Source organism: Ictalurus furcatus, chromosome 9, assembly GCF_023375685.1.
Source record: "Ictalurus furcatus strain D&B chromosome 9, Billie_1.0, whole genome shotgun sequence".
NCBI classification, from domain to species: Eukaryota; Metazoa; Chordata; class Actinopteri; order Siluriformes; family Ictaluridae; genus Ictalurus; species Ictalurus furcatus.
Genome location: NC_071263.1, coordinates 19033409 through 19159470, shown reverse-complemented (window position 1 = coordinate 19159470; position 126062 = coordinate 19033409). Strand labels below are relative to the sequence as shown.

Genomic DNA, 126062 nt, shown 5'->3' with positions numbered 1-126062 from the left:
TAGCCTTGGAACTTTTCTTTCATATTGAAATTAATCAAGAGCCTGGCTGTAATTGCAGAGTGCTGCTGTTTGCTGTCAACACACACCATCTTCGCTAGCAAGAATAAAGCTGTGTAGACCTGTTGAGCAAGCCTGTACTCAGCTGTTTGAATTTGCCTCATTATTTTTAGACGCTCATCACTTTGCGAATCAAAACCACAATATCTCTGTTAGCATGATGCACGATCCGCCCCTCATTAGATCTGTTTTTGTTTTAAAATAAACACCCTGAAGGTATGTAGATATTAACTTGTAATATTAACTTGTACTAAATTCAGATCCTTTCAACCAGGGTGTCTGAGACAGCACATTTCTGCTGATAGCTATACTTTTAAAATGTCATCAGTATTTACTTAGGATAAATATTAATTACTAATTGTGGGATTGCTATAATCCTTGCTTTAGATATTTCTTAGTTTTGTTGCTTTGACGAAATGCTTAAAAGCTATTGGTTGTATTTATATGTGTTATGTGAGGATGCATGTTTCTTTTTTGCTCCATCCCCAAAGGAAAAGCAGCAGTGTATCTGACATGCCCTTGGATAGATTTTAAAGGGCTCGGGCAATTAGGCCTGCTCCATGGTGCCTGTGTTGGGAGAGAGCCTTGTTATCTGGATGCTGTTGATTGCACTACACTGCTGCTGATTGTCCGTCATGTGAGGTTTACTCGGCCCTCACGCTGCTGGCCTTATTCAAGCAAACTCAGCTGCTCAATGTTCAGCTGCATTTTATCCTCTTTTAGTGACTGACTATAATCCTTTCCACCAAATAGCTTTCAAAGGCAAAGATAGAAAAATGTTACCACTTTGAAGTTGCAACCTAAAAAGATATTAAACAAAGCATATGTCTTTTGTGTGTTGTGAGTGTCTTTTTTACCGTAGAAATGAAAGTTTGTGCCAGTTTAGTTTGTGAGGTAATATACTGTAGCATTGTAGATCTATAGTGAAAACTAATGACAGTAACTTATATTATTCTTGTTTCGGTTTTGAAATGAATGAGGTTTAATGCGCTAGTGACCTCACTCTCAGAGATAGACTTACACTGCTCACCCCAGAGTGTTTTATTCCTCTTATGCCACAATAACTGACCAACAATTAGATTATTATACCTCTGCCACTAGGTGTTTTCGGGTTGCCCGTCCGGGATTCTCGTTAGCGTGATATCTCAAGAACAAGTGGTTGAATGTTTATAGGATTTATACGGAGTTATCATTGTAACCAGCATATGAACTGAATAGGTTTTGGAATTGACCCAAACAGGGTCAAGGTCACACCAAGATCAAATTCCTGGAATAGTTTTTCTTTAATAGCTTACTTCCTGTTTGTCATACAGAGATGTAAATGACAAACTCGCATTCACGAACTCAAGGCCCATTTTCTGTGTATTATTCTTGCCAATCTGTTATCTTTCCCATCGGTCCATTTGTCTGTCCGTCTACCAGTCCATCGTTCTGAGATTCTCTGTCGTGCAGTATCTCAAGACCACAAGGTTGAATGATTGTAGAATTTATATGAATTATTATTGTAACCAGCAGATAAACTGATTAGATGCTAGAATTGATCCAAACAGGCTCAAGGTCACAGCAAGGTCAAGTGTTGGAAATACATATGGTCCTCCCTGTAAAGTATATTTTAAAGTTAATTGAGGCATACAAATTACTTAGAAGAAGGACTAGGCGTGTTGGCACTGGAGGCATCCCTTTCAACGTCATTGGTGCCGGATTCTGCTGGTTTTTTCATTAAAGAATAGAATGTCATTTAATGTTATGGAACATCTGCAGGACGAATTACTTTCAGTTGGCACTTACAATATCCAACAGCTAAAAACAGTTGTTCCCTCAGCAGCCTTTTTAAAAATCTCTAATAGGACATGAAACACACAGCTTGTCATGTTACCAAAAAAGCACAATGCTCTCCTGTGTCTGAAAAGGTATCCTTTTTAATTTAAGGAAAGGCTGGTAATTTAAGACTGTTTTTAGAAATATAGAAGATATAAATCATGTCTAAACCACTCCAAAGTTATATATACCATTTCTACAGTAAGTGTTGCTCCTCCAGTCTAAAATGATGTCAGGAACAGATGCAGCTCGTTTCAGTTATTTCTGTAAAAGTTAAAAAATATATAAAAATGTCAGAGTGTAACAAACAGCTCAAACATAAATTGCACTCTTACAGAAATAAAAAAGAAAGGTATTTTCAATCATTTTGGACATCAAATTAAAAAAAAAAACACTTTGTTGCTGTGTTATATTTTAGACTGAAAATGTTGCATGTTTTTTTCAGCAGTAAAGGGTTTATCTCATTTAACTCCACTGCTGTCCTTTGATGCCTTTTCAACTTCATTTGCTTTTAGTGATTTAAATACTTATTGTTTCACATTATGTGGATTTTAGGAAAATCCCCACTGGATTAGAGATTTTTCATTAGAGATTCCATCAGCTCAGTCTGGTAAAATGATTTCAAATGAAGAGGCATTGTTGTCCTTGATTTGGTTTGTCTTAACATTTGGACTTTTTTCTTCTCCATTTTTGTGTTAGAACAGATGCATCGTTAGACAATAAATTTTTTTAAAAAATTATTAGTATGTTGACTATTTTTGCTGATATATCCTGTACACAGATAATAGGAAACAAAAACTAAACAAAAATCACTGAAATGAATTGGTGCTCACAGAAATAATCATAAATCTGTATTTGCAGTCTGACTCACTTTATTAGCAGGGGTAATGTTTAAAAAATTTGGCCATGAGCAACACCACAGAAAAATAAAAATAATAATAATTTGTTTTGGTACAATGATGAAGTGGATATATTTATTACTCATACACTCACTTCTTATCGCAAGGCCATCGTTGGTCTTTTATTATTAGGGAGTTGCTTATCAGTGTTTCTTTTTTTTGTGACAGCATTGGCGGTGAAAATACATAAATATATCTGACCTTTTGTTGCCTTTTATTCTGTCTTTATAGCCTGAGCACAATGCAATGTCTCCATTTACAGCACAAAAGGGGCTGGAATAAAGATTCACACTCTCTTTTGTCTGGTTCCCAGATTTAAAAAAAATATATATATATATATATAAATATATTTTCCAGACTTTTATCAGTCTTTTCAGAAGCGTAGCATTGGTCAGATCTGATATCACCTCTTCTGACATATGACTATGAAAGGTTTCAGACACCCCGTGAATAGTCATGGAATAGTCAGTCAATGTGACTGCTCTGACTAAAAAAAGACCTTTTGAATGAGTGGTAGAGCACCAAGATTATGATATGGGAGTGAGGGAAAACCCTTAACATTTTCACATTTTTGACTTTTCTATTTCTAATTCTGAAAACTACAGCTTTTCCTGAACTGCAGTATGTTTCTCTTTTCCACCATAAGTAATGTTATAGCATTTTCAAGTCTAAAGTTTCTTGTTTGGAATGAGTTCTCACAATGATTATCACATCATCCACATCAGCCTCCGTCTCATTCCCTTGAGGTAAACGTCATTCATGGTGTTTAAACACAAGCCTCATTACAGTCTGTTCACTCGACTGATCTCTGTTCACGCTAACATTGTTGGGGAAATAATCACTGATTAATTCAGTCAGTTCTGTTCTGTTGGCAACATTACTTGTTATTAAATGCCTCTTTGTTAGATATTTTTGTTTACATATTTTAAAACCTTACACCCTGTCATCCACAGAGTGTGCATGCGCTCTTTTCTGTTTTGATGTTGATGTGACTTTGCAGAACATTTGGGACTCATTGTCAGATCAACGCCGTACTTTACAAGAAACTCCATTTCCCAGAACACACCACGGCCTAGAAATATGGCCGACACTGACGACACTTCCCAACACCCTCAGACTTTCGCTGTGTCCTAAATGACGTACTACACACTATGCACTTACATTATGCACTCTGTACTCTACCATCTAGTGTATGCATTTTATATGGGCACTATCGTCTCAGATGGAACACTGACGGCTTTTTATTAACCAGAAGTATAAGCTGTTTCCCAGTCGATGGCAAATGGTGGCAAATGCATGTAGTGCGACGCCACTAGTTTTCGCATGACAATGAATTTCACTGTATCCAAGTAACGTAAAGAGTAAAATGAAGAAGTTCATTTATGGAAGTTTTCACACTCCCTTTTCTGTTTTATTCTGAGCACATTTGTGCCACAGTGAGTGCCTGGTAACTCCGCCCCTTTGCGACCATTGAGTACATAGAGTGTCCAAGATTCCATACTTCGTTTTTTCAATTGAATAAGTGCAACATCCTGGGTACTATTTCTGCTACAAAATGGCGTAGAATAGTGCATAAGTATACGAATGTACACCTGATTTCTAATCACACACACCTCAACACAATTAACTCAACACAGTACATAAGGATTCCAGCACATACAGTATTACAAATCCAGTCATCATTGTTTTAACACTTTAGGGCATGTTTCACTTGTATTTTAACCAAGCTTATTTTTTTCAGGTGCTCGCCAGCTCCTGAGCAGAAGCGGGTCTTTTTGTGTCTTTTGGTGTGGGATGTCGCGCCACAGCCATCGTTTTGAACGGGACTTGCGGCCCGTCTGGGAACGCAGAGAACGCAGTGGCATCAGTAGTAGTTGCATCACGGCTAACGGCTGCGGCTCTTCTGCCATCTCTGCCTCCTCCATGACCAACAGCTCCAACAACCGTCCTGGCCTGCTGCCGCTGCCGGTCATGCCCTCTCTATTGCCCACGCCAGCCACTGGGGCAAACACCACCTGCAGCACAGAGCTGTCTGGCAAGCGTTTAGCTTCCACTTGCAGTACCTCCACCACTAAGGTAAAACTCATTCCACCCACACATTAGAGCCCCATAGCCTCACTAACAGTCTCTTCTGCTTCATGTAGGGTGTTAGCGATAGCTTGGGTAGTGTAATATCTGGGATATTTTCAGCAATTCCAAAAGAGGCAGCTGTAAATGCTTGCACTGTAGTTTCAGCCGTGGTTTAGACCATCAAGTCTCATTTCAGCCAGTTTTCTCTTTATTTAGCTCCTTTTTTTCATTTATGTATTATCTCTGCCTTAAAAGTGGTGCAGATTAAAAAAAAAATACCCACATGCTGTCTGTGTTTTTGTCACTTACCAGAGAAAGAGAGAAAAAAAGATTAAAGCAGTAGCTGATCTTAGGGTCAATTTCTATCATCCATCATGAAAGACCTGGAGCCACCACCTTTCCCCACCATATTCCCACAAACGATATTTCCCTCCTCATATCTCCAGCATCCATCTCTGATAATGGTCAGGAAGGGTGATTATTGATCCATGTCAAGAAGAAACCTCTCCACATTCTTTCAAATAGTGAAAGGGAGATGGTGGAGATGCACACAATCGCAGCTCCCAGGCCTCTAGATTAAGGACAGTGTGGGCTTTAATGTGTAATATATTCCTGCATTTTATATATTGTGTGTTTTCCCAGGGGTAATATATATTGCAGAATTTGGTACATTTGATTCCACAGATGAAGCAATAGATTAGAAATGCTGGCAGTTTCACCAAAGATATGAACGACAGTGCTGTCTTTGTTTATTGTCTATGGCCACTTTAGCCGCTTTATTTCTGAGGCTTATGTAACATAATTTGTTGTTTTTTTGTTTTTTTTTGCGCATATATTTGCATTTGAACAGCGATGATACATATTCACTGTATGACATTTATTTGTTTTTCCACTCAACTGTATGTAAAATCTGGCACTCAAATTGCAAAGATGCTATTCAATTATCCCACGGGGGGTAAAATTGCATTGCATGGCCACAGATGACCTTAACACTCAGTCATAATTAGGTTTTCAGATAGAAGTAGTTGTGTAATTTGATTATGTAAGAGCAAAGAATTATGCTTTTTCTGAGGAAGTGCCTGCAGTGTTGGGATGCTGTTATTTTGTTAGCATTGCTATCTTATAAGATTAAGATTAAAATGTTTCAGTTTGTCTCCAGTTAGCCTGCCATAGCCTTACTCATAGCTCTGTTTATCACTGTTATGAGTGTGATAAATTATTATCCACTTGCCCAAGGCTGTTTTTTTTTTTTTTTTTTTTTTTTTTAAATTGGAATAATGTTAAAATGTTTAAAAGCAAATGTGCGTGAAAGCCCATTAAGGTAACTATTTACCTACCAGAAAGGACGTATACATAGTATGGACATTGGGGGCAGTCCCCCAACATCCAAAGTTTGATAGTGAAAATTCGCATATTTAGAACATAGTTTTAGGATTACAGTTACGGTTTGAATTCACGTGATTTCTGAGTGATAGAAGCTCCCACAGCATGGGGAAATTGTAGGGTGCTGTGGACATCCTGTGGGCAGATGTATTCTCTGCTCCATAACCTACCATGAAACCTACCACACCAAGTAGAGGCGAGCTAAGATGTGTGCAGGCAAACCACACACGCTAACATTTATACACGCAATCACGACTTTTAAACAAACTCAGAAAGGATGGCTACCTGTGAAACTAAATTCAACACTATGTATGTTGTAAATACAATTTCCCCATGGATGCTTCCAAGCAATGCTGTGCTGCCTGTATTGTGACCAGGTACCATTATTTTCCCAGAAGAGCAATGACTGACTTAGATGATCATTTTAATTTGATAAACTGAATATTCTGTTTGTGTAACTGGTGTCATTTATTATATTAATGTCATCATGCTGTTTAGCTTGCTATGTAATAAGTGTACAAAGTGTACAACAATATATAGTGGTAACCTGAGACGTTAACTATGTAAAGGGTACTGGAGTTTTCTTTTCTTAATTCTAAAGACAAACTGCCATAACTAGTTCTGAATGGATAACTACAATATGGCCACAACTGAGACGTTAATTCCATATCTCTCGTTGCCAAGCTAGCACATTTCAGCGTTATGCTGAGCCTTATATTTGTAAAATCACTTGGTTGTCCTTAGCCCAGATGTAGTGTAAAGGAACGGAATGCTGTGCACCTTTCCTCACTTTCACTCGCATTTATAACAGTCTGTCACAATGTGAGGGTTCACAACGAACTCGGCGGGAGGATATGCAAGTGAATGTAACGTTAATGGTGAAAAACTGGAACTGACGTTAGCCTAGCCTACTTCGTGGGTGTGCAAATATCAAAAGTTAATTGACGTTCTTAAGAACAAACCAAGCCATGGTATGATGCCTTCTATACTAAGCTAAGGTTACCTACTATTTAGGTATCTAGTTATTTACTGTCTGAAAAAGCTCGTATGTTCTGCTGCACTTTTCTACACTTGGCTGCTGTCTCCATTTCTTACAGACTGAGCTGCTAAAATATATCAACCAACTTGCGTTGAGTATGGGCGCAACCAAGTGTACAACTGGAGGGGAGCACACACCTATTTTCCTTAACAAATGGAAATATATTAAAAATGAATAGACATAAATAAATAGAATAGGTGAAGAAAAGACAGATCTGTTGGCAGGGTTCATTAAAGGGGGACATATAGAAAATATTATTGTACTGTATACTGGGGGGACAGATTGGTATTTCCTCAACACTGGGGGGGACACGAACCCCCCAAAGAATGTAGGAGTAAAAGTAACGAGTTACTTCATCACAGTCCATACAGGATTTTTGTTTTTTGTGCTTTTTTCCCCCCGGAAAACTGCCTGAATTGCTGAAATTGCAATTTCAAAATTGTTTTGCGATGTCTTTCGCAGTGATGTTTGTTGCTAAACGACACCTTTTAGCTGTACTCATGTTCGATGCACGTGAGTCGAAGAGGGCTTTGGCTGCATGCACGTTGTGATGATGTCACATGACGCGTCCTGGCCCAATTCTGCGGTAACTTTGTAAAATTGCAAGCTCGTCCGAATATTGCGGTGTTTGCTTGATTTTGCTTTCATTTCTGTGATTGCGAAATCACAAAATCCTGGACGGACTTCTTCATCCGTCCAGCCAGCCATCCATTTTCTGTACCGCTTATCCTACACAAGGAGCCTGGAGTCTATCCCCGGGGCATGAGGCGGGGGACATCCTGAATGGTGTGCCAAACCATTGCAGGGCAATCGCACATACACTCATACACCCATACTACGGACAATTTAGAGATGCCACTCAGCCTACAACGCATGGGGACTGGGGGATCCCGGAGTACCCCTGAAGCAAGGGGTGAACATGCAAACTCTGCACACATAGGACAGAGGCAGGAATCGAACCCTCAACCCTGTAGGTGCGAGGCCACCATGCTAATCACCATGCCCAATCAGGGATGCATTTCCAAAAAAATAAAACAAAGTGATAGAACACATTAGCAAACAAACTTAGTTCAACAAGTGAACATCACAAACCACCAAATTATAACATTAATTCATGCTCAGTGTTCTGTGTTAACAGTTTTAACATTAAACATTAATATTTTTTTGCCTGTCAGTTATACACATTGCTGTTACTGTTACTGTTAGCTACACACCAAAAAAATGAACACCTTTTTGAGATCTTGAATGCTGTTTTGCTATGAGGTGAAATCAGTGGTACTACTCCTGAGGTAGCGACTATGGTACTGTTCGTTTCCAGTAGACATATGACTATGTGAGATGCTTTTGATAGGTTTGTTTTTATATAAAAAAAAAATGTCATGGGAGGAACATAGACAGATATAACAGAGTAAAATACATTTTTGACCTCACAAATGAACTCGAGTAAGAGTACAAACTATCCTCTTTTAAAATGACTCTTAAAAGAACAATTCATTACAAAAGTAAATGTAGCATGTTACAGCCCACCTCTGCTAGTTACCCTAATTAAAGTGAGTGTAAATGATCATTCCATTCCATTCATTATCGTTTATGTTAACGTGTTACTTAGACACAGGTTCTTTCAGTATTGGGCAGCTTTGCCACTTGCTACCGAGTCTCGACAGCATCTGTAGTCAATTCACGTTCACAACAGATTTAGTAAATAGATCCTGCAAGAGTGTATGTGTGAGAGAGTATTAGCATAGTCTTTCTCCCACTTTCGTGCTCTCTCTCTCACTCTCTCACTCACACACACACACACACACACAGAGCTCCCATTTGATTTTCTCCCATGATCATCACTATCTTTTTTTGGACCACTCTCAAGATGCCTGAAGGTTTATCAAGTATCCTCAGTCTCTATCTACAGGCTGCCCTCTTTCTCCTCCTTCAGCTGCTCAGCTTCGCAGAACATTTCATTTTGTCAGCAAAGTTCAGCCCCATTTAGATTTGTTAAAATGGCATTATGCAAAACAGTTAGAATATGCAAAAAAAAAAAAAAAACAGAAAAACAGAGCCACATGAACTTGGAAATCATTTCCTACATGAAGAGAAGTGAAGAATTAAGGATCCTATGGGAAAATCATTCAAATATGTCATACAAATGTTGCACATCGCTAGTCCTTATTACACTGGCTCATTGACAATGCTGTAATAAACAAAAAAGCCAACATTTTAACACTCAGTAATCTCCAGGATTATCTTTCACTCATCTTCGGTAAGCACTTTATCCTAATCAGGGTTGCTGTGGATCTGGAGTCCTGGGAATGCTGGGTGTAAAGCAGGAATCCATCCTGGATGGGACACAAGTGAATTGCAAGGCACCATGAACACAGAAATTCCTACCTTGAGGCAATTTAGTGTAGCAAGTCCACCTCTCAACATGTACCAGAGAACCTGGACACAAGGAGAAAATGTGAAACTCCACACAGAGAGTAACTCAAGCTCAGGATTGAGCCCACTGCACCACCATGCTGCCCCCAACCAGATTATACATGATTAAAATGAGAGTAAAAAATTAAAGTAAGCTACTGAGAACCTGCCTGTCAGTCTGCCAGTTAAAAGTGTAATGTTGAGATTTCGATCTCACAAGGTCAGTTTACTGGTGGAAAGCTGTTCACTAAGTGATGAGAGAAACAGAACCCAATACATTTGATGTGACATGAACACGAAATCCATTCAAGAACAAAGCTACTACCTCAGTCCTCCCTGCTAGGAGTGGGCATAGAGAAACTAGGGGCCAGGAACGATTCCTATGAACCTTGAGCAACCACATTCTAAGGATGCTCGAACATGAAGGAGCAAAGCAGCCATAGCTCCCCTAAGAGTCTGTGCTCATCCAGCTCTCCCAGGCTCTTCCTTCAGGAGCCAACAGAGCTGCCATGAAGAAAAGAACCCACTTTGTAACAGACCTCTTCACACATAGGCATCAATGTTCCCTCTTGATTTGTCAATGTAGGCACATGCCCATGGCAGGGCTAAAGAGGAGGCTTCAATGCTGACAGCAAAGATAGGAATAGCAAATCAGAGCACTCTGCATTGGGGCTTTCTCAAAGGCAGACTGTGATCCTGGCCACAGTTGAGAAGATTAAAAGAATGGAAGACTGCCATCTCAAATTGAGATGGCTTATTTGACTCAAGGAAGGAGATCCTACACACACATGTAGGGATGAGATTTAACTGCAGGCTGCAACCTGTACTGGCTCACTTTTACTGTGCAAACTGATTGCATCATATCATGATATACATGTCATTGTGACAGCATTAAAGCGTAGTACATTTCAATGAAGTACATGTGTTCAGAAAAAACAATGGCTGTATGAGTGTATGGATAATGAGCACAGTATACTGGGGAGAAGATAACTAACGATCTCATGAGTGTGGCTATACCGCCAAGATGCAGACGTTTAACCCTCCTGTTATGTTGGGAAAAAAGTTACATCCATTATGTTATGGGTCAAAATGACTTCCACAGTTTAAATACACACAAAACAAACAGTTTAAAACAGTAAACCTTTATTACGGCTTGTCCGAGACAAGCAATAGAAGAAATATTTGCATATAAATTCATCACCCTAAAAAATTTCAAAGAGAAAAAGAGAGATTAACCAGTATTTTAGACTTCTCAAATGTGGAAATGGTTGACCCATACCATAATAGGATGGTTAAGTGACGTGCAAAACAGTGGTAAACAAAACCAGATATGTCTCTTAAAGGAGTCTTAAATGTTTTTCCTACAGTTCTGATATAAATAATTGTCTGAATGAATTCAGGATCAATAGTCAGTAATGAAAAAAATAATGATGAATCTATGCACTGAACAGACAGAACATTAAAACCACTGCCAGGTGATCTGAATAACATTGATTATCTTGTTACAATGGCACCTCGCAAGGGGTGAGATATATTAGGCACTAAGTGAACAGTCAGTTCTGGAAGTTGATGTGTTGGAAGTACGATAAATGGCCAAGCATAAGGATCTGAGAGACTTTGACAAGGGCCAAATTGTGATGGCTAGATGACTGGGTCTCCAAAACGGCAGGTCTTGTGGGGTGTTCCTGGAATGCGGTGGTCCAAGGGAGGACAACCGGTGAACCGGCGAAAGGGTCATGGGTGCCCAAGACTCATTGATGCGTGTGAGGAGTGAAGGCTAGCCCGTCTGGTCCGATCCCACAGAAAAACTACTGTCGCACAAATTTCTGGCCATGATAGAAAGGTGTCAGAACACATAGTGCATCACAGCTTGCTGCATATGGGGCTGCATAGCTACAGACCAGACAGAGTGCCCATGCTTTGGAGCGTTTTGGCTATCATAGACAAAAATTAACTCTTCCACATTCCCTTTTCCTATTTGAATGGCTAGTGTTCTTTGTCTTTACGGATTATTTTTGGATTGCATTAATATGAAGCGATTGAGATAAGCTAAAGTTTCACTAAATTTGTGTGCGCAATTGAAATAAATAAACGGTATAAACTTGGCCAAATTCAGATATAAATTTGCTGTAACTCACACCAGTTATACATTTTGAAGCCTGTCGATCGAGGTTCACATTAGTGAGTGTCCTTATATGTAAACTGACACAAATGCAGGAGCTCTCTTAGAATATGTATGTTTTTGCTGAACTAACTGGATTTTCATGAGTTTCACACTTTTATTTCTTGTGTCATAAAAACTTGAGAAACTACTTACTTTTCCTATTACAAATATTATGTTCCAAATCATGTATTTTATATATATATATATATATATATTTTTTTTTTAAAAGAGTATTTTAAATGATAAAGAAAAAGAAAAATTAAGTACTTTCAGCACAAAAAAGCTTTTTGAATAAAGTTTCAAAAGTATATAATTATTGAAAATTTCAGCCCTGAAATGGAAGCAGGAACACATAGTCAATGATTTTATTTTTGTTTTGTTTTTTTGAACCCTGTTGAAAACCCATGGGCTGAATTTGAAATAGCATCAAACCTAAGAATATATAAAGAAGTTTGAAATGGCTAGCATATGAAAGTGGTCTATCATCCCTCTGCAATTGTCTCCAGTGTTGTTAATCATTACAGGAATAGACTCAGTACTGTAATTCTTACCGAGGGGCTTCACCACATATTACTTACTTGTGAGGGTGATCAATTTTGAATCTAGTGGTGCAGAAAGAATTGCAGTGCCTAAAACATTGATGTTTAAATAAATGGAGTGTTAAAACAAGTACACAACGTTCCCTTCTGTTGAAGCTTAAATATCACTCATTCAGTGTGTTGTCTAGTTTATAGTTTGTGTTATGCATTTTTCCTCAGTTTGATGGTGTCATTTTTCTGCCTCTTGAGATAACTATTGGATGATGTAGCATGGCTGATTAGGATTTACTTAATCTTTATTATGGCTAATTGACTGCAATCTAATCTAAACCCATTCACGAAAATGTGAATCCGTTCAACATTAGATTAATATCATTCTGCATCTGTGTGTGTATGCTTGTGTGTGTAGCCTAAAAATGTTTCTTGTCAAGCATTTGCAAAGTATGAAATGGGATCTCTAATGAGACCTGACACAGATGTAAACACACACACACACACACACACACATACTCTTTTAGTATGCAGGATGAAGAACAAAAAAAATAGGACTAGCAGTAGAATTTGGTAAGATCCCTCTCCTGAAATGAAATATTTACTATTTGCTTTTCTGAGCAGACTGCACTGAGAACAAGCAACTCAGCCACTAACCAACCACTAGTGAATTTCATTTTGATTTGTTTACACCTGGGGCAGATTTGAAAAGAGACCTCATATTCTTACATAAATGTTACATGAGAGTGTGTACATACACATTTTGATGGCAGATAGAAGTGTGTTTATAGTAGGGTAATTGTGCATGGAATTATTTTATTATGAAACAAGCACAAGATGAATTTTTCAGCAGTATTAATATGTCACTGTTGTTTCTCCTTAATAATAAATGGCAAGCATATGAGCTTATGAGAAAGCAGACGAACTGTAACCATAAAATTGAGAGAGCAGTAAAGTGGAATGTAGTCATTGCTTTACTGAGGGACAGTTTTGAAACACAGCCAACCATAGCTACTGGCTATGGTGCAAAGCCTTTATAAGATTCTAGCAAACCTTTCAATTCTACTTTTGCTTGCCACATTCACATGCACTGTTATGAATGTATACATTACTACTATAGTGTAGTTAATATGCTTTATATGTATCACTAACATTATGATCATCCAGTACTTTACATCATACTTCTGTTTATTTATTACACCAGTTTGTTCCACAGGTTTGTCAATCAACCATTTTATATAACAAAAATATGATAATAAAATAAAAATCAGGCTTAATGTACTTTATTAGTCAGAAAATATTTCACACTCGATGAAGCCAGTTCTACAGTCAACTGCACAAGGCTACGCTGGGAAAAGTCTTTTTGTGTTATTTTCTTTTGCTTTAAAGGAGCATTAACAATTTTATATCACGTCGCATAAAGTGTAGAGGTGTGCGCGATCCCAAAGGAATTCCTCACGCAGTTATTTTTGGTGTTCTTTAAAGTGAAATAAACTTGAAATAAAATACTTACACTGTGGCTGTGAATTCCATTGTGACCAGTGGTGTGTGAAAGAGCGCTTTCTAGGGGTGTAATGATACATTGTGACACAATGCACCGCAATGCAAAAATTTCACGATGTGCATTATAGGAATGCGCAATTCACATTATAGAAATGAGCATTCTATTAATTATACATGTCTATATACATGTATATAAATATACATGAATTGCACTGTTTGAACACCAGAGGTCCTGATCTGTGTACGACCCTTAAAACATATAGAGAGCACACAGGGCCCCCGATAGCTCCAGATTGCAACGACCAACACGCATTATAAGTTATATGATTATACAACCACATTATTACACTTAAAAAGAGGTCCTCGGTAGCTTTTAAATGACACCAGTCTCAAACCTCTTTGAACGACACTCTTTAAGCGAAATTCTGGCATTTTGCGGTTAAAATGATGCTCCAGAATTTGTTTACCCCGGGTCAGAGACTTTCTTTATTTAATCAAATTTTGGGGAGAATTTCTAAATTTATTTATTTATTTTTAGTACATTTCATTTACAATATTAAACTTATGTTCAGAGCAATTTTTGATTTATTTAGCTTTATACAGACAAAAATACACGTTGTTTTGCATTGTTTATAATTAAAACAGGAGTCTTTTCAGTACGAATTTTTTAATTTTTCATTAAAATTCCGCAAATCGAATTGAATCATGAATCGTGAAGCCAGTATTGTGAATCGAATCGAATCATGACATCCCTAGCACTTTCGAAGCCGCGGGTTGCACATCAATATCCAGGTTCACTCAGCTAGGTTAGTCAGATCAGCTGCGCATGCCTGCTCAAAGAGGTTGATCCAGATTGTTCTGGGAAGCTACTGAGGTTGGAGTAGAACAAGGTGAAAAACCTCTCAGATGTTGCCATAGGCATGGCATCCTCCATTCATCATTAAGCTATAAGGAGATTATGTTCCTTGCTGCTGTACTGTGCGCTCTCAGTTTCAGAATTAATGCTTTTAACTGGACCGGCCAATTGTCCACACATGTTTAATGTACCAATTTATTTAATTTTGTTGTTAACACTATAGCCTAAAAAACATTGAAGCTGGAAATGTAATTTGTAGCCTGTACTGATGTGTTGTTTACTGCACAAATAAAACAACCTAAAAAAGTTTGTTTGTTTTTTTAAATCACATGCAGTTTTTGCTTTAACTAAGGAAAAGGTGACTAGTCCACTCCTTTTTTTAATTACTGGTCAACTACACTATATGGCCAAAATAGTACAGTATGTGGACACCTGACCATCACACCAATATATGTGTTTTCAACATCCCAGTCCAGATTTAGTCCGCCTTTCTGTTATAATAACCTCTACTGTTCTGGGAAGGTTTTCCACTAGATTTTAGAATGTGGCTGTGGGGATTTGCTCATTCAACCACAAGACCATTATTGAGGCACGAACTCTGTTTTCCAATTTATCCCAAAGGTCTTCAGTGGGGATGAAGTTTTTGCAGGCCACTCGAGTTCTTCCACTCCAACCTTGGCAAACCATGTCTTTATTGAGCTTGCGTTGTGCACAGGCACATTGTCATTATGGAACAAGTATAAACCCCTTAGTTCCAGTAAAGAGAAATTGTAATGCTAGAGTATACAAAGACACTTGGTACAATTGTTTGCTTCCAACATTGTGGCAAAAGTTTGGGAAAGAACCACATATGGATGTCCACAAAGATTTGGCCATATAGTGTAATGAAAATTAGTAGTTGCACATCCTCTAGTGGATTATGTAAGTGAAAGTGTGGAATAGGTGGGTCAATGCAACCCATATTTTTTTTAAAATGTCATTTTGAAAATAGACTGAACAAACTGAGCAGGAAACGTTTAGCTGTTTATTATACCAAAAGCCCTCCAGCTAATTTACTGCAGGAAAAGAATAAAGCCCTTTTCATGTTATAGACACACATTAGAACCTTTACTGATGTTAGGAGATGCACTGAATATCGTCTTTGTTTGACAAAAGGCATATTGGGGTCATAAATGAACAAAATGTAACAGGAATTTTTAGCAGAACAGTAAAAATAGTTTATAATCTGTGTTACAGTATATACAAAAAGTATAATTATTGAATCCTTTAATTCCATGCCCTGAATAATATAAAGTTATTATAGATTATAAGTAAAATGTTATATGATTTAAAAGGAAAAAAGAAACTCCTCTGGCGATTTCCCTGTTATCAGATGCTTTAGACATTTTCCTAATTAACTGTACTGGGCTCAAAGCTGTTAAATGTTTCAGGTTTATGTACAATAGATAACCAGGATAATGTACACATTTAATTTGCACAATTTGATTTTCATGGAAAAATACCCAAGAGTAAAGAACATCTAACTATGCTGAGACAAGTTCATCAAGACATGTATCTTTATACATGCGACATAGACCTTTATGGATCAGTGACAGTTTATCTGCCGAAATCAATCAGTTTAGTTCTGTTCAGAAGGAGCTGCACTCTTAATGGTTTTTCAGTTTGTCCTTCTGAGGGAATGGTTCTGTGTAGAACCCTGCAATAAGGAATTTTCCATTTCAGAGAAAGTTTAATAATAATAATATTAATAATAATAATAATAACTTTAGAAAGCTAATAATTCCTAACTGGCCAAAGAACATTCGAGGAATTATTTTTTTCTAATCTTGAAACTGAATCCACACTTGGGAGTTCGCTTCTGATTTCCATTCATAATTTCTTTAGTTTTTGAAATAGCAGCATATTACATTACCAGTGTTAGTTTTGTACATCATATGAAAGAATTAGGACCCAAAACCTTGATTGATTGACCATGAGAAATTAATAATTTATGCTATTTTTAATCAAACCATTTGGTGTGTTTTTATCATTTGTTCAGGCTTTGAATTGTGCTTAGCCACCTGTACTGCAGCCTTTTTTATTTTTTATTTTATATATAATAGAGGTACTTTTACAATTCTCTGACATATGAAGTTGTCCTTTTTACTGAATCTTGTGTAAAGAATTGTGGATATCATGAAAATAATCATTGCACTTGGAGAACCAGAAAATATAATGCCTTTTGTATCATTAAATTAATTTTCCTAACACCTTTACTACATGTTAAGGTTTTTAATTTTATTTGGAATGCACTAAACAAAATATTTGTATTTGTTCTATTTAATTTGTTTATTTTTCTTTATCACAGTATCACAGTGTTGCTGCTGGAGTTCAAACAATGCAATTCGTATTCATTATAATCAGTATATCAGTGGCTCATTATAACCAATAACTGCTTTGCTATCTAAACTGATCTTTAGCTTTTGGCCCATGTCTCTTCTCTGTAAAATATTCTTGATGAATGACATATGGCATTGACTTTACTGTTTTAAATTTGATCGACAAAGCAGTGCATTGTTAGAGAATGTGATAAACACTGCTGCTTTACACAAAATGATGGAAATAGCAGTGTGCTGATGAAGCTAGTTAAGTACTTTTAGTTCTTACACAACAAATATGTAACATATATGGATGTGATTTAATGTAAAATGATTTTGAACATACTTTGTGCAAATGAAACTCTCTTGCATGTTGTTTTGAATAATATTCCCTAAATTAATTGGACTAGCACCAAAGCTGTGATTTGGTAATAACCCAATTACTAGAAATTTTCATGTTTGAAGAAAATGGGTATTTATATGTTTTGTTTTTTCCCCCATGTTTGTTTGATCTCACTGATTACTGTTTGCACTTTCTAGTACTTCACTTATATCTATTAGATCTATTCATATTCAGCCTGAATGATGCATGATGAAAGGGAACGCTTTCCATAATGATGCAATAGCAGATCATGAATTGTCTTTATTGAAATAGTCGTTTGTGACACAGTAAATTTTTTTAATAGACATTAAAGGTAATTAAACTAAAAAGCCTACTTATTGAATATAGTCGTGCTTATGATTGGAAGGTTTCAGTGATTGCATTGCTTCTCTTTACAAGCCTGCCATATTAGTAATGCCAAAGACATATTCAAAACAATTTGAATAAATCTGTGTGTGTTGACTTTTGCGCCGACAGTTAATTGCCCTGCATCACAAAAGAAATATGTTCTGTCAGTTCTGTCAGGTATTATGGAATATACATTTAGTCCCTCTGCAGGTAATGTTCAACTATCAAGTCTCATGAAGTCATTTGTGCTATTTTTCAGTGGCAGTGAAATGAGACAATTCCTCTAAATAACTGTGAAATAGTTTTTCTCATTGTGGGTCTCCACTTTGATTTAGAGGCAGTGTGAGGCGGAGATAATTAGTAAAATGTTTTCTATATAGATCTCCCATCCTTTTGCCAAGTCAAATTGCTGGCAGCCAACCTTGTTTTTTTTTTTTTTACATTATTGATGGCACTAAACTAGAGCAGCAGCATAATTAAACGAGCAGAGGAGAATGGAATATTAAGAAAGCACAATGATCTACCGGTGTCTAACACGCTGTGTGTAATTGGGGATTGTAGATGATAATTAAAGCTCGGGTTTTCTGTTTAGCATGTTTACTTTTCTTATTTGAATCAGGTCTCAGCACATGCTGTAGTAGAAAATCAAACTGCAGGACCTGTTCTGGCTCCCAGTGTCAGATGGGGACAGACGCCCATTAACCAGTCCACTCCCTGGGACACAGACGAACCCCCTAGCAAACAACTGAGGGAAAAGGATAATACAGGTAAAGAATGGCAGTGGATCTTTGTTTCTGTACTGTCAAAATGATCTGCAAATAATTTCTGCAATGTTACCTTTAACATTTTGGTCTTTAGTTACTTTTTTGAATGGATCGTTTTTATCCAGACAGAGTATATGAGTCACACATTAACTTCCTCTCTTCAGGTCAGCTATGGCCCCCAGCAGTGCCCACAGTGAGCCAGGCGAGTCTTCTTTCCCACACTTACGGCGTTCCCCAACCACCGGCTTATAGCCAGGGAGTGACTGTCCAGGCACCCATCATAGGTGCTACTCCTCCCCTTCAAACTGCTGTGCCCCCGCCTCACCCGCTTCTGCCCTCACACTATCAGCTGACCCAACCACCCTCGCAGCCACTGGCTAGCATGGTGCTCAATGTGCACAGCCAGACCCTGGGGCTCACTGGTCTGCCCCCCATCGCCATGTCCCCTATGCCTGGAGTATGTCAGGTCACTCAGACCGGCCAAACAGTGCTGGGCAATGGCCATCTCAACCATCCCATGGTGCAGCCGTCTACGACGTTAACCAGCAGCATCCCGATGATAAATGGACAAGCATCTATACACCCTCCTCCTACCAATGGCTGCACCACTCAAGAGACTGCCAACGGCCTGCAGATGCTCCGCACGGTCGGCATGGGGAAGTATGAGTTCACAGACCCTTGGCATCCCAAAGGTAACATTGTCCTCGACTTCAAATTTTAAATTTAAATTTAAGCTACTGTGTTTTTTTTTTGTTGTATTTTTTTAGAGTGCGTGGGCAGATATTGGTGAAGCAATAACCCTGGGAAAACGTGCTTTCTCAGTCCAAACAGCTGATGATCTTGAACACATTTATTACTTTCTTGACTATCGCCCTCAATAAATGCTCTCATTCATCTCTTTCTCCAAGCGGATAAATGCACTCTGCTTTGTTTTCCTTTTCCACTTGTTTTCTTTTTTTTTTTTTGTCCTGCAAATGCTATTATGATAACTTTATGAAGTCTTAGGGTTAGCTTCTGCAATATTCTGCAGTATGCTCAGCAAACAAGTGCCTTGATGATTAATGTGAGTGACATAGTATTAAAGGTGGAGGCCAGTGAGTAATATTTATCATTTCACCTTTAGTTGCTTCTTTATGGTGCTCACCATAAAAACCACAAATTATAACAATCAACAATGAGTATATGCTCATGGATATAATCCAGTTTATACCATAATCCTTGGTATATACTGTTTGTGCAGCAGTCTGTGATGGTGCATAAACTGTTGTGCTTGATTTATCTTTCTGTTTTCCATCTTAGGGGCATTAAATAATACATTTCCTGCCTAGCTTACATGAAACAAATGGAAAGCAGTTGGTCATGTAATCAGTATGGGAAATTGTGTGCGCTTTTGTCCGATGGTGGAATCTAGATATTCTGCTGAGCTAAAGGCAAAAAATCTTTTCCACTGCCTCTCCCTTAAATTGCATGTCATGTTGCATCACTAGTAATATTAATCTTCTATAAAGGGAGCGATGTGAAGACAGGGAGCAGCTTTGCTCTCTACTTATCAGCTTGTCACTAAAAATGGAAGGTCCGTTCAATAGATTATCATCACTGTCTTTAAGATCCCTAAAGTTAATTCATGAGCTCCCCAAGGTTCCCATGTCAGAGTAAAGGAAAAAAATATTAAATAAATAAATAAATAAATAAAATCACTTTAAAGCCACGCAGGCCCATACAACCGTACATGAACCAAAAAAGAAAATTACAGAACTGTCTTCATCAATGGCGATACAATTCAAATGCTAACCTCATGAGTCGAAACACAAAATGGGAAACCAATTTGCCCTTTTTGACAATCTCAATTCTGCTCTCGGTGATTAAAGCAAAGTGAGTGTATAGCTCATTAATTTCGACGATTGGACAAATTAATTGCAGCTCTCATTAATGACATGCAATCCCTTGTTCATAATAATGTGTGTTAGTGGGAGTGGGTCGTACCTCTTACGTTTTCAGTGCGAAATGAAATATCAAAGGCATATTATAGAATCCAAAGCAGCAGCTCACTCCAAACATGCCCTAGCCATAAGGATTCAGCTCTCTGCTCCTCTCTCCTCAAAGAACAAGACACATCAGTCAGCCAGTGACCTGCTCTCCACTTCTGGAGCACTGATTAAAAGCCCTGCCAGTCAGAGAGCTCAGAGATTTCAGGAGATTACCAGCTTATAAAATACATTCATCAACATTGCTTTTATAGCATTTTTAATAAAGGGCTATTTTGTGTGTGTGTGTGTGTGTGTGTGTGTGTGTGTGTGTGTGAAAGAGTTGGTGGTGGGGAGGAGGGAGCAATAAACAAGCCTGCAATAAATGTCCTACTTAGGTATTCTCAAAATGTTTTCAGAGTTAATGGATCTGCATCTGGACAGAATATAATCAGACTGATAATCAGATCTACCTGGTGAATAAAATATTTGATATATATATATATGAAATATAATGTAAAATGAACTATTCAGTCAGTTCTATATGTTCAAGTTATAGTACACCATGTTTATGGACAGAGTGAATGTAAAATTATTATTATTTTAAAAACTCAAATGACACGAACACACCACGTTAAAGACTTTTGCTGTCATTGCACAGAAATACAGTGTATAGTCAAGTTTAATCCAAATATATTATCAGACAAACCTATTATATATGTATAGCAGCCTGGGAAAATCCATTGTGCCACAGTTTAACCAAATATTAATCAGATTTTTACAAAATTCAGGCTTTTCTGTCTATAACATACTGAGGCACTTCAATTTTAAGTAATTAGAAATATGTTTAATCAAAGGGATATGCAGATGTTTTTATTTAGGCTACTTTTTAACCTTCCCATGGTCTGTCCTGTCCTGTATGTATTATGTAAGGAGCCAGTTTAACAAATGCAGTGGTGAAAACAGTCAGTCTCTATAAAGCTGTCTAATACTTTGCTAGCTAAGTGTGATTTTGTCACAAAGTGAATGTCAGGCTTTGATCAAATTGCTGGTTAGCTATGTGAGGTACCGAAACAGACATAAGCCAAATCAGTTTATATTGCAGTTGGATCCCAGCTGTCAAAATGTCGATGATGCTCCTGTGCCACAGTCAGAATTAAATCTTTAAATGCAATTTTTTTTCAATTTTCACTGACCAGATATTATTTTAGTACATGGTAGTGTGTGTGGTGGTGGTACAAGTGTATCAGGTGCAGCAGCATCTATTTAAAACTCCTAAATACTCAAGCACCACAGACAACACACCCACTCTTTTAAAGTAAATGTTCTTTATGGCCAGGGGCATTAGCTGGACTGTTAATCATCCGGGACTGAACCCAGATTCTTCTTCATGCATTTTTTTCCTTTTTCTTCTTCATACATTTTTTCTTCATGCAAGTTTTATTTTATGGAAGCTAAGGTAACTTTGCTGTCAATGTATGACATGATCAGAAAAAGTTGGATTCATTATAAAACTTGCCTCGGGTGTTGTCACTGTTTGTAGGACTACCAGACGGATAAAATATTAAACTTTTCTAACTAGGCTAGTTTGTTGTTGCTAGCCAAGGGGAAGCACAGCTTAGCTATGGGTTTAGCTGCTACAGTGCCATGCAAAGTAAATTATCTTTCCTTATTCTCTGCTCATATCATGTTCACGTTAGCGTTTGGCAGAATTGAGACCTGTCAGCCAATAAGACTCGAGTATTTCCATGTATTTTCCTGTAAACCCTGTCTGATTGGTCTCTCCTCTGTTCACTGAAGAATTAAAATTACTACACCGCCATCTTCCGTCTTCTTTTACTGACCTTCAGTTACATAGTGACAAACCGCTCCAAGTGGAGAATTATTCGTGGCTAAAGAAAAAATCTTCAGGGCTACAGCCCTAATGTCCAAGCCAGGTTACGCCCCTAGTTACGGCCTCTTGATATTGACAAGTATGGCAAATTTATATACAACAATGAAAATGTAATAATCCTTTTACATATGCAATTTGTAATGAGATTAGTATTTGGTTTCACTTTAGATTATGCAGTTCTTTTATATGAGGTGAAACATTCAATAGATTAAAAATGTGTTAACATCGTTTGAGACATGGTAGGATTAATTTCCCAACAGAGAGGTCTGAACAGTGAAACAATTGAAATTCTCTTTCATATAACTCTTTAGATTTTCATGGATTGTTTTATGGAGTGTTGGGCCGCAAGGATGTCCATGATTTGAGATTGAATTAACCTTGAGGTGCAGGTCACATTGAAGTGACAGGTGAAGAGCCTGAACTATGGAAAACTTCAAACTTTTAATGATGTATAACAAGGCACTGTGTGAATAATCACTCTATCTGAATTTTTATTTGACCAATTCAAGCCAAGAGAATATTTGTATTCAACAAGAAAATGTTGACGCTATAGTAGATATAAAACGATAAATCATGTCAAGTCATTTTCCACGTTAAATGTGATATAGCAACCAACAAAATTCAAGTGAAAAACAAATAGAAATGTTTTGAGGAGAAAAAAGGGGAAAAAGTTCAGGGGAGTGCATAACTATGCACACCCCTTAAGTAATACTTTGTTATAGTACCATTTGCTTGTAATGCAGCACTCAGTCTATTTGGGTATGAGTCTACCAACTTAACACATATAGATTTTGCAATTTTATTCCACTCTTCCTTTCAAAAATTCTCCAGATCTGTCAAATTCCAAGAGGACCTCCTGTGCACAGTCATTCCACAGGCATTTATTTTTGATAGTGTGAAGACCAGAATTTTTTTTACTTGGATTTGTGCTTTGGGTCATTATTTTGCTGGACAGTAAAATTGTTTATTCATCTTCAGGTGTCTAACAGAGGCCTGCAGGTTTTGTGCCAAAATATATTGGTATTTGGAGCCATTAATGATTCACTCTATCTTGAATAAATTCCCAGTCCCAGCTAAAGAGAAGCAGCCCATTGCTACCACCACCATGCTTTGCTGTAGGTATGGTGTTCTTTGAGTGATAAGCTGTCTTGTTTTTGCGCCAAATATATCTTTTAAATTTAAATGTTAAATTTAAATTTCTGTCTGGTCTAATCAGACCATAACACATTTTGGCACATAATTTCGGGTGATTTGGTTGAGCTTGGATGTTTTTTGTTTTTATGAGAAAAGACTTCTGTCTAGCCACACTACCCCATAGCTCAGACTTCTAAAGAATATGAGAGATTGTTGAGAGAGTGACCAGTACATGCCAGATATTCCTACAGCCCCTTTAATATTGCCTCCCTGATAAGTTTTGGATGGAGGTCCTGTTCTTGGTGATGTTATTGTGGTGCCTCATTTTCTCCACTTATTAATGATGGCCTTCACGGTGTTCTATGGTACATTTAATGCTTTGGAAATTGTTTCGTACCCCTCTCCTAATTGATATCTTTCGACAATGAAATCCTGTACATGCTTTGTAACTGGCTTAGGCAGTCAGATGAAACTAAGATGTCAAGAAAGTCCTATAGAAACAGCGGATCTTTATTTGGGGTTAAGCAAAATCACTTCAGTGATGACAGGATTGAACAGGGTTTTGAATGTGATTGGTTCACTGTAAGCACAGTCGTATGCCCCATTATAAAAGAGTGTGCAAACTTAAGCAACAGGTCATTGCACGTCTTAGCTATTTCTTTCATTTTCTTGCATTTTATTGGTTGCAATAGTTAAAGGTGGAAAAAGATCTGATGTTCTTCTCTTGGTTTAATTTTTTTAAATAGTACAAAACCCTTCCATTTTAACAGGGGTGTGAAGACTTTTTTTAAATATATAATTTAATACAGTTGTTACACAAAACATTGTAAGAGCCATCATATCCATCTTGTCCTGGCCTCAGGCATTGCCCATATCTGTAGACACGGCTTTGTGTTTAATTGGAAGAGAGGAGAGAAAAAGAATGGTCTCATTCAGCGAGCTCTGAGGCTCTTTGTAAACAGAGTTTGCATTCATTTATTCTGACTTTATCCTCGTATGTGTCCTACTAGTGAGAGCGCTTTTGAGTGTGTTTCATCCCCATATCTGTGCTTCTATTGTTCTCAGTTCAGCACGCCTTTGTGTGGAAGGACACATTTCACAACTTCAGCATTCTTTCTAGAGAGCAAAGAGCGCTCCCTGTAGACTATTCTGCATCTGTGTGCGTCCATTATTTGGGTTTTTTTTTTTTTTTTTTAAAAAGTGTTTTTTTTATTAGTAGTCATGCGAAATATATTGTCATGTTTTTAAAGGCCATCATACATTATATTCATACCAGTGTTTGTTTTTCTTCCGCCAGTGTGTCATTTTAGACAAAATCAATGTTCTTTCTTTAGTAAGAATAGCTTGAGCTGGTTAATGGTTGTTCCACCTCCAGAGAGCACTGACCCACTTAAATAGAAAATAATTAGCTGCCATGCTATTCACACACCCCAGTCAAATTAACAAGGAACATTTTAAACAGATGATCACATATGTCCCTACCATTTTTGTCAGGCCATTAATATGTAGCACTGTGAGGTTTTTTTTTTTTAATTAAGGGAATTTTAAATTCTTAAACCCTATTAGCTGTGCACTGTGAATCATCTTCCTAATACTTGGTGCTGATGTAGCAATGAAATGAGATGTCAAGGTTTTACATACAGTTAAGATAATTGTTTAGAAAGGAAGAATGAGTTGAACATTACATAAAAATGTAAAGGTCGAAGAGACAATGTGTGTGTGTGTGTGTGTGTGTGTGTGTGTGTGTGTGTGTGTGTGTGTGTGTGAGAGAGATATATAATATATTATGATTCTACATTATCGAGTCAGTACAAAAAACATGTTAGATTCCCAAACATTAGTTTTCCAGCACAAAATTAAATGTTACAGAAAAATGTTTGTATGTCAGTAAGGAAAACAGCATGTTATGTTAGAGACACTTTTCAAACAAAAAACACAATGAAGGCTGCTGGGTTTTGCTGCAGAAATAAGAAGCAAGTGCGACAGTCAAAGTGTCCAGAAGAACCGTAGCTGGTTCTACAAGATGCTCGATAAAGCTTACAGCTCATTTCCTTATAAAACTGCACAAATTGTACCTCGGACTACTTATATATTTTTTAAAGCAAATGGTCGTCACACCAAATATCGACTTTGTTTCATTTATTACTTTTCACTGCGCTACCCAATCAGCCAAGCAAGTGGCAGTAGGACATTGCTTAAAATTAGAAGATACAGTTCAAGAGCTTCAGTTAATGTTCAAAACAAACACTTTAACCGTGGCATAGTTGTAGGTGCCAGATGGGTTGAATTGCGTATTTCAGAAACTGCTGGGATTTTCATAACAGACATAACAGTCTTTAGAGTTTACACAGATCAGTGCAGATTAGTAAGCGGTATTTCTAGTGAAAGAGGTCGGAGAAAAATGCCTAGACTGGTTCAATCTGACAGGAAGGCTACGGTAACGAAAATGACCTCTCTTTAGAACTGTGAGCAGAAATGCATCTCAGAACAGTCACCGTAGCCTTTATGTCATCTCAAACCAGTCTGGCCTTTCTCCTCCTGGCTTCTGTATTCAGCATGGTGTTTCTGCTTGCCGAATGCCACTGGATATTTTTTTGTTTTATGCATCACGCTGTGCAAACTCTAGAGACTGTTGTAAGTGAAAATCCCTTTAGATCAGCTATTTCTGAAATATTCAAACCAGCCTTCATTAACTGCAAAAAACACAAACATTTACAAATTAATTTAATTTGTATAATTATGTTGCCTTAAAATGAAGAGACCAGCTGTGCTTCATTCAAAGTGAAACTATCCTTGAATTATCCCTGGCAGAACAGAACATTCAGTGCCAAGCCAAGAAATGTGTTGCTGTGTATACATGTTGTAGTGATTATTTTAGTAACCTGACAAAATCCAACACTGTAGTGAAGTCATTAAAAACCTCCTAATAAAAAACAGATCATCAGAACTAGTTCAAGTTACAGTTACATTTATATAGCACTTTTCTAGACACTCAGAGTATGGGGCGTGGAGGGAATCTCCTCAACCACTACTAGTGTGTAGCATCCACCTGGATGATGCGACGGTAGCCGTAGTGTGCCAGAACGCCCACCACACATGAGCTACTGGTGGTGAGGAGAGATTGATGTAGCCAATATAGGAATGGAGATTATTAGGGGACCATGATAGAGAAGGGCCAAAGGGGGAATTTCGGCAGGACACCAGGGTATACCCCTATTCTTTTACGAGAAGTGTCCTGGGATTTTTAATGACCACAGAGAGTCAGGACCTCGGTGTAAAGTCTCATCCGAAAGACGGGTCAAGTCAAGTAGCTTTTATTGTCATTTCAACCATATACAGCTGGTACAGTACACAGTGAAATGAAACAACATTCCTCCAGGATCATAAAACAACACACTGACCACAAGAGACGGCACAGAACTAAGCAAGATCTACACATTGTACACAAAGTGCCCGAGCAAATGTGTGCTAACAACACAAGACAGTACAGTAACTACTAAAACAGGACAGTAGGCACAGTAAGTGACAGTGTAGTGCCGACCAGTACACAGTTCTACTGTGACAGTGTCAGATATAACAGGTAGTGCAAAAAGATAATGCAAAAGAATAACAATATAATTTGAAAAATGCTGTGAATATAAACATAACATACAATAACGTAGTATTCAGCAGATTAGCTTATACCATATGTGGACATAGCATTTATTGCGGTAGCAGCCAGGTAACGTATATAATAGTGACAAAAAATTAAACCTAATATTTTTACAAGTACAGTAGCAGCAAAAGTACAGTTAGTCAGTACAGAATTGTGCAAAAATTGCAAGGGGAGTGGGATGGTGTTCAGTTAGATATGTGTGTGTGTGTGCACGTGCGTGTGCATCAGTCCAGTCTCTGAGTATTGAGGAGTCTGATGGCTTGGGGGAAGAAGCTGTGACACAGTCTGGCCGTGAGGGCCTGAATGCTTTGGTACCATTTTCCAGACGGCAGGAGGGTGAAGAGTTTTTGTGAGGGGTGTGTGGGGTCATCCACAATGCTGGTGGCTTTGCAGATGCAGCGTGTGGTGTAAATGCCTATGCTGGAGGGAAGAGAGACCCCATTGATCTTCTCAGCTGTCCTCACTGTCTGCTGCAAGGTTTTTGAAACAATATGGTGCAATTTCCAAACCAGGCAGTGATGCAGCCGCTCAGGATGCTCTCAATGGTTCTTCTGTAGAACGTGGTGAGGACGAGGGGTGGGAGATGGGCTTTTTTCAGCCTTCACAGAAAGTAGAGACACTGCTGGGTTTTCTTAGTTATGGAGTTGGTGTTGAGGGACCAGGTGAGGTTCTCCACCAGGTTAACACCAAGGAATTTGGTGCTCTTGACGATCTCCACGAAGGAGCCATCGATGTTCAATGGAGAGTGGTCACTCCATACTCTCCTAAAGTCAACAAACATCTCTTTTGTTTTGTCCACATTTAGAGACAGGTTGTTGGTTCTGCACCAGACTGTTAGCCGCTGCACCTCCTCTCTGTATGCTGACTCATCATTCTTGCTGATGAGACCCACCACGGTTGTGTCATTGGCGAACTTGATGATTGTTGATGTGACCATGCATTGCTGCACAGTCGTGAGTTAGCAGAGTGAACAGCAGTGGACTGAGCACACAGCCCTGAGGGGCCCCCATGCTCAGTGTGTGGTGCTGGAGATGCTGTTCCCGATCTGGACTGACTGAGGTCTCCCAGTCAGGAAGTCCAGGATCCAGATGCAGATGGAGGTGTTCAAGCCCAGCAGGTTCAGCTTTCCAATCAGGTGTTGAGGAATGATTGTGTTAAATGCTGAACTGAAATCTATGAACAGCATTCGAACGTAGGTGGGTGTGGGCCAGATGTAGGCTGGTGGCGATGCCATCATTTGTTGAGCAGTTGGGATGATATGCGAATTGCAGGGGGTCCAGTGAGGGGGGGGCAGCAGGATCTTGATGTGCCTCATGATGAGCTCCTTGAAGCACTTCATGATGATGGCTGTGAGTGCAATGGGACAGTAGTTGTTGAGGCAGGACACTGAAGAGTTTTTTTGGCATGGGGACAATGGTGGTGGCCTTGAAGCAAGTTGGAACAATGGCTGCTCAAGGAGATGTTGAAGATGTCGGTGAGTACATCCGACCAGCTGGTCTGCACATCCTCTGAACACACTGCCAGAAATGTTGTCTTGTCTGGTCCAGCAGCTTTCCATGTGTTGAGTCTGTGCAGAGTTTTCCTCACATCAGCCGTGGTTAGACACAGCATCTGGTTGTTGGTAGGAGGGGTGGTCTTCCTTGCCGTAACATCATTTTGCACCTCAAACTGAGCATAGAAATTGTTCAGTGCATCTGAAAGGGAGACATCACTGTCACAGACGGGTGATGTTGTCCTGTAGTTGCTGATGGCCTGAATGCCCTGCCAAATGTGCTGTGTGTCACCACTGTCCATGTAGTGACTGTGGATTTTCTGGGCGTGCACGCGCTTTGCGTCTCTTATGGCCTGGAACAGTCTGGATCTCTCTGTTCGAATGGCCACCTTGTCACCTGCCCTGAAGGTGGAGTCTCAGGTCCTCAGCAGTGTACGCACCTTCTCAGTCATTCACGGCTTCTGGTTGGAGCATGTGGTGATGGTCTTGGAGACAGTAACGTCATCAATGCACTTGCTGATGTAGCTGGTCACTGTTGGCTTCCTCCAAGTTGGTGGAGTCGCTGTCAGTTGCAGCCATCCTGAACATGTGCCAGTCAGTGTGCTCAAAACAGTCTTGAAGAGCAGAGGTGGCTCCTGCTGGCCAGGTTTTCACTTGCTTCAAACTGCTTCATACAGACACTTGACAAGTAGTCTGTATGCTGGGATTAGCATAACAGAGATGTGGTCTGAGTAGGCAAGGTGGGGGGTGGGGCTCCACCCGGTACGCGCCAGGGATATTAGCACCATTTTAGATCCGGAGAGGCCACTGTGTGCTACTGCCGCGCCGCCATCTTGGAACCATCGGTTAATACAATAATGCAGTGTTCACTATAATTCAATGTGATCTTTCTTTCTTTCTTTCTTTCTTTCAGTCACTCCTTCTTTCCTTACTTTTTCTTTCTTTCTTCCCCTCTTTTTTCCTCCTTTCTTTTTTTGTTTGCCTTTCTGAAGGGAGTGTAAAGATTTACTGCGGAAAGCATTTTAGACCAGTGAATATTTGAATCCGTGCTAAATCACAGCTTTTTCCTTCGGGATTAAACATCTTAAACAGTCCCATGTGTCTCTTTTGTAGATGTGTAGCCAAATGTTCTTTCTAATGAGACTGTTGACCTTCTGCTCTTTCTGGTGCACAGATCTCTCCCCATATATTTCACGGTTTTTATTCCCCATTTCCTTCATCTTTTTCAGCTCTTTAGATACACAAACAAATTATTCTCTTTTTAATCATGTGCTTTTGACACACTCAATTTAAATTGCTATTTGTGTTCTTTCTCTTGTTCTACAGAAATGTTGAAAGAATTGAACCAGCAGCGGCGAGTGAAAGAATTTACAGACCTGAAAATAATTGTTCAAGGCAAAGAGTTTGAAGTCCATCAAAATGTTCTAGCTTCCTGCAGCTTGTATTTCAAGGACATGGTTAAAAGGTTTGCCTCTCTCCTGTTGTTGATCCACTCTGTTCTTTTTATAGGGCACATTTGTGTGGCTTCCTTTACCCTCCCATTCTCTTGCAGGTGCGAAGACTTCGGTTCCTATCACAGGGCCAGTAGCCATTCCTCCTGTCAAATAAATGAATGTGTATAATTGTTGCAAAAGGTCAGCACTTATCCTGCCCTTTCATCTCCATGCACTGAATGAGCAAATTTACATTTTAATGGGCAGAAAAAAAAGTTCCATGACTGGGGATTTTCTTTTTTTAAAATGTATTGTAAATGTCAAACTTTATCTGACATATTAGATTAGCACTTCACTCTGCCTCTTCCCTTCAAGTGCTTGGAGTTGTAGTTGTAGCTGTCCTAAATTCATCAGTTATCTGCTGTGAATAAATGCCTATCTCTATGCAAATGTACACACAACTCATTCATAAATCCACATAACAGTTAAATTCACACAGAAAACACTTTTGTTTTGGATTTTTTGAGAAAATTGTCTTGCTATTGACCTTTTTTGGCATTTTCGCTTCAGCCGGGTAAAACTGGCTGTTAGTTTTCTGGAAAGTGCATGTTGGATGATGCATGCAAACAGTAACATGATGTACTGAGACATTTTATTCCTTTTGTTCATCAACCTTTCAAAAACAGTCATTATATGACTTCACAGAATGTTTTCACAAGTCCCGCAATGGCACCAGACAGACAGAATAAAGCAAGCCCATAACCCAGTGTGTGCAGACACAGAGAGCCTTTTCAAACCCCATGATGCATAGATGCCTCGACTGATATTAGCTTCTTAAGATGAAGAAGCTTTTTGAGCTGAAAGAGATATCGATTCTGAAAATGTTGCTTTGTGATCTTTAGGATATGTGATAAATTGTACATCTGTACCTTAAGACTGTTTTCTCTAAGATATGTAAGAAAGGTGGAGTGGAATGAAAAGATGCCCTGATAAGAAAAAAATAATCCCTAAAGGGTGAATGATGTCATCACAGAATGGGGGGAAAAACCCTTGTAGCCACACTTTTCATTCATTCAGTCATTCATCTTTATTAAACGCTTTATCATGTCCAGGATTCTGGTGCTTTTGAAGAGCCAATCCCTGGAACACTGGACATGAGGTAGAAATGGGATGCCAGACCATGCACACATATTTGCACCTAGGGGCAATTTAGCGTAGCCAATCCACCTAACAATTTGTTTTTAGAAGGTGGGAAGAAACCTGAGGGAAACCCACACAAACACAGGGAGAACGTCAAAATCTCCACATTGACAGCAACCCTAGCTTTCCCAATTGGGTTTGAGGACCCTGGAACCGTTAGATATTTTTACTGTCTTGGCCGTAACATGTTAACGTGGTTAACATGTTTGCCTTGCCCCTCTGCCGTTGGGGGTTCAAATCCAAATTCTGCCCTGTGAGAACAGAGCTTGCATGTTCTCCCTGTGCTTCAGGGGTTTTCCTCTAGGTACTCCGGTTTCCTCCCCCAGTCCAAAGATATACATTGTAGACTGATTGGCATTTCCAAATTGTGGGAATGTATGTGTGATTGTGCCCTGTGATGGGTTGGCACCCTGCCCATGGTTTCCCCTGCCTTGTGCCCCGAGTTCCCTGGGATGGGCTCCAGGCTCCCCGTGACCCTGTGTGGGGTAAGCAGTATGGAAAATGGAGGACGGATGGATTTATTCTCATATGTCTCTCTGCAGAAACTCTCACAGAGATGTTCAAAGTAGTACCCTTTTTGGAAGCAATGAACATTTAAATAACCCTTAAAGAACCTTTTCTTGCAGTAATGAATTAATACCAGATTAATTTCCTCAACAAATCCAAATGCTTATTTTAAGTCATCGCTCCAAGTCTAGTTGAATTTAACACTATTGTTGAAGGTTAAAACGAGGTATCAGGCCATTGTGTAGTTCAGTGTGCACACTAAGTCAGCATACTGATCATTAATACTAATACATTTACATTCAGCTTTGCAAGCCAGTCTTTATGCCCTTATTATCCATCATACAAGATGCAGCGAAGCCACAAGGACAAATTTAAAGTGGAACTCTGGCCCTTTGGATTGTGGATTTGGTCTGAGCTGTGTTATCCTATCTTGCGAGCAGCAGCAATGAAAATTGCATTAGGAGCAATAACACTGAGTGTAGATTTGACTCTGTTCTCAGTGGAGCACAAAATGTGCTGATACACCTCTCCAAGCTATTTGAGTTCCATTGCTGTTTGAAGGTTGAATAGGATGCGAGGTTATCTTAAAACACAGTTTCCAGGTTTTTTTCACTCTCTCCATCCCAGTGTGAGCACTTAAATAACAACAATTGCTATAAGCAAAGATGGTGGTAGAGAAAAGTTCAGCCATTTTCCTGCCATGTAAGGTTGCTACATTTATGTGATTCTTTTCTGGAGAGTGGAGTCTAAAAAAAGCTTCATAGAGCTGTGTTATTCAATTGAAAATCCTGACCCAGACCTTTTCAAGGGTTAATTTATTTAATGATTTTTTTTTTTTGCAAATTTTTCTTTGTTGAAATTTGCTGCCTGTGGATGTGCTCCTATTCAAGTCACGTAATGGATTTTTTTTTTTTCAAGATCCATTCCATTCATATCAAATTCGGTCAACATATTGATATTTTCATTGATCCGTGCATTAGCCTGTGATCTCAATTTGATGTCCGAGGAATGGCAAGCCATTGATGGTTCACATCAAGCCTTGTTTTGAAAAGAGAGCCGGTCATTGTCTGCTCATCCATCTTTTTTTTTTTTTTTTTGTCCACATCAATGACGCATGTATATCTAATCATCTGTAAGCAGCACCTGCTGTTTTCCTCCTGCTTAGAGAAAAGCTACGTTAAAAAAAAAAAATCACCTCTTTACCACATCATCCATTTGGCCGATCTGCTTTCAGATGCAGTGTGCATATATTTAGAGTGTTCTGTGTGTTTTTGTGATAAGCATATTTTAGATAACCTCACTTATCCTCAGAGACACTTTTTTTGTTGTTGTTATTGATGTTTTTAATTAATGTTTAGTGTCTGTATCTGACAGTGACAATACTTATAGTGTAGTTTACAGATAGTGAAAATATTTACCCTCATGCAGCATCATTTATTTGTGTTGTCTGACCCTTGTATTGTACACACACATAAAACGTACATACATTATTCACACACTATAGTGGACTGTACCTTACAGTTTGTCAGTGTAAAACAAAGGCCCTGATTTACTAAAGGTTTGTGTGTGGAAAAACACACAAACAATGATAATACCCCTAAAAAAATCTGCACACTTATTTCAGTGGAAGCTCATCCATAGGAGCAGGTGGGGCATATATTAGTCTTCATAAAATCCTCATTCACAACTCCATACATTTTAAATTAAGTTACAAATGCTTTTCTCTTTTGAGTGACCAACAGTTTAAAAATTGTTGCAGATATTAGCCAATATGCCATGATTTGCTCACCTTTCAAGATGTTGCGCAATCATGGGGCAGCATGCTCACTGCCCCTTTTAGCTCCACAGAGTTATTATTACACCTAGTGACAAAAATGGGAACTGCAACAGCACTAATAGAGGCGCATTGGGGGAGGGAATCATGCTGCCCCATGCTCAGTGGAGGAGCAGAGGACAGGACAATTTATGACAGCATTGCCAGATTGGCTACTTTAAAAGACTCTGTGGTCAACAGAATGTTATTTTATAGGCAATTATCAGAATTAAATATAATAAATGCCCACAAACAAAGACAAAGTATAAGTGCAAACAGTGTGTCTATGATGTACATACCTATTTCAGTTGTAACATGTTTGGGAAAGTGGAGTGGATAATTTCTATGCATCAAAATGCCTTGTTTTACAAGCTGATTTAAAAAAAACAAAACAATTATGTATCCCTTTTCTAATTCTTGAATGTTTTGAGCCAGATTTACATCGTTTGTGTGGTTTTGAGATATATTTGGGCTGGAAATTTTTCTGAAACCTGGCAATCTTCTGCTGAAACCTGGCAAGCTCTTTTGTATACTGAGACACATATGGGAAACACACCTGCTGTATTGAACAGTTGAACAAAGACTACTAAAATGAGCTGCTAGACTGTATGCTGGATGTTTGTTCTCGACTCTCAACTACCTCTGATGGGGTTACTCTAAAAATTCACAAGATAGTATCCTATAGCATAAGTTACATGTGAAAGCCTGTGGACTTAATTTAGTTTGAGGCTATGTTAGTAACATCATCGTGACCTACCCAAAATCTGCACAAGCCACTACTAGCTCAATTACTAACTCTGGTAGCTTATTTACTAACAGGGTCCTAGAAGATTGTATCTCGCACATGAGCAAAATAATAGGTCTTCTCTGTTTTGTCCGTTTGGCTTAATGAATATGGAATTTAGGTAATCTCTACCTAAAGGTGCAGAATACATGCCGTCAATGCAAATCTATTCAATTTGCACCTGCAACGCAATTTAATAAGCCTGAACGTCACTTTGGGAACTGCAATTGCATGCGCGAATGCAAGTTGAAGACTAAATCACACCATTTACTAAGTCTTAATAATGAGAAGGTTTATCTGAATTGTGCTTTAGTAAAAGAATTAAAATCATAAGCTTGTATTATGACAGTAAAGGTGGTTTCACTAGTTTCGTATTCGATTCGCATATTAGCGTTTAGACAGCCTTTGAAAAAAATTGTTATTCACTTTTGTCTTAATAAATTGCATATCGAATGTCTACACACAATTATTCATTTATTCATATCATATTTTAAACAGTTCTCAAGTTTCAACAGTTTCTGTGTTTCCCACTGCTTTTAGTCAGTATTATACTTGAGTTCCCACTTCTGAGAGTCTCTGATGTTGAGCTTCCGGCTCACAGAAACATCCCCTGACTTTGCATGTGATGCAATTCATGTAGTTATTTGATATAAATTATGCATCATTTGCTGACTTTTTGCACGCAGCGTATCCCAATCCACATGCAAATTAGTTCTCATTATTTTGTATTTTAACAAATCAGTGCCGAAGTCTCCAAGCAATGCATGCACACATTTTCCGATTTTGATACCAATCCAGTGACGTTTTTTGTTGTTGTTTTATTTTAAGAAACTCCCACATAGACAGCCACCAATGTCTATTATTTTTATTTGAGGAAAATAGGAATTGTGGCCGTTTATAGCCTTCATCCTCCTCACATCACCAGTAATTCCTCTGCTTTGTTAGTTTGGTCATATTGGTTATAGTGAGTGTAGGTAAAGAGCAGTACTTGTTATGAAAATTATTGTTTGCCCTGCTAAAAGCACAAACCTATTTCCAAACACGGTGTTTGTACAGGGACTGTATTCCTGAAGCTGTCAATTCACATTTCCTGTAAGCAAACAACTGATCACACAGTGGACTCGGCTAACTTTACTAATTTGATTATTTTTTTCTTTCTTTCTCTCTCTCTCACACACACATATCCTCACGCCACCCAGTCGTCGATTACTTTTGCTTTTTGATTTGTGATATTTCTACTCCTGCATTTCAACTGAGCACAACAAGCTGCATTTTGATTTCTTTCTTACTTTCTTTCTTTTTGTTTTGCTTTTCTTTTCAGGAGTAACATTCTTGATTTTCCAGCCACTTCCAGAGATTTACACCTCACCTCATATTGTACTTTTGCCTCTTCCCCCAGTCAGGCCTATATGACGACTAATACAACAGTTCATACACAGGCCATGGTGCACTTTACTTTGGCAGCAGCTGAAAGGTGTTTTGAGACTAAACCCAGGTCCCAGTCATGGAACGGTACCTCTCCCAATGATGGATGGCTGCTGGCTCTCTGTGGCAGGACCGACTCTCTCCCTCTCCTTCCGTCTCCTCTCCTTCCCTACTTTCATTCTCTCTCTCTCTCTCTCACTCTCTTTTCGACTGTCTGTCCTCATCTCAGATCATTTGTGTGCCTATCATACGTCTTTATATTGCATATGCAATAGTATACAAAATGTACTACCAGCAATTTTGTATTTCATTATTTGTCAAAAAAAATTGCAGTTTTTATTTTTCAGTTGGTACATCTGTGTATTAAATTGAAATGTATTCACATATCCAGTTTGCACACCATTTGCTCCTTTTGTTAAATTGCTGTAAATATGTTTTAATCAAACGTTAACAAATAGTGACAGTGATTATTATCATTTCTTAATGACGATCACTAATTACTTTTAGAATGACAGCTGCTTTTACATAAATAAGTATAAAACTTTATAACCGTATTTTAAGCAAGAATGATGCGATCTTTCTTGTCATGTAGCAAAGACAGATTAGATCTGTATCCGTACTCCGTATTAGTACTCCAAATATTAGTATCAGTATCTAGATTTGGATTTAAGCCTGACATGGGTGACCCTGACAAGGCAGTTCCAAGGGATGAATGAATGACAACATTATAAACGCGTCTCTGTAAGTGCATCGCTTACGTTTGCGTTAATGAATGTGTTACATTGTCCCGCAAGCTTCATATGTGACCGGAAATACATAGTGCGCCTCCTAGTCCTATCTGTTTGAAATGCATTGACTGTTCATTCCAAATAATGTATTTGTATTTGGTTACATCCCCAATATACAGTATATGCAATAACCATGTGATAAAGCAACACCTCATGACGCAGTTGTCAGTTGAGTTTAACTTTGCCGTAGGGCCAATACAAACATCTGCAGTGACTTGTGTGTGTGTGTGTGTGTGTGTATGTATGTGTGTGTATATATATATATATATATATATATATATATATATATATATATATATATATATATATATATATATATATATATATTGCGTGTGTGTCTGTGTGCGTACGCAGATAATGTGAAAGGGGAAATGATGCAGCAATTTTCGTGCCATTACAGAGCCATGCGTGTCACTGCCTGGCTGGCATTAAGGCATAACCTTTCATTACCATGTAATTATCGTAAGCTTTTATTTCAAGGGGCTATTTTGTGTCCTGCTATAGTTTTAGTCCTTTACCTAGAATTTGTTAAGACTTTCCCCCAAACAGGGCTGCAGAGCATTCGTCTGCCGATCAGCTCTCAGAAGATGTACTTAGCTCTCTGATTTTCCTAAACAAGCTGCTGCTCCATTAGCGGGCCATGCAGTCTGCACTTCTCATACACTTTTATATGTATTATGCATGAAGATGCATAACAACCAATCCAGATTTTCCCTCAAGCTCTGCCACGCTTCTCAGACGCCAGCTATAGTGCACTGACAGTTTACACTTCAGTCATTTAGACTCTGCATGACAGGTTTTAATCATTGCTCTTACTGCTTCTTGGGGTTTTCTCACTCTGTCCTTCTCTGCTGTCTCCAGGTTGGCCGGAGAGAACAAAAGCGGTGAGAAGATGACACTGACGATGAACAGCATCGGTGCTGATGTTCTTGAGCTGCTGCTAGAGTTTGTCTACACAGGCTCCCTTATCATAGACTCAGCCAATGCTAAGACTTTACTGGAGGCTGCCAACAAGTTCCAGTTTAACACTTTCTGCAAAGTCTGTGTGTCCTTTCTGGGTAAGAAGACATGGTGTTTCCATTCCTCTGTATATAGAGTATAAAGATATCGAAGCATATTTGACTAGGTATATACTCACTGGTCACTTTAATAGGAACACCTGTACCCCTGATCATTCATGCATTTATCCCATCATGTATCAGCTGTGAAATGTATAAAATCATGCAGATACAGGTTAGGATCTTCAGTTAATGTTCACATTAACACCAGAATGGGTAAAAATGTGATCTCAAGGACTACAACTGTTGCATGGTTGTTGGTGGCAGAAGGACTGGCTTAAGTATTACAGAAACCGCTGATCTCCTGGGATTTTCCACATACAGTAGTCTACAAACAGCAGTGCAAAATAAATAAATAAATAAATAAATTCCAAACTTCATCTGTCCAGTTTCTGTGTACTCTGTGCCCACTGTAGCCTTCAATTTCTGTTCTTGGCTGACAGAGGTGGAACCTGATGTGGCCATCTCTTGTTGTAGCCCATCCTCCTCGAGGTTTGATGTGTTGTGCATTCTGAGATTCTTTTTAGCTAACCACTGTTGTAAAGAGTGGCTATATGTGTTACTATAGACTTCCTGCTCCTGCCAGCTCTAAACATTTTGTTCATTCTCCTCTGACCTCTGTCAACAACAAGCCTTTTCTGCCCACAGAACTGCTGCTCACTGGATGCTTTTATATTTATTTATTTATTTATTGTATTTATGTATTTCTTTTTGCACCGTTCTATGTAAACTCTATAGACTGTTGTGTGTGAAAATCCTAGGAAATCAGCAGTTTCTGAAATACTCAAACCAGCCCATCTGGCACCAACAACCATGACATGGTTAAAGTCAGTGAGGTCACGTTTCTTTTTCTTTTAAACTGTGACCACTTTTTACTTTTAAAGTGTATATAAGCAAAACCCTGTTAGTAAATGAAAGTAAAAAACCTTGGCTGCAGTGTGTGTACCATTGAGTGAAAGCCTGGATTTTCAACAATGGTGTACAGGCACAAATATTTTTTCAGAAGAAATGGTAATTTGCTTTGCACTTTCGGAATTATATGGAAGCTTTGCCACTTACTCGAGAGTTTTCTGTTGATCAAGAACGGCAGAAGACTTTTTTTCCTTTAACTCTGAATGATTAAGCTCACAAATGTTTGTTGCATTACTGAAATACTTTATCTTGAACTTGACAGAACTTGCATGCCTCTCGTCCAGTTGTTTTTGTCCTTTTAATTAATAAAATCCATAATGTGCCCATATAGTCACTTTCAAAGCAGAGGAGCAAGGCTGCGTTTGTCTTCACAACAGCTAGCTTAGCTAGTTTCTAACATACACATGGCACATTCACTAGCGTACGCCTTTACATTTCACCGCCCACTTGGTTTAGACTCGTGGCCAAAAATGATATTAATTTGTATTTTTTTTTTATTATCAGTTGCTTCACATTGTATTTGAACTGTTTTGTAGCTTTTCAGAGAAAAAGAAGAAGCTCTTCGTCCTCTGAGAGCTCATTTCTCTTCCTGTGCCACACGTTCTTTGCTACACACTGGTTCCTGATTGACAGGTGTTGTCTAGTGTGGATTATAGTGTGTCATTAGTACACTGGTTCATTACAACAGCTATCATAAACACTTTTACAATATTTATAAGGATACCCAGGTATTTATAATATAATCCCACTAGCACTGCTTGTATTAAATCTTGGGAAAATTATGTGCTAGTTATTTGACTGCTTGTTGGACATCATCCGCTGTGACACACACTGGAGAGCCATACATATTTAAGCATGGATTCTGGCCAAACAGTGGTGGCAGCTGTGGGCGAGCACATCAGTAGTCTGGATTCTGTCTGTGGCACTTTTTTTTTCACTATATGCATGGCTGCTATACTGAAATATTGAAATTATTGTTCACTTTGAATGCGTAATATGTTTGCTGAATCATTGCCTAAGCATTTCTTCTCTCGACATAAATTCTATCCTAACACTTATTTAATAGGTTTGTCGGTTTTAACTAATGCCCTTTTTTGATTTAGCAGTGATGAGAAAATTGAATTGCTAGCCTGGTTTGCCACATTTGAAAGCAAAATCAAAAAGTCTGGAGGATGATGAGAGCTTTGACAGCACAGGTTCACTTTTTTCCCGTCTCCAGCGCCTGTGCCACTGTCTTCCACTGGGATCTGCCACTTAATAATCCATGAATACCTCAACTCATATGAAATGACATTCGCTCCAGTAGGAATTCAGTGTAGATGAGCAGCAATATTCTATATATATATAAAAAAAAGGAAGAATGGGTAAAAAATAACTGCAGTCACTGGTGTGCTATGTAGAATAAATGATAATGCATTCAGTGTATGGTTTATTTATTTATTTATTTTTGTTGTTGATTTCTTACAAGTTGGCTCATGATTACTGTGAATGTTCTTACACTGTTTGAGGAATGTAAGCTTTACAGCTTTATTAAATGAAAAAACAAAAAGGTTGTTTTGGGTTTTCCGCTTGTCACTAGTTCCTATGTCCATCTCATCCACCCATTCTGTATAGTAACTGATAACTACTCTTGAGGCAGGACATTGAGATTTCAATTTACACCTCGACCTGTTTGTGCTGGACCGGGGCGAATTCTCAGTTCTTCATATATGCACTGACAGCAGCGAGCAGTTCTGCAGCTCCTGTTCATTACAGTTGTGATGTAAAGCAGAGTACAGAGCTCTTGTTTCGTTGTGTTGACCTTTTGTGCAGTGGAAAAAAAAGCATGTGTCTGTCTGCACTAATCAAAAGGCCCAGATGAGCCTCTTGCTTCCATGTCCAATCGATTTTCTCCTCTCGGTTCTTCTTCCCGCCATCTGCTTGAGATATTACACTCTTCAGTTCCATAGCAATACACGCTGAAATTTAATCCAGCAAACACCATCCCCAAAGGCGAGGGCTGTAAATGTCCATCTTACAAGGCTCAAATGCAGGTGTGTGTGTGTTTTGTCTATCTGTTCATGTGTTTTTGTCTGACTTTTCATGTGTTTTGTTTGTCTCTATGTGTGTGTGTGTGGTTTTTTTAAAATCCCATACAGAGAAACAGCTGACAGCCAGTAACTGCCTGGGCGTGCTTGCGATGGCAGAGGCCATGCAGTGCACAGAGCTCCACAGCATGGCCAAGGCCTTCGCTCTGCAGAACTTCCCGGAGGTAGCAAGTCAGCAGGAGATCCTCAACATCTCCAAAGAGGACTTCATCAGCTACCTGTCCAATGACAGTCTCAACGCAAAAGCTGAGGAGCTGGTGTATGAGACGGTTATCAAATGGATAAAGAAAGACCCCAGCAACCGAGTACAGGTAAGTTAGGAATTTTAATACTGGATTATGGGAATACAAGAACTGAAGATCTGAATTTCTCCACTTAGCACAGCTTTTTACAAAACTAGCAAACAATTCACCCACGTCTCTGGCAAGCTACCCATACTGACAGCAAACCTTTCCAATACCTTTCCATTGCTATTTCAATACAATACTTGTACGATTACTGCCGTCATTTATGATTAATTGTCACACTGTACAAGATGATTCCAATTTTGGCCCAATTCTTTCCCAGACTACACAGTAATGTTCTCTGTGTCAGATTATATGATGAAGAGCCTCTAATGGTAGACTTGCGATTAAAGAAAATTACTACGTTCTACTTACAGCATTCGTCAGCACGATCCGGATGTGTGGAAGAAATGGGCTTGCTTAAACAGAAACAAGCCTTTGCTATAAGAGTAGCAATGTTATACCTAGTGAAAGTAGATGACTTTTTTACCTAGGCAAAATAGATGAGTTTGGAGCCGTTCGTGACTGGATACATCAGGACAATATGAAATGCCCATTAGCATGCATGGAATCAAAGTAATATAATGTTACCAGGCATGAAGGTCAGTATTTTAAATGTTCTTGCTAAGACATAAACATTTCATTTCAAGTTTTACGTCATCCTATGCTGTGGCTTTTAGATGAGCATCGTAGCAGTGGTTACACCCTGAGATTTTAATCAACAATTTCTGACACTGCAGAGAACTTGTCAGCCATCTTTGATTGCAGTGGCAGTAAATGGGCCGTCAGTGAGCACATCACATTATGTGTTGTAAGACTGATCTCAACTCACAGCCAAAGAATCCTTTTACGAAGGGAGATTTTTGGCTTGACAGCAAAATTGGACCCGATTTACCTAAGCTTAGATTTATTTAATCTGTAAAATGTATAACTGTTTAAGCTTAGCTAGACAGTCACGAACGTATTTTTTGCACAAAAAAAAAGCTTGCACACATTAGCCACATTACATCCTTGATTCTTATTTAGGACTATCAAAATCATTTCATGCAGTCCATGATGCCATTTATCCTAACAAGTTTCTCAGGGCCTTTTGAAGTAAAACATCACAGATCCTCAGCATGCATAATAAAGATTAATAGGTTATTTTCTGTATGCCTGTTCTGTAACCATCCATCTTTTTACCTCAAACCTAACTTCAGTTTTTGCTGCCAAAAAGCTCTGTTTGTCAAGCTCCATCTGGTCAAGGAACTTGGTTCTAGTCAAATTTCCAGAAGCATGTAGCAAAACCCAGGCACCTATGTTTGTGATTAAAGAAAACACGTTCTTCTGGTGTGCCTTCCAAATAGAGTGTTTGCATGGAGGTGGTATCAACTTATTGATTTGGAGACTTGGTGACCCCCAAATTATGCCATCTTCTGTAAATCTCCAACCATGATCCGTGGAGAGTTTTTTGCATCTGTAATCATCCTCCTCACCATGCATTAGTAAAACACACTTGTGTCCTCTTCCAGGCAGGTTTATTATAGCTCATTGTTTAAAATTTCTTAATTATTGTCCTAACAGTAGATATGGACATATTCAGGCATGTAGCTATTTTTTAATAGTTATCGCCTTATTTATGAAGCCTGTACTCTCTATGTCTCTCATGCTGATGAATGATTAAGGGAATTTGTTCTCCTGTGTCACCTCATATTTATACCCCAGTGAAACAAGAAGTCATGAATGAATGGTTCCTAAACCGTCAGGTGAACTCGAAACGTAAAATATAAATTGGAAGAGTTAAATGTTGTTCATAAGAATTTATAAGGGTACCCATTATTATGACACATGGTTTTGTTAACTTTTATTTTGTTTATATTTATTTTTTTTAATGTCTTTTCCATCAAAAATTTTCATCTAATTACACACAAACATTTTTTCATAACCTTTCTTATTCATACTCTTTACTAAGGGTATGAATAATTCTGGAATTGACCGTATCTCATAATATTATAAATTGTGATAACTTTTAAATTGTACAAAGCACAGTTTTAATTTCTTAATTTCAAATTTGTTAAAACTTGAATTCCATACTTGTTTTGGAAAACCTTTTGAAAAGCCAAATGACTTCATTTCACCTCTAAATAATTAACAGAAACCAGAGATTATCAGTGCAACATGGAATAACTAGTGTCCGTAGAATTTATCAGAAATAAACCCTAGCAATAGTGAGCATGTTGTTATTGAGGAACTTGAACATATGACCATAAAGCAGTTATGTTTCTCAATTTCTACAGAGTTATGTCTGGGAATAGCTTGCTGATTATTTGTTATAATTTGTGAGCAAAGGAAAGGACTGACTGTGGCAATAGCATGAATTAGAGTAAATCTGGGTATTAAAAAGTGGGATTAAGCCCAGTTGGCCATCCTAGCTTTAGATCTCAGCTGTCAGTATCTCTAGCCCCTTATTTGCAGTCTGGAGCAGTCATGCTTCACAAGCGCATATCTCACAGGTACAGGATCTCGGGTGTTCAAACAGTGCAAGTGCATTGTTAATTAATATAATGCAGATTTCCACAATGTTAACTGTACATTTCAACAATGCACCATGGCATGATGTATTGCTACACCCCTAGAAAATGTATAATAATGTATAAAACTACATAAGAATAGACATTTCCTTATTCTCTTATAGAATTATGTAATAATTAAAGCTTTGAATTTACAGAATATATGTAGTTGCATATACTGTAAAAAAAAAATGTTTATTGGTCGCCACAGCAATAACCGTTATATGCGAAGTATCAAGTCAAAGGTTGGAAGTTCTTTTCCTACTACAAGGAAATTCTTCTTCATGGTAATCACTCTTACACTACACATTCTGTGAATAATGATTGAATTAAAATGCTGGAGTATTCCTTTAAAGGCAGAAAGAGCTATCATCCTGCCTATGTCAGGTGCAGACATGGTCTCAGAGGTACCATTTTAAAATAATGTAAAACATTTCTCTTTTTGCTCAGAGCCATGAGAGTTGTAAAGCTGTCACATGTAATTTGTTGCATATGAGCAATACTCCAGACATTTTGAATTGCAAGCAGAGCTTGTCAACATGTTTTTATGCACATGCTGTTTTAGCTTCTTTCATTTTCATTTCATTTGTAGTCGGTGAAATGAGTTTGTCTTGGTTGAATTACATTACAACCTAATGTCACTTTGTCCAGGGTAATGTGTTTGAATATAACTGAAAACTGCAAATGTGCATTATCAGCCACCTCGGAAGTCTGACAGCCAATTGAGCACACTGCTCGGGGCGCGTTGAACCTTGCTGTGAAACTGGATCCGATGGCATGAAAAGGAAGCAATAGATAGTGATGCAATGAACTCATGTTTATTTGGCCCAAGACGGCCTCTGCTGAACAACAGTCTGGAAAAGAAAAATCAATCTGAATTTTAGCTGAAGTTCAGAGGTCTGATACTGCACTTTTTTCTCATGAGGCTCAGCCTGTGAAATCACAAATCCAACATAACACCCAGCTAGAACTCAAAAGTCTCCAGTTTATTTATACTTTCTCACATCTCACATTATCTTCAGCTATGTCCGTCTCTGTTTTGTTTTGGGCTTTTTGGGGGTGTTTGGGTGGTGGAGGTGTGTGGGGCGGGGGGTCTTCTTGGCAGGCTGATACATTCATCATAAAGTAGTCTATGGCATCTCCTAGGTGCTTTGTTTTACTCTGCCAAGTATGTAGATTTATGTTGCCTCGACTGTAGAAAAGAGTGCAGAGTACAGGCTTTTTTTTTCTCTCTAAGACAGATTTATACGGGTGTAAGTAATAGGTCACTGAAGAAAAAATCATTTGCGGTATCAATACACTTACTTCTAAATGACTGGGCGCTGTGTATATGAAATTTCTGCTACATGCTTTGAAGAGAGAAATTGAATTTATCTAGATAATAGCTTACACTGCGTAATTAACCAAATCTCAGAGGCTCATACAATAGCAATACAATTTGGCAGCAATGTAATGTGCGTCTGTGTGTCTATATGGGTGTGTTTTTAGATCTTAGTTGGGGATCAGATGTCCCCACAACGATAGGAATAGCCGGCAGTTTTAAACTTATTGGGACATTTGACAGCTTTGATTTTTATTTTTAAATTAGCCAAATGTTTTATTTGTTTACTTATCTATCTATCTATCTATCTATACTGAAATTAAGGTTAGGGTTACATTTACATTAGGTGTGTGTGTGTGTGTGTGTGTGTGTGTGTGTGTGTGTGTGCATGTGTTCTGGCTTAGCTATACTGAATGCGCAGACATGTGCACGCAGGTGCTCTGGGTTATTGTCTGTCTAGACTGTCTCGATGTGCGACTTCTCACTCAAAACTCTTTGATCCATCAGTGCATTATGATCTGAGACCCAGGAGTGTTTTTACTTTCTTCTTTTTGATGATGTGTTAGACCATTTCTGAGGTGTAATTTGGTTTCCTGTGGCCTTTATGAAAAAATGAAACCATCAGAGCCGCATTTTAGACCATTTTTTGATCATAGTAAACAAACTGGTTTCACGTATTAACTTTATTTATTTCGATTTTCCAGTCATGTGCTTTCATGAACAAGTACGAACATCAAATCACAATTCCATGTACACATAATTATCTTACACATAATTATCTATCGCATATTAGCTTCTGATGCTGTAGCTGTGTTTGTTTAATGAAATGATGTCATGCTTAGGCACATAGTCTATTAGTACCTACAGTACAGGATTATTATCGAAATTGCTCATGCTGATGCTTTGAGACTTTTATGTGTGCAGTTTGCTGCCTATGGCAAATTGAGCGGAAATTCAGGCATTTGTGTTATATCTTTCGTTTGAATGGAGCTTGATGGTGAATTATCGGTGACAGTCCTGAGCTGAAGCCGCTCTCCCGTGCTGCAGGCCAGATGTAGATCTCTATAATTGTCTGTTTTACTCTCTGACTGATCAGAGCCAGTGGCAGGGAATGAGCGTAGTGCTCTATGAAAATGCAGAAAGGGGCCGCCGTTCCAAACCTGATGGCTTCTTAATCATGGAAAGCTGGCAGTTGCTAAGAGGCTGTGGCGTAATGCAGATTTTGTGTTTACAGGCTATGGAAATGTCCCCTTCGTTGAGCGTTTCCAACCTATTGATTTTGTTTTCTCCTTTTTGCGATGTAGCCTCTGTCCCCAGTCTCTCGAGACACTCTACACTAAACCCCCAGCGCTCTCTCTAGGCTTTGACAAGATGTAATCAGGGAGCGCTGTAATCGAACCCGTTGTAGTGGGTCATTTTTCACAGTGAAGTTACAGCTACTGTTTAATATGAATCCTCCATATGAGCTCACAGGTGTTTGCAGAGAAATGACACTGCCTAGGTTGATGGCACAGTTGTCTCTGGGACAAACATTTCCATTTATCCCACTGGGAGGAAAGTGTTTCAGGGACATCTTTAATCTGTCTTCTCGCCATCACATTTCTCACCTCAGTAATGTTTTGTGAGCTGAGTATCCACAGATCGTGTTCACTTCTAATGCCTGCTCTTTTCTCATGTGTGGGTGTATATAAGTGTATATAATTCTATCTGTGATGTGTGTGCATTTGTGTGTTTATGCACAAATTATTCCTGTTTGTATAAATGTCTGTGCAATCTCTTCCAGCCCTCTATTATCTCTCAGTCCCGCCCTGGAGCAGTGAAAAATATAAGGAGAGCTCGATGAATCCTCGCCATCTATTATGATCAGTCTTCAGAGTTGCTTGGAGAGCAATCCTACCTCATGATTTATGGCTTAGATAGATACATTTTATATCTACAAGCTGTGGAATAACCATCACAAATTTGATCTGCCTTGTTGTGGCTTGCCCTGGGGATTGCAATTTCTTATGTGACTTGAAGATAATAATGGGAACACACCAAGCATATCTGGCCATGAAATAAAATATTAGAGTGGATTATTGTAGTGTCAGGAACATGCCTTTAAAATAAAACACTTGAGCTGCTCATTAAAGGGCTGGTTCATGGTTCTTTTGCTAACTGAACTAACTGTTTCCTCTAATCAAATTGAGGTGCATGCAAACAGTCAGGGACAATCTTTTTCTAAAAAGAATATTAATACTTTAACAAATAATAGTTATATGTTATGGGTATAGAGGGTATGCATGTGATGTCACGGTAGCCGGAACTCGCCGCCGTCACGGTAGCCGGAACTCGCCGCCGTCACGCCCACGACTGAGCGGCAGCATTAGTGTACAGCATGAATTCCGCGAAAACACAGAAAAACAATGCCACTAAAATGGGAAAAAGGTGCTGTGCAATCGACTGTGCTAACAGATTCAACAAGAATTCTTGAAAGAAGTTAAGTTGAGCAGTGTAAGTGTATGTAGTATTCATTCATTTCGACGATAAAATGTGTATAAAAGTGTTCCCATTTTACCGCTTGAAAGCGGCTTGATTATACGTCATGTTGACGATAATCTTTGCGACTTTTCGCCGACTATTTGACGTCGAATTGTTTGCTGGGTACATATAATTTATAGCAACTCTTTTTATAGCAGCACATCTGGTCACATCATGTACACTATACATTTTTGTTGTTGTTGTTGTTTTGTATACAACTTTCATATTTTGTATATACTGATATGGGGAGTTGTCTGTAGTTGTACAACAATGTAAAAGGATTGTATTGTATTCTTATTATTTCACTTAACAGCACTTTCAAATGTTGTTTTATTGCTCTTATATCACAGCATTTAGCCAATACTGATACTTATTTTATTTATTAAAGAATAACATGTCATTCTATTCTATTCGATGCATTTTATCCGTATATAGTTTAGATTAATGTTTTGAAACATCTACGAAACAGGTTATTCCAGTCATCACTTACATTACAATAGCTATAAACATTCAGTCCCACATCAGCCTCTCTTTTTTACTCTTTCTTTAAATTAATTTAAAAAATGTAACTTGTCATGTTACGGAGAAACTGCAAAGCCCTCCATTCTGAAAACTCTCCCATGTCACACTCCTTCCATAAATATCCATAAAACATCTAAATAAAAATCTTGTCACAGAAAAATTCATCACATCAATAATTACACATTTTTACATCCATAATATAGAGCCTCCACTATACAATAACCTATGTAAGTTGTAACTATAGAAAAGATTAAATCAAATACATTCATAAAAACCTGTGATGTAAATTAATGCCAGGTCTTTTACCTGAGGTCTGTTGTTTAGAAAATGAATCCGTCCGACCAATCAAATTTGAAAATATACATTATGTTATGTTATGGTATATTGTATCATATTTAGAGATGGGACTGATCCGATGTTGGTACAGGGCCAATACCAACAAAAAATGTTGGATTAGATATCTGAGAAAACATATCATATCTTGTAACAAATGGAAAAGACTGGAATTGAATTTGGAAAATAACTTTTATTTTTGGAACTCTTACATAAAGAGTCTTGACTGGTTTTTCTTTTGTAAGTATTGATTATAAATATTATTATATTTATACTTCATACCTTATTGTACAGTGCCCTCCTCTAATATTGGCACCCTTTGTAAATATGTATGTAAGTATGTTTAACGTTTTGATATTTTGTTAAAAAAAAATTCACGAAAATACTCTGCTCCCATGGATATCACACAACTGCAAACACAACACAGGTTTATCAAAAAAAGTCTTTGTTAAATATAGCTGTGCAACAATTATTGGCACCCCTATGAATTCATATGAGAAAAATATATTTGAAGTATATTCTCATTGATATTTTACAGTTTTTAGTACACCTTTGTGACTGGGAACAGGTGGTTCGAGTGGCCAAAAAAAGTGAACTCGATGGTTCGAGTGGCCAAAAAATCTCCAAGGATCACAGCTGGAGAATTGCAGATGTTAGTTGCGTCTTGGGGACAGAAAGTCTCTACTACTACAATCTACAATCTAAAACTACAATCTGAAGTCACCTACATCACCACAAGTTGTTTGGAAGGGTTTCAAGAAAAAAGCCTCTACTCTCATCCAAAAACAAACTCAAGCATCTTCAGTTTGCCAGACACTACTGGAACTTCAAATGGAATCAGGTTCTATGGTCAGATGAAACCAAAATAGAGCTTTTTGACAATAAAGACCAGAGGAGGTTTTGGCGCACACAGAGAGGTAGCCATATGGAAAAGTACCGGTACCTCATGCCCATGGTTAAATATGGTGGTGGCTCTTTAATGTTTTGGGGCTGCTTTTCTGCCAGTGGACCTGGACAGTTTGTTAGGACACATGGCATCATGGACTCTATCAAATATTAACAGATATTAAATGAAAACCTGACAGCCTCTGCCAGAAAGCTTAAAATGGGCCGTGGTTGGATCTTCCAGCGGAACAATGATCCAAAACATACATCAAAATCAACACAAAAATGGTTTACTGACCACAAAATCAAGGTCCTGCCATGACCATCCCAGTCCCCTGACTTGGAACCCATAGAAAACCTGTGGAGGAGAGTCCACCAGCGTGGACCTTTTGTTGTTTTCAAAGAAAACAATTTCAGATGGATATCAGTATCGGCTGATGCCGATACTCAAGGTATCAGTATTGGAAAAGAGTATTATATTACATTACAATTTATTACATTACATTATTCATCATACCACATTCATAAGATAACCACCCGGCCAGTGTAGTGATGGATCTGGAGTCTATCCTGGGAAAGCTGGGCCTTAGGTGGGAATATACCCTGGATGAGACACTGGTCCATCACAGGGCACCATGCACAGACACATTCACACAGAACAGTTTATCTCTGCCAGTCTACCTACTGGCATGTCTTTGGGAGGTGAGAGGAAACTGGAGAATCCGGAGGAAACCTACACACATACGAGGAAAGCATGTGAAACTACACACTGACAGTAACCCGAGCTCAGGATTAAACCAGGGACCTTAGGGCTGTGATGTGATATGATGTGTATTATATTATATTATATCATATTATATCATATTATATTATATTATATTATATTATATTATATTTGCCAGAAAAATGTAGAGAAATATTTCAGCAAAGCTCCTCCATGACAGATTAGATCTGGTGTGTCCTCTGGTGATAGAAAAGGACATGAGAAAATGGTTCTTTCAATCACTGAAAAAGAAAGTAGCAGCTAATCTCACAAGACATGACTTGTGTTGGATCGAAACTCTGATGTAGAAGCAGTGCCCATGGAGTTTTCAGCAAGACGCAGTCTTAGATAACAGCATGTTTTTAAGCACTACAACAAATGGCTAAAATACACTCAGCCCTTAATGGAGCGCTGCAGAACACCTGTAAAGCATGTTACCAGTGCACTTTTATTGCAGACAGGTGTAGCGTGCTGAATGCCCAGGAGTTTGCTATTGCAGTCTTATTGTAAACAGATTTACAAGGGCATGCAGCAATCACCACTTTTCTGAGCTTTGACAAATGAGTCTACATGCCTTTGGTAATTTCAATATAGCATTTTTAGTGACTTAATGCAGTTCACTGAATCATGGCCAATTCATCTCTCGACACTGAATAAAGCCGAATTTCTTTTGCAGCACAGCAGTTCCATATCTGATGTATGGTGCTGTAAGCCAACTCCCTCTTGCCATGGCATTATTGCAGAGCAGCTCAAGCCCAAGCAGAAGCAGAGCTGCTTTCTGATTCTTAAATCATACAGTCGATAAGCCATGATTGCTTCAGCAGAGGAGAGAATGGTTGTAATCCAGAGGGATTTCTCTTCAGATACATTGCCTGCAGATGTTGTTAAAAAATACTTTCTTAATATTTTTTTTTTCATCACTGAGATTCCACACTTGCGTGGAAAGCAGTGAATGGTGGTGTTAGACCTCCCTTCCTGAAATGCCAGATAGATAAACTATCTGAATATGATGGTGCAAATATTCCCCATGAGTATTCTCACCTGGGACTGCATGGAAATGCCACCAGCACACCAACATCTCTGACCTTTATAGTTCCTGATTTAGACTAGTCTCTTTGTGCATCTGAATGAGAGTGTGTGTTGAAGGCCAATTTCTGTGTCAGAGTTATTTCGGTGCTATGCCTCTGGTGGACCTACATTGTGTCTTATAATGTGCTTGGCGAGTTTGCTTTTGAAATCCAGCGCTGCTGAGAGTGGGGAGAGGGGGGGGGGCATTACAAAGCCTCACCAGCTGTTGGCTGTGTTGCATTGTGTTTACAAGTTCCCCTGATGTGGACAAAGGCCTCGATGGAGATATAGTGGAACAAGGAGCCATTCATTGATGGGATTGCTCACCATGGCAAATCCCCCCTCCCTTCACTGAGTCTTGGTTTTGGGAATACTCACCACCTGTACATTACACCAATGTGCCTTCTTATTATCACCTGGCTACTCCCATATAAAGCTGCCAGACCGTGATGGTATTTTTGATTACTGGGTAATTGGTGTTGAAGTTTATTATGTGAGTTTAATGGCAAGCCTAGACCCACTCTGGGCTCTTTATCCATTGGGCTGTCACTGTGAGCGATTGCTTTTGAGAGCATAATCTATTTATAATGACTCAGATCTGTACTCACATGGAAATACAAGGTCTTTGGCTCTTGTTAGGGTGTGTTGATTGGTTTTTCTTTTCTCCTCCACCAAGATTGTGGGTAATAGGTAATTATGTTATCAAGTTTCCATTTTGGCTGAAATACTTTTTTGTCTTTTTCAGCATATGTCAGAGCTGCTGGCTGTAGTGCGCCTGCCCTTTATCCACCCAAGCTACTTACTGAATGTAGTGGACAACGAGGAGCTGATCAAGTCCTCAGAGCCATGTAGAGACCTGGTTAATGAGGCCAAGCGCTACCACATGCTGCCACATGCCCGACAGGAGATGCAAACACCCAGAACACGCCCGCGACTCTCTGCAGGTACACGCTTCGCCTCATCTAAAAAAAAAATGATCACCCAAGGTTAGTTTGACCAGTTTACATGCAGCACAGCTACAAAAAAGTAACAAAGTGCATTCTAGCTAATATTATAGATATTAGAGGGAAAAAGCTCTTGTTAGTTAGCTTTAGCTAATGTGTCCTTATGTTTCCTGGTTTATTGGTATATAAGTGCATGAATTTACCATCACTAACTAAAATCAGTGTGTGGTTTGTCTTATTCTTTTGGGAATCTCTCTTGTAATTTTACTTTTATTTTAAGTCACATTTATGATTATCTGCTATTATCTTTTACCAGGGTGTTTATTTAGTTGAGTAATTTAACTTTAACTTGAGTAAAGTATTAGGATATATTTAGAACTTAGACCATCACCAAATCATATTTTCAGCACCTTCATATATTCATCCATTTGCCACAATAACAGGATTGGGATCAGAATAAAAATACATGTAAATTAAACAGTTGTTGAATAGTTCTACCCATTTACCCCATTTTAATGTGCTGCCAGAAGTGATCCCATGTTCATTTCTGGCAGCAGGGGGTGGGGGTGGGGGATTTCCTATTACATAGAATCATCCTAGCAGCTGTAATACAACTAATCTTAATAAGGACAAATGCATTTTTTGCCACGTTGGGAACCACCGATTTATCTTCAAGAAAGCTTAGTCGTGGTTCATGACGTATATTAGATCCCAGCCACTCTTCAAGTATTTCCAGAATTTTGCACCAGAATGGGTAAACTAAAGAACATTCCCACATCATATATAATTAAGTGCCCTACACTTCGTTACACTTCCACCATAAATTAGTTCCAGTTATCCCAATCCTGCAGAGCCTAGATGGTGTCCAGTAATATCTATGTTCTCTTTTGTACTTGATGAACGTTCCCCTAGCCTTCCTTATGTTCTGTTCCATATTACCCAAAATGTCCAGCCATTCATTGTCATAATCCCCAAATCTTTCGGCCATATCGTTCTCAAATAATTACAGGTGACTCTCATTACATTGAACATTCATTTGTAACACATAGAAGCCATCTGAGCTTCATGTGACAACTTTAAATAAGAATAAACAAGATTTCCATTTACATTGAATTTGGCTGTAACACAACTCCTAATCTGCAGATGTTTACTAAAATTCCCTTGGCCCGCAGAAAATGACCAAAAAAAATCCCATCCTCATATAAATCACTAATAGTAGTCACCCCTTTGAGCTGCCATTGTTTCCAAAACACCACTCTTTGGCCATCTTTTTTTTTTTATGTCTCTTTTTTTTGCCACTTCAATTGGAGGACCATTATGACTAATTATTTAGATGACTATTATAATCATTATTTAGGTGCTTCACAATTAGAGGGAGAACAAAGATCACAAATCAACACGTATATGAAAATCATCTTTTGATTTCTGTGCATGTGTGCACACACACTTTTGCCACATCTGAATAGCAGTATACAAGTTAAATCCTTAGATATGAAATGTTTTATGTAAGTTTCACTGCGTTGCCTGCATTGTGTTATTTTATTCAAGTCCCAATCTGGCGATATTCTGATAGAGCAGTTAAGTTGAAAGATTGTGTTCATCTGTAACAGCACCCCACGCAAATGCAGTCGAAAGCGGTGCCTGGAATCCGGCCACAGCAGTTTCATGTCCTTGCCAAAGAGAGTGTCAACAGTGGGTGTCGCACACCTGCACCTCTTATTACTGCGCTTTAACAAGTCAGTAAATTTCACTGATGTGTACCTTCACGATGCTCTGCTGTGTGAAACCAGATTTCCATTTTGAACGTTCCAGTCTACACCTGCTCATGCATCTACAAATAATTTTTTTGATTTGTTTATAGGAAAATTTAGTCTTCTTCTTTTAGACAGTTTTTCATTACCTGTACAGAATGAAATATTAACTCGTTCCAAGTGTGAGACCGCTTGATTGTGAAAGTCTTTTGTAGCTTGTGAAGTCTAGCAAAGCTAAACTAATTTACTAGCTGGAACTCATTGACCTCAGACTACAGGCTGTGACTCTATGCTAAGAATATCAGAATATCCATTTAATTTCATTGCTGACTACTGGGTCTCTTTTAAGCTTGGGTTAATCCACTCCAATCAGCAGAGTCATGGCCCCCTGTGGCCTGCCTCTAATACCTGTTTCATTGGGTTTGTCAGTGGGAGAGACTCAGGCACAGTTGGGTTTCTCACACAGCAGGAGCTCAGGAACTTGTCACAAGGCCATGGATCACAGGCCTTGATCTCAGTCATGCTAGATTAGTGAGTTCTGACTGACTCGTGGGTCAGATTAGTATTGCATTCTTCTCTGTATACTACTGCAAACATAATTTATTTCTTTATCCCCAAGAGGCAGCTGGTTAGTGTGTCCTCTTCACAACATGTTCATGCTGAATATCCTTTCAGCATATGTAGGCACTGTTTGTCTTTACTCTTCTATAACAGCATTCGTTATACTTTTTCCCGGATGTTGCCTCAGGAAGGTTTCCTTGGCACTGTCGCCTCTGGCTTGCTCATTAGGAATCTAAATCTATATCCGGTTTTCAGTAAAGCTTCTTTTTGACAATTGTTAAAAGCACTACACATATGAAATTGAATTGAGCTTTGTTAAAGGATGGAAAGACACACATACATACATAAATACATATATACATACATATACACCAATCAGATATAACATTAAAACCACCCGCGTTATACTGTCTAGGTCCCCCTTGTGCCACCAAAACAGCTCTGACCCGTCGAGGCATGCACTCCACAAGACCTATACAGATACAGGTCAAGAGCTTAATTTCATGATCACATCAAACTTCAGAATGGGGGAAAAAATTAATTTCAGTGATTTTGACTGTGGCATGGTTGTTGGTGCCAGATGGGCTGGTTTGAGTATTTCAGTTTTAGTTTTTTCAGTAGCGCGGTTTCAGATTGTTTTTAGTGGTTTGCAAGACATACAGTGTCAAACATACAGTGAGTGGCAGTTCTGTGGGCGGAAATTCCTTGTTGATGAGAGAGGTCAGAGGGGAATGTCCTGACTGACAGGACTCAGTAACTGAAATAACCACTCTTTACAACAGTGTTGAGCTGAAAAGCATATCAGAATGCACAGCATTTTAAATGTTGAAGTGGATGGGCTTCAACATCAGAAGAGCACATCAGGGTCCACTCCTGTCAGCCAAGAACAGGAATCTGAAGCTACAGTGGGCACAGACTCCCATAAACTGGACAGTTGAAGATTGGAAAATCAAGGCCTGGTCTTTTACCGTTTTAACAATACTGTATACATACACATCTTATACAAACAAACAGAAGTAGAAAATAAAAGTGGTAGTTAAGGTGTTACTGAGGCTTTGGAGACAGAGTAAACTATGTAAATATGCTCATTTTTTGTGCTAATTTGAAAGCCTAATGTTTGTTGTCTGTGCAGAAATTCATTTTGTGCTACACAAACCTTTATAAACTATACAATACAGTACTAGACTAACCAGGAACATTTCACTGAGAAATTAATATGATGGAAAGAATAATGTAACAGCAGTGACTCCCACTGAAGGAAAATCGTCTTTGCATTTTAACTAGCTTCTGCACAGCTGGCTTCACTGTCTTTTTTATTTTTATTTTATTTTTATTTTTTTAAAGATATTTTCTACTGTAGGTTGTGCACATTTAATTTTATTCTGCTGCAGAAGACCGATCCTATTTTCTTTTGCTGCAGAGAAATGCCCCAGTCCTCTGGTTTTGGAGGAGGAATGTATGTCATGAATTTTAATCCAAACACTTGGAGGAAAAAAAAATCATGTTGGGCAATCAAACTGACTGAGCCTGAAGCTGGCAGACAAGAATCTTTTTTTTGTTTGTTTGGGTTTTTTTTTCTTCCACAAAGCCAATTCTCTATCATTCCTTAAATAAATACATATTTTTGGGAGGGAATCTTTGTCTGCACAGACAATGTCATGTTTGGTGTAAACTTGGTTTTGTGTGTCAAGGTCTGGAACTTTCAGTGTCTGCATTTCTAGACGAGCTGTCTGCATTTTTGTTGGTTTTAGTTTTTGCTGTAAAGCAGGAGTAATTCTACTGAAATGTATAAAAGGCCAATTACAGGAACTCTCATGCCTACAAATAAGCAACTAACATGATTGAATGGCAAAAACAGTTCTATTTTAATCTGTAACCATTAATAATTAGCAGGCTTCTCCATTCATTTTTAAAAGTTTTATTGGAGACATGTTTATTGTAAACAAGTCCATGTCCTTAGTTTGCTGATCAGAACAAGAGAGGGTAAATAAAAAAATCTTTGAAACTCTGTAAAAAAAAAAAAAAAACCCTCTCCTTTTGGAGCTAGTGTCTCTAGCCCTGTAGCTACTCTCTGGTCCAATGAGCTGCCTTTAGCTGAATAATTAACATAAATGAAAGTCATAACAGAGGAATTGCTACAGAAGCCAAGCTAGCTGTTGTTTAGAAAACTAGAATTGGTGGACTATGGCCATTTTTTCACATGTTTACGGGTTCTGCTACAGTATTTTCTCAAGTATTCAGTTAGTTCTGGTGATCTACAGTGCTGAATCCACCTCAAAACCCCATTCTGCCAGATGACGACACCTGCTATACAAGCTACAGTATTTTTCAAAAACAAATCAAACTGAGATCAAAGTAAAAAAAAAGAAAGAAAGAAAGAAAGAAATTAAAATGTAGTTTGTTAACCTTTTATATATTCTAAAACATACCGTCTCTGTCGGCTGTCTCTAAAGACGAGACCCCTTCTTCCCATCAAAATGTCACTGGAGAAAATCTCTGTGTGCAGTGTTTATTATTTATTTTTATAGTTTGTGCCTTTTCTGCCTTTTCTGTCCCTGCAGGAGTTGCTGAGGTGATCGTGTTGGTAGGAGGGCGTCAGGTCATCGGCATGAACCAGCGCTCGCTGACAGCCGTCACTTGCTTCAACCCTCAGAACAACAAGTGGTACCCGCTAGCCAGCCTGCCTTTTTACGATCGCGAGTTCTTCTCTGTCATTTCAGCAGGGGATAATATCTACCTGTCAGGTAATGAAAATGGCTATGTGTCATTTGCAGTTTTAGGCCTCCCACTGGTGAGAGCATTTATTTTTAGTGCAGACTGGTGAGAATTTGTGGAGGAAGTGTTTCCACTTTTTTCCACCTGAATTTTCACTCGTTGCCCTTGTGTTTTTGTTTTTTTTTAAGGAGATTCAGTCTGTATTTGCCACGGAAATAGTAAAAGCATGTTTTTCAGTGCCATGTTGTTCAGATTCATGCTGGACATTGATCTGTGCCCTGAGCCTTCTTTGGATGAGAGTGTAATGGACCCATCATTTCAGTGGGAGAGAATGTGATCTGGTTCTCCCCTTTGGGTAAAAACACATGCCAACTAATCAGACTTCAAGTGTTTTTCCTCTATACATAAATTTGTCACTACATTTAATTGCTGTCCCATTGGAGAGATATGTGCTACAATTTAAATGATCTGTTACTGGTGTTGGATATTTTTGGCTGTAAAGACAGTACTTTTTTTTTTTTAATGTCACTCTTTTAAATGCACAAAATTTGGTGCAAAAATTTGACACTTTAAACTTGACATTTGGTGCTTTCGTAGCTGCTGTAAAGTTGTATTAGAGTAGGTGTGTGAAAGGCAGTGTGCAAATGGAGACTTGAGCAGTCATTTGAGTTTGGGTTTTTCACTGTCTTCAGGTGGAATGGAGTCGGGAGTCATGCTGCCAGACGTGTGGTGCTACATGTCCCTGCTGGATAATTGGAACCTGGTGTCCCGAATGACAGTCCCTCGTTGTCGCCACAATAGCCTGGTCTATGATGGCAAGCTGTACACCATCGGAGGACTCGGGGTGGCAGGCAACCTTGATAATGTGGAAAGGTATGATAGCTGGACACACACACACACAAGTACACGCACATACACACACACACACACACACACACACAGAATGGCAGGTTTTTATACTTGGTTTAAATTCAGCATTCAAACCGTTATGAGTTCCAGATAAGAGTGTTGAGAAACAATCTGATAATTAGATCTTTGCTGGGGGATTGCAAACTATTTCAGCAGCAGTTGACTGTGGCACAAAATGCATTGCACACATCGGATCTGCTTTCCATTTGAATACTAATGTGCAGGTTGTTGCTATAATGAACTGCACTAATGCAGCCAGATATGCTAAATAGTCCAGTGAGTTTGAAGTTTAAATACAATATATGCGAATTATAACTGTGTATATTTGAAAAATGGTGTACAATAATAACGGTTACTTAAAGTAGGGGAAAAAGTTCATTTTCTGCCTATGAGAAAACACATACATTATGCATTATGTTTTCATCTGGGTGGCTGTACTTCTCTAAAAGGCTTTTTCTATCCTTGGATAAGGCAGTGCAATTTTTTTTCCGTCATTTTCCGGTTTGTCTTGTCCATTCCGGGATATCCACAATAAAAGTAACCACATATTAACCTAAAAGCAGTATCATTTAGTTCAATCAGAAACACTTTGCTAATGCTCAAGACCTTGGACATTCTGTTTGCATCTTGTCCTTATTATCCTTATTATCTCTCACAAAATAAAGAGTGTTTCTAGAACTCACTAGGCTTATCAATAGATGCATCCAGTCTCATATACTGCCCATTCCACTCAGTGTCTAGCCTCCTGTACATTTGCATGAGTCACCACTTAATTGACAGTGCACTGGGAGAATCATTGCTTACACAACAGTGGTTTGTTTGCTGTTCGAGGCTCCTGGAAAAGAGCCTGTGCTCTCTCCGTAATACCTAATTTCTGGCCTGCCATCCATCTTGCCTTCAGTTTCATGCTCCTAACCATGAAATCTCCTCCGTTCAGAATTATGTCCTCAATCAGTCTCTTTCTCAAGGCCGCTATCAGACCTCTCTGAGCAGGGGCTGTATTTCTAATCAATCACTGTGCAACGGTTTTGCAGTGTTCTCTGTATCTCTCTCTCTCTCTCTCTCTCTCTCTCTCTCTCTGATTTAACTGTTTTTATTAATACATATTATATTAATACATGTATTACAAGGCAGCGATATACCTCCATTTGGGATAAGCACACTCTATAGTGATTCAAAATGTGCTCATCGTTCAGAAAGCACCTCCCTCCAGCGCTGTGCTCATCAGTGGCCAAGAGTGTGTCTGTGGGAAGACTTCTAACCTTTTACCATTTTGAAATACCAGACCCCTAGAGACGAGCCTTTGTGGTGGGATGTGAAGAATTGTGATTATGCTAAGGATGTTCCCTACTCAAGTGTTATTACCTACACTTACATTTTAATTGGGCTTTGATGATTGATTCTTGTCCCTGAGCCAAAATTTCACCAGTGTCCAGCACTGCCTTCTGAGCTCAAGTGTAGCTGCGAGAGTTAATTCACTCTTTGTGTCTTCTAGCCATGATATGGACACTATTTCAGTGCTCTGAGTCACTGCGTAAGGTCACAGTGCAATTAAAATAATGTGAGCAAAGAAAGGAACATTAAAGCCTATTTTTTTTCTTTCATCTATTCTCCTATATAAAACTATTCTATCTCAGCTGTTATCAACTTTAATTATATGCCATATGGAGAAATATATCACATTAATACATAGGCACACGTTGTTCCTGGACAGTTATTAAGATCTCTGTAACATTCAGCTCAAGTCCTAGTGGTTGTTTTTTAATAGTTTAACAGAACTATTCTTATGTTCGTTTCCCAGACAAACTGAAAGAAAGAAGTTGTGTTAGAATTTGGGTTTGGGTTCCTGGAGGCAGTCAAAGCCAGCTCTCATTGTGGCCCGCTGAGATAAAGCACCCCGCCGTGCCAACTCAACACACCATGGGATTAAAGGAACTGATAATTCTCCTTCTTTCTGCGCCTTCATCTCCCGCTTTCGGTCTCTCAACACAGCTCCCAGCAACTTCTTTCAGACGTTCAGCAGAGCTTTTGGGATCGCGTATTGAATGGATACGGCAAAGGCAGACCCAAACATTTTTAGCAGTTTTCTTAATTGAAAGTCTCTTCCCCCACTTGCCGTTCAAACGAGCTTGTCTCTCGCCTCCGCTGTAGTATCTCTCCTCTCAGTGGACTGTGGTGTGTTGGTCGGAACACAGCTGGTGTTTAATAGTGGCTCTTGCTGCCTTCTGCTCTGCAGGGCTTCTGCCTGAACCAGCTTCAATAAGCTGTTGCCTCTAGGTATGCCTAAAAATTGTCTCTCTCCTCTAAAAACACCATATTTATTTAAGGAAATGCAGCACCTTTGATTGTGTTCCAGCAAAACTCTCAAGTGACTAAGTATTACAGATACCCATCCGGCTGTAAAGGCTTTAGGAATTGGCACATAGGGAGCCAGCAGTGTGTAAAGGCTGTCCATTAAATGTGCAAGAAATGGCCCAAGCTGCAGAAAATGGAAAGATAAGACTTTCAAGAATTCTGCATTCAGCATGAGTGCATGCATTCACAATACTTGCATCCTTTCATAAAACCGGATATGTTTCCTCTCTAGTGAGAATAGATTTCAGTGATTTAAAGCATGACTGTTGGGAAATTATACATATCTATTAGACTAATCATGCCTTGATTATAACCTGACTTATGCTCATAGCAAGACTGATATTCACTCATACCTATCACAATATATGTTTTCAATGCATAGTACTGCTTCTCTTCCGCTGTATGACTATACTGTAATTATCATAATCCAACTATCTAATGTCGCCCAGAAGATGATGGCTATCCTTTTGAGTCTGGGTCCTCTCGAGGTTTCTTCCGTATACTGTCTCAGGGAGGCTTCCTTGCCACTGTCGCCTCTGGCTTGTTCTTTAGGGATCTAAATCTACATCCCATCTGATTTGTGACAGTGTCCCTTGTTAAAAGTGCCAAACCATTAACCATAATTGACCATTAACATCCGTACTGATGTGTTGTATGTTAAGAAGTGTCTAGCATGGTGGGCATAATATCTTCACACTTTTACTGGTTTAGATGAAGATGCAGTTATCATTCTATCCTTAATGAAGGGATTTATTGATTAAGTCTGTCCTATGGAAATGTATTAAAATGCTCTGTTGACTTTCCATAATGCAAATGTTCACCTTGAGTGCTTTTACTCAATAATGTCAGCTAATGCCCTGACCTTTTATGGAACTGCCTTCAAGCTGAATCAGAATGAAGTGTTCTGGACCTTTTTTTTCTTCAGCAAATAGACTTTCCTGAATGGTTAGTAATTATGTATTGCATAAATACAGAATTAACCTCGGTTAAAATATATTTTTTTTTAGAAGTTTTGTTTTCCCTACCAGATAATATGCGGTGTTGGGTGAAACTTTAATTAATATCCCTGAGGTGTTACCGTTAGAGAGAGAATTATGTATCACAGTCTCAAAAGACAAGAGCAGATCAATAGGTGTAAAGTACCTTTGGGAGATGACAATATTCGTGGACTGTGAGACAGATGAAAGAGACTGATACCTCTCTTGATGTATTTAAAAAAATTAACAGTAAAAATATCATGGATTCAGGTAGGAAACTGTTGATATATCATTGCCATGGTCAAATAACTAGAACAACAGCTCACTATGAGATGAATACAGAGATGGCATATTCAAGTTCAATAGTTGCATCCAAATTTACTCAGATAATACTCTCTGTATTCAGACAGCTTACATGGGTGCTTATGTTGATTTTCTGCGTGGTCCATTCAGAATATTAAAACTACATCAGCATAGTTCATGCCTCTGAGGTTGCCAGATTCATTTTGAGAAGGGGTGCAAGATGGGTTTTTTTTCCATTTGCATCTAATGAGCCAACGTTAAACACAAGTACTTACCTTTAAGCCTAAAAACGAAATTGGGGATAGACAATGCAGACTGACGAAGTACATTACATTTTCGTTGCTGTCTAATGTAGTATGATACAGTTTAGAAATAAAAAGAAAGACTAATAGGATGATATAAGAATTGAGATGAATATAATAGAGAATGTGACAAACATTCAAATAAACATCTAATGGGACTCTTCGTTGGAATCACAGTAAAGATTTAACCACCTTCATTATTCCATCCTTAACCTATAAAATAACACTTGATCCAGCACATTTGCACCTCTAAAATATTTACTACATTTTCTGTATTGCATGCTGACAGTTAATATTGTGGTTAATATCAAACTGTCAGACAATGGTGCAGACTTAATACAGTTCCTCGCTCGAGCTGATACTGTGCAAGAAATATTAACTTAGGTTTAAGCTCAGAAGCACGCCTCTGTTTTGGCTAACATTTCCCATACAACTGTCTGAGTAGTGCTTAAATCCAACGATAGGTCTGCTGTTTTTTTAAAGAGTTAGTTGAGAGTGGCTGGTGTGTGTGGTAGTGCTCAGCATGTACACCCTACATGACTCCCTAATCTGTTCTGTGGATGGATGGACAGCACTGTGCCCCAGTAATGATGCCAAAGGGCCTGCAGGTCAGCAGCCCTCACTGCCCACTAACCAATTGTGCAATAAAACCACTAAATCAGTGTGTTACAGCACAATATACAAATCCTATTAGACCAGGAACGATTTATGACATCTATAGGCTAGCCCCCTTCCTCCTCCTCTTCTTCCTCATGTTTTCCCATGACTGTCTGGGTTGTCAAGGTGCCCTCCTTTCTCCCAGACAAATACAGTCTCTATCTCTTTCTAACACACTAATACACACACCCACACTCTCCACTTTAGGAAGACTGCTCAGGAAATTAGTTTGTTTATTGGGTATTTTGTATGGCAACCATGGCCTAGTTTTGAGACTGCACTGCTCGTAATGTTTAGGTGAAAGTGGTTGGTGTGAGGAGATAAGTAATGGCATCAGTGCTGCTCCACCTGGGTGGGATTAGTCAATGGGCTGGATTGTTGCCTTCTTTTCTCTCTGACTCTTCCTCTTGAAGTTTATTTCCCTCTTTTTGCTGATGTTGCTGATGGCCACATTGTGAAGGAGATATGCTAATATCTACTTATGCATAGACACTGCCAAAGAAACTGATACACATACCATAACAGGGCATAAGAATGTCACTGCGTTTGTTCTCTTAATGGTCAACATCAGCTTTCATTACCTGGCCACAATGCAGACACACAGTAACATGTCTTGGATCATGGGTAAGATTGGTAAGATAGTTTTACTCCTGTTTACTAAAAGCAGTTTATTTGCCATTGATGCTTATTGAATCTGCAAGGATCTTATTGGGTTTTTTTTTTTTTTTGTCTCAGGCAGTGGGAAGAGATTTAATTAATTTAGAGTACTATTAGGCTGATCCATTTTATAATTAAAACTCAATGCATATTAGAGAGATTCTCTCCAAGTGTATCAGAGTTCTCCCTGAGTAATTTCTCCAGGGAAGGCAGCATGGATGGATGGTTTAAGAGGCTTTTTATGGTCACTGGGATATTATTACAGCCTCTGGCTCAAAAAAGATGGAAGAAACCTGAGATAAAGATATGCGAATGTAACTGTCATGGATTTGGCCACACTTACCACAAAGAGTGTTGATGAGATGAAAGGCTGACATGTAAGCAGGCCTGCTGTGTAGTTACCATCTCCCAAGATATCTTGTACAGTGCCTGACCCAAAGTTTCCATAGACCCCTTAATACCCCCCACCCCCAGCTGTCTTGGCTGGCAGTTGTGTAAATGTTTTTAAGTGCTTGTTTAATGTTTCATGCTGGTAACGGAGATGGGGGTGGGGGGTGGGGAGTTGCATATTTCCCTTGGGGACAGCCGATCAAGAATCATGTAACTGTGCAGTCTTGCATCCTGAAGAGTAACCAGCATGGGGACACTTGTCACTTCAGCATGAGACGCATACTTCTTCTCTTGTCCTTTGAGTTACATACACAGTTAACTTAAAACTGACAACTCAAGAGATCTTGGTGTGCAGTTTCAGCTTCAGAAGCTCTGTCAATGTCTTTGTTTGATATCTCCTGCTGGCAAAGGGAGGAGGGGGTGCATGTGGTGTTATGTAGCGTCTGATATTTTTTGTACACTTTTCTCATCACAAGCTTCAGGTTATTGAGTGTTGGGATCTGATTGGCTCTTCACACTCATGCAGTACCTTGCACTGGTTTCTGACCAAGAAAACTTGAATACTATGACACGATGAGCTTATCGAAGGAAGCTATAGTCAATAAATTCTTTCAAAGTTTTTCATGAGGAATGGGTAAGAGACATCCTTGTGTTTTACAGACCTGCTCCTGAATAGTTTCATTGCCAGACGAATGGCTTCTTTTTTGTGAAAAGGTGGGTGGGTCTTGTTAATTATTCAGACAAAATGTATCTGACTCTAACAAAAAAAAGTCTGGCTTGTGAGTCTACTTGTTATTAATAGAATCCACATGATGCTTAATTTGGGGTGAGAAGATACTGAATAATTTTCCTCCAACCAGTCACATTTTGAAACTTCCATGAATAGAAATTAATGGAAAGTGTGAGATGTTGTTTTGCTAGTTCTTGGATTGTTAATTCAGACCTATGACCTGGAGCACAGGCTTGAATTTTCGTCACCCTGTAGAAGCTGGCTTTATTTATGTCACTTTTTACAACAAGCTTTGGGAAAATAGAAAAAAAACCTCTAAGCCCTTATTTCACATAATTAGTTCCTTCCACTGCACTGTAAAACGTCCATTAAACAGCGACAGAAGTCAACTGATAACACACTCCCTCTGTGTAATTAATGGCCTCAGCCATGTGCCGCTGAGCTGACAATGAAACTGTGCTGCTCAGAATGGGCACCAAGGGAGAGGCTAGAGCATTGCATTTACAAGCCATCTGCTTCCATTTCAACGTTAGCTCTGTTTGTCAGATGTAGACGATCCGCTGTTTGCAACCAGTGTTGACTGTTCCCGTTGCATGACTTCTGTCACTTTGGATCGCTCTGACACTTTTGATTGCTTTGAGTGCTGCTGCAGCTGAGGTTTGATCTACATGATTACAGTAGGCTGTCTGTCTGCATCATCAGTGATCATGCACCTCTAAAATGTTCTATAGATAAAGTTATATCACCTGCAAACTTTACCAAAACTGAGTCACCTGCACATCTATTAAGACTGATAACGGTCTGAGTGAGTCAGAGCACAGCTCAGTCCCACTCCCTGCTCAATTTTCACTTTTCTAACAGGCAATCTCCTCAGCCAGCCCAATACTCCCCATTGGCCCTCCTCCAGCATTGAGTGCACGATCTTGGTTTAGAATCTGGGTTGCTCAGCCCTTCAATCAGAGCCCTGTCTTGTATCGGATTGCACAGTCCACACATAACATCCGCTTTGACCTGTGGGTTTATGCCATTGGATTAGATAAGGAGGAACCAGAGTGAAATTTAATGATGTTACCTTGTGGGCTCAGACACCAGCAGTGCCTATTCCTGTATTTTTTGCCATTTAAATGACCTCGAAATGGTTGCAGGTGCATTCATTTTCGCTTACAGCAAGGCTAGGATGGAACTAAATCTCATGGGTTTAGGGGACTGATTTGAGCCTGATTGATAGGCTTAAATATCTTCTTAATGTATTTTCTGAACTGTTTACTGGCAAATAATTATAGTATGTAATGGAAGCATTATAATATAATGCTATTCTTCACCCAAGAAGCTGGTGAAGGAAAATATCCACGTGTGATATGCTTTGTTTACTTTAAAAAAAAAAAAAAAAAAAAAGTACAATAAATATACATATTTATTTATTATAGATATCAACAGCCTTTACCAAAGGTCTACCTAGTGGACAGATTTTAAGTGAGGAATTAAAAAAATTTTGGGCCATGCTGTTATTATATCCCAAAGGAAGCTGATTAGTTTCCTATAACATCATGTTCCAAAGTGTTTTATTCCTATTATACCACAACACTTTACAGATTTGATATTCAACATTGATGCATTTATATTTATATTTAATTTTGTGGAACATCCACAAGACAAGTTTCTGTTATCACTTACATTATAGTAAGTATCAACAGTGGTTCCTTCCCCATGCTCTTTTTTCTTCTGTTTTTTTATTTATTTCACCAGACATAATTACGCAGCTTGTCATGTTACCGAGAAACCGTAGTGTGCAAAGTCCTCTGTCCTGAAGGCTTTCTTGTGGCAGAACGCTTACTGAATGTTACAAAGTGCCGACACTAGAGACTCTTTCCATGAACGTGAAATAAACATCTGCTTACAAAACCTTCACTATATCAATGATTAGACCCTATGACTAAGTTGTTACTATAGAAATGATTGCATTACCATGTAGTTATGATTTGAATTACAGCCAGCGCTGTTGTCAGAGCTGCTGTTATAGAAAACATCTTCTTACCAATCAGATTCAAGAATTCAGCATCCATTTTCTTCACCTAACCCTAATCCTAAAGCACAACTGGCATTAACATGGTTAAATGTGTTTTATTCTATGTCCAGGTATGACACTATCACAAATCAGTGGGAGACAGTGTCACCTTTGCCGAAGCCAGTGCATTCTGCAGCAGCGACAGTGTGTCGGGGGAAGATCTACGTGTTTGGAGGGGTAAACGAGGCTGGACGCTCGGCTGGAGTCCTGCAGTCTTATGTGCCTCATACCAATGCGTGGAGTTTCATAGAATCCCCAATGATAGGTAAGATTCTTTTGTTTCTTCTGCCTGTTTCTTTATTTTCCCCTAAATTTGGACGTAGGCCCTTCACATTATTCTAAATAACTCATTTCTAGTAAACATGAATTATGAACTTGTTTAGCAATGCAGATGAAGATGTGCTATTACAAGAGGTTAAAATGAGATTGATGTGCATCTTGTTTATTTCTACCTTGTGCAACCTCAGTCTCAGATCAGCTCAGTGACGTCTGTGCTCAGTTCAGTACTCAGCATCACATTTCTTACTGAAATTTACTGAGATTTACAGTGATCCAGACAGAAGTAAAGCTCTGAGCAACCCTGCTAAGGTGTTCATTACAGTCCATACAGGATTTCGCAGAGGGTTTTTTTTTTTGTGATTATTGCAGCCAGAAATGATGGATTTTGTTGCATCTTTTTGAAAAATTTGGCATGCGAGTTCTTTTGTGTTTTTTGGGGGAAAACTACTTGAATTGGTGAAATTGCAATTGAACGAAATTGCTTTGCATGGTCTTCATGGTGTTTGTTGGTAAATGAGACCTTTTAGCTGTACTTCAAAGAGGGCTTTGGCTGAATGCGTGTTGTGATGATGTCACATGGCGCGTTGTGATGTCACATGATGTGTCTTGGCTCAAAATCTGTCGAAAATCTGTAGTCATTTTGAAAAATGACATTGCAAAATGAAAGGTTGCTATTGGCCAATTAAAGAAAATAATTGTGGAGATAAAAAAAAAAAAACAACAACCTGAAAACTTCATAACTCCCTCTGCTAGAATACATTTTGTCTTTTTTTTCCTGTCTGGTTGTTTAATTAAGATAATGCATGTTCCACAAGGAACACTTGGTCCAAAGTGTTCTCCACTAACTGTGACATGAACACACTGAGCCGGAACACAACAATCTATAAAATCACTGGTATACCCGCGAGCAAGCAAGCTGCTACGAAGCCTGTTGATAGAGGCCAGATCAAGGTTAACAAATGATTGTAAGGAACATTTACCAAGTTTTATTGGGGGTGGATGAGGTATTCACTTCCCAACTTCTCAATTTTTCTCAAACGGCATGAATTTCAAGTTAGGCAGTTCTGTGAAATATATCTTGGGATGAACTGAATAATTCAGCAGGCTGTGAGAATACACAGATTTTTGCACTGTGTAGCTATACATATTTTAGTGTCTGTGAAAGTGTACTTTTACATTTATATATGTTCAAATATTGTTTTTATATTCACACCGTGCCTTTCTTTTTCATCTTAATAGTCTCTTTGTGTAATTGGACAGTGCACTATCACTCTCATCATTACAACCATTGAGCAGTATTTATTACAGTATTTAATTCAGCCATCAAATAAAGTATACACTATATCCCTGTAAATGCCTAATACATGAAATGTGACTGATGAAGCAGGTGTACGTAAGCACACAGTAGTATTTATTCATAAATCAGCACTGGATTTTACAAGGACAGGTTTGCCATATCAGCACTTACACACAGTAACCAAGTATAGAACCACTAATATGGATGGTGTGGCTAATGGAATGTAAATAACAGCACAGTCTGACAAGTGAAGTGTGGGTTCTGTAAAAGGTTAGAGCGGCGGAGCAGTGAATCCTACCAGTGTTAGATTACATCAGTTACAAAACAAACAACAACAAAAACCCAAAAACGAATGCACACAGGAGCATGACTCTCAGCCAGGAAAAGAGAAATGATATCAGCCCTGATATCATTTCTCTCTCTCTCTCTCTCTCTCTCTCTCACTCTCTCTCTCTCTCTCTCACACACACACACACACACACACACACACACACACAAACATGCAGACACTCATTTCACTACACAGTTCCCATAAAACTGAATTACAACTCTGTTTCTGCTGAATTATAGTTTATTGAGATCACTCCAAAACAAAAAAACTCAAATATTAAATATTTTCTAACCATATTTTACCTTACATTATCAATACCTTAGACTTTTGTCTCATGAAAGAGCAGACCGGCTTTGTTTATTCCTGTTAAAGGGTTCAATGATCCACAAAGGTTTCTAGTGAGGTCAAGTGGTGCAAATACACTTGAGTATACAAATAATTAAGTGTCTGAAGCCTGTGCATTAAGATGGCATCGGTTCATTTATTTAGACATAGTTTTGTTCATCTAATGGTGCTTTGGGTCTTAGAGACATGTTACTGATGGCCTGTGGCTGGTTAAAAATCAGCCAGTGGCTTTGATCCCTCAATATAGCAGTGAATCACAAAATAACAGAATGATTGTAGCAGCATATTTCTGTTTCTGTGTTTCAAACAAAAATAAGCAACGGTAATATTTGAAAAATTAATAAATAAATAAAAAATAATAAGGAGAAGAAGTTAAAATATATTATTATTACGATTTTGTTGTAAAGAAAAAAATTGATGATAAAATCATTATTAATAATAAGTATTGACGATTGGCAGGCCCAAACACGAACACATGCATGATGTACAGTGGAATTATAGCACTTCTTACACTTCTTGCTATAATGTCATTACATATAAATTGATCTCTTCACCATGGCAACACTATTTGAGATAACAAGATAACATTTCCTTTGCCATTTAATATCATGGATATCTTTACGTCATGCTGACTAAATCTGGTATGAAACTTGATGAAGCGTTAAAAAGTTTGATTTATAAGCAACACTTCCTGTAGCCAGTTGATGGCGCTATGAAAACAAATCAATGGATGGAAACTGCATGCCCATAACTGAGAAAAAATTCTTAATTCAAAGGGATACTATGAGCTCCCAGGCTACGCTCGTATCCAAGATGTTGCCAGAACATGATGACCACCACTTCTGATATTTGTGCCAAGTTTCGTGAGTTTTCAAGCATGCCAAGAACCTTAAAAATGTGCGTTGAAAAATACTAAGCAGGTCAAAATCAAGAGGGCCTTTTGCACCCTTGGTGCTTGGACCCTAAATAACCATTGTTAATAATAACTCTTAGGTCAAATATAAGCACTGGCCTTTAATCTCACTGTGCTCTGCTCAGCACTGGACTACAGACTGAATATAGGGGCTTTACTCGAAGCTTCACTATAAGGTTGTAGACACCTGACCATCATGGGCGTGATGGTCAAGTGTCCAAAACCTTATAGTGAACATATGGTTCTTCTCCAAACTGTTGCCATACAGTTGTTTAGGATGTAAATGGAGGCTACAGCATTACAATTTTCCTTCACTGGAACTAAGAGGCCCAAACCTGTTCCAGCATGACTATGCCCTTGTGTACAGTACAAAGTGAGCTCCATGAAGATATGATTTGCCAAGTTTGGAGTGGAAGAACTTGAGTGTCCTGCATAGATCCTTTACCTCAAAACCACTGAACACCTTTGGGATTAACTGGAACACTGACTGCACCTCAGCCCTCCACACTAGACATCAGTAATGCTCTTGTGGCTGAATGAGTACAGATCCCTACAGCCACACTCTCCATCACACCTGAAACCTATTTCCCATTATTCATTATATTGGACTCTCTCACTCACTTAATTGGTTGCCAGACACATGTACTCGGACTTCTTTCATGCCAAAATATAGGAAGTGACGATGATATTTTGTATCCGAGCTAACATACTGTATGTGCACAAATTTCTCACAGCCCTGGCAAAAGGCTGGCTGCGAATTAGTATTACAGGTTTGTCAGGGAAACTGACAGCAGCTTAGGACATAAATATAAAGAATTTTTGACACCTGACTCAGTACTCACAAAACTATGCACATGTAATAGTTGTTTTTATATTTATATTTATAACTCAAAAATCAGCAGTACAATAGATATAATGATGCATTGACTAACAGTGGTATACAACAATCACTTTAGCATTATTAGACATATTCAGCAAGTCAGTTGTGTAGTCAGTGCAGGTTCTGATCCCAGTTAGACTCCACAGCAGTGAGCAGTGAGTGTGGGTTTCAATGACTGCAAAAGAGCTGTTGATTTTGTTTAATGTTGAGTGTGCCCTCACTCTGCTGCCCATGTCGCCAAGAAACAACAGCGCTGTATCTTCCATGGAGTAGTGACCAGTTTCCATACCTGCTGGTTCACTCGTTGTGCTGGGGCAAGCAGAACGTTGCTCTGGGAGGTGCTCATGCAGCGCTGGATAATGTTGTGTGTTTAAAATGTAAATAAACCTGCTGCTGAGCCACGCTCCCTACGGATAGCCCGACCTCACACACCACAGAGCGGAGAAATGACAACGTCACACAGCCTGGTTCCTGAGAGCTGCAAACTTTGATGAACTGAGAAAGTGTGAGACAGCATGGACAGCCGAGAGGAGCTTTGTTATCAGTGAGTGTGTGTATGTGTTGCAGGGGAAAGGGGGGGGAAGGGGGGGGAGAAGGGGGGGAGAAAGGGGGAGGGGGGGGGAAGGGGGGGGAGAAGGGGGGAGAAAGGGGGGGGGGGAGAAGGGGGGAGAAAGGGGGGGGGAGAAAGGGGGGAGAAAGGGGGGGGGGGAGAAGGGGGGGAGAAAGGGGGGGGGGGGTCCAGGGCATGTTATATAGGCTGAGTGCACACAGACACTCTCTCTCTCACACACACACACACATACACAGACACACACACACACACACACAAAAACTTACTTAGTTTTTTTGAGTAATTTCTTGGTGACAGCTTCCACAGACATGTGGTCAAGCAGAGAGCTGTGTGTCAAAATCAAATTACATCAATAGGCTTATGCACAACTACTGCTGGGCCAAAAGCCAAAACACTTCAAATGCTGAACCGTGGAGATCTGGAACACTACATTGTTGTGAACGAGTTAAAGCCAGTGTTTACCTTGTTAAGAGCAAAACACTGAGTTGTGTGCTTTGTGTGCCTCTACATTGCTAATCTTTTGAATGTTTAAATTCTGAATCTTGCTGTTCTGGTTGTTGACTTTTTATATTGTACAGAATGCAGATTTCACCTCTGGAGCCACCATTCCACAACCGGAGCGCACACAATGTAATTAACTATATAAGATTCATTTCGCTCCAGAGAGTGAAATCACAGCTGTTTTGGAGAGTGCAATTGTAATTCAATTATTTTCCACCCTCATCAATTATTCATGTGCTTTCCCTTGCTTATTTACTCAAACATACAGAAGTGAATTGCACTCAGTCCAGCAAAATATGGAGCAGCCTTTGTATTGATGATCAATGCAAGGCTTAACTTGTTCAAATCCAGCATTTCGTTACACCTTTGCTTCTTTTTCCATTTGTTTAACGAGCATAATGAGATAAATGAATTGTGAGATGAGTCACATGCGATGAATCTGCTCTCTGCCCACTAAATTGAGCTTTCATTGGGTCAATAGTCAATAGTAATCATGTTTAAAATGACATAATGAGGAAACATGGGCTGACAGAGTAGTACTCTGGGTAATGGCTTTTTATGTAGCACAGTTGTGTAAGGTATAATTCCATGTAATTGAATGTGGATGGAATAGTTCTGTTTAGACCTCAGCGCTCTTGAATTCTTAAATCTGATCAGATGGTGAGATGGTCAGATGGTGTTTATTTTTCTGGGGTGGGTGGGAGGGGGTTGTGGGGGGGTGGGATTTAAGTCTTGTTAAGGCTTCTTTCTTCCTTCCCCTCCCCATAAGGATTTCTTCCAGGACGATGATTTGAGAAGCTTCATTGGGGAGCTGCGCTGCCAAGGTCGCCGTCCTTCCCTGCCAAGGTCTAAGGCAATCAAGGCACATTCTAGGGCCTCTGTCATCTCTCAGGGGGTCTTGGCGATCCTCATACCTACAGCCTTCTGCTCCTCGACCGGCAATGCTCTTAAGAATCGGTCTATGGCTACCCTCTCGACCACCACGAGAGGGTACGTTGGTCGGGCTGCAGCTATCTTTTGGTGGTCTACAGCAGGCTGTCCATCTGCAACCAAGGCCGGTAGGCCCATCGATGGAAGTCTGTCACCGCGTTGGTGGGGGACAGACCACGTCAGACCATGATTTTCTGTTTTAGCAAGTCATAATGCGTAGTAGTCTGCCTGAGCCTCCCCCGAGAGTAGCGGAGCGAGGATGCAGGTCCGGTCCTCTTCCACCCATCTTTCTCACTGAGTGACATGCTCGAAAGCCAGGAGATAGGTCTTGACGTCATCCTTTGGATTTAGTCTGGGGAGGAGATGCTGGGCCTCTCGGCAGGGGTCGGGGAGGGAAATGGAGGTGGCTGCAAGCTGGTGGAAGGAGAGAAGTTCCTTGGTGGCTACCTTTAGGCTTTGGGCCAGCTCCTTGGTCACCACCTTTTGTTGGAGATTTGTCTCCAGGAGGTGCTGCTGCATAGTGTCCATATTCCTGCTGGGTTCCAGTACCATGTTCATGCCCGCATTCCACCACTGTGGCTTTTTAAAGCTGGAGCAGGCTGAACACAGACACGAGTGTGGAGACGGGAGTGAGGCGAAAAAGTGCTCTTTTCAGAAGTGGGGGTTTTAGGTGTGTGGGGTGGAGCGTGCAGTGCACTAGGGTGGCAGCAGATCAACTTGGGCCATAGGCCACTGCAGACAAGAGGCGGGACCCAGGGAGCCCAGTTGAAGACCTTGGTGGTGTCGATCTGAATGTGGCTGCCAGGCAGCATCCTTGTTGGTATCCAAGCTGTCTCTGCTTCCTGCGTGAGAGAGAGAAAGAAGTCATCCTACATGTGTGGACAAACATAGCTCACCTGGCTGTTGCTCTGATGTCCTTTTATACTCTCCCCTCTGCTCCCAGAGTGTAGAGAGAGGCTGCTGTCATCAATGGCTGCCAGCCATGTGCGTTTCTGCTGCCCTGCCTTGCAGGCATGGGCTCTCGCGCTGTCCAAAACTATCGAGGTGCAGAAGTGGCGCTGTCCTTTCAGCACCTCGGCGGCAGTCATGTGAGGAGCGCTATTTCCTTGTGTAGCGCGGGCTGTCGGCCCACCATCACACTGTGAGGCGATGTTTATTTATCATTTATGGAAAGAGTCTCCAGTGTCAGTGCTTTATAAGTTTTCCGTCAGTCTTCAGGGTAAGATGACAAGCTGTGTTTTTTGTTTTATTAACTTCAAGAAAAAGGCTAGTGGGCAAGTAGGAGAGGCTGGTGATGGAACAACTGTTTATAGCTGTAACAGCATAAGTGATTATGGGGTCTAACTTGCTTTGCGGATGTTCCACATCATTAAATGTAACTATAAAAGGTTAAAAGTATGAAATGTCATTCTTTAATATATTAAAATTGTAATAGTTGACAAATTGCATGGCTATAAGAGGAATACAACACTTCAAGACATGCTGTTATTGGAAAAATAAATGTATTAACTCAGTTGTTGATTATTTTCCTATAACAGCACGCCCTGAAGAGTTTTATTCCAGACTTAACTTGTCTAGTTTTCTAAGGTAAAATTCTCTCTCCTTCTGTGTGTCTGCATGTGTGTGTTATACAGATAACAAGTATGCACCTGCTGTAACACTCAATGGCTTTATCTTCATCCTTGGAGGAGCATATGCCAGAGCTACAACTATCTACGACCCTGAGAAAGGCAACATCAAAGCAGGACCCAACATGAACCACTCAAGGCAGTTCTGCAGGTAATGAGTTCAGGCTGACCCACAGTCAATACAACCTACCCGCGGCTCACGCCTATTCTGATGCATTAATGTCTGTAATATCCGTGCTGACAGCTCTTCTAGTAGACAGCATACATTTATTCTTTCTGCCTATAAACCCAGTGTTGCTAAAAATGTCATGCGTTTCATAAATGTAATGCAGCTGTCTACCTCACTGGGTCATTGTGTTTTTTTGCTGTGGAGAGCTACGAACTTGAGAGGATCCATTACAGTGAACTGCCTCTTGCAGTTGGCCTCTTGTCTGAAAAAGTGAAGAAAGAAAGCTGTATCAAAAGTAGTTTTAAATAGTACCAAAGCCTCTTACATGCACTTGACTGTCTTTCACGCCATTGAGGTGCTTTTGATAGTCTCATCCATATCCACAGCTTTCTCTGCTGATTGGTGTGAAAGATCAGTGATGTTGCAAAGGGCACAAGTGCTCGGAAACATTTTCATTCTTTAGCTTCAAGACTATTCCCTGTCAGAACACAAAGGCACTTCTGCCTGCTTGTTTTTCCATTTCACAGCAAAAAAGCAGTTATAAAAGCAGTTAAATAAAGCAGTTTTATCCTGTATCAGTCCCCATATTTTCATTTCAGAAATATTGAAATATTGGTGTGGGGGGGGGGGGAAACCCTAGAAGGATAAGGATATAAATTACATTGATTTAAAAAAAAAAATTAAAAGAGAGAGATAGAAATACTTTGCACTTCTAAGAATTAATTTCTAGTCCCTTGGGTTAAGCTTTGGGTTGCATCTGTCTCCTGCGCTGATTGGTATTCACAGCAGAGAGAGTAATTAGCTCAGTGGCAGATGAAGCGTGGATGAGCCGCGGAACAATTGCTTCTTCTCCGCATCTCCAAAACGTAACTGCGTGAGCATGGATGCGTGTGTACGTTGGTGTGCATTCACACGCATGCACGTCTCTCTGCACTTCTGCTGTGTGTTTGCGCTACACATACTGTATGGTTCCCAGAAATGGCACGTCGGTTCCAGTCACAGTGCTGAGAGTTTTCTGCATTAGCATTCAGAAGCATGCTGAGAGTGTGAAATGAACACTGCAAAAGCAGGAGATTAGGAAATGAGTGATTTATTCTTTCCAGGATGGTGCATCCATGTCCATGCCGTAACGTTTCATGGAAAAAGTGGTAGAAATGATGAGAATAGAATTGTCCATGTTCATCTAGCTGATGTCTTGCATCATGAAGATCAAGTATTTCCATTCCTCTCATACATTTCTGTGTTTTTCTTGATTTGAGCAGTGCCGTAATTTTGGATGGGAAAATCTACGCTACAGGAGGCATTGTAAGCAGCGAGGGTCCGGCGCTGGGCAACATGGAGGCCTTTGACCCCTGCGCCAATGCCTGGACACTGCAACAGAGCATGCCATGCCCACTCTTCAGGCATGGCTGTGTGGTCATTAAGAAGTACATTCAGAGTGGCTGATGTTGGAGCTGAGTAATACAGGATGCTGTTGCCTCCTTTGCACACTCCTTCATTCTGTGCTCCCTCGTTCACACTCTCACTGCCCCAGGATTACCAGTGCTGACATTGAAGTGTTGTGAAATATCTCCTTTAGCTCCTTTTTACCCTCTCTCTGTATCTCTCATTTTCTCCTATTCCATTTCATCTCTCCCTACTCTCAACAATATGGAATATAGAAACTCTTTATTACAGCAGGCACTCTGACTCAACAAGGTGCCTTTGTGTAACGTATACCAATTCAAGCTGTTGGCGCTGAAGGTCTGGAGTGGCACAAGCCTTAACGCTCCATCACCACTTCAATTCAAATGCACAGCTCTGTCTTTTTTTGTCGCTCTGGTCAAATTTCACTTCTTTGAGTAATCATTGTAGTTGCCCGATTCCTAAACGGTTTCCATTGGTTTTAATCATCACTGTAGCAATATTCTTGTTTTTCTTTCTTCTTCAAGAAGGACTCGGCCCAGTTCTGACTCTAATGATGTGAAACATACCGTACATCTTTATAATGAGGGGAAAATATGAAGTGTTTACTCTGTGCTGAATTTTGGGTTGCAGGTATAAATTCTTAGCAATTAGTACTATAGTGAATTATGTTTCAAAATGGAGTGTGTTTGTGTCAAATATGGAAAAAAAAAAGCATTCCTTTTTCCCCAGGAGCTGAACCTGGAACAGTAGTACTGTAGTAGGAGATGATCTCACGAACTCTGTCGTTTGCACTGGAAGGAATAGGGTTTCACATTTCTGAGCTGGACTCCCAACCTGGGCTGGTCTACAAGTTGGGGTTTCACACTGAACTAATGCACATTTCTCTTGCACCCTGCCAAAGCACAAATAATTCGGGGGTCAGAGTGATGTCAAAAATGTGATATTTTTACCTTCATTTCTTGCTGTTTGCCGAGTCTGGCAGCGTTCTTGGAATGCCGGTGGAACAGAATGGGATTCTCTGTAATTTAGGGAAGAAGACAAAATATTGTTTATTTTAGGAACCTGAAGTGTTGACGGTTGTTTCTAGACAAATGTATAGTATATTACTGAAATGGTTATGTAACAAAAAATTGGTCATTGCCACATATGTTATTGTTTCAATTAATGAGAGTACCTCATCATTAATTAGAACAATAATAAGTCAAATACAATTGATTCCTAATGAGTTTGGTGTGTTTGCTTTATTTTATTTAGTGTACCTGTCGGTAGTCTTGGCACCTCACAGTCCTGACAATTACTGTTTATTTTCTCCTCATGGCAGTCTGGGTTTCGTCCATGTATTCAAGGTTTCCTCCTACCTCATAAAAAATGCCAGTATTGGATTGGTGAATTTGCTGCCCTGTGATGAACTAGCATCCGATCCAGTGTGTATTCCTTCTCCAAATCCACAACAACCTTGACCGGAATAAAGTGCTCATTGAGTATTTATGAATGAAATAATTCATGAATAAATGAACTATATTGCAATGAGAATACAAGTATGTGTGTTTTTCCAATTTTCTTCCCAATTTGGTCACCTGCTATTTCCCACCCACGAGCCAGGTCTCCACTTTCATATGACAGCTATCAACTGGGGGGGATGAAGGCTAACATGTGTTTCCTCTGAGACACGTGAAGCCAGCCTATTGTGTCTTTTCAAACTGCTGCAAAAGCTATGTCAGCAGGCAGCATAGCACATTCGGAGGAAAGTGCTATCTACACTCTTCCGCATAACTGAGCCCACAGACATCCATGATTGGCTAGTGTCACCGTTATTGACAGGCGAGAGAGTATGCCATCCCTCCCACTCAGAAAGCACATCCAATTTTGCTCTCTAGTCTAATGCCCTTACATGTCATCGTCAGGATTCAACTTGCAATCGCCGAACTTTTCTTTTGCACAACTCAAGAGACTGTGTATGGATTTACAAGAGGTACACTAAGATGTACTACTGAATATGAGTAAATTAATGGCGTTTAAACGCTGGCAATCTGGAACTGCAAAAACTCTGCTCAAAACTGATATTGGACATTTTGCCTGGTACAATATTGTTGTTTTATCTCACCATCACAGACACTTCATTCCAGCAGATCTCTTTCTGCTTTGAAGTTAGACAAGAATCACACAGTCAGGCAACTGGCCATGCACAACATCACCTCCACCCTCACAACCCCCAGCTTTGTGCACCATATTGTGCAATGTTGGACCAGTTCCTCTCTGCTGTTTTATCAGCCTGGCTGTGTTAATAACAGACTGTCCTAGTCCATGCCACAGTCTCGGTTGGTGTGCCATTAATGTGTCTGACCGGAAGCTGGCAGCACTGTACCTGTCAGCCTCCATCTCCATCTCAGCTAGAGAAGCCAGCACCCAACCAGCAATCAAACTCAGCGATCACCCCCTTGCTGGCATTTAAATCAACTAGCTAGTGATTGTGAACCTTATCTCTTCTGGGTGTTGCCTTTTTTTTTATTGCAAACTTTATAGAAGATTTGTCACTGTTCCGTCCTCTCCTAACAATCCTGGATACTCACCAAAGCTCACTGTGAGCCCTGTACCTGTTTTCATTGTAGCAAGAAGATTTTTTTGTCACCTTTTTAGTTGTTTGGTGCCTTTTTTTTAGCATAAGCGTCTAAGGAATAAATATTGCACTAGGTTTCATTTGGATTGATAATCCTACAGTAGAATTCAATAGCTCTGTGTTACTCAGTCTTGCCGTCAATAGTCTGACTCACACAGACCAATACTGGGAAAAACACATCCAAATATCTATGCCAAATGCCAAACGGTGCCTGAGAGATGCTTACACAGTATCAAAACTGCTTTTCGCAGATGATTATGAAATTGTTATTGCCTCTAGGATCATATCAGTCAATCAGAAAAACTAGGTGAAATGTTCATGATTCATTATACAAAAAGGTCAATGTTGCCTGTGGCAGTGTTTCTGAAACCCCATGAACAAAACACTCAGGAACACAGCCTGGCTCTGGAGTTTTTCACAAATGTTCCCAAGTTTAATGGGGCGGCTGTGGTTCAGTTGATAGAGCGGGTTGTCCACTAATCGTAGGGTTGGCGGTTCGATTCCCGGCCCACGTGACTCCACATGACGAAGTGTCCTTGGGCAAGACGCTGAACCCCATGTTGCTCCTGTTGGCAAGTTAGCGCCTTTCATGGCAGCTCTGCTACCATTGGTGTGTGAGTGTGTGTGTGTGAATGGGTGAATAAGACACAGTGTAAAGCGCTTTGGATAAAAGCATTGTATAAGTGTGCCATTTATTTATTTATAATTTAATTATTAATTGCATATTGCAGGATCTCATGTCTCTATGTACATTTTGATTTTGTCTTTTGTTGTTGTTATTCAACCTTCATGCTTTCCAATCCCTAATTTCATATTTACTATGTAAAAAGCATTTAATCATATCTTTACCAGTGATCCAGGGTAGCAAACACATTGTCTCACTTGTGTTCTCACGTTAATATTTCTCATTAAAACCTCTATCTTATCTGAACGAGTAAACACCTGCCTATGCATGAATGCTATGTTTATTTAAGATAAAAGAGCGTGAGCAATGCATCGATTCGTTTTTTGTCCGCTAAACAGCCTGTGGACTTTTTTTTCCTCCACACAGCAGCAGTGACTGCTAATCATTTAATATCATTCTCCAAATAAGCATCTTTTTCATCCTCTTTGTGCACGGAACACAATAATGCCTTCAAAAAGGCATTCAGTCAGGTTGATGCAGAAGTGCTTCAGCTAGCTGCTTTGGGTGATACAAATTATGCCTCACTAGAATGGTTGTCAATGGTTTTTAAAGCAATGGCGCTTTTGTGTCAGCTATTTCGCTCATATTTTTTTTCTTGATGACATCCTTTCATTCGATCTCCATTTCCAACAGCAGTTTAGCAGTAATTAAGGGGTAAATAAGAATGCTACTGTTGAGACTCTTAGTGCACTGGATGACATGACAAGGACACCTCAGGAATGGATGTTTGACCTTCATCTGAGACGCAGACACATTTTCCATAATGGAATTGTGAAGACAGATGAGCAGGATAATTATTCCTTTATTGAAACCCTTCTTCGCTCAATGGACCAGCAGTAATATTCGTTTGCATTCTTGAAGGAGAAATTGAAAAATGTTATCAGTGGAAAAGTCACATCTTACAACTTGCATACCATTTCTTAAGATTACAAGCAAGGGTATGGTGAGGAATTCTGGAGAAAATATTGCTCTGGACTTCTTTAATGTCATCTTATGTTTCGCATTAGATATTACATATATTCTTAAACCTGTTGGAAGTTTTGTTGGCCCCCGCTCTATCATTCTTCAGAATGCAAGACTGACTGTGACGACGCATACAAGACATACAAGGATCAACTTAACAGAAAGCAGAGCAACAACAACAAAAAAATATATATTTTAAACAAAATGAATGCAGTACAAGAAATGACATATTTTGCAATGACTCAAAAGTAGAAACATTATTTTACATTAAGCAGTTAATTTCTTTTGGCTCGGCTGAGTAAGACCTGTTTATTTCAGTCATTCATTTTCCCTCCTCCTGTCAGTATTGTTTACACACAATATACTATTACTGTCGGGCTGTAATGGTACTGAAAATTTACTGTTTCTAATACTTTCAAATGCCTCAGCAATTTATTTTCCACGTGGGAGAAAAAAATGAGGGTGAAATCCTATGTTTGCAATCAGTCAGTCTCCTTTGGGGTACTGTAGGAGATTATGGAACATCAGACAAAGGGGAATTCTGCTGTCTGAAATAACTGCAGAGAGAAACTCTTACAATATGAGACGTGAAGCCAAAACAACATTCCTAAATGTAAAGATTAAATTTTCAGTCAGACTATTCAACTCATTCATTCATTCATCTTCAGTAACGCGTTATTCTGGTCAGGGTCGTATTGGACCTAGAGCCTATCCTGGGATCACTGGGAGCGAGGTGGAAATATATCCTCGATGGGATGCCAGTCCATCACAGGGCACCATGCACATAGACATTCACCCCTACAGAAAATTTAATGTTGCTAATCCACCTATGGGCATGTTTTTGGATCATGGAAGGAAACTGGAGAATCCAGAGGAAACCCACACAGAAAATGTGATGCTCCAATCAGACATTAACCCAAGCTCAGGATTGAACTGCAGACCCTGGAGTTGTGAAGGAGCACTGCATATTCAATAAAATTTTCAGGGTTTTTCTTTTAGTGTTTTTAATGATAGGCATCATCACAAAGCAAGTTTACAGAAATCTAGAGGCCATGGTGGCAAGGAAAAGCTTATTAAGATTGCATGAAGAAGAAACCTCAAGAAGAACCAGACTCGAAAGAGAACTCATTCTCTTCAATAAATAACATTATCATTTAAAAACTGTATTTTCTGTATACTCAAGTTGCCTTTATTTTATCTTAGATTTTGTTTTAATTTCTGAAACAATTAAGTATGAGATAGATGCAAAAAAAAAAAAAAACAGAAGGATGGGGGAAAACTTTTTCACAGCACTGTACATTTTGTCATAATGAAGGTCACTATATTATCTTCTCACTCCTGTTGACATAGCAATCACCTTTAGGGCATCCTCACCACTGTCTGTTTGCTTTCAGACAAGCTGGCTATTTTAAAATCCCCTTTATAGGATAAACATAATGTGACATTAGTCCTGAACAAACAGTAGGGATCTATTGGCATGACTGAAAGCTAGGAGGAAGTAAATGTTATATGAAAGGAGCGGATGTCTGCTCTTCAAACAGTGTTCATTGTCAGGCCTTTAAGCCTATACTGTCCTCTGCTTATTTGCACAAATGATAAAAGGAGATCAAAAGGGACATGTGACCATGAGCAACGATGGCCTTCATTACTGACACAATCACAACATTTATAAATCCGTGTTTAATCCCTTCTTTATTTTTCAGTTGGTTTCCTTTTCATAGTCCATGACACGTGATAGCTGTAAATGAATCAGTCATATATTTATAATGACGATTTGAAAAATATAAACATTTCCTGAAACCATAAATTGACTACAGACTGTGCTACTCTAGATAAGGGGCAGGGGCACCAAGCTATTCACACAATTAAACTGGATTTCAGCAGCGCTGTTCAAATGGACAGATGGATAATTCCACAGCTGCCTTTTATTCCTTCCATTACTCTCTCTCTCTCTCTCTCTCTCTCTCAGCAATCACCTTTGTCAGTTTTTTCTCTCTTATCCTCACTCCAATAACAACAGTGCTTATACCTACACCAATGTGTGCTACTCCTGTCATCTCTTGCCAGTCATTTCTCATAGTACTAGGCTTAAGCTTTTTCTTTGTGCTTTTTTTTTTTTTTTTTTTTTTTTTTTTAACTACAGCACAACTGTGGTTATTTCTGGTAGCCCTCCAGCAACCTAAGAATAAGACTTTTCTTCCCCAAAAGATTATAAATGTTCTGCTTCCAGTTTCAGGACGAATATTGTTAACAATTAAATACTGTTAACAGTTACTACTTTAAGTCGTACTTGGAAGCGTGTAATTAGAACGAATCTTAAAGCTCATTAAAAGTGAGGAAGCTTTTGCAGAGTGGTACAGGTTTGCTTTTCCCTGTTGCTTCATCATGGAAGCAATTCATGTCTGTGAACACATTCAGGCATAATTTGTTTTATAATTTGAATGAATTTGTGTTCATTGCAATTCATAAACATGAAATGAATTTTATTTTTTCTTTATTTGACTCTATAGTGTGCATTTTTCTCTTACAGTATCCAATAATTGAAATTGGAATAATGTAATATTCCCTCACTCACACTCTCACTCGGTTTAAGTAATGGCTTTATCCTGGTCAGGGTTGCGCTGGATCTGAATCCTTTCTCAGGAACACTGAGTGTGATGCCGGAATTCACTCTGGATAGGACTCCAGCACACAGATTCATACATATACAGTTCAGTATAGTCTTTTGGGGAAGAAGTAAAAGTCTTATTCTTAGGCTGCTGGAGGGCTACCAGAAATAACCACAGTTGTGCTGTTGTTATAAAAGAGAACAAAGAAAAAGCTGAAGCTTAGTACCATGAAAAATAAAGAGATGAGAGAAGTAGCACAGATTGATGTGCGTATAAGCACAGTTGTTTCACACATTTAATTGTTTTATTGGGAAGTTGGCAGAAATCCATTCAGACATCTGGAGATCATGTGAAACTCCACACAGAAAGCAACCTGAGCTCAGGATCTAATCGGGGCACAGCTAATTGAGGAAAAGCCAATCATCTCTTTAGACAACTACAACACCTCTTTAGACTGGGGGTGGAAAGTTGAAGAGTGGAAGAGGACCCCCCATAGCATGGGGAGAATATGCAAACTCTGTGCACAGGGCGGCGGAAGGATTCGAACCGCCAACCCCAGAGGTGCGACACAAATGTGCTAACCATTAAGCCACTATGATCCTGCAACCACTTGTGTAATATTCAATTAAATTTTATTTGTATAGCACTTGTATCTGTCCCTCGAGGATTTAGCAATTTTGTGATCACAGAAAGTAATGCAAAATTAAGCAAACTCCGAAATAGTCTGAGGAGCTCGCAATTTTTCAAAATAACCGCAGATTTGGGCCAAGACGCATCATGTGATGTCATCACAGCACACATTCAGTCAAAGCCCTCTTCGATTCACTTGCATCGAACATGAGTACAGCTAAAAGGTTTACCAACAAACATCACTGCGAAAGACCGTACATAACAATTTCGTGCAACTGTGATTTCACCAATTCAAAATGTTTTCCACAAAAAGTCTTAATAATGAGTCTTTGTTGACCACATATACACAGTGAAATTGTTTTCTTCACATATCCCAGCATGTCAGGAAGCTGGGGTCAGAGCACAGGGTCAGCCATGATACAGTGCCCCTGGAGCTGAGGTTAAGGGCCTTGCTCAAGGGCCCAATGCTGGGGCTCAAACCCCCAACTTTCCAATCAGGAACCCAGAACCTTAACCGCTAAGCCATCATTGACCCATGTCCTGCTGGGTTTGCAAATTTTTTAAAAAGCAGCAGCAAAATCAATCATTTTTGGCCTCAACAATCACAAAAAAACTCAGACTGGCTTATTAATAGACACTGTCAAAGTAATTTTACAGCTGTAAATTTAAAAATAATGTAGATCCAGCTAGAGGAACCAGTGGTAAGGAAAAATTCCCTGAGATGACATGTGGAAGAAACGTTAAGTAGAACCAGATTGATGGATGTTCAGTATAAGAATATTGACAATAAGTGTCCTGGGATGAGCACAAGATGACCTTTATGGTTAAAAGCAACAGTAAGTCTTGGGCATCATTTATTATTTTTTTTTGTTTTCATGTCTCAAATAGCACATAGGAATTTATTTATTTACTTTTTCTGGGGTGCATGGTGGCTTAGTGGTTAGCAAGTTTGCCTCACACCTCCAGGGTTGGGTGTTTGATTCCCACCGTGGCCCTGTGCGTGCGGAGTTTGCATGTCCTCCCTGTGCCGTGGGGGTTTCCTCCGGGTACTCTGGTTTCCTCCCCCAGTCCAAAGTCGTGCATGGTAGGCTGATTGGCATGTCCAAAGTATCTGTAGTGTATGTGTGAGTGTGCCCTGTGATGGATTGGCACCCTGTCCAGGGTGTACTGTGCCCGATGCTCCCTGGGATAGGCTCTAGGTTCCCTGTGACTCTAAAGGACAGATAAGTGGTATAGAAGATGGATGGATTTATTTTTTCTCATGAGATCTAACAGCTCCCAACTGACTGATTGAACACTACTTCTTTATTGTGGAACTTAATAAAGAACTAATGGCAACCCCTTTATAGTGTCATGCACTTGACTGTATTATTCTAGCATAGATTTCCCTAGCTGGTGTCTCATCACTAGCTCTTTATAATAGATCTGACTGTAAAGAGAACTCTTTATAATGTGATTAATTTTGAAGTGCTTGTGTTTGAATCACATTTCAGCTTTATAGAGCTTCTCAATCACTACTAGACAACTTTCTATTCAACATAGATGGTATACAGAAATGCATTTCTCACAGAATTGATAGCTGGCTTCTCAGACTCAAATTTTAACACCTGTCTACATGCATCTGTAAAATACGGTGCCCTTTATCAGACATTAATTCAGTATACAGCTTGCACAGTACCAAACATAACTAACTCTGTTTGGAGTTGCTGTTTGTGTGCAACATAAATGTCATTTGAAAAATGAATATTTTAGTTACAAAATGTAAATGACACAAGTTGTGAAGACTAAAGCTTGAGGAAGTTATTGGCTGAGAGCTAGAAAATGCACATGGGTTTGTTAGTGTGGGGAAAAGATAACTGTTGTTTGTGATCTCTGTGTGTCTTTGTGCGTGCGTGTGTGTGTGTGTGTGTGTGTGTGTGTGTGGTGATGCAGTGCTGTTTTCTGAGTTCAAAAGGGATTTTATGCATGAACAGTTCAGTGTCCAATCAGCTGGTGCTCCAATACAGACAAACCAGAGCTCGGGCTCTAACTCAAGGGAATTTCTGGTATATTAGAATAACAATAAAATTTAAATTATGAATGCATTGAACGCTTATAAACTTGAAAAGTGTACGTTTTAATAGGAACCTAAATAGGAACACCTGTACCTGTTTCTCCGATCTTCAGCTGTGTAGTTTTGTTGGACCTGTGCCCAGTGCAGTTTCAGATTTCTGCTCTTGGCTAACAGGAGTGGAACTTGATGTGATCTACTGTTATAGCCTATCCGGTTCAAGTTTCAGTGTTTTGTGTGCTCTGAGATGCTTTTTTGCTCACCATGTTTGTAACAAGTGGTTATTTCAGTTACTTTCTCTCAACTCAGACCAGTTTGGCCATTTTCCTCTGACCTCTCTCTTCAACAAAACATTTACTCCCCAAGAACTGCCACTCACTGTTTGTTTGGGGTTTTTTGTTCCACACTATTTTGTCATACATGAAAATCCCAAATCAGCAGTTACTGAAATGCATAAATCAGCGAGTCCATCTGATACCAACAATGTAGACTTTTGAACCCTTTCATGCATGTGGAGATTGTAGCTTAGTTGTACATTAATCATGTTTATGAAATCTGCTCACAATTTTGCAGTTGTTTTTAATAATGACCAACAGAATTCTGCTCATATTAGTACCTCTATTCTGTGAGAAGGCTGACACCATCCTGTTTCTCCTCCATTCGCACTGCTGTTGCATGATGCTGTTAAGGGACTACCAGAGAGGAAGAACACTGCTGTGTGATCAGACTTGCACAGGCATGAACAACCCAGGACACAGCTGTGATATGAATAGCATAATCTGTATAAATCCTTCCTCAGCATCATAAACTACACTATATGGCCAAAATGTGGACCTTCCCAAACTGTCGCCATAAAGTTCATAGCACGCAGTTGTATACAATGTCTTTGAATGCTGTAGCATTAAGAATTTTCTATTTTCTTTACTGGAACAGAAGGGCCCAAACATGTTCCTATGTGACAATGCCCTTTTGCACAGAGTGAGGTCAATGAAGGCATGTTTTGCCAAGGTTAGTGTGGAGGAATTCTAGTGGCCTGCACAGAGCCTTGACGTCAACCCCACTGAACTCCTTTGGGATGAACTAGAACACTGACTGCATGACATGCCTTGCCTGACATCAATACCTGACCTCACTAATGTCCTTGTGGTTGAATGTGCAAATCCCTACAGCCACACTCTAATATATAGTGGAAAGCCTTCCCTGAAGAGTGGAGGTTATTATAACAGAAATGGGGGACATATGGGTGTGATGCCCAGGTGTCCACATACTTTTGGTCATGTAGTGTATTTATGTCTTACCTGCCCCAGCTGCTCTGGAGTTCATTTAAATGACTAAATTTTAGGCTCAATTTATTTCCCCCTAACAATGTCATATTACAGTGTGTGGTCTTAATACTATTTGCTGTTCCAGATCTGATATAGAGGTGTATCCCATTAGGACTGGTCTGGAATGCCAAACATGAAATGAATCCTCAAGAGTAACCTGAATGATGAGGATTAAAGAAAAGTCATATGAGTGGTGGCTCAGAATTAATAATTTTGACTGGTATCATGACAGGAGTGGTGTGAGTAAGGTACTTAGTGCACTTAAAATTCGAAAAGGGGTGCAATGTGGATAGACAAAATGGTGCTTGGAACAGGGTTACTGTTATGCATACATCAATACAGAAAATCCTCAGAGGAGCTGGCTGAAGAGCCGTCACCATCTGGACTGTTTGTGCTGGGTTTGTTCCAGGAACTGGGACTGAGGGAAAAGCTTGTGCAGAAGAGATTGAAATGCTTCCACAGCTACATTTGCTAAAATCACACCCAGCCCCAAAATAGATGAGCAGTATGAAGCAGTTCGACTTTCAACTGAATCCTTCAGAGCCATGTTTCTTTGATATTTATCAGGATAAATCCAAACACTTTTCTTGTTATGTAGATAGAATCAGTCTTATTCAAATGGCCCTCATGGAACATTATCTATTTGGCCAAAAATCATTCTACTAATGAATTCAGTGAGGAAATATAGCAGGCTTGTCGCACAGGTTCCTCTGTGTGATTCACGGGGCATTGCTCATGTGTGACTGGCACTCAGTAAATGGCACAATGACTCTTGGGTTCTTCACCTGCCACTGCTGGGCACTATGTGATGCTGGCAAGAGAGTGTGAGTGTGTGAGAGACAGTTAGTTACTCTTGTGGGGTTGTGCGTTCATAACACTGGCAGTTAGTCCAGGGAGCTGGGCAAAGGTCACGCAGTGACCGCAACCTTCATTTACACAGTCTGTCTGTGGTCTTGTGTTTTCTTCTCACTCTCATCACTAAACCGCTCCACCTGCTCTCAAAGCCCTAAACTGAGCTGGATTTCCTGATATTGACATATTCTAAAGATAACAAGCTTTTGTTTGTTTGACATGTGTTCAATAATCAATCATCAATCAATAAACAAACTGACATTTTATGAAAAATATTATGTTTTGATGACAATCAGCAGAATTTTCTGTTAATTTCTGTGAAATTTTAGGGGATTTTTGTAAATATTAAATGATTGCAGAATGAAGATTTATATGAATAAGATATGTTGTGTTATTGAATTTGGCTGTACATGCTCTTCATTTTGTTCTTTACCCTCAGCAATACCAACCCATCAGTACAGTTACCAAAGTAACAAAGTAAGTTAACACGTATTAATTGACACCTGCACAGTGTTTATTCAACCCATGACTAAAACGAAGTCCATATAAATTAGCCAAAAATAAACGTTGGTAATTAACTGAACTCTGGTCTTGTTTTTCAGACTCTGCTCTGAGTTTTAATTAAGATATGGGTTATTTCAGTCATTCATTGTTATGAAAATTAATTAATGCAGGTGTTGATTATTTGGTGTAATTGACTTATTTTAAAAAATAAATAAATAAATATGAACGTTAGTTATTTTGTTAAGATTACTTAGGTGTATTAGAGGTGAAGTGTATGGTTTGTTAATGTTAAGCAATGCATTAAATGATGTCAGTTAAGGAAACCTTAATGTAAAGCCTTACCTGAAACATTATAATATCTGCAGATATAATATTTTTTCCCCACTCATGTCAGAATCTGATGCACTACAGGAACCTTTCTATTTGCTCTTAAGAAGACAATCACGATAAACACTGACCTACAGACTATTCGATAAAATCATGTTGCAAACATAATTACAAACGATACATTACAATATGGAATGCATTTATTGAAAATTACATAAATTGCTTTTAATACAGACAGAACCAGCTTACAGTATGAAGCACTTTAGGATTAGGATTATGTCAGACTGCTTCTTAAATAACAACATAGACATCAAATTATATTGAGTATGCAAGGTTTGAGAACCACTCATAATCTTAATACAGTCGAATACTTCCGTATAATTGGAAAACTCACCCCAGATGAGACGCCGATTCATGTTTGTAAAATCCATCATTCATCTATCTATCCATCCATTATTTCCTTGCTGTTCTGCGGGTCCCAATGCAAACAACTTCTTTATATTCTGCATGCATTGTGTATTATTCATGCTTTCTGGGTGTTCCTTTAATAAAATCAGTGGGCAGGTGGCCTTATCAGGATGACTCAGTCATTAGGATTTCCACTTTAGCACAGCATGTAGCTCTGAAAGTTAGGCTTTGAATCATGAAAGGGCAAAATGACGCTCTTTAACTGCCTTTTCACCCTGCCTTTATTTCATTCGCTCGGTTTCTCATCTTGTTATGTGCCAAAGTGCTGTATCTTGGTCATGTCTAGCAAAAAAAAACAAGTTATTCACAGAGCTCCCTTAATGCCCTGGGCAGTCCATCTATTTGGCTTTGCTTTTTTGCAAATGAAGCTGGCTATTGAGCAGGCACATTTGGCAAGAGAGTATTGATCTGTATGGATGTGAGTTTGGGGGTTTTCTCTGCTATTTGAAACTGAAGCAAAAAGAAGACGTCCTTCAGTCTGTAATTACACTCAGGACAAAATGTCCTCTTCATGGGATGCTGGCAAACAGTCACAGTGTATTAGAGCAGTAAACATGTTGAACGTCTGCCACAGTATCTATTGTTCTCAGCCTGTTTTCTTGGCTGAGTGGCCTGTACACTGGGAAATATTGCTATTTTGAAGATTATAACTGAACAAATTTTGGTCATGTTCATGATGGGTATCTAGATAATTATTATAATAATCCAAATGAATCATTAATGCCATGAATTGATCTAATGTATATTACATTACATTTTATAGATTCAAGAATATTTTGCAGTTAAATGAATTTACCAACAACCAACATGTTTTACTGACGTCTACTTAAGGTAGAATATGGAAAATGATCACTGGGTCTGTCCCCAATCAGGCTTATACAGAATAAAATTACAAAGCAGTTCCACTGGTTTGAATAGTGCTTAAAAAGGTTTGGAATCTGCAATTGCTGAAACATGATGAACAGAAGATTTACATAGGCATATATGTATTGAGAGTTGATTAAAGCATGCATTGTGAGGATTTAATACTGCATGTAGGTATTCAGAGCTCAGTTGTAAATATAGACTTAAGTGCTACTCAGAAGTTGTGTGGGAGCTGTGGGTGAAAGCAGAGTTTGAGTAAGACAGAGCCATGTCTCAGTTATTCTGAGTTTGGACTTATATGGCTCAATCAAGGAACAGTATTATATCCAGCGAAACAGTCTGACAGTTTGTTGTAACCCCAATATGTCACCCTGAAATGTATGTTTTGGGCTGTACACACACACACACACACACACACACAAACAAACAAACAAACTATGGAATACCATTTGATGCCAATATTAAATACATAAATAAGACACTATTCATTAATTAATAGTTTGTACCATTAAAGTCCATGAAAAGTTTTCTTTACAGATATGGTCACATTTTCTTTACAGAAGAGCACATTAGATTAATAAAATTATTACTTTATTAATTTGATAAATCATAATAACAAATCAAGAGTATTATAAAATCGACAAAATCCTGCACATATATTACAATTTCATGAACTGCATTTAGTACTTTATGGCTTCATTAACTTTTGTGCACAGTTAACTATCGGAGCATGATATAATAAAATAATATGATGTGCTGGCTCAAGTGCTATTTTAAATTAAACAAATTCCAGTGATTATGTAATAAATACAGCTGGTATTATTCATGCAGCAATTGGCTATCTACCAGACTCCTTTTAGATGTTTATTTCAGATGTTTTATTTTTCATTAGTGGGGTTTTTTTTTTATTGTCTCTTACTTGTGTGTTGCATGTCACAGCAAAAAGAAAACCCTGATATTTTCAGTTTGCATTTTAGATTAGATTTTTTTAAACACGTAAAGACGAGTGCATTTGTTTTAAAGGCAGTAGTCTAGTCAATATTGAAAACCCCCTCTTGGACACATAGACTCAAGGAAAATCTGGCAACCTTGCATGAGTAAACTACACGCATGTATTTTTCTGAATTAAATTCACGGAATCAAATTTTTTATTCTTAATTTATTCTTCTTCCAAACAGTTGGCCTGTGTGCATCAATAAGTAAAAATATGTACACTTATACAAATGAGCTAAAATGTTTTCTTACATCTTTAAATCACATGCAATGACTAATTTTACATTTGGCTTTGATTATTGATACTCAATCACCATCAGTTCCATCTAATTAATCTTTTTTTTTTTTTTTTTTACAATAATGGATATTCATACACATTCTGAAAAGAGATGCCTTCAATTATACTAGGGCTTCTTGCTCCACATTGGTAATGTTAGTTGACAGGTTTTTATGTCCAAGGTCTTGTATTGTCTATAGAGGTCATTGGCAATGTGCTGCAATCAATGTGCAGTCCTTAACACTGTGGTGTGTTGTCCTTTGATGTTCAACAAATAACTATCTTTCACATGCATCCCAACTATCCGTGTTGATGATCAAATTATTGTTTAAAATATTTCCATCAGGATGTAGAATGTTTTTGAAATGACATTAATGTCTGCAGAAGGACGTTTAATAGGGTTTGTTGCATACGATGAACTGAAGTGTATTAGGTGTGAAAATAGTCGTTGTGAAGCATGAAGTAATTGCCTGGTATGATGTGCTTGGATACACTCATGTTTGAGGGGAAAAAAGAGAAAACGGAGAAACTGTGAGAGATGAAGAGAGACAGGCAATTGCTGCCAGTTGGTGGGCCTTTCCTTTTAACTGGCAGGTGGTAATTTGTCTCTTAGAGACTTCTGTATACTTCAAAAACAGCCTACAGGACAATATGTGAATGAGCCATTAATTTTTTCTGCAACATGTTTGTTGTAAGAGAGAGAGAGAGAGAGAGAGAGAGAGAGAGAGAGAGAGAGAGAGTGTGTGTGTGTGTGTGAGTATAGGGAGCCTGACAGATATAAAATCTATAATGTATTGTGTCAGTCAGATCACACAAAGGTGCTCTGGAAGTGTGTTATTGTTTTTCCAAAAGACACTTTCTTAAACATGATGTCTGTATTATGCACTTATATACCGTTTATAATGTATAGGAAGAGGGAAGAGTGGGGTTTTCTTCCTTCTGTTATTTTAATCGCTAATAAACCTAAAACTTCGTAGTTTTGGTTATATGTCTTACTCTTGTGGTTTGTCCAACAGTGACGCCTTGTTAAAGCAGTGACATCAAGCCTGGGTTTTCTGCTGTTGAGTATGACAGTAGGTTTACACTGCAGATGATGCAAGGATTGCACACACATTGTCAAGTCTGAAGATATCAGACACTGAGAAAATACAGTATATCCATACATTTTTGGTTTTACCCAAATGCATATTCATATCAAATATACAGCGAGTATACAGAGAGAGTTACAAACATGACTCCGATGATTAAACATATCTCCAGCTTATTGGAGTTACTCTTACTATTATTTTGTAACAGAACTGTCCGATTAAATGTGCTTTGAGCAGTTTCAGTAAGCTTGGCCATTGAGTTTTACAGCACCTTCCGGCGAGACATATAACGGTTAATTATAACAGCACAGCACAACAGAAAACTCAAAACAAGAGTGTGTGGCTAAAGCCTAACAGTTACCTGAAACTTCTGCAAAAGGACTGTAAAATCAATGCCTTCAGCTTTAGCATACTAGTCAATACTTGCCTGTCCTCCTCTGCTTAGTGATTCTGTTTATTATAGTCCTATGATCAAATAGACCTTGTGTGTTTCAATAGTTTAGACACATTAAGGGCTTCCAAATAAACTATGTTCTATCTAGTCCATGTTTTTTTTTTAAACCAATAACCCAGTATATTGAGTAAAGTAATTGACACGATGTAGGAAGGGTAGGTTTTAACATGACAAAAATGATCTAAAACACTTGCTGGAATAATGGCTTCACACGATGATCCCACAGTGTTTCATTATACACAAACTAACAGTATTGGAACATTAGTATTACTGTTAGCATTCCTATAACTAAAATATAGGAATGCTTATTAACATTATTTATAACTCAGCACTTTTGAATTTCCAATTTAACAGCTCTGAGGTATAACAATGTGCTGAGTAATTTCAGGAAAAACAGCTCTGGCACTAGGTCCACCTCCAAGATTAATCATGCATTTATAATTACAATAATAATGCACTTATATTGCAATCATTCTACACATGTTGTTTCTACAGTAACAACTCACAGAGGAACTTATATGGTGGAGACTTCACATAAACACATAAAAAATTTATAACAGATACTTTTTTTTTTTGGTAGATGTTCCACAACATTAAACAGTTCAGATGTATGACAATGCATTCTGTAATAAATTATTTAAAAAATACGTTTAACATGGGCAAATTGCTGTCACATACTATAAGAGGAATAAAACACTTTTGGATGTACTGTTATTAATAACACCACTCCGTTGTTGATTATTTTACTATAACAGCATACCCTGTCATGTTTTATACCGTACGTAAAAATTTGGATAAGAAGATGGAAGTCATGAAGATATTAGTTGTATTCACTTCATTACTGTGATCCACCTCATCACCTAATTTTCAATCCCTTCATGATCCACTGCAGTGGATGAACAAGACTGTATCGGACAGCTGATACCTTACAGCCAATGGGAAAAACTAAGCTGACATTTCTTCATAACAAGCTGATGTGCCTCAATTAGTACTCTGAAAGCATTTAGCAAAGGATGTGCAGTGATCGATGAGATTTGAAACGTGTGTAGCCTCCAGGTTTACTCAGAGAATGTTCAGCTATAAAACGAACATTGAAAAAAAACCAGCGCATATGGCAAGCCATTTGCTCACGAATTTAATTATAGTCAAAGAAATATGTGTGAAATAGTTTGAATTTAAAGGAAAGGCAATTGGTTGAATACTACAAGAAGAGAAAAATGAACATACTTGCATACTGTATATATATATATATATATATATATATATATATATATATATATATATATATATATATATATATATATATATATATATAATGCTAGTTTTTCATTCAGTGAAATAGATTTTCTTCCTCGAAACCTGTATTTTGTACTTTTGGCTCTTTACATGGCTCTTTGAAATCTTCAAGGGTCTTTGCAATCACCCAAACAATAGCTGTTGAAGATTGGTGTAGCCTACAGCTGAAAAGCTGCTTTATGTTACTCCATGGTCTGTGAGTGAATAAATAAATTCAATGTCCACTTTATTAGGTACAACTATCATCTACCTATAGCTCCTGGCAAATGTATCAGGTAAACTTGCCACAGAATTCACTTTCTATGTATCCAATTATACACAGTGACATTGACCTGCAAGTGTATGCTTAGCCTGTACAATTCTAAAAGGTGCAGCAGCATTTCTTCCTTTTTTTTCAGTTAATGTCCACTTTATTAGATATATCTATGTACTTCACCTTGTAAGTGTACAGTTAGACACAATAGCTCATTTTTTCCCCCCATGTACAATTTATGTTGATCGTCCTCTAGCCTTTTGGTCAGTGTCAATTTATATCTGTTGGCCAAATATTGCTGCTTGGTGGACTGTTTTCACAACCCATTAGTGACATTGAGGTGTTTAAATTCCAGCACAAAAACTCATACCAGCACTGACCAGCACGATCTAATATAAGGTCAGATAGATTTGTGAGTCTCTGAAATGGCATCCTATAAAGTCTTATTTGTTAGAAGGGTAAGCGCAATCACTATGTTTACAGACTTGGTGACCTTTAATCTGACCCGTTAAAGGTCCTGTACGTGTTCAACCCACTGAGATGGATGATGAGGAGTTAATGGATTCTGTTGTGACAAAACTAACATGGTGAACTCGGGTGGCAGTGCTGGGTCAATGAACCATTATAAGATGAAACCAGCTTTCATTTCACTCTGTGGTGAAGACCATGACTTCATAACAGAGCTGATTTTGTTGTCTGGCATCAAATGAAAGGTCAGCTGGTATATAGAATGTGTGTAGTGTGGTGAGGAGCACAGCATGAGACAGGCTGCATGCCAAATCAAAATGATGGTTTTGCAGATGCAAGTTGTAGTAACCTTTGCACCCCCAACCCCCGAGTTATACTATTCAAAGATTTGGAACAGATTGACAAATAAAAGATTTTTATATATTAAACAAAATCCACATTTATAGCAAATATACATCTGAGGATGTTCCAAACATGATGTCTTAAACTACATTAGGTATATGAATATAATATATAAGTATTAGTCATAAATATATGTAAGATATATGCATATTGTGCATACAACAATACCCAGATTATCCATGGATAATATACAATGTATTGACAGATAATATACAGATATTTAAAGACAACCTAGAATATATGCTATGAATTGTTCAGTTATATAGAGATAATATAGACTATACTGTATAGAATGTGCTATAGTGACTAACTGAGATTGCCTTTACTATATTTGGCTGATGAACTTGTGTTGTATTATACCATAGCACTGTTGAATTCTCAAATCTTATTAGTCAGACAGTGTTGATTAACTGTATACAGCAGCTCTGACAATAATTCAACAATAAATCACAGGTTTATATTAATTCATTAGTTCTATGTTATAGTTTCTATAGCAACAACTTACACAGGGACCTGTATAGTGCTCCAGATTTGAAACAGATTACTGTGAGAAGAAGTTTATTTAGTTTATTTTTGCAAGGAGTCTCCAGTGTGTATGCTTTGTAGAAATCAAAGGTAAAGCTACATCTATTTCAGACACAAGAATGTCTTCAGGACTTTTTACATTTTTTTTTTTTTATCTTGTTAACTTCAAAAGAGGCTGGTGAGGGAACAACTGCTTATAGGTGTTATAATGTAAGTGATAGCAGGAACTAACTTGTGTGGCAGACGTTACACAATAATAAATGTAATTATAAATAGTTAAAAGTATAGGGTGTCAAGTGTTAGTGTTGGCAAATTGCTGTTGTATAAGCTGAGATAAGCATGTGCTGTTATTAAAAAATTATCAACTTCACCATGACATCACACCACCCTGTCATTCATTATGTTCCTACAACAGGAAATGCAACATCATGTTTTCCATCCTTACTTAATAAACTGAGTGCATATAAAAGATCAAGCGTTCAAGGGAGCAGTTTGAGTAGGCATGGCGTAAAGTTCCACAGCACATTACATCAGCACAGCACAATAGAAAGCTCAAAACAGTAAAGTTTTTTTCACACCCATATTTCTTAGCATGGTCTCTGTAACAAGCTCCACTGAATATCAGTGCTGTGAGACTGTAAGATCTACTGATCTTTATTCAGATCCTTTATTCAATGACTGCTTCAAAAGATTTAACTGTTATCTCCAAAAGGAATAAACAGATCAGGTTATTCTTTTCAGTGTGTAAATGCTGTGTTGTATTGTTCTTACTGATTGTATTTGGCATCACCATTTCCTGTTTTAAAGCATAAAATCTATACATCCAAATGCTCTTCTGTGTCCCAGTAGCATTAATTCCAACCTTCTTGTGAGTCTAGACATACAATTTATCAGTAAAGCACACGCCATTAATATGCAGAATGCCCAAGGGACAATTTAGAGAGTGAGCATATTTATTTTAGCTAGGTTTAGGATTATTAACATAAATTGAGTGGTGCTTTGTTTGTCACAGAGAGGGCTTTCCAGGACCATGGGTCTATAGTGAGTAATTTACTACGATCTTGAGTCTCCTGCTGATGGTTATAGTGGAATGTCTAGGTCAATTTGCACTATTAACTTTAAGGTCAATTGCTGTATGCAAAGAAAGATACAAGAAATGTTTGTTTGAGTTTGCCAATGGATTTATAATAGATATATAAAATGACACGGTTGGAAAAAAAAATAATTCAATGCAAACCAAATTATTAAAGTTCCTGGACAAAAGGTACAAGGCACTAAGCAATGTGAGAATAATTAGAGATGTGATAAATAGGTTGCACGCAATGTAATAATTAGACATTGGTTTTCTTTACTGTTACCTTAATCTTGAGGAAGCAATATAATCAGATATCTACTTAAACTTTCATAAAGATTTCCCCCTCACCACAACATTGTATACTGGTGTCATTGTGAAAGACATTACCATTAGTTAAGAGGATTTTGTGCAAGTAGCAAGTGAAAGAGCTTGCCAAAGTTCTCGAGGACAGCATTATTAAACAACATTCAAATGGAAAATGCTACAGAGCCATAGCAAAGAACATAAAAATCCTTGTCAGTACAATTGGTATGCAGGAGGACAGTTCATGAAACCACAACCACGTCTTCCCTGGAGATGTGCGCCACCCAAGATTTCACAACACATTCTCAGACTAATGATAAAGAAGGTAAGAAAGAAGCCAGTAGTCACTTGAAAAGAGTTGCAGGAAGACCTGAAAGCAGCAGGGACAACAGTTACACAGAGAACAATAAGCAATGAACTGCACCACAATCATGTCCATTCCCATGCCCCATGCAAAACTCCTCTTCTAAAAAGAAGCACAGTGATTCATGGTTAAAAGCATGTAGACACACACACACAAAAAAACTTTTTGGAACAATATACTCTGGTCAAATTAAACAAAAATTTATATTTCAGTTTGTCATTTGTGGAGAAAGGGTTGTGTATATGATCTCAAGAAAACCATACTCAGAGTGAAGTGCAGCGGTTGGAGCATTAAGATATGGGGCTACTTCTCTGAAAACGATACTGGTGCATTATGCATCATTGAAGGAATCATGAATGGGGTGATGTACCAGGATATATTACAGAAGAATGTAATCTCATAAGAATAAGAACCCATAAGAGGGACCCTCGTAACGATGAGGAATTGAAGCTTTACCAAGAGGAATGAGCCAAAACTGAACCACAATGCTGCAAAACGATCATTCCTCATTTCTCAAAGCTATAATTGCCAACAAAGGCTTTGCAACAACGCAGTAATGTTGGTAATTTGTGGTGTCCAAATACTTTTTAAAAATCTTTTTTTTTTTATGCTAATGAATGCATACTTTTCTGTTCATGTTTGTACGTACACAGTCAAAAGACATTATGAGTATAAATTTGAAGTGGATATATGCAATGGAACTATATTAAATAACAAAAACGAAAGCATCTGAATATTTTCCCCTCCTCACTGTATAATTATTCCTGAGCTTTCTTTCAGCAAATTAGTATTGACACAAGTTGCAGAAATGACAATTTGATCGCATATAACTGTTGGAATTATTGACTTTGCATAGGCTTTGTTAAATTAAAAATATTTGTGCTTATATTGTCACATAAAAGCATTATCATCATGCATAATCCAATATTTATCTATGATTTTGCTGCCATGGTTAAAGCCGTGTTACATAAAACAAATCTATCCCTTTTACCACCTTCGTCTTCTCTTGTTCCTTTTTGCTCCCTGTATTTTAGGGAAAGTTAATCAAAACCAGTGGAGCTGTTACATAAGTTTTCCCATTTCGATTCTAAAGCTCACAGCACTGAGACGGCCAGTTGGAGCCAGTGATTTTATGAATTACTCTGCGCCTTTCTGTTTGACACTACAATCAACTGTTATCACCCCATACAGAATGGCACATCAATCATGGGTTGAAATCCTCCGGCACCTCAGGTTAAAACAAACAGGCCTGTACCATTGCTGCCGTTACCATAATGTGATTCATTGTGGTGAGTGGAGAAGTGGCAGACAAAGTCAGTTTACAGTGCATGGCTGCCTATGATTTACCAATGTGCCGTAAATTGGAAGAAGGAAATCAATGGCAAGTGCTGTGCCTGTGTTCAGATGGCTGCTTTATGATTTGAGCCTCACAGTCATAAATCAAGGCCGAGTGATGCCTATGGGCTTGTCACAGATGTTACCATGCTCACTGCTAAATTAATGGGCTGGTTTCAAAGCAAGAGGCAGTTCAGAAGGAGGAATAAAAATTTAAGAAAAAAGTGGTTTGACGAAGGAAAGTGAAAAATATTTTCACATACTGCAAATAGCCATTATATATTTAGATATTGCACTCACCTAGAAGAGCCATTACAAAACTTGATAAAAGTACAGAACATGCCTGGAGATAGAAAGTAGCATGTTTATACCACTACTACTCCTATGTCTCCTATGTCTAAGTCATAATTTAACTTACTTTTGGTTGCCAAGTTTATTTTGCATTTACACACCCAGAGAAATAAGAGCATCTTCAAAATACTGTGTTAAATAAAACTCAGTTTAGATGCTGTTTTATTTAACATGGCAATGCAAAGTCATTGTAACAATACCTAGTGATATTCTAACAAAGTACTCACCAATATCCCTCAAACATTGGATGCTTTTAATGCATAGGACAATACAGTATTTTCTCTTTTTGCTCACATAGATATGCTGCAGTAAATTTTATATAAGTGTGGCATGGTGTGCTCTACATTCAGTTTGTCTTTCTCCTTGTGGACAGGATAAGCTCTGGATCTAACATGGTTACTGAAGATGAAGGAATGAATACAATACTAGACACATTTCTCTATATTGTATGTAATGTATTCCATAGCTTATGTTTGATATGCAAATGAATGCCTTGCACTGAGACATTTTCACAGTCAGTCTTCAGATCAAAACTTTCCAAATATTTCCACTGTCATATTAAACCATCTAATAACATTTACCATTCCAATCCCTTTTCATATCCTCACTGTATCTCCAGCAGTGTTGAAAAATCCACTCATGAGAACAGAAAATAAATGGGCAGCCATAAAGGAGTGAGAGTGTGAAAATAAAGCATGCAGTGCATTTCTACATCATGCACCACTTGATCTCTGTTGAAATGTACAGGACGAGCAGGCACTATGAACCGTAGGAAAGCACACCTTCACTCCATGTGTAGGTTTGTTTATGCGTGTGTTTATTGATCTGAATGTTTTTGCTCAGGGACCATGTCAGCTGTATTGGCCCTTCCATTGTCCATTGAGGAGTTAAAGTCACTCCACTCTGTTCAAGACAATCAACACATCTCTTTCAATTTCTCCTTCTTCACATTAGAAATTGATTGCATTGCACCCACTGTCCTCCATACCTAATCAAGAGGCTGGCAAAAAAAGATGAGACTGGAGAGTCTCCACTCCAGCTAAAGTAAGTTCAATATAAAAGAAGTACAAACAGCATGAAGAAAAACAGCATGGTCAAATGAAATCATGTCATAAAAGCCAACATTTCATTTGCAATTAACTGTTGCACCGTGCTTTCATAGTCAGTTCTTCAGACCTCAGACATGACAACAGGAGTAAGTGCTATTCAGATGTTATGCACGAGTCATGTGCATGTTTGCCTAAAATGGAGATGTATCTTGGTTACATGTGATTCGGATCTTGGACTTATGTGAAGGTTTCTTGGGCAATATCAGCTTAAGTGCATTATTAATGACAGTTTGATATTACTACAATATGTCACGCTAAAACGTTTATGTTTGGGGCTGTAAATACATTAAAAAAACATGGAATTCCATTTGAGGTCAATATTAAATGCGTAAATATTAGACTATTAATAAATTAATAGTCCCTTTAAACTGCATGCGAAAGGTTCTTTCCAGACCATAATCAGACAAGATAGCATCTTAATCAGAGACATTGCTTCTCTAGAAGCGAAATTTTATGGATAAAGTTATGAATTTAATTAAAGTGAGCTGTAAGTGTAAGTGATGAGTGCTCACTCTGCTTATCCTTGAAACTGTGGTCACGTTTTCTTTACTGAAGAGTGTATAGAATTCACAAAACCATTGCCATTATTTTATTTTATACCATGGTCTGTATGGATACTCGATTCTGACTGGCTGGGATGTGTGTGTTAAAAGCATATAATGTACAGGTAGTTCCAGTCAGTTTAATCAATGTTCTAAATTAATATGCTGCCCATAAACACCTGTAACCATAATAACATACAGTTACATTTGCACACAATAATTAAACTCACAACTTCATTATTAGTATAGACAAGGCACAGACACAGGTAATTCACATACACAAAATCTTTCTCTCTCTCTCTCTCTCTAATAACTATTTCTTATAATTCATTCAAATAAATGTAATCTTATCGCACTACTTTATCTCTGTGTATGATTGAGAACGGGCAGAATGATAGATCTTATGACCTGTATATAAAATAACTAATGAAAATTAACTGATATTTTTTATCCTTTCAGTCACATTTTGTACTGCAAATATCAATGACAGCTTTAACTTGTCAACGCTGGCAAGTGGCCATGGTATAAGCTGGATAATCCACGGTGTGTGTTACATGATTTTAATGCTCCTCCATGTCGTGTATTAAAATCATATAATGCACATCTAGACATGGATTATCCCTTACACATCAAACTAAAAATAAATAGAAAAGTAAATGTATTATAATATAGCTTACATCCTGCACGCTAAATACAATTTCATGACCAATTTAATATTATTAAGTTCTAAACAATTTTTTGGAGCACAATATTTAAAAAAAAAAAGAAAGAAAGAAAGAAAGAAGCTAATTAATAAGATGTGCTGGATCAAGTGCTATTCGCTAAGCTTTTGAATAATGAGAGTGCAAAGCATATTGTTAAATTAAACCAAATTTGCAGTGAATCATATGCAGCAATATGTTGACAATATACTAGAGAGAGATGTTTATTTCAATGCTTGCATGAATTCATTCATATATCATTGTATCAGTCTTTTTTATTTTTCATTATTAAGTTGTTATGTATGTATTTGCATCTGCATAGATTGCTGCATTGATATATGTCTTGTTTAAAATAAGCATTTTGATAATGAATTGCTCTTTGGTTTTCATACCATTGTAGTTCAGAATATCTGTGCTGCATGTCGTTTATTTAATATGATAAATGCAAATAGATCTTCCTCTGCTGCAAACAAAAAAAAAACTGGCTCCCAGGACTCCATTACACAGCTGCATATATTGGTAAGGTTGCACAGAGTTCAGCTCATTAGGGCTCACATTGCTCTCACCTTCTCTTCACTGACCATCTCATTCCCGTATAACTTTAAAGAGGCACTGTCCAAAATTATTCACAATTATAATAATAAACCAGTTTCATGTCTGTGGTCTCACCCCAATGATTTGGAAGTGGCTGAATTCTGTTACATTAAATCAATTGTTTAAAATACAATGAAGATTATGTCAATTGTATCCTAATTTGAAATTTATTGTAATCCCCCCCCACCCCTCTCTCTCTCTCTCTCTCTCTCTCTCTCTCTCTTTCTTTCTATCTGTCTGTTTCTCTCTCACCCTCTCCTTCTCTCTCTCTCCTACTCTCTTCCTGTCTCTGTCCATCTGTTTCTCCCTCTCTCACTCTTTCTCTCTCTCTTATGAAGAACAGAAAAGTGTCGGCCTACCTTTTCATTGACTGCCTGTGTGTGCCCTCTCCCGCTGAGAATCATTTCTAAATGTCACCTTGAAAAAATCTAGTAATAATTCATTACTGTTCTTTGCAAGTGTAACAGGATCCTTTCCATTGCACTGGAGATCCATTACATTACATTCACTATGCAGACTTGGTAAAATATTCTTTTATCCTCAGTTGCACTTGGAATTGGCCACATCAGAACAATTAATTACCACTTTGAACTGTTTATATGCGGTATGGGAAAAGGACAAGCTGCTATTTATGGCAAAGGGATGAAAAACAAGCATTGTTTGAGCAGAATTTCAATGTGGACTTTTCGAGGCATTGTGCACAGGATTGTAATATTCAGTAAGACATACCCATTATCAACTCAAAAATAAGCTAAGTATTAAACATAGTTTTTACATGTGCATATTCCCACATTTCATAAACAGTCAGAAATCTGGTAGACCTGTTATGGCCAGTATAACTGCCTACATATTATGCTTAACACTGCCAACGCCATCATAGCAAAGCAATAAATAAGCTTGGCTAGTAAGCAGTGTTGGAAAGAATACAAAACAACTTTGAGTAAAAGTACTACTACTGCAGAAATAATTCACTTGAATTAAATTAAAAGTTGTTTAATTACTTAACAAATTAAGAAATTACTCAAGTTAGATTAAATAAATCATCCAAATGCTGTTGGGGTTTCAGTATCATATTAGGTTGATTAGCTAGCCAGCTAGGTCAGCTAGGTTAATTCATACATGTATCTAGGTATGTAGTTAGCTATCTAGCAAAGATGTCACTTACGCATTATTCTGAGTGTTGCTTATAGGCTGTTGCAGCACTTAGATATATTTAACACAATATGTAATTGCTACTGAACATCAAAATAACATTTTAATTTTAATAGCTTTCATGCTGTGTAAAACATCAAAAGATCTGACTAACTAGTCTAGCTCACTCAGCTAGCTAAAGGCTTGCTTGTACATGTTTTTGCAGTATGTTAAACTGTGAAATACTGCTATAACACATAATTTGCAGATAATTATCACATTGTTTCCTCTGAAGCATTTAAAACTGATCATAACCAATAAAATGGGAAAGGGATGCTTTTCTGTCTCTGATGTCTCTGTTTACACTGTAACAGTGATCAAAAATGAATGTAGTGAAGTTGAATATATATATATATTTTTAAATAATAAAAGTAATTGTACTGTGATTTAATTATACTGAAAAACTACTGTTACAATGAACTGTTTACTCAAGTACTGTAATGATAGTACCACCTCGGTACAGATTTATTTCATAAACATAATCCAACTATTCAAAACTGGTATTCAAATATTATGTTCATTATGTAAATGTGTACAGATTATTTATTAGATCCATAGATTACTTTTATCCCTAGATTTTCCACCTATGGACACATTAGGTCAAATATTGACATAATATTACAGTATTTTTCGGCCCACTTTTTTTGAAATACTGATTTTTGGATTAAACCTTTTTCATTCAAATGAATAGCCTTACACTCATATAAACATAAATGTAAATATAATAGTTATAAATATAAGTGCACAATTGAAACAAAGTATAAAATCAGTTCTCAGACCTTCTGGCTATGCTTCACAGAACCACTGACCCCCTAGATCTCTACAAAATCCAAGGAAAACCTTGGATTAATTTTCAACATGGATTTCCATACCATTAGCACAGAATAATGCAACATTTTATGAGGAAATGACTCATTGAATGTAAAGTTGTAATGCATTAGGTATAATAGAACAGTAAATCGTAACAATTGAGTCGATTTATTTGGCTTCTATTGTCTACTTCAAAAAGGCAGAAAGAATGAGCTTGAGTGGTAAAATGGAGTAATTTAGCTGTTGGATATTGCAGTTACTCATGCTTCCACAGTGCCGAAAATGCAATTAGCCACACAGTGGCATTAGTAACCAGGCCTGTGTTGCCACCTGGGTCATGGGCCCTGGGGCAAGTGCACCGGCTGCACCACAATAGTTCCGCCACTGGTTTTACACGATAGTCCACATGTAGCGCAGCACAAATACACTATGTGCAGTTCTGTAGTGTACTGCTAAGATATCCATCTTTTTTGACAGTTTGTAGTCAATGTATGGCCAGTGTGAACATTAAGAAACACCCTGGGGACTGAGCAGATTAGAGATCAAGTATAGAGGAAATTAGTTGTCATATTCGCCTTTTTAATAATGCATCAGATTTACTGTAGCTCAGGGTGAGCAGGACTAATCTAGAATAGAAAATTAACCTCCTTATCAGAGACATTAGCGATTTTATAATTAAATTTGAGGTCAGCGTTATGAAAGGAAACAATGTTGGAGAGGTTTGATCTGAAGACTGACTGTTAGGATAATCTCCAAAATGAAAACAGGGAGAACAAAAACATAGAGTATTATATATAAACCAATTATATTATGTGTGTCTATATATATAGTATCTCTCTATATATATAGTCTATAGGGATCTGAAAAAAATAAATATGGGATTAAAGTAGGCCACAAGAGTCATGTTGCACAACCAGCAACATCCCATTTCTCCACTACGCTGGTAATCAAGAGCCTCTTTTATCTGCACATACATCCTCCCAAGGCCAGGCAATGTCAGCCAGGGTTGTGTGCTTCCAGTAGAGCAGGCCCTGGGATCTTACCCAGACATCTGTCGGCTAATGGATCAGACATTGGCTAAGATGTAAAAATTCACATCCGCATCATTATAATACCACAGCAGGTTGAAAATATAACGCTTCAGACATGCAGACAGAGCCTGGAGTGGTCTGCATGCTTCAAGCTCATGACAGCACAAGACAAACTACACCCTCAGTAGATCACATTAGCTTGATAAAGAGCAGTGGGCAGCCTTGCTCAATGCATGGAATTATTTATTGTGAGTTCTAGTCCATTCTCATTCTGGGACAGCATTGTGCAGAGGCGCTGAAAAGTCCGTCTTATGGCAATGCATTAGTCAACAACTTTATCTTTGTGCAACAGCACTCTCCTTGTCAAGAACCAATATTTCAAACTCCCACATTGCTCCCCCAAAAGCGAGGGCACATCGGAATTGACAAGTATCTCAAGATTGGGCGAGAGCTGGCAGGGCATAAATGATGTATTAATTTCACCATACTCTTGATAAGAACACTATGGAGAGAACCACTATGGTACACTCATACCAAGCACTGTGTTCATATGATAAATCTGACCTGTTGTCTGCACTCTCTAACAAATGTGGATATCCGAGATCGCTAAATAGTGTCTACGGTTCTGACGCTTTTAATCGCTGTTCATTCATGACAGCTTTTCTCTGCTCTCACACAAACAAATCAATAAACCTACAGCATTTTTTCAGAACATATCCAAGCATGTATTCATTGATGGATCAAAACCTAAGGTGTATTCAGAAGGACTTTTTGTATAAATATTGTATTATAGTAATTGTTATATGTGCTATGATGTGCTGATAAGATGAAGTGTCATTTTCAGTGAAATGCTGTATTAATTATAGACAGCATCATTATTATTTATTATACCACAACATTGTTGAATATTCAAATCTGGAGGATTTTGTTAAGTTATGTTAACATCAAAAGGCTGGTTTGGGCATTACCGTTTATAGATGCTATAGAATAAGTGATAACAAGAAATAACTTGTTTCGCAGATGTTCCACTAAATTAAATGTAAAAATAAATAGTTAAAAATTGTGTTGTTGTTGAAATAAAAATTGTTAATGGTGGCAAATTGCTGTCTAATAAGAGGAATAAAACACTTTTGGACATGCTTTTATTGACGCATGCTTTTTTTATTTACATGCTTTTATAAAACTAATTAACTTGTGGTGGTTATGGTTATCTCACCACTGATTATTTAACTATAACCACACTACCAGTCATGTTTTATTCCTTACATAGCCATTATCAGTACCTTAATATTGAAATAAATCCAGATCAATTTGAAATCTTGTTGCATTTCTACTCAATGTGCTACTGCATTATTAACAGGTTTTCATGCAAATCTCAGTGGTATTATTCAACAGAGCAATTTCATGTTGTCTTAATGAGTCAAAACTAAAAAGCACTGTACAATTTACGATTCATTACCAATTTCTGACATAACTGTAACCCCCCCCCCCCCCCCCCCCAAATATCTTAAAACTACATCTCTTCTCAAGTCCTGTAACTTAATTGCATGTTTTTCAGGCAGTTATGGGAAGATTATTTCATCATGAACTTGCATCTACCATTCCTGACAGAGTGAGCTTTGTCTGTCTATATGGAGAAATCACATTGCTGATCATGACGATTTCATTCCTAACAAATGTAATGGCACAATGACAGCTCAATAGCGATCATGGAATACTTAGGTGGGAATTATGCTGTGCTGGCTGGCCCTCAAAAAGCACTTTGTTATTTGTGAAACATACCTCTGGGTCACTCCCTGCTGAGAGTGCTAGCTAGACACATTGCTTTCTATTAAAAGAAGAAAAGGGGAGAGGTGTGTGTTGGCACTTAATGAATCTCACTGATCAATAACAGCAACTCTGCTTCCATGTCATATTACTCAGTGCTGCTTGAGAGCACTGTAGCTCACTGAAAAGATATTCCACTACTACAGTACTCTTCTTAGCCTTCACATTCTTTTCAGTACTTAGCGACTGATGTCCCATCTCTTTTGTATGTGTATTTTATTACACCCAATGTATTTTCATGTTATTTATGAGCTATGTTTAGGTAATATTTTATGATGTGAGGAGTGTGTGTACACAGGGTTGTGCATAAATTGGAGAAGGCAGGAATGTGATATGGGTTAAAAGCAACTTTTTGTTTACAATTTACAATTGTTCTGGATTAAATTGAACTACAAATCTCTGTAATATTAATATAATATAAATATTTTTTTGCAGAGTGATTATAGGGTAGAGTAGTGTACTCGGAGTGTGCAGAGTGATTATAGGGTAGAGTAGTGTACTCGGAGGGTGCAGAGTGATTATAGGGTAGAGTAGTGTACCCGGAGTGTGCAGAGTGATTATAGGGTAGAGTAGTGTACCCGGAGTGTGCAGAGTGATTATAGGGTAGAGTAGTGTACCCGGAGTGTGCAGAGTGATTATAGGGTAGAGTAGTGTACCCGGAGTGTGCAGAGTGATTATAGTCGTGTGTTCAGAATGTACAGAGTGATTGTATTGTATTGTATTCGGTGTGCAGTCTATATATGGACAGTATATCTAGCCAGTCAAGTGTGTCCCAGTGGCCTGAGCTAAGAGGAGGTCACTGGAGCAGGAAGTGAGGAATGGAGTACATAATGTTTGCAAGCATGATGGGGCAGCACACCGTGAAGACAGAATGTGTGTGTAGGGCCCACTTGGAATAAAAACCCACTGAGGCTGGAGCTGCCAAGCTCTCAGTTGGAAGGCCGACAAGAGACAGCATGCCGAGTCGCTAATCAAACCAGGCTGACGTGATGTTCTAGCTCAAAGCCCAAAGTCTCGTTACATCCACCTCCACTCATCCAGCATTTGATAATAAAAAAATAAAAAAAAACTCCTGGGTAAGAAAAAGGGCGGGGACAGCAGAAAGTGTTCCTGCAACACACCTCAGTCTGCTTGCGTTTCCCAGTAGCAGTGTACCTGAGCTCAGCTGATCTACTGTGAAAATATAATGTATGACTGCAGTCTTCCATGGAAGAGTTACTGACAGTGTTCAAATTATACCGAAATTCTCAGGGGGTTACACATGGAGTCAATGTAGGACCCATGTAATTTGTTTGATGACAGGAAGACTTGAAAAACAGGAGGTTATATTGGAACTCTCAAAAAGTTACATTTAGTTTCAAAACTTATGACTTTCCAATATGGCATACTATTTCTTCTATTTCTTAGTAAAATAAACAATGTGAGAACTGTTTGAGAACAGGGAGTCCCCTGAGACCCCCTCTCACCCCAGAATTTAAAAGTGAGAAATGGGAAAGAAACAGTGTACTCAACAGAAACCCTCATGGACATGGGGAGAAGATGCAAAACTCTTTACTCACAGTAACTGGAATCGAATTCCAGACCCTGAAGCTGTGAGGTACTAACACTACCTATTGGGCCAGCATGGCCCCTGCCTACCAGTATCTGATGCATATACATAATATAATAGGAAATATAAAGTACTTGTTTACTGTTCTAAATATCCATATCTCTATCTGGATTTTGATGTGTTTTTTCTCACATTTTTTCTTATTAAATATTATCCCTACCACTATTCACTGGAACCATTGAGGAAAAAGCCAGTAGTAGAAATGCCAGTGCTGCCATAATGATCTATGAATTCCCAAAATATAAACTCACTAATAGCCTAATTCAAACCACCATGATCAGGACCAGGTCTTTACTAAGGATGGATTAATGCACTCTTTTAATGGCTGTGGTCTTTGTTTGTCTCACATGAAAGTAAAAACCTCCCACTCACATAACCTTTTAGATGCTTCCCGATGTACACTTCTAGATACTCTGTGAACCTTTATACCTTTCTGACAAGCATTCTGAGAAAAACAAATAGTGCATCTCCTATTCATTTGTATTGTGTTCTATTTGTAGTCTTTCATTCGGAATAACGTATTTGTATTCAGTTACATCCCTACTACAATGTAAAGATATATATAAACTGTGTGAGTGACTGTGTGCATCTGTGTATGTGCAAGCTTTAGATGTGAAATAAATACAACGTTTAGTAGCTAATCAGGAGCACAATCTTCAGTATGTTACGACAATCAGTAATGATGTATGGTTGTGTGATGCCAAAGGGGAACATTGCTAGTGTAATAACAATGGTATTTTATAGGACAAAAATAATTAAATAATCTCATACATAAATGATAACTGTCAGCATTCACTGTTACCTCATAAAAACAAAAGAATCAGAGCTCCTTTTCTCACTCATCATTTTTCAGCAACAAAAAAATGATCTGAGATGACAAACATGTTGGTGTTTTGCAAGAAGGTTGAAGCCTGGTCTGTTTGAGCAGAGTGTACAGATAAAGAGGTGAGAGAGCTGGATAGACTAAAGGACTAAAGTACTGCTGCATCGCTCTCTTTAGGTAAAGATGAAGTGAGGTCCACTGGTGCCACTATCAGCAGGTAGTCAGACTGCATTGTGGGTAATGTAGGTAAACATTAACCAAAGTAAAAATAGACCAGTATGTGGATGAAATATGTTTAAACTAAAAAACATCAGCCCATTGCTAGTTTATTACACTGAAGAGCACAGGTTAATTACAAAGATTAATACGCAAGTTGTTCAGGGCGGATTTCTCCTATAAAGCTAACGACTGTTAGAGAGCTACTTTTGGGCTATTGAGCAAGACTCTTAGCATAAACTCCTTAGAATTTCATTATATTCTGCCTCACTTTGGATAAAACCCTCCACTAAATGAATAAATGTAAACAACAGCAATACAGCAACATTTAACAGAACCATTATTTGTTGAGGCTAATTAGAGGAGCAACAGAATCTAATAGTGAAATTAAGAAACCGTCACCTTTTTGTTATCTCAGGCTGAAAACTGGCAAGACAATACTGGCAGCACAGGCATGGGTTATAGAGCACTTGCAATCTGTGCCCTTTCAGGTGGAAGGGTCAGATTTGAAGGGAAGTGCATGAACAGTCTCTGCCAGACATCATTTCTGTTATGAGTTGGAATTCAGAACAATAATTCACTTTACTCTTATGTAATTCTACTATGCACATGTTTCAGCTGTGAAAGGCTGACAAGACAGAAGAGAAAACAGTAATATATATATATATATATATATATATATAAAATAAAAAATAGACCACAAAAACAAAGAGTTTCTGTGCTGCCCTCTGGAAAACATTTGAGTGAATAGACAGACTTTAAGAAGTCTTGAAATGCTCTGTGAAAGACATGTGGAGGAACCACAAGAAATAATATGTTATGTTCGTTACACAATGCGTGAATTCTGTATTGATATAAACCTGTTCTGATTTGTCTACCACACATGTTTTTTTTCTTATAATACTGAGTATAAGACATAATATTGTGGTACTGAGTTGTCTGAAAGCAAATAGATGAAACAAACAGGTCAGGTAGAAGGATATAACATACTTAAAAGGCAGGACTGATTTGACAATGTCACATTTTGTTCTGTAAATTGTACAGGCATGTCTGTCGATCTATAAAATCCCCATACCATGTTGTCCGTTTCCCTCTATTGACTGCACTTCATGATTAGATGACAGCGGTTCTGTGTCAACATGTGTCACTTGGCAAAAGACAAATGAATCAGATACAGTATGTCTAGTTGAAATAGGAAAAGGCTCAGGAAGCTCTATATTATTGCTGCAGAAGGAAAAATCATGTGGAAGACTCACATATATTTTTTCTTGTCATCCAGCTATACACTGAAAAAACACAGGATAATGACATCTGCAGAAGTGGCTGTGTTTTGAAAATACAAATTAAATTGTCTGTCATGGACTTGAGCTGAATCCCAGTGCTCAGGGAGTCACTATTGAAAGGTATAAATGCAATCTCTTTATCAGAGGACCAATTTCACTGATGAAAAGCCAAATGTGCTCAGAGAGGAATCAGTGGAATGCCCACATGGAGTTTATCTATTCAGCAGATGAAGAGTGCTTGATTTGTTTAAGCTGTGGCTTCCCAAGTTCAGCAACAGAAGATGTACTTACAGCACATTATGCCACACAAACAGTCCTAATTAAGAAACATGGTGGCACACACGATGGGTTTGATTGAGTTTTGCTGTGTTTTCAGGGCACACATAGCCTGCATCTCAACTATTTATTAGTTAGATCAAAATAAAACAGCCAAATTGTCTCAAAGAAAAAAGAAATCAATTATTCCTCTCTATAAATGGTTATCAAAGGAAGAATATATTTGTTGCAAAATAAGCAGTCAAGTGATGGAGATGTGATTATTAGGGCAGTGTCGAGTAAAATAATTGATAACATTAAAGTCATTAGTCAGTAAAGTGCTCTTACTTCTTACTGCTGACTAAAAAACAATATCCCAGAGTACATGAGAGCCATTTTCTTAGCCATAATGACTTATTCACTTTTTTGATAGACCATCATTATGCTGTACAGTATCTTTACTCCTCTTGTTCAAAATCTGACTTCTGGAGGTGCCTGACTGTCAACGGTTTAAAATCCCTTCTCTTCTGCTCGAAATGTCAACAGATATGTTAATTGGAGAATTTGAGACATGTGGGTAATATATAATGTAAAAACAGTGTTGGCTGGAATAAATGATCCAGTAGGACTGTACTCTTACTCGCTTTCAAGGAAAAAATACATACAAATAAGACTAAATCTTTGGCTTATTATATGCCAAAGCACCACCAATTGTGGTAAGCTTATACACCGAATAGTTTGAAGTAGGCTGGGGCTGATTTCTTTCTAGCCCATATTGTAGATTCATGCAGCTTATAGTTGATAGCTATGTCAAGGGATTACACTTGGCGAACCAGTCCCTAGATTTAAACCTTTGGAAGAGAAACCTCCTTTTAGAAATAAAAGCAAACATTGTTTCACTAAAGTACAAATGACTTGAAGGGACAACAGAACTAACTGTACAATTTATGCCTATGATGAAATCCAATGCTACAAGGTTCAACACTAATGGTTTCATAATTGTAATGCAGAGATACTGATAGCTAGTAAATTTTATTTTACTTTTATTTTTTTTCTAGCCCTCAATATCCTAAACAGTGTGAAAACTGTGTGAAAATATCTCATCTCATAAGTCAAAAATCTCATAGTGGTTTTAAGTGACTAAATTCTTGAATTTGCCTTTCAATTATTTTATAAAAGCATGACTTGACCAATTACAGTCTATTTCATTCTTTCATTCATCCATTCATTCTATTTCCAGCATATCATTGGGCTTAGATTTACTAATTGTTCTACAATTTAAGGCCACTTAGATTAAAAAAGTAGTTTAGCCCTGAAGATTTTCCATTTTAAAAGTGAAAAGGGGGGGGGGGGGGGTTAATCTTAATATATCTACTCACACAGTGCTTTAGGTCATTTAGTATGCACCAGAGAATTGTATATGATCATCTTGGCCTAGAATAGTCTTAATGCAGGAGAGAAATCTGAGCTCATCTGTCGTTAATCAAAGCCATGTGCTGAGGCAAGTGATCCCTGGACAGAGAGGAGCAAGTGCTGGCCATCAGCACCTCCAGCCAAACATAGCCATCCTGGGTGTTCTTTGTATGTGTCAGATTGTCTATTTTTATCGTCGTATTCTCTGTTGTATGCTTGAGTCCACACTACTTGTCACAAGCTACCCCATGTCTTGGTCTCCGGTTTCCAATTATCAGTGTTAAACTGACTCCTGGCATCTGGAGCCTCTGAGATCAGAGACATTTCATGGCATGAATGTCAGGCTTGTGGGCCATGGCCACAGTATATGCCACGCATTTAGTGTATGTCTCACTCTGAGTGTTAGGCAGTATGTAATTATCCCAAAAAACATCTGCTGTGGATTTAGAGTTAGATTTTTCTAATATAAGGAAGGAATATAACTTTGAAGAACGCATATTTTGCATATTTTATGGCATATTAAAGCAGCATGGTGTTTTTACATTTACTGAAGTAATAAACACACTTGGATGGGCCCAGTAGTTGACAATTTCACATGACACATATTGGGTTTTACTTTGACGCTTGTTACTTGTTATTACTTGTTATTTTTTTAACAAGTAAGAAACATCATTTAAAACATTTTTTTCTGTTTGCTGTTGGTGCTATTATGTCACATTTCACATCCAGTACTGTAAAAACCATTAAAGGTCTGAAAACATACCCTAATCTGTCCAGGAGCCGATTGGCTGAAGGATGGAACAATCATTTCCTGGTCAGGCTTAAAGGGGATTGTATTAGTAGGAGAAGAAAGAGGAACAAGGCACAAAGTGGAATGGGGTTTATGTCCAATGGAGGGTGCTTGATCCGGTCTGCAGGTCACAGCTATTCCATTAAATCTGTCCTGAGTCAGACGGCCACATGAGTCACACTTCTACCCATGAAATATTGAATTAGAAGCCAAACACACAAAAACACATGCTAATCTTTTAAGAGTAAATGATCATGTTGAAGTATTTGAAGTTGGATACGCAGACGTGTGGATATTTGTTTCATTGTGTACTTTCTAAATGATCCTGAAAAGACCTGCCACTTTATATTTCTGACAAAAAGGGTGTTTGGGCATTTTTTTATTTTCCAGAAGGGTATTAACTGAAAATAAACATTTTTATAAGAGTCTTTATTGATCACATATACATTACAGCACAGTGAAATTCTTTTTTTCGCATTCCCCAGCATGTTAGGAGGTTGGGGTCAGAGCATTTATATTTGAATAAATGACATGTAATCATAGAAAGCAAGACTTTTTCCATGCTCCAAATTTACAATAAATAAACAACAACAACAACGATAACAATAAATAATAATAATAATAATAATAATAATAACAACAACAACTACAGATACTACTAATAATAAGAATAAGAACAAGAATTGTTGCTTTCTGTAGTTGTATATTCACAGCAGTGTTTTTTTTCCCTTGCTCTGAAAATGACTAGTGTTTTAGACATTTTAAAGAAATAGCAGTACTGCATATAATGGAAGACAGCTTTTTGTTGTAGCTGTATCATGTGCTATCTTCAGGTTACAAAACAGGTGTGAATTTAGCATTCTTCACCAGGAACATTGAGGTGGCTGATAATGTGGGCTCTTAATCATTATAAATAGTTCTAAATCAAGTGGGCTGCACTCACAAAAAGCACACTGGTAGTGTTAAACTGTGATTGAGAGACCTACTACTACACTGGGAAACAGCTACGACTTGTACAGGGAAATTACTGCAGTTTTTTTAAGCCTCAGCTGAGAGAGCAACCCCTTTTAAACAATTAATAACAGGCTAGAGATCAAATGACACCATCAAAACCGGCAAAGTCCTTAAGCCTTAAAGGCAAGCAGAGGTTCCTGGTGAGTCAAGTTTTATCTGAATCGATGCTTGATCCTGTTTGATTTAAACAGCTTAAGTGCATCTGACTTTCTCCTAGAGTCTGAATTTTAATCTCTGCACAGGTTTCTTTCTGCTAAGCTTTTTAACATCTGCTGCTTAAGCTTTTCAGCAGATTCACTCATCAGGCCTATTCATTCAGCACACACACTCATGCACATACACATTTGCATGAGCACATATGCACACACAGACAGAAAGAAAAGTAGCAGAATTACAGACATGCCACCTTGTGGTAGGGTACAATCCAGAAATGCTGCTGTTGAGGGACAAAACAACCTATTATATAAGTGTGTGTGTGTGTGTGTGTGTGTGTGTGAAAAATTATTTCTGAGTTCTTCTGTTTTTGTGTATATCTCATACAAATTAGTTTAGATCGTCAAATGAAATTCAACATAAGTCAAAGGCAACCTGAGTAAACACACAATACAGTTTTTATTTATTTAATTATCTTTAGCACCTATCACCCATGTGAAAAAGTAATTATCCCCTTAAACTTAAAATCTGCTTGTGCCACCTTTAGCAGCAATAACTGCAACCAAACACTTCCGATAACTGAACCAAATTTTGGCCCACTCTTCTTTGCAGAACCGCTTCAGTTCAGCCACACTGGAGGGTTTTTCGAGCATGAACTGCCTGTTGAAGGTTCTGCCACAGCATATCAATTGGGTTCAAGTCAAGACTTTGATCAAAGTCCTGAAAGTCAAAACTTTAATTTTGATATTTATATAATATCATTTATATGTTATATAATATTTATTTATATTCTACTTTTGACTCATCAATCTATGGAATATTCTCCCAAAAGGTTTGAGGGTCATCAAGGTGTGTTTTGACAAAATTTAGATAGCTTTAATGTTCTTCTGGGTTAGTAGTGGTTTTCGCCTCACCACTCTTCCATGGATGCCATTTTTGCCCAGTGTCTTTCTGATAGTGGAGTCATGAACAGTGACCTTTATTCATGCAAGAGAGGCCTGTAGTTCCTTTGATGTTGTTCTTGGGTCTTTGATGACTTCCTGGATGAGTAGTTGCTGTGCTCTTGGAGGAATTTTAGAAGGTCGGCCACTTCTGGGAAGGTTCACTACTGTGCCAAGTTTTCTCATTTGGAGATAATGGCTCTCCCTGTGGTACTATGGCGTCCCAGAGTAAGACATTTTAACCAACTTCATGCTGTTGAAAAGTTCTATTTAAGTGTTGATTTGATTGAACAGGGTTTACAGTAATTAGGCCTGGTTGCGTCTAGTCTATCTGAACCCCATTATGAATGCAGTTTTGTAGATTTGGGGAATTAGTAACTATGGGGCCTTTACTCAGGTTGCCTTTGTTTTATCTTAGAAATTTTGTTTTAATTTCTGAAACAATTTTGCTCATACACACAAAAACGTATACATATATATATATATATATATATATATATATATATATATATATATATATATATATATATATATATATATATATTTCAACTGTTTTTATTTCCAGCAAATTTCTTAACAAGTGTAAATATTTGTATTATGAGTAATAATGAGTCCCTGAACAAAGGAGGGGTCAATATCAAAAGTAACAGTCAGTATCTCTGGCCTCCAGCTGCTTTAAGTACTACAATGCATCTCATCCTCATGGACTGCACTAGATTTGTCAGTTCTTGCTGTGAGATGTTACTCCACTCTTCCACCAAGGCATTTCAAGTTCTCCATCCCGTCTGGGGGGGACACATTGCTCCATGTAATTTTCCACTGCAAGGACGATCAGCTGTCCTTCCTGTCTCCCTGTAGCACTGTCTTAGGCATCTTACATTGCAGATTATTGCTCTGAACACATCTGCAGTCCTCATGCCTCCCTGCAGCAGGCCTATGGCATGTTCACGCAGGTGAGCAGGAACCCTAGGAATCTTTCTTCTGGTGTTTTTGAGAGTGAGTTGAAAGGTCTCTGTAGAGTCCTAAGTTACTGTAACTGTGACCTTAATAACCTACCACCTGTAAACTGTTCGTGTCTTAAGGACTGTTCCACAGGTGCATGTGCAATATTTATTTATGGTTCATTGAACAAGCATGAAAAACTGTTTAAACAATTTCCAATAAAGATCTGTAAAGCTTATTTTGATTTTACAAAATTATCTTTAAAATACAATCTCCTGAAAAAGGGACGTTTCTTTTTTTGTTGAGTATATATATACAGTGTCTCACAAAAGTGAGTACACCCCTCACATTTTTGTAAATATTTTATTATATCTTTTCATGTGACAACACTGAAGAAATGACACTTTGCTACAATGTAAAGTAGTGAGTGTACAGCTTGTATAACAGTGTAAATTTGCTGTCACCTCAAAATAACTCAACACACAGCCATTAATGTCTAAACCGCTGGCAACAAAAGTGAGTACACCCCTAAGTGAAAATGTCCAAATTGGCCCCAAAGTGTCAATATTTTGTGTGGCCACCATTATTTTCCAGCATTGCCTTACCCCTCTTGGGCATGGAGTTCACCAGAGCTTCACAGGTTGCCACTGGAGTCCTCTTCAGATGTTAGAGACCTTGTGCTCCTCCACCTTCCATTTGAGGATGCCCCACAGATGGTCAATAGGCTTTAGGTCTGGAGACATGCTTGGCCAGTCAATCACCTTCACCCTCAGCTTCTTTAGCAAGGCAGTGGTCGTCTTGGAGGTGTGTTTGGGGTCTTTATCATGCTGGAATACTGTCCTGCGGCCCAGTCTCCGAAGGGAGGGGATCATGCTCTGCTTCAGTATGTCACAGTATATGTTGGCATTCATGGTTCCCTCAATGAACTGTAGCTCCCCAGTGCCGGCAGCACTCATGCAGCCCCAGACCATGACACTCCCACCACCATGCTTAACTGTAGGCTAGACACACTTGTCTTTGTACTCCTCATCTGGTTGCCACCACACATGCTTGACACCATCTGAACCAAATAAGTTTATCTTGGTCTCATCAGACCACAGGACATGGTTCCATTAATCCATGTCCTTAGTCTGCTTGTCTTCAGCAAATTGTTCGCAGGCTTTCTTGCGCATCATCTTTAGAAGAGGCTTCCTTCTGGGATGACAGCCATGCAGACCAATTTGATGCAGTGTGCGGCGTATGGTCTGAGCACTGACAGGCTGACCCCCAACCCCTTCAACCTCTGCAGCAATGCTGGTAGCACTCATACGTCTATTTCCCAAAGACAACCTCTGGATATGACGCTGAACACGTGCACTCAACTTCTTTGGTCGAGCATGGAGAGGCCTGTTCTGAGTGGAACCTGTCCTGTTAAACCGCTGTATGGTCTTGGTCACCGTGCTACAGCTCAGTGTCAGGGTCTTCTTATAGCCTAGGCCATCTTTATGTAGAGCAACAACTCTTTTTTTCAGATCCTCAGAGTGTTCTTTACCTTGAGGTGCCATGTTGAACTTCCAGTGACCAGTATGAGGGAGTGTGAGAGCGATGACACCGAATTTAACACACCTGCTCCCCATTCACACCTGAGACCTTGTAACACTAACAAGTCACATGACACTGAGGAGAGAAAATGGCTAATTGGGCCCAATTTGGACATTTTCACTTAGGTGTGTACTCAGTTTTGTTGCCAGCAGTTTAGACATTAATGGCTGTGTGTTGAGTTATTTTGAGGTGACAGCAAATTTACACTGTTACACAAGCTATACACTCACTACTTTACATTGTAGCAAAGTGTCATTTCTTCCGTGTTGTCACATATAATCAAATACTTACAAAAATGTGAGGGGTGTACTCACTTTTGTGGCATACTGTGTGTGTGTGTATATATATATATATATATATATATATATATATATATATATATATATATATATATATATATTTCTGATTCTACCTTTGCATTTAGTATTTAATAATAATGATGGTGTCTTTCTACCACTAATATCAACAAACAGTTTTACACCAATAGTTCCCATACACAGTTACAACAAACATGTTACTGAAAATAACATAATCTTTAACTGAACGCTAATAATTGGAAGGTCACCATGCAGTTACTTCCTACGTGAGTGCCACTATGTTTTGACCCAGTGTTTGGCCAGTGGAATTGCTCTCAGGGTTAGACAGAGGACACTTTCACAGTGGTTAATGGGCAGTGCTGGGCTCGGTGAAACAGAACCAAGACTTCATTTACAGATCCCTTAGGTAACACAGTGCCGAGGCCAGAGAACAGGGGAGAGCGAGAGGGTGGGAGAAAGGGCAGACGGTCGGCAACAGCCTCTCTGTGGACTCAGAAAAAAGCCGGCCTCAGAATACACTGCGAGAAGCAAGAAACGAGTCAGTTAATGTTGCTCTAGGCATGAGCACAAACTCATCAGTGTAGCTCATTACTTCATTAATCTCCACTCTTTGTATTCTCATATGCAACTGAAAGTTTAAATTGAGCAGACCCCATTAGGTTAAAAATTGATCTTTATTGACTTTCACTTATATAGTTCAGTTATAAAACTATGTAAGTATTTTATATATATATATATATATATATATATATATATATATATATATATATATATATATATATATATACACTAGTTATATAACTATATAAGTATTATATATACTTCACACTGACGTGTGTGTGTGTGTATATATATATATATATATATATATATATATATATATATATATATATATATATAATACAAATACACACATGTATGTGTGTGTGTGTATAGTAATGAGCACTTCAGGTTTTCCTGAACCAAAAGTAATGTTATAGCTATAATGTTATATATGTAAAGTGCATTTAAAAATTGCATTTAAAGATTTCACTCCAACTGCACTAAAATACAACCCGGCTACCTTTACATATATAACCTAATCTACTTATAATAAAACAACATTTCTGCTAAATTCTCCAATGGAGCATGAGCTCTCACTTTGATTATCAGCACCATCCATGCCATCTCATCATCTTTTTCTCATCAGCTAAGACAAAAAGCATACATTACATTTAAACATGAGTCTAATCGTCATCACTTCAATCAACTGATTTCTGTCCACACTAAAGTTTTGCATTAATATCTTTAATAATGTACAGAGTGAGTAAGTGCTCTTCTCTGTTTTTTATGATGAAGGCTATCAAAATGTATCAATTACTTTTCCAAAATGCAGAAAAAAAAATTGTAGGTCAGTAAAGATAAGCAGAAGCAAGTGCATTTATATTTATATCTTTTAGCAGATGCTTTTATCCAGAGCAACTTACAGAAGTGCTTTGTAGTCTTTATATAAAAGCACATCCTCCTGCTAGTTCACTAGGTAGGGGCGAAGAGTACTATCCGTCTAAAAACCATGTTGGATATGTTAGTACAGTATGAAAAGAAAACACAACTCAAGGTTTTTTTCCCCCTGTAGGTTCTCCAAGATCTTAAGAAAAACCTACCAGCCAATTCTGACATTATTTAGTCAAATGCTGTTTGCTGCTCTTTATAGAAACATTTTCATGTAGAAAATGTGGAATAGCTATTGCATTATTTTTGAAGGCATCTTTGCTTTACAGCATTCATTGCAGGTGCCGAAGACTTTTGAACAATACCGTATATTATATTATATTCTCTACTTGTCACCTCCCAGAAACATGCCAGTAGGTGGATTGGCTATGCTAAATTGCCCCAAGGTGTAAATGATTGTGTGTGTATGGTCTTTGCGGTGGACTAGTGTCTCTTCTGGGTTGTATTTCTGCCTCTGCAGCCTCTGCGACCCTAACCAGGATACAATGGCCACTGCAGATGAATGATTGAATGAATTAATTAATATGTATGCAGTAGTATTTGGATTGAAACACATCTTGTGTGCAAGCACATAGTTAATGTTATGGTGGGGTGCAAAATAAAAATATATGTGAACTGATAATTGAATTTCTTTATTACAGCTACTTAAAAAAAATATTAAAAATACAGTCATGTGAAAAAATAAGTACACCCCATGGATATTTAGTGGCTTTTTGACATATTTGGACAAGCAAACCACAAGGAAAAATAGCTTTTTCAATTGTTTATTCAACACATTTGAATAGATGCGATATTCTTCTGTGGAAAAAATCAGTACAACCTTGGCCTCGGAAGATACTATAGTCCCCTTTAGCAGAAATAACTTCTTGTAGGCGTTTTGCATAATTGGCCACCAGTCTCTGACATCGGCTTGCTGGAATTTTTGACCACTCTTTCACACAATATTCTTTCAGTTGCATGATGTTTGAGGGTTTACTTGCATGTACTGCCCGTTTCAAATCCACCCCCACAATATTTCAATGCGATTCAAATGCAGACTTTGACTAGGCCATTCCATAACCCTCCATTTCTTCTTTTTGAGCCATTCCTTGGTGGATTTGCTAGTGTGCTTAGGAACATTATCCTGTTGAAAATTTCCCCTTCAGTTCAACTTCAACTTTCGAACAGATGGCCTCACATTATCTTCAAGCACTCTTTGATATGATGCAGAATTCATAGTTGAATCAATGAATGCACACCGTCCAGTCCCTGAGGCAGCAAAGCAACCCAAAACCGTAACATTTCCACCACCGTGCTTCACAGTTGCTTTTCCTGATAAGCTGTCTTTGATCAAACATGTCTGCTGTTACTTTGGCCAAACAACTATATCTTCTGTCTGTCTAGTCTGTCCAGAGCACATTCCAAAAGGCCTGGTCTTTGCCTATACGCTCATTGGAAAACTGTACTCTTGCACTAATGTTCTTTTTAGACAGCAAAGGCTTTTTCCTGGTACACCTCCCAGGAAAAATTTTCTGATTGTAGAAGCATGCACTTTGACACCAACAGTTACTAGTTACTAAGTTACTTTGTTGACACAAAGACTTACTAGCAGATCCTGTGATGAAATTTTGGGGTTCTTGGAGACTTCTTTTTGCATCAGATGGTCTGCCCTTGGGCTGAATTTGCTGGAACGGACCGTGCTGAACAAATTGGCAGTTGTTTGAAATCTGTGCCACTTGTAGATGATTTCCTTTACAGTGGAATGATGTATTTCAAGACATTTGGAGATCTTTTTAAATCCCTTGCCAGACTCACAGGCATCCACAACCTTTTTTCTGAAGGCTTTACAGAACTCTTTAGATGTTGGCATGATGACACCACACACCTCAATAACAAAGGGAACACCAGACACTAGATATGAGAGGGGTATAAATAAGACCAGTTCCACCTGCACTCCCTAAGCAGGTTCTGATCACTGACACCCAACCTTGAACACCTGATTCTAATTTTATGGATTTGAAGGTGTGATAAATGTAGGGGTGTATTTACCTTTCCCATGTAACTGATCTGTTTTTTGTTTTTTGTTAATTTAAATTGTGAAAATGACTACAAAATGTTTATTATATGTCATTTGATAGAGTGTATCACCTTTATTAATAAGCACTGTTTCAAAGAGGATCAAATGTTTGCTTGTCCAAATATGTCAAAAAAGCCAACAATTTCCATGGGGTGTACTTAATTTTTCAGATGACTGTAAATCATCTGTTTTATAGAAAATATGAAGATTAATATAAAAACCAACAAAATAAACCAAATACAGTGATCCACCTTCTTTAAAAAAAAAACAAAAAAAAAAAACCCTGCTCCAACACCTACCACTCCCCTTGACCGGTCTCTAACAGTGAAATCACTGATCTCACAGACCTGCACCATAACTCTTTGTTTCTAAATAAGTCTCCAGTGTCCTTGGGCTAACTTTCCACCTGCTTTTGGAGTTGTGGTCAGTGTGCTGTGGACTCCTGCCCACAGAAGATAATCTGCTCCATGGGCAAAGCCATGAAAATCTGTATACACAGATACACAAATTGGCAAACAAACACACTGCACACAGGGCACAGACATACAGCAAAGCTACACATATAAATATATGCAATGCTAAACATAGTAATCAAACAAACTGCAAAAAGCAAACATAACTGTCTATGAAGCCTATATTCATAAATCATTACAATTGTGCTTATAATTCTTTCTAAGTTGATCATGATTTGTTATAAGTATATTTATAAACTAATAATGCCTTATAAAGCTCTAATAATGTAGATAAATAATTCTTTGGTAAATATTCGTGTAACGTAATTGACACTATGTCATTATTTAAAAGATTACTAAACATTAATGACATTACACACTTACCAAAAAAAGCATGCACACACACACACACACACACACACACACACACACATATATATATATATATATATATATATATATATATATATATATATATATATATATATATATATATATATATAAGCATTGTTTGAAGGAATGAATATGGGCTTCATAGTGTTACAAAGTGTTATGGATGGATGCTTATGATTATTCTATGTAACAGTTCGACAATAATCCACTGTTTACACACAACAAACACAACACAAAAATGAATACAAATTAAAAGTGAGTATTGCTGATGTTTTGCATTAACCTTCTGAACACTCTTATTCCTTGGAAATGTCTTGGAAATCACAGTTTATTACGATTATGGATAATGCTGGTGCTTGTTTGGACCCCTCTGTGAGATGATTTTCTCAGTAATTATCACATACACAAAACAAATCCCCTGAAGTAAGGAATGGGGAGGCTTTGAGGTTCACTCTGGGTAAAGCTAGCAGGGGAGATTGTTTATTTCTGTACCTTAATATGCTCTAATGTGCCCAGCAGAAACAGTGTAAATTGAACACATCACAGCACCCTGTTACACAGAACAGGGACAAATAGACATTTCTGAAAGCCTAAAAGCAGACAATTAACAATATCAGACAAATTTAGGTTCTTAGATAAATTTCTCAAGCTACCTGACAGGCATCCAGCCTTAATAATACAGAGTCATTATTCTGCCATAATGACTGACTAAGAGCTATTTAATGGCAACAAAAATCCTGTCTATATAACGTTATTGATGTGAAAAAGAACTTATTATTCTATTGTGTGTGACAGTTTATCACTTCATGCATCATTGCAGTCATACAGACCAGTGCTTTTGAAACCGGCAGAATGCATTAAGAAGTTGTTAGTAAAGGATCAGCTTGTAAAAAGTTCCTGTCAAAAGAACAGGGGCGTGATCCATCTGAGAACTCGACATGCTTCCCACAAGAGAAAAGAGTGACAATCATCCACTGGTGATTATTTGGTGCATCGCAATTAGACACCACCCTATGGGAGATAGGAAAATCAGGAAAAAAGGTTCTGAGTTACAGACGAGCAAACAGTTTTTTAAGGTCAGAACAGATTCTAATTATGTGACTGTGGAAACTGAGAACTTTGCTGACTGATCTCAGACATCTTGCCATTCATCATGAAACGAAAACTATTCTCTTTCCTACTCCAATGCAGTCTTAGATTTCTAATCATCTCTCCAGGATCTCATTAAAAAATCTCCCACTCTATTACACTGGCTATTTTCTATCTTTGACACCTTAGCTTTGTCCAGTTCAATATAAACTACTCTGGTTCAACGTTTTGTTTCAAAGCACTGCCTTCAAAGTCATTTCTATTCACAATCATCTCCAGTGTCCAAGTCAATCATCAGTGAACGACTGCTGCACTGGAATATGCTGGCTGACAGCTGAGAGCACAGCTGGGAGGAAATGAAAGCTGGAGCTTTAAAGAGATTGATGGCTATGCTAAGTAGATGCAGGGTTCTTTTTGCCCTGAAAAAAAGCAAAAGAAGAAGTACATTAAAGGAATAAGATGGCACTAGGTCAGGATGAAAATAAGTGCAAGACAAAGGACCATCTGAGGTCTAATGTTAAGTGACAGGGATTTAAACTCACCTTTGAAGGCTTTCACCTCCGCTCAACGGGAGTCCTGTATGTCTAGTGTGATGAGTTCATACAGAGGACAGAGCCATACATGAGTCAGCAACCAAGCTGAAAAACATGGCACACAGTGCATTATTCATTTGCAAAAAAAAAAAGGTTTTTAGAGCACTTTACTGAATCAGTCCATTCTATTTTAATCAGGTGAAAAAAATAATAAAATTGGCACTGATTTGATTGTGTTAATTTGACTGTGCCTGCTTATTATGCCACAGTGAAAAGCCTAATATGAACACACAGCATTATGTTCATAATGACTAATCAAGCAAATCCTAAAATCCAAACATTTCAGCTAATCCTTATTAGTAATTTTGGGTAAAAGCTTTCCTCACATGTTTCATTCCTGATTTGTTTTCAATGTTTCATATAAAAACCAAAACTCATAACCTGTTCAGGACAACATGGTTTTCAGGTTGTTGTAATGAAATCACAAGCCACAGCCTCCTGCCCTGCTGCACGGCCACTTGAAAGAATCAATGTGCTCTTCCAAGATCCCCTGGTGATTGGGGATATTTGAAGGGTTTTTATTAGAGCATTCAATTATAGATACAAATCTAAGAAACCATAATATTTTTAAAGAGAGTACAATTCTGTAGTTAAATATAAAAACACTGACCCTCGTTCAGTATTGCAGCTACTGCAATCAAGGTAATCAGTGTCCCATTATATGAACAGCTGTAAAGACAAATTAATGTGAAATTCAGTTAATTTGAAGGACACATACTGCAATTTTTTTTTTACAGCTTTTTGAATGTTTTTATAGGCTATAGGGAAAGGTTTTAGCAATAGTGGGAAAATATTAAATGTGTAGATTTGCAGTGATTGGGATAAAGCGTGTTTGAGCATTTAATGGGGAATGTGACACACTGGCTGAAGGGATTCAGTTTCTATTATCAGCCAAGCAGTAGTAAGTAGTTCATAATCCTGGTATTTGTTGCTGAGCAATAGGATCTGCTGTTTGGAAGCACCATCTATCCAGTGCCTTTGCCCTCTATAATAACTGTTTATGATTCTTTGGGTTGTGGAAAACGGGTATCAAGAAAGATCTGACTCTGAACTTGGATTCATTTTGGCCAAATTACAAAATGCAGGCCATCATAAACAGATGGAGCACTGCAGATAAAAGTCCTCTTGGACATGTAATAAATCTTGTGACATTTATCTGTTATTCACCCCTAAAATACATTTAAAAAATCAATGATAGTAAGTGCTCGCATGATACTATTTAATAGAAGTAACTCATTAGCCTGATACAATAGTGAATGACTGAACTGGCAAAACGCTAGGACAGATACAGAAAGACTGGATACACAGAAGAAACTTCACCAGATTAAAGTAGTTACTGATGATGATGATGACGATGATGATGATTAAGCTGCTGCTGATGATGATGATGAAGAGGTTGATGATGATGAAGATGATTGTGATGGTGATAATGATGATGGTGATGATGAGGAAGATGATTGTGGTGATGATGATAATGAACAGGTGGATGATGATGAAGAGGTTGATGATGATGATGATGATGAGTTGATGATGATGATAATGATGGTGGTGATGAAGATGAAGAGGTTGATAATAACGTTAATAAAGAGTTTGATGATGATGATGATAATGATGATGATGATGATGATGAAGAGGGTGATGATGATGATGATGATGATGATGAATAGGTTGATAATGTTAATAAAGAGTTTGATGATGGTGATGATGATGAGGTAGCTGATGATAATAATGAAGAGGTTGATGATGATGATGAAGAAGAGGTTGATGATAATGTTAATAAAGTGTTTGATGATGATGAAGAGGTTGATGATGATGATGATGATGAAGAGGTTGATGATGATGATGGTGATGATGGTTATGATGATGAAGAAGAGGTTGATGATAATGTTAATAAAGAGTTTGATGATGATGATGATGATGAGGTAGCTGATGATAATAATGAAGAGGTTGATGATGATGATGAAGAAGAGGTTGATGATAATGTTAATAAAGTGTTTGATGATGATGAAGAGGTTGATGATGATGATGATGATGATGATGAAGAGGTTGATGATGGTGATGATGATGATGATGATGATGATGATGATGACTTGTAAACTACTTGTAAAACATTAATTCAGCTTATGTTCAAGCAGTACAGCTAATTTGACATGGATGTGACATGATATTTCAACACAAACAGAAGGATTATTTTCATCCCATGAGCAGACCAATGGACAGGAAAACAA

The 126062-nt window shown here is 38.3% G+C and overlaps 1 protein-coding gene across 1 annotated transcript; it reads left to right on the top strand.

The window, feature by feature from the left end:
* Positions 1-4521: 4521 nt before the first annotated feature.
* On the top strand, positions 4522-75662 carry LOC128612436 (kelch-like protein 29). The gene is made up of 13 exons (XM_053632608.1): positions 4522-4850; positions 18438-18585; positions 18747-19274; positions 30048-30186; positions 32626-32631; positions 37533-37729; positions 40780-41039; positions 51719-51917; positions 56791-56973; positions 57637-57817; positions 66361-66554; positions 73971-74115; positions 75396-75662. Exons 1-13 carry the CDS (start codon positions 4569-4571, stop codon positions 75577-75579), a joined length of 2646 nt encoding a protein of 881 aa, XP_053488583.1. The 5' UTR covers positions 4522-4568; the 3' UTR covers positions 75580-75662.
* Positions 75663-126062: the final 50400 nt, after the last annotated feature.

Excerpts from the sequence above, each read along its gene's own strand:
- LOC128612436 (XM_053632608.1), top strand. The coding sequence starts at position 4,569 with ATGTCGCGCCACAGCCATCGTTTTGAACGGGACTTGCGGCCCGTCTGG. Across the intron at positions 4,851-18,437 it reads GCAGTACCTCCACCACTAAG|GTCTCAGCACATGCTGTAGT; the intron begins GTAAAACTCATT and ends TATTTGAATCAG. Across the intron at positions 19,275-30,047 it reads AGACCCTTGGCATCCCAAAG|AAATGTTGAAAGAATTGAAC; the intron begins GTAACATTGTCC and ends CTTGTTCTACAG.